Raw genomic sequence first — 143,747 nt, forward strand, 5'->3', positions numbered from 1 at the left:
AGTCAGCCGCCAAACTGGGGAGGCTAATGCCAGTGATATGGGAAATGTGCCTCCCTGCTTTGCATATTTGAAAAACAAAGGAGAGAGTATTCAGTTGAGGTACCAGCCGGGACCTAGTGACTTCCTCCTTGCTCATTTTTAAGAAACTGGCTTCATCTGTTTTCTGCCACAGCTAATTAAATGTAATTTTAAAATCTGCTTCCTTTCAGGTCAAGTGAAAAGTGGCAAATCTGTAACCTAAGCGTGGTCAGAAGAGAAGTCAAGCTCACGCTTTCTACGGAACGTACATTTTATTTCTAGTATCAAAGATAAACCTATGGATGCCACTTGGGTCAAGTAACTGGATATGGGGTTTTATAAAAATGCTCGGGTACAAACTCAGTCATCCTTGCTTTATTCCCCTGTGGGGCCTGCTGACTGCAGACTCTGGCCTCGCCCCTCTCCTGCAAGCTCAGCTCCACGGCTTTCAAAGGCTCCTTCCTTCAGGAACTCACTGGGTAGAAATCATTCACGAAGACATATGGAGGCTTTGAAAACCACTTAGAAAACTTAATAATTTTGTGTATAACTGAAACAAGAAATTTTTATCAACTGGGGAATTCCATCTAAAAAAGATAGTTATTCCCAGAGGCGGGAAATGTTCTCCCTCTCTCAGAAGGAAATCTTAGCGTGGTATGGTGGTGCATGCCTGTAATCCCAGTAGCTCAGAGGCTGAGGCAAGAGGATTGAAAGTTCAAAGCCAGCCTCAGCAACTTAGTGAGGCCCTAAAACAAGTTAGAGACACCCTGTCTCTAAATAAAATACTTTTTTAAAAAGGGCTGAGGATCTGGCCCAGTGGTTAAGCACCCCCTGGGTTCAATCCGCGGGTACCAAAAGAAACATCTATGGGAAGACATTTTTGAGCAAGGAAATAGTAATTGTTTGGATCAGGGTCCTTTAGTATTACTTTTTATTTACAAATTAAAATTCACCTGTAAGGTGAGATATAGTCTCTGAGTAAAATCCCTGTTTATCTTTAACTTCTTTGTATTTTTAGATTAATAAACACGCATCTGTGTAGTTTTATATTTAGAAGCGCTCCCTATTCTGTAGGTTCGGCAGCATAGAAATAATGGAACGCCATACCAGTATCCCTCCTGTTCTGTTTTATATTTCCTATATTTTAACTGTCATACTTGGTTTCCCATTGGAGATTGGAAAATCTTTTTTTTTTTCTTATTTTTTTATTTCTTTATTCAATGAAGCCCCTGAATCTTCTATTTCCTTGTGACCTTCAGGGAAATTTTAATAGAAAAGAAAATGTTAACCAAAAAAAATCCCATTTATTCCTTGCTCTTGTGACTTTTTCCTCTTTGTCTTGCTCTGAAAGCTAGTTTTTCCATTTTAGGAAGAAGGAATATAAATGAGCAATTTGGTAATGTTTTTCCACTCAACATTTTCTCAACCATGATTTTGAGATAACTTTTAAATGTCTCCTAAATTTTTAAAATTTGAGATGATTTTATGCATGAGCGCTGCAGTTCCAGTTTCCTTGAGCGACAGCACAGGGCGATGTCCCCATTTCTGGTGGGCTCCCAGGGGTTTACAGAACAGCACAGAGGAGCTCTGTCTGCTCCACTCTGTCCACATGGTGTCTGTAAGCACTGCAATAATCCGGGGAGAGCAGGCGGGTATTTTCGTTGTTTCTGTTCTAACTCTGCTTTCGGAGCTTGATCCTGAGGACAGCACCTCTCTCCAGGTGCGTGTTCCTGGGGAGTAGAGGGAATCCTGGGTCTAACCTCTGGGATTCTGAAAGAACACTGAAGCATTTCTGGAAACCCCCTAGAATAAAATAAACTCCTCTTTCCCCCCCTTTTTTTTGTTTCTCAGTCTTTATCCTTAAACCTTTTGTAGCTTTTGATAGATTTGCTAATGCTCGATTTATAAAACTCTTTGTATCGGCACCTTTATGCCAATCACGATTCCTGTTCTTTCTTACAATCTGCCTTTCCACCCCCTTCACCACCTCCTCTTCTTTATCTTGCCCAGCCGTGGGAACCTCTCAGAATTCAGTCCTGACCCCTGGTGAAGCATTTGTAATTCTCTGCCCCATCACCCTCCCTGTCCCCAGTATTATAAGGAACTAATGAGGCGGGTAGCCTCATTCTGTGTTCTATTCAATTGTTCACACTTTTATCTCTGCAAGTGAATTCAGAGCTTTTTGAAGGGAGAGACTGTGTTCTTCCTTATACCCAAAGAGCTGTAAGATCGTAAATTAGTAAACAGTAGGTGAATGAAATCACCGTTAACACGACCTTTTTCTTAGAAGAACTCATGAGCTCTTCATTCATCTCCGGAGCTTCTTGTCTTTATAAATGACTCCCAGACCTTTTCTCCATACCTTGCTTATGCCTGTGCTCCATTTCAACTCCTCCTCCTCCAACAGTACGGGTCACACACATCCAGCATTGTGACTCTAGTCTGGTTTCTGCTGCGACCTGTTTCCTAAGTTTTTTCTGGAGTGTCCTATCTTTTAGGCATGTGAACCCAGTGACACCAAGGGATTCCTAGGTCTCATTTCCAGGATTCCTTTGATGTGGGGATCTGAACATTTATTCATCTCTATAGATCTATAACTTTTGTCTATTTGGAGAGGGGGTATTTCTTGTTGCCTGTTGTTGTGCTGAAGTATAGATAGATTTGTGGACGAGTTAGAGTCCCTTGTGCTTTCAGTTACAGTTACCCGGGTAGCTGCATGTCTTTTCCTGAACTTCAAGAGTAATTACTACTTCAGAGTACATACTAACAACTCAAGAGAGCCTCCACAGTATTTGAGAGGCATTCTGTTAGGATAAATTCTAGATAGTGGTTCTTTAGACTTTTGTGTTTCATTGATCAGAAAAATGTAAAAAAAAAAAAAGGTGGGGGAGGAGATAGATATGATGTCATTAAGAAAACAACTACTGCCTATACTACTTTCATTTAATAAAACACATTTAACATCAGAAAAGTTGGGGAGATTACCCTTTAGATTGAATAAATTAAGCTTTATTTTAGAACTTTATGTTAGATTTCTTGTTGTCATTTTGCCATGTACAATGGAACTTCTGTTATGAGTCAGAACTGACGTGTGGTCCAGCCTTTGAGAATTGCTGCTCTAGACTAAGCGAAGCAGTTGGACTGCTAGTTAGGCTCTCATGGTGCTCCAAGTTGTGAAGGACTGGCAGTTGCCTCAGTGTTCAGTCTGATACGTGGTGGACCGTGCTCGCTCCAAGACGGGCCCTTCCCCCTTCTCATGTGCTGTTCTTGCCTTGTGATTGTGAGAGGAAGGGGTATCTGTCCTCTCCTGGTGAATCTGGGCAGGCCTGTGACCACAGTGAAAGTGATTATATGTGCTCTCCAAGGCTAGATCATAAGCGGTGACATGGCTTTGGCTTAGTTCTCTTAAGATGCTTGCACTTAGAAACCAGCCTGTGGAGAGGGCCACACGGAAAAGAACAGAGGCCTCAGGCCCCAGCCCCAGGCCACAGCCCCCTCCAGGCAGCCACCTTCCCCAACTTGCCAGGCATGGAAGAGAGTCATCCTGGAAGTGGATTCTTCAGTCAAGCCACTGAACTGATGCTGAATGCAGCAGAGACCAACTTTCTCAGCTGAGCCCTGCCCAACTTGCAGATCTGTGAGCTAAATAAATGATAGTTGTTGTTTTAAGAGGCTCAGTTTTGTGTTCTTTTATTGTAAGCAATAAAACATGCACATTTTGGAAACTGGAAGTGAGAAATTGACAAAACAACACCTAAAACATGTGACATTGGTTTTGGGATTGCATGGTAGATAGAAGCCAGAAATTTCCAGGGTGGGGTCTGAGCGAAAGCCTACCGGCCTTGAGTGGAGCTTTTACAGAAGTCTTCAGGGCCTCTAGGAGGCTGCCTGGGGGAGTTTATAGGAAAGGGGAAAATGTATTAGGAGCTGGAGAAAAGGGCCTTGTTATGAGATGAGTGACCACACTGTTGTTGAAGTAATGAACCCTGATCCTGCCAAGGACTTTCTGGACAGCACGCCAGTGCCCCCTGGCTGCTTCTAAAATGTGAGAGAAGAGAGAGGAGTTGAAGAGAAGGAACATTTCAGCTTTCAAATGAACTTTAAAAGAAATATAGAGGGGTCAGTGCTTATTGGGTTTGAAAATAAAGTTGCTTCTCATTCTCTCAGACTAAGAATTGAGTTCTGGGAAAATATCAGATCTGGGGTGAGGGGACGTGGTTGGGTGGTGGTTTATAAGGTTATCTGCTGAGACCTCAGAAATTCCTAAGATGGTGCCACAGAGTTTTCAGGTGGGCTTTTTTCAGGGGAACTGGGAAGATGGTCTCTCAGAACTACATGAAAGCCAGGGCTGACTCTAAATCTCCTCCATGTTTTCCCAAGGTATGGAGATTTGGAGAATCTGAGCTCTGAAACTTGAAATCACAGGAGTCTCACCCACGGGTTAGGTGGACTGAGTGAGCCTGAGGGGACCAAGGCGGGACAGGAACTAGATGAGAACCTGACAGGGCATTAGTCAGAATGACCTGAGGCAGTGCAGCCGAGGAGAGAGTCTTAGTGCTGAGAGAGATGACGGTGACAACCTGCACAGATGAGGTGGGGGTGTGAGTGGGGGACAGCATCGAGAACTTGGAAGATGGGTGAGTTAAGTAAAGGCAGATGGGCACGTAAAGGAATAGGTCTCAGGAGACAGCTGGGAATAAGACATTAAAAAAAAGAAAGACCTCTTGGGAGTAAAAAAGGTGGTGAAATGAGATGGACATCATTACCCTAAGTACATGTATGAAGGCAGGAATGGTGTGAATCTACTTTGTATATAACCAGAGATATGAAACGTTGTTTTCTGTATGTGTAACATGAATTGTAATGCATCCCACTGTCGTATGTAACAAATTAGAATAAAAAAATGACCTCTGGCATTTACAGCAAGGAGGGGTCCAGGGGTTTAAAAGAACAGACCCAAGTCAACCGAACAAGTCTGTATAAAATAGAAAGTTGTAGAGAATATTTGGGGGGTTGCTGGGTGGATGCCAAAGTGGTGGTTATATTCAGGGACAGGTACAGAGCTGTCAACTGAAATTCTATTTAGTCTCTAGGAACTGGGGCTTTGTCATTTTCCTTAGTACCTAAGTGCTAGAGAAGACTGAGGGCAGAGTTTGTGAGCTTCCTGCTGTGATGTTCTCCTCAGTCCCCCAGGAGAGGGTACACGGCACAGGCACAAAAGTGGACTTTGCTAGTTGCCAAGTTCAGCTCTTCTTGAAAGTTACCTTAAAATGAGGATTAATGTTGATTTAAAAAACATTTATACTAGCCAGGCGGCGTGGCCCATGCCTGTGATCAATCCCAGCAGCTGGGGAGCCTGAGGCAGGAGGATCACCACTTCAAAGCCAGCCTCAGCAACTTAGATACTGTTCTGAAATAAAGTATAAAAAGGGCCCTTGAGTTCAATTCCTGGTATCAAAAAAACCAAACCTAACCCAAACAAACAAAACCCAAAACCCAAACAACAACAACAAAACATTTATACTATATTTGTTTTTAGTTAATTAGAGGCAAAAAACAGAGATCACAAAATTGGGGGATGCATTTGTTCTCCCACAGAGAATGGGTGATATTGTTTCTTTAAAGACCAAAAGCAAATGAGGAACAGGAGGGAGGAAAAAGGAAATGTGAAATATTGAACGGGAAGGAGAGAGAAGAGAAAATGGAAAAGGTGGAGTAAAAATGAGTCAGAGAGGAGACAGGGCAGGGTTGAAGGGGGTTAGGGCTTGCTATGGTTTGGATGTGAGGGGTCCCTCAAAAGCTCACGTGTGAGACAATGTGAGAAGGTCTGAGGAGAGACGATTGGGTTCTCGCTGTGACCTAATCGGTGAATTGATCCCTGGTGGGATTAACCGAGTGGAAACTGGAGGCAGCTGGGGAGTGGCGGGAGGAGGTGGGTCATTGGGGGCGTGGCTGTGGGGTATCCCTTTGTATCTGGAGAGGGGCTTCTCTCTCTGCTTCCTGATCAGGATGTGAGCTGCTTCTCCCCAGCACACTCTTCCTCCATGATGTCCTGCCTCAAGCCCTGAGGAATGGAGCCTGATGTCTATGGACTGAGACCTCTGAAACCCGAGCCTCAAATAAACCTTTCCTCCTCTACAATTGTTCTGGTCAGGTCCTTTTAGTCACAGCAGTGAAAAAGCTGACTGAAAACGGGGCTGAACTGGATAGAGTTGGCAGGAGAAAAACCCTTCATCCTTGGCCATTTCAGCCAGCTGGTCAGCCAAGGAGGTCGGTTACAACAGTTGTGGTGTAGACAAGAGCTTAAGAACCACACGCTTCCCTGGGACCAGAGGATTTAGCTTCTTCTGAATTGGGGGTGGGGACAATCATGCGGCCAATCAGAACAAGAGCAAGTTGGCAAGAAGCCAATGGGAAGTGGGCATGCAAATGAGTCTTGCTGGCTATCGGTTGGTGTGGTGTCCCCCGCAAACAGAGGCGGGGCTGGCTCTGGGATTTTGAGAGCCTCCGTCTTGCTCTCAGCATTTAACCAGCTTGGGCTTGGCAGAGCATTACCTTTGGTCTTGGTAGTTTGGAGAAGAACTTGATTTAGGATCATTGACATTTGCGGTTTGAGGATGCCACAGACCTGAAGAGCCGCTTCGGGGACAGGTGATGTGACTTGAAGATGTAGTATTTTGAGTCCACTTCTGACTCACTCCTGGCTACACATCTGCATTATTGTAACCTGTGGACCAAACAGGTACCAAACTAGAGAACAGAGATAAACTTTAAGTATTCTTTGGGCTACTTAGAAACTTCTAGGAGTTTGTAGGTTAAGGCTAATGGTGAGGAAAAATAAAACAACGGAAGTCCTTCTCAGCACCACCCTGTGAATTTGGGTTGGCTAAGCCCTACCTCAGGGCACCAGCTGCAGTGGGGATCGGGGGTTGAATCAGTTATTCATGTGCAAGCCATGTGCCTGTCATCGGGCACCTCTGAAGGGGGACGTCTCTAGGTCAGTCAGCAGTGCAGTGTGATCAGACTTCACCCTCGGTCTTTTCCTTTGCTTTTACCTTATTCACTCCCATCCTCACCCCAACCTTGACTGGCCGTCACTCAACTCTGACCTTGTTTCCTATTTGCTATTTTGGATTTGGATCAAGCGGAGAGAGACAAAAGAGGTATTGGGGTTGGAGTAGAAAAATGGAATTCTAAAAGGAGTTTCACCCACAGAGAATGAAGAACCAGGTACCTTGCTCCTTCCCCTCAAAGGGCTCGATCCTCACATGTTTGTGGAGAACCTATCTTGTGCCACACCTGTGTGCATGTCCTTAATGAAAGCCAGTGTTCGGCCCAGGCCTTTGAGAAACACATGACCACCTGGTGACGACAGAAAGTGCAGGAATCAGTACAGCCCCTCTCCCACATGCATGTAGTAGTAAGAGGAAGAAACGCCAGCGCTTGCTCCAATATTCTTGGAGCAAGAGGTCAGACAGGACACAGTAATGTGTTCCTGGACAGGAGGAGAAGCACTCAGGTCTGAGTTGGGACAACCTTGGACAGAAGCAGGAGGGGTGAATGGAGACCTGGCCCGCCTCATGTTCCTCTTTTGCACATTATCGCAGGTTAGTCTGTAGCAGAGAAAGTCATAACACACGTGAATCCACCAAGTTAGGTCTGGAGAAGCAAAGATGTCGAATTCTTCCTTCTGGTCACCGAAAGAAGGCACCACACCTGACTTACTCTGCGGGAGGCCAGTTGGTTTCCTCACCACGAAGGACCGTTTCATGATGCTTATATGTGGCACTCTTGTTTTGGGAGGTAGGTTTCCTTGCCCCAGCCTGCCCTGTAGTACCGAGGATGGAACCCCTGGCCTGGCACATGTAAGGTGGGCACTGTGCCATTGAGCTTCTCCCTAGCCCTGGGCGGTGGTTTGTGAAACTCGACTTTCCTTTGGTCCTTTGAGACTTTTCTTGGTGCAGAAAGTGATCACAACCACATCAAAGAAGAGGCCCAGGACTCTTCACGTGTGACTGGATGCTGCCAGTCTAGCCTCGCTCAGGTTTCAGTAGCATCTACTGACGTTCCTTCAGCCAGTCACATTGGCTGGGCATGGCCGTGTGGTAGGCACTGTCTCACACCAGGGGAGTGAGACCGTCCTTAGCCTCATGGAGCCCTCTCATGTGGGGACAGGCCAGCCAGGAATTACCATGCAGCATGGTAAGTATAGCCATGAAGGTACTGTCTGAGTGTCTGGCACCAAGGAGGAGAGAGAACCTCATGTGCCTGCCTGGCCAGGCCTGACCCAACCAAACCTGACAACTGGGCAAAGCCCAGAGGTACAATTTGCATAGCTGATGTCATTAATTTTGCACATTTTATTACAGCATCTGATGTGATTTTTTTTTCTTCACCCCTACCCCACTTTCCAGAGGAAACTAGGAAAGCCTTTACAAATAAAGGCTCTTAAACAATGATTAAGAATGGAATAGGTGTGGCAAATGGAATTCATGCAGATACAGTAATGCACTTGATAGCACAGGTGCTTTATCTCTGATCACAGTTCAACGCCAGCGATTAGAGAAAAGCTTCTAGACCTCGGAAAAAGAAAAATGTCAGCTGTTCAAAAATGCAGTTAGAGAAAAGCAAGCACCTTTTGTTCCTTGTCTTGTGATGGCAGTTTTCTTTATGGTTAGAGTCAGTTAAAAGTATTTCTGGCTTTTAGGAAAAATTATAGAACATACATTGAAGTAGCTTAGGATGAGCAATTATTAATAAGATGAATGATGTAGGTACTAAGACTGGATTTTCCTTATTTCTCACCTTCAGATCCATTGGTAAGATACCAATATGGTGTTCCTAATATGTCGGCTGGGTTGGCAAGTGGGGCGCTGTTGAAGCCTCAATATTTTCCAAGTTCACCTGTGAGGGATGCTACAGTCTGTGTGTCTTACACATAATAGCATTTGTAATGACCATCAGATATTCACTCACAATAATATAACACACAGAAAGGTTTAAAATAAGTAACTAGAGTGAACATTAAATCGTTTCAAAACTATAAATCGTTATTATTTTCTATTTTGAGCTTCACCCTAGCCCTGAGTGGTGGTTTGTAAAATTCTACTTTCCTCTGCCCTCTGAATTTTCTCAGTGCAGAAAGTGATCACAATTACTCTTTAACAAATTTTTTAAAAATTGACACTTTATGGAGTGTGGTATAATTTGATACATGAGTAATGATCAAATGAGGGTAATTAGCATTTTGAAACTGTAAAAGTTATGTTTAAATGGTGCAATTTTTTTTTTTTTTTTTTAGGATTCTCGAGGATGTTTTTCAAGAATTCTGAAGTCATTGTCTTGACCATTCTTTCTGTATCAGGATTTATAACAGGACAACTGGCTTACCATTTTATTGAGGTACTGTATGTATAATAAATGAGAGAATAAATTAAAGGACAAATATCAAATACAAGGTCCACTTTCATCTCATCCCCAAACATGAATGTTTTAAAAAAATGTGAACAGCTATTCAAAAAACTTCACCTAGTCTAAAATATTTGGCAAATGGAAAAACACAACCAAGGATGAATGATTAGGGAAAGTCCAGATAAACCCATAATTGGTAAGTGAGGGGGTTGGTTGGCTTTCCTGGGTTCTTGTCTCTGGCCTTCCAGCCTTGCTCAGGCTTCTTTATCTCCCCTGCAGAGGCCCCTTATAACACGCAGCAGTTGTTTCCATGAGGAGGCAGATTGCATGTAAAAGCCAAGCAAGAGAAAAAAATTCATTGATTTAGTAACTCCTGATTTCAACTGCATAACAATATGATTGATAAGCATTTGCCTCTGCTTATTCTTTATTTTTAAACAATGAAGATAATGTTTTTTACCTGTCCAGGTTTGTAAGAGTCTATTGGTCATCCTAATGTACCACTGCTCTTGCTAGCTAACATCTTTTGAGTGTTTATTATATTATTTACTAATTTATTAACTAATTAAGTCCTGAATTAATACATTCATTCTTGTGGCCACTCAGTGGAAGTGGTTCTCTGTTCTTATTTGGCACACGAGGAAACTGAGACCCAGAGAGGTTAAATAATGATAGTTAATCCATTGACTAGGCCAAAATAAACTTTTTAGGAGGGAATATTTGCAGCACACCAATCACTGTTGTGTTTTCCATTATGCTATGTGCAGCCTTCCTAATTATATAACCGATTATACGATTATGTATTATTTTTCTCTACTGATTAACTGAAGGATTTTTTCAGTCTTAAGCAAATTTATATGAAACCACAGGTACCTATGCAGTATTGCTTTTCCTGCTTAAAGCCAATTAAAATAAATATCTAGTAGTCAAATAAAAAAATTGCTTATCTGTGAATCACCTGAAATTATTTCAGGTATTACTGATGGTAGGCACATCACTATTTTATAAACTAGCTACCCTCCACAGGCAGTGTTCATATGGCTAAAAATTCCCTGGTAAATAGAAGACTGTATATTTGCCTCTGTGTCTATCAACTGATCTATCTCTCTACTGTCTCTGCTACTCTAGGACTCTGAGACTGACCTTGGAGATAATCTCTCACTGGTTGTAAATGGGCATATTCTAAAGTCTACATGAATGGACATAGAATTGACCTAATTTCTAAGATCTGAGAATGGCAGCAAACTAATTTCTCATTTGCCTTGTATTAGGTGTATCCAGTTGTTTACCCTCTTCTAAGAACACCAAGTTTTTCGCTTTATTCTTATTTTTTGCCTTTAATTGTATTTGTGGCTGCTTTGGATGTGGATTTTTATGTAGTCAAGAATGTGTTGTGGCAGGTAAGAACACATTTTGAAACAAACTGCAGTCCATTCTTGCTTATTCAAGTTGATCAAAAATGATTGTTTTATAGCAGATTCCTCATTAATGAATTAATGAATTTTGCCTTTTGTGTTGTTTTACCCTCTTCATTGTGTAGAACCATTAATTAAAGAGAGTTGGGGGGAGGGATTAATATTTGCTTAGTGACCACCAAGAAAAGGCACTAGGTAAATATCATCTCCATTTTGTACACAAGCCAACTGTGGCTCAGAAGTCATCCATCAATGTCAGGACCTGGGTTCTGGTCTCACACCTGGCTCAGCTTGGAACAGACTGAATTGGGGGACCCCTCTGAACTTAAGAGCAACTTGCTGGTGCTGACAGTAGAAACTGAAGGGCTACAACCCTCCACCTGATGGGTGCCCAGGAAACACAGTGGAGACTGCCCCCTCCCCCAGTGGTCTGACTAACTCCCCAAATCTTCACGTGTGCATTTCCTGTTTGTCACCTGGCTTCTGCTCCTATAAATTATAACTGCTTCTGGCTGTTTCTCTCCCTCCTTTTGATCAAGTTCATTTTTTCTCTTCCCATCTTTCCCCTATTTCTTATGGGGGCAGGCAGCCAAATACAGCCTGCAGGAGGCCAGCAGGCTCCCTGGGATAGGCCACCTGCAGATCTGCCCGGTTTTTCACTCTGTTCCAGGGCGTGCATCAGTGGCCAAACTGAGGCAGCCACCGCAGTCCCTTCTCACCCCATTCTTGTGATCACAAGAGAAAGATTTTAAACAAGTCGCTCAGAGCAGCAGGCATGAGTTTATTAAAGGTATGGGAAAGGGGACACTCTTAAGAGAGAGAGTGAGTCCTCTCAGAGAGGAAAAGGACAGTGTGGCCCCCCGCCCCCCAGTTTTATTGGCGGTTCAGGGGAGTTTAGAGAGTCCTGCTCAGGTTCACCTCTTGGATTTTGACTGACAGCTGGACAACTCAGTCCCCACTCTGCATGACAACTCTAGGTCACTGTGGCCCATGCTGACCCATCCTATATTGAACCTATTCTTGCAGATTTTATGACTGGGGACATCATTCTTATCTCCCCGAGTTCTGGGATCTGGTGTGTGTAAACTTTCAGGGTAACTTGTGTTCTCTTTAACAGCATTTCAGGCCTACATTTCTCTTGCGGATAACAGGTTGTTTGCTGAGGAATGTAACATATCCAATTGACTTTAGCCAGGCAGTTTGCAAGTAAATTGTTGTTTATTTGTTTTTAAAAGAAAGGATATGTGGGGGGATCAGCGCAGTGGGCCCACTTTATAGGATGATTCCCTTAATTTTGTGTCCCCACTGCTCCTGTCTGTTACCTATCAAAAAAAATTTAAGGCTTAAATACACAAAATCCCCCCAAAAGCTAAAAGTCAATCAACTGATATTAATTCAAGATGTCCAGACTGATCAGGGGTGGTGATGGCCGAAGACTGGGTCGGCTGTGGCAGTTCCTTAATGTGACAAAGGAGTTTCCTGCATCCTCCTTTCACAAAAAATTTCTCTGTGTGGGGCCAAGGTGTTTGGTGGCTGTTTTGCCACCACAGAGCTGCTTCTGTAGTTGGTCTCTCAAACCCAGCCACGGCTGTCCCAACCAGGTTCGTGTAACAGTTTGCTCTATCTTTGCCGTGCCATCCCTGGGCACGCCATCTTCACTAGGAGGGGATTCCATATGAAGAACGCGCTTTCTTGGCTTTTCTGTGAGTGGCAGATCTTTTCCGTGTTTTCTTCTGAGATTGCAGCGATTCAGTCACATCTTCAGCTCCACTTCTGTTTCCAGCTTTCTAGCTCTTTCTATTGCCTCTGTAGTCTTGAGCCCCTCAAAGTCATCCATGAGGGTTGGAATCAACTTCTTCCAAATTCCTGGTGGTTGACATCTTGACCTTCTCCCACGAGTCACAAACATTCTTAACGGTGTCTAGAACGAGGAGTCCTTTCCAGAATGTCTTCCGTTTCCTTGACCCCGAGCCATCTGAGGAGTCAGTGGCAATGGCAGCTGTAGCCTGATGAGCTGTATTCCTTAGATAACGAGACTTGAGAGTGGAAATTGCTCCTGGACCCATAGGCTACAGAACAGGGGTTGTGACAGGAGGCATGAAAACAACATTAGTCTCTGCACTCTCCATTAGAGCGCCCGGTGACCAGGTGCATTGCCAAACTGCAATAATATTTTGAAAGTAATCTTTTTTTCCCAAAAAATAGGTCTCCAGAGTGGGCTTAAAATATTAGGTAAATCATGTAAATAGATGTGCTGTTGTCCAGGCTTGGTTGGTTTATTTTAGAGGACAAAGTAGATTTAGTGTGATTCTTAAGGGCACCAGGATTTTCAGAATGGTCAAGGAACATTGGCTTCCCCTGCAAGTCACCAGCTGCATTAGGAGAGTCAGCCTGTCCTTTGAAGACTTGAGTCCAGGCGTCCACTGCTGTTCTTTAGCTATGAAAGTCCTAAATGGCATCTTCCTCCAGGGGAAGGCTGTTCCACCTCAACTGGAAATAATGCTTGGCCAGGCCGTCCTCAGCAATGACCTTGGCTAGGTCTCCCGGTGACAGGCTGCAATTTCTGTGCCACACTTGCTGCTTCACCAGCAGCAGCAGTTATGGAGACGGCTCCTTCTTTTAAACCTTATGAACCAACCTCTGTGGTCTTCAAGCTTCTTCCTCACCTTTCACAGCCTTCATAGAATTAAAGAGAGTTAGGGCCTTGCTCTGGTTGGGCTTTGGCTAAGAGGAACCCGGTGGCTGCTGTCATCTTGTGTACTAACAGGGTCTCCTTATCAGGAAGAGACTGCTGGATTTCTTATCTTTTACTGTTCAGTGCAGCAACCCTTCTTATTTCCTTCAGGAACATTGCCTCTGCATTCTCAATTTGACTGTTTTGCACTAAGAGGCCCAGGTTCCAGCCTACTGTGGCTGTTCAAGGCCTTCTTTCCAAAGCCAGATCATTTTCCAGCCTTTGATTTAAAGTGAGAAGAGGTGTGAGGTCCTTTCACTTTACAGGCCTACTTTCAGTACTGCGGGATCTCAGGGAATAAAAGGGCCCAGGGAAGAGAGATGGGGGGATGGTTGGCTGGAGGAAGAGTCAGCACATACACATCACTTATTGATTAAGTTTGTCGTCTTGTTTGGACAGGGTTTGTAGCACCCCCAATCACAATAGTAATATCAAAGGTCACCATTCATAGATAACCATAACAGACCAGAAATAATGGAAAAGAATGAAATGTTTTGAGAAACCCCAGGATGTGACATAGACTCACGAGGTGAGCCCCTGCTATTGGAAAAATTGCTATTGCAGGGTTGCTATGGACCTTCAGCTGGTAACAGCAACAAGCAAACCAGCAAACCAGCGTCTGAGAAGCACAGAAAACAAGGCACGCCTGCCGCTTCCTCAAATGCAGCTTCCCGTTTACCACTTTTACTTTAGCACTGTCTAATCTACTGTTTAATCTTAGTGATATTTTCAATCTTTATTCTTTTCTCCCTTTTTATTTTTTAATACATGCATTTAAAATTACAAATTTCCCTTTAAGAAGGCTTTAGTTGCATCCCTCTGGTTCTGATGGCAATTTCTCCATGAAAAAAGTATTTAAAAACTTTAGAGAAATGGAATATTGCTAAAAATGTTCAACTTGCCAAGGGCTTCCTCTAGAATTTAAAAGACCTTGATGGCTCTGTAACCATTAGAATTGAACTAGTAGATAAGAATCGCCTAAAAAGGAAAATATGAGACTCGGACTATTTTAAATGCAAGACCTGTGATTCAGTAAAAAGATAACCCCAATCTTATGTTTTATAAACAACAATATAAGGGGGAATGCTCCCATATTTTTATTTTAAAGCCTGGTTGGTCTGAACACCAAAATTGGAGAAGAATGATAAGAGAAACTTCATGAGCCAGTCTCACTCACAGAAACCTACTTAGAAGAATTCTATACTATTTTTTTTGGCACAATGTATCTAGGGACATAGGGATAATAAAAGTATGTTTGAGGATGAGGCCCTGCGCTTGCCTGGCACACTTGCGACTCTAGGTTCAAACCCAACACCCACAAACAATAACCACCACCGAACAATCAAACAGAATGATCCTATTGTGTTTATTTAAAACTATAAGGTTAATTTAACATTTAAAAAAAACTCAATGTAATTCATGTTCTTAAGAGATTTATGTACAAAAGTCATGTGATATCACCATAAATATAAAGAGAGCATTTGACAAAATTGACATTCTTTTTTAAAAAATATTTATTTTTCAGTTACAGGTGGACACACAATATCTTTATTTCATTTTCAAGTGGTGTTGAGGATCAAACCCAGTGGCTTATGCATGCTAGGCGAGCACTCTACCACTGAGCCACAAGCCCAGCTCCCAAATTAGCGTTCTTTATGATAAAAATAAGGGACAGAAAACTTCCAAATATGTATAACTAATAGCCTTGGAGAAACAACAAGGAATAAGGCAGTAATACCATAGAAAGAACAAAGAACCAGGAAGAGATCTTGAAAGTTGAAAATATGATGGCTGAGCTCAACTAATTCAGTGAAAGAGATCAAAGGGAGAGCTGCAGAGACTCACAGAAAATAAAACAAAAGATAGAGGTGGAAAATGAAAGGACTGAATAACAACTTTTTTCCCCCTGAGGGATAATTTTGGAAAATAAGTTTCTTGTATTTACAGAAATAGAAAATTGCATGAATTTCTGTATCTCAAGCATTTCAGGAGTCTCCTGTCCCTGTTGCAGAGTAGAGAGGAGGGGAGAAAAGGGTTGGTTACTGGGTACAAAGTACAGTTAGACGGGAGAATTAAGTTCTAGCACAGTAGGATGCCTCTAATTAACAAGAATTTATTATATATTACAAAAAAGAAGAGTACAGAGGAATTTATGTGTTCCTAACACAAAGCAATGATGAATTGAGGTGGTGGATATGCTGATTACCCTGATCTAATCATTACACAATGCATACTTTGTATCCCATAAATATGTATGGTTATTATGTGTCAATTAAAAATAACAAAATGAAAAAAATAGGTATATAAAACCAAGATTTTATTCTTAGAACAAAAAGCAGTCATGCCATCTTTGGATATTAAATCTAATACCTTATTGTGAATTGGTTCACAGGTTTTGTTAATTGGATTTATTAGCTTTTCTATATCATTCATCATAATTGGATATGTGGTTCTGAAATTCAATTCGGAGTCATGGGATTTTCAATCTTGCTTACTCTTGAGCATCACTCTCAGCATTACGGATCCTCTTCATTCTGTGAGCTCACTAAAAACTCTTGGTATGTCACATTTATTTCTTTTTCTCACCTTGAAGATAAGAGGGTACTTTCTTTTCTTTTGATTATATTTTCCTTGCATAAATGGTGCATTGAGCAGAGCAGGAATTGGTGCTCTCGTCCTTGAGGGCAGGGCACTGTTGGACTTGAAGGAGGTAGAGCAGAGAAGGCCGTCACTGAGGAGCTGAGGTAAATAGTGTCGGTATAAAATTGAGGGAAAGGTGACCCTCCTGGAAGGTGACAAAAATTGGCCTTATTGTTCTCCGCCACTGAATTCTAAGCCACAAGGTAAAGATTCCACATTGGTGAGTTTGTTTACCAATAAAGAGAGAAAATACAGACCCCTTTCCAAGGCCTTGCTACCTCTCATTAGAACTGGTTCCCTGGTGGGCTGGGTGGTGGCTCAGTGGCACAGAGCTTGCCTTGCATATGTGAGGCCCTGGGTTCCATCCTCAGCACCACATAAAATAAATAAAATAAAGATATTGTGTCCATGTATACTAATAAAAATAAAAATAAAAAACCCAACAACAACAAAAAAATGGTACCCTTTTGAAAGAACTCAGGTTGGGCAGCTGAAGAGAGGAGGTAAAGATTTAGGTTGGCACTTCAATGTATTTTTTCAGTAAGTGCTTATTTCCAAGAGGGTTTGGGGTCTTGTGTTTTTTCTCATACTACACAGTGAGGTGAAAGGTGATCTCATCCTGAAATATCCTCCTATTGTCATGTTTATTAACATAGCAGTAAAAACATGAAATAGAGGCTATGGTTACTGGTTTTGACTCACAAATGTTTTCCTAACTAACTTCAAAGCACTGGTTGTATTTAGAGGAAACAGATCACCTTATGACTGGAGGAGAAACCTCCTGGCTTCCCGTGCGATATTCCCATTTTTACACTCATTGTACCTGGGACAGCAGAGAAGGGTGTTAGACACTCCCGGCGGTAATGTTCTAAATTGCTACAAGGTAGTTTTATTTCTCCAAGAGTCTGATCCTGTGCTCTAAATTTTTCTCTTTGTACACTTAAAAAAGATTTTGAAGTTAAAATAGCTGTATATGGGTTGTGGACTCAGATGATTTTTGTTCTTTCCCTTTTCAAAATTTTGCAATGAACCAATATGTTAGTTCTACAATAAAGACACCGAAGAGTAGTTACTATCAAGTTTTAATGTTAAAAACAACTACAAATCAAACATATAACCTCATTTGCCAAACTTCTACTTGCCCCTCATCATCTCACTGAATCTGGGAGAAGAATTAAAGGATCTCCTCACTAGATACATCCATGTGCTGACTCCAGTCCTGAGGAAGCAGGGGTTTGTACCTTCGTCACAGACTTGGCAGCAGGTGGTGAGGGCGGCTGAGCTTGCCTTTTTTGTGGGCCATGATAATGAAGCAGGAAGAGAGACACAACCAGCTAAATATTAATCCACAGTCACACCTGAGCGCCTCTGACATTGACCCTGAGCTTTGGAATATTCTGGTGTTTTACATCCAGATCAAACATCGAAAAGCAGAGATTTCCTTTCTTTTAAACTAGATATAATGTCCTTAGAAATAATAATATAAAATGACTTTTCTCTACATTTACTCAATTACATTTCAAAACCTCAAAGGAAAAAAATCAGAATGTTAATTAGGTCTTGTTTTCACTTAAAAAAAATTGTCACCTAATGTGATCAGTTTAGGTCTTGATGGATTTTATTAAATATAATATTAAATATAATTATAAAAATATATATGATGGATTATATTAAACAGCTGCTTTTAAAATGTGTATAGTTGTGCAATCCTTTCTCTATCAATTGGCCATTGCATTAGGCGCATAATGTGCCACCCTGGGTCACATGTTCTTGAGTTTGGGGCTTCTGCTGTCAAGTAAAAGAAGTCCAGGGCTGGCCCCAGTCGCAGTTCCCTAACTCACCAAAGACGGGGGGGGGCCCTCTAGTTTTATACCCCTGTGGCTCAGGTAGAATTTACCTTCCTGCCTGAAGCAACTAAAAAACTGGACAAAATGTATGAAAAAATAGTTCTTAGATATTGGCCATCAGATGACGCAGGACAGTGATTCCTCGGGGGTGGGGGAGAAAAAGGGAGAGAGACCCATGGACTCTGGATGGCTCTGGCCTCCGTTCACCACCTGGCAGGAGTTTTCAGGTGTCCGTGGGGGGAGGATAACCTAGTTGGAGCCTGGTAGTTTCTGTAAGTTGAGCAGTGCTGGAGCCGGGAGTCCAGTGGGGCCAAGGCAGCCTGAGTTCACAGAGACCATAGCTGCCTTGAAGGATCTTTGACTGGGTCAGTATCAGTGCTTGCATGTAAGCAGAGTGCCCAGCACTGGGGAGAGAAAAGGGAGTAACTCCCGTCAGGTTTCCTTCCACACAGTATAACTCATGGGATGTCAGCGAGAGGCCATGGAAGGTTATTGCTGCTGTAGTGGGAAGGATCAGTTTTAGACTAAAGGCTGCTCTGGTGCTCACAACTTAAAAGCAGGACTCAAGTGTTCACATTGTTTCCAAGTAACTCAACTATGTTCTTATGCTCAAGAATATTTATAGAAATAAATACACAGTACCTATGAAGGGGAAATGTACAAGTCTGAAATCTAGTAAGAATTACCCAGCATGAAAAATAATCAGGAAAATAACACAGCAATAACACAGATGATAGTTAGTCCAGACAAACATTAGAACTGTTATCCCAAGCTGGACCTGCCGCTGCACCCCTGTCCCAGCTACTTGGAAAGTCGAGGCAGGAGGATCACTTGAGCCCAGGGGTTCAAAGCCAACTTGGTAAACATAGCAAGAACCTTTCTCTCAAAAAAATAGTTATTACAGACATATTCCAAGAGTTCAAAAATAAAGGAAAGGTTGAGCATAGTGTAGAACCTGCTCATACCAGATTATAAGGGCCAATTGTTAAATAATCAGGAATTTTGCAAACACAATTATTAATCATCAGTAGCTTAGAATTGGCTGAAGTGTGTACTCATGGAATTGGCAAGCACTGCCAATTGGGCATTTTTAAATTTTGGAGAGCTAGTTTATTAGCCCACCAGTCTCTTTTATGTGTACATAAAAGAGACCTAAATCAAGCTTCTAGAGATGAAAACCACACTGTAGATAGATTAGACACTGAAGAAGACAGGTTAGTGAACTTGAAGACACCACAATAGAAACTACCCAAAATGAAGCGCAGAGAAAAATGAACTGAGAGGACAAATGAACTGAGTATTGGTGTGGGACAACTACAGGTGACCTGGTATACATGTCTCAAAAGAGGAGAAAGAGAGAAAAAGGAAAAAACAAAAATATTTGAATAAATGATAAATAAAAATTTTCTAAGTTTCATGAAAACTAAAGCCATAAGTCGAAGAATTTTAATAAACCCCAAGTCTAACACAACACACAAACACACACACACAAAAAAAACTATGCCAGGGCACATAAAAATAAATCCCTTAAAACCAGTTTTGATAAAGAGAAAAAATTTAAAGCAGCCTGAGAAAAAGATATTTTACATACAGAGGAACAATTATAATAAAGAAAATCTCTTCAGAAACCAAGCAAACCCAAGAACAGTGCGGCAACATTTTTAGAGTACCAAAACATCACTCCCAGATTAAAATTCTACACTCAGTGAAAACAACTTACAGTGAAGGCAAAATACTTCCTTAAACGTATGGTAGCTGATAGAATCTCTCAGCAGCAGCTTGCACCACCACCACCACAAAAAAAAAAAAAAAAAAGAGGTACAGGAAGTCCTTCAGGAAGAAAGTGGTTATCAGATAGAAATTTAGAATTCGATATTCAAGCCCCTGGTAACCTCTACTCCATTTTTGGTGTGTATCTATGTGTCTGCTCTGGACAATCATATAAATCAAACCATACAATATAGTTGTCCTCCCCCATCCATCAGGGATACATTCCAAAACCCTTAGTGGGTACCTGAAACCATGCATAGTACTGAAGCCTATAAATACGATGCTTTGCCTTATACAACTATCATAAAAAATTATAAATTAGATTAACAATAACTAATAATGACTAGAAAAATTGTAACAATATATTAAATAAGTTATTTAAAACATAGGAATTTCTGGAATTTTTCCACTTAATATTTTTGGATCATAGTTGCCCTCGGGTGAATAAAATTATGGAAAGCAAAGCCTCGGATGGCGGGGGGTGGGGGTGGGGGGACTACGGTAAGAGGCTCTGTGTCTGGCTTCTTTCACTGAGCATAATGCTTCAGGGTCCTCCGAGTTATAACACAAGTTGGTAGGTACTTCATATCTTTCTGTGGAGAGAGAGACCGCATGTGTTTATCTACTCATTAGCCAATGAACGCAGACTTGTTCCTATTTTCTGGCTATGATGAGTCAGCTGTGACAAATGTCCACATACAGACCTTTGTGTGGACTTGCATCTTTAGGTTCTCTTGCATATCTACCCAGGAGGAGAACTGCTGGATCATACTTTGTACTCAGCAATGATATTCTTTTGGGGTCTGATTCATGTGTATTCAGGTTGAATGGAGAGTCCTAAGGTTTGTCTCATCTTGTAGCTCGAGCATGGTGGAGGCATTGGCCAACACAAGGAGTGCTGTTGTCATGTTCCTCTGTCCCTGGAAATTCAGAAGGCACAAAGGAAAAATTTAAAATGACAACTGTGATTGTCTTAGAGACCCATCCCACTCATGGCTGTTTCCTCCTTCTGTTCTTTCTTTTTCATTTAATTTTTTTTTTTTTTTTAGTTGTAGGTGGACACAGTACCTTTATTTATTTATTTTTTACGTGGTGCTGAGGATCGAACGCACATGCCACACGAGCGTGCTACCACTGAGCCACAACCCCAGCCCCTCTCCTTCTGTTCTGTCAATTTCCCTGTCTCCTATTCCTTCTCTTTGTTCCCTGAATAAGGGCATCATGTTTACGTACCTCAGTAGTTTATATTCTTTATTTCCTTTTCCAGGCCTTTCTAAAATGTACATTGACATGATTAGAGGAGAATCATTGATCATTTGTAGTGTTGCCTGCATTTTTTTTGGAATTTTTCGGGTCAGCTCAGAACAGCTTACCATGTTTACAGGTAGGACCATTTGGGGGGTCTGTACATCTTCTAAAGTCCTTCTTACTGAAATGAAAATGCTTCCAAGATGTCTCTACTGCTCTCCCTATACATTACTCTTGAACCAATTAAAATGATGTATTGGTTAACAAGAAAAAGATGCCCATTTATGTGTTTTCTTGGTCAGTATAGGGCAAAGAACATTGAAAAAAAATATTTTATCTCCCTTGATATGCATATATATACATATATATGGGGGTGCTGAGGGGTGGTTCAGTGGTGGAATGCTTGCTTCACATGTGTAAGGCCCTGGGTTTGATTCCCAGCACTGTGCTTGCATGTGCGCATGTACACACACATGCCCACGCACACACACGTGCCCACGCACACACACGCCCACGCGCACACACGTGCCCACATCACAATTGCATCATTTGGTGCAGATTTGCTTCTTACCTGGATCAGTCTGCTCTCAGTGAATGGATGTTACGCGTTGGCTTGGTCCTGGATTTGGGCCTGAGGGTGAAAGCCGAGTGTTCCAGCAGCACCAGGGAGAGGAGTGCCAGACCTGTGTGGCTGACCATCACTGAGGTGTGGGGCGGGCTACCTGGCTATTTTCCAGATGGGGTGCTAGTAAAGAGGAAAGGGGTGAAAGAAAGAGCATGGAGAGGAAAGGGTGTCCTCCTCATCTCTGTTTGTGGCCACTGCAAGAGGAGGCAATTCTCGACAGTGGTGGGCAGCCCGTGGTTGGGGCACGTCCCCATGAAGACACCAGAGGCATTTGCCGGGGACCATTTTTACTGTTTAGGACTTTGTTGTTCAGGACTACCCTGACACACACCCGCCTACTGCCACCCGTACCTCAGTTAATGAAAATTTCACCTCTCCATTTCTCAAAAGCCCCCGGGCTGGAGCAGGGGTCACAAACCGACTGCAGTTTGACAGGACCCTGGCTAGGTTTCATTTGGCCCTGACATGTTTTTTTTTTTTTTTTTAATTGGAATTGCTTGTCTCTTTTTCCTCTGATGTTGGGGATCAAATCTAGGGCCTCACACCTGCTAGGCAAGAGCTCAGTCACCAAGTTGCATCCCCAGCTGGTTGACTTTTGTTTGGAGATTCACATGCACGGGTTTTCACAGTTACACACTTTGCCTGACTCTTGAGGATGTGTGAACCTTCTTTCCCTGGGTGAGTGAACCTCAAGCTGCAGACTGCACAGGAAGGACATCCCAACAGAACCGCTTTCCTGGGACACTCCCTTCTGCTGAAGAACGAGATCTCCACATGAAATCTCAAGCACAAACCAAAGTGCCAAGGGTAAAAGAAGCCAAAGTGACAGCTCAGCGCTCTCTTTCTTTTTCCTGTAGAGTTACATATCATTGTGGGACTCAGCTTGGACATTTTTGGAAGCATAATCTGTGGATACTGGTGTGCAAGAGTCATCCAGTTTATATTGACTGACATTTTTAGCAACACACTGACCAATGTCATCCTCTGCTTTTCAATGGTGTATATGACTTTCTACGTGGGTAAGGCAAAAATAAGTACAAAAAAAGGTTTCACACTCTTTTTCTTCTTTTGTATCTGATTCTGATGTTTTTAATGTGCTATTTGAAGGTTTTTTTCAACCTGGGGCTGTTGGGTTTTGGGGATATTCAGACATTCTTCATGGTTGGTATTTTTGCCTCAGACTAGATTCACCCATTTGTTTAGAGCCCAGGGAATTCCCACTGTCGTTAGGAAGGCAAAAGCAAGACAGGATTCGGGGTTGGGGGGACTGTGGTCAAGGAAGCCCTGAGATGGACCTGCAGCCCTGGCCCGGGCAGCAAGTGTCCTAGAGGTGCTCAGCACAGATCGCAAAGCCGGTCCTCAGCTGGGTCAAATCTGCTTGGTTTTGGACAGCCTGCTAACTAAGAATGGTTTTTACATCATAAGATGGCTTAAAAAAGAACAAAAAGAAAGAAAAATATTTTATGGCATGTGAGGATTGTGTGAAATTCGAATCTCAGTGTCTAGACAAAGTTATTTGAATACACATTCATTTGTCTGCATATTATCTATGACTGGGTTTGCGTCACAGTGCCTGAGTCAAGTTGTGACAGGTGCCTGAATGGCCCCCAAAGATTAGATATTTACTATCTGGCGCTTTACAGAAAAAGTTTGCTAGCTTCTGATCCTATCCGGCAAATCCTCTGAAGCTGCACTGTAAGGAAAAAATACCATTCTCAAGTCCCCCTGCCCCAATTCTTCACCCAAGATAAAGTACCTCAGTGTGCAGAGTTACATGCATTTGTTTTACTTATTCATTTTCTCTCCCCAGTGGAATATTTTGGAATGTCAGGCATTGTTGCTTTGGCCACTGTAGGACTGAATTTAGATTCCTTAAGCTTCAAGCCGAGGATGGAGTTCATAATCACGAAGTAAGTTTCCTGTTTTGCACGTGGTATAGAGATCATGGAAGGTGGACGCTTCACGAGACTCCCTGTAGGAGCTCTGAGCCAGCTGGCATCAGAGGTGTGTGCCACCACGCCCAGCAACAGAGCACTGTAAAACGTTGTCTGTAGAACAAGTGATGAAAGCAAGTGCCTTCACTCAGCCGAGAAAGACGGGCATAAGGCAGATGTGTTTGTGTGAAAAAGAAAATAGTTTTAAAATGCATTGCTTACAATGGCATCCTTTTCCATCGCCCTAGGTTCTTGACCATATTTTCCTCTATGTACCACCATTTGATATACACTTTCTTCGGCATCGTGGTTGGATGTGGAGAAATCAAGTATTTTAGTTTCCGCACCGTAGTTTTCATGTTCATCTTATTTGTGACAGTGAATCTTGTAAGGTAATGATTATATTTTATTTATTTATTTAATGATTATATTTTAAAGCTTGTTTCACTGAGCTTAGATTCTTTTTTAAAAATTTGTTTTTCAGTTACACGTGACAGTAGAATGTATTTTGATGTATTGCATATACCTGGAGTATAACTTCCCATTCTTTTGGTTGTACATGATGTGGAGTTACACTGGTCGTGTATTCATATATGAACAGAGGAAAACTATGTCCAATTCATTCTACTGTCTTTCCTATTCTCATCTCCCTTCCTTTCCCTTCCTTCCCCTATGTTTAATCCAATGAACTTCTATTCTTCACTCTCCTCCATACCCTTATTGTGTGTTAGCATCTGCGTATCAGAGGGAACATTCAGCCTTTAGTTTTGGGGGATTGGCTTATTTAACACAGCATAATATTCTCTACTCCATCCATTTATTGGCAGATACTGTCATTTCATTCTTGTTTATGGCTGAGTAATATTCCATTGTGTATATGTACCACAATTTCTTTATACATTCATCTATTGAAGGGCACCCAGATTGGTTCCGTAGCTTAGCTATTGTTTATTGAGCTGCTTTCAATACATGGGGCTGTGTCACTATACTATGCTGATTTTAAGTTCTTTGGATATAGACCTAGGAGTGGGATGACTGGGTCAAATGGTGGTTCCATTCCAGGTTTTCTGGGGAACCTGCTTTCCATAGTGGTTGCACCAATTTTCTGTCCCACCATAAGCTTAGTTCTCGAGCCCAGAATTGGGAAGCAGCGGAACACAGACAAGAGCAATTGTGGCTGTGAGGGGCAGAGGCTGCCTGGTTGCTGGGGGCGCAGGCTGGGCTGCTGTGCAGGTGGGGAGCGTTTCTTTTCCAAGGTTTCACCTGTGAATTGAGAGAAGGTGGACCACCAGCCGCAGCCTCACTCCTGAGCCTGCCAGGCATGAAAGTTCATGGCCCCATTCCAGTGGTTCTCCTGCGTGGGGGCTCTGGAGGTGAGATAGGAAGTGGTTTAACAAGCTCTCCGGGGGGTTCGGACAGGTTCAGGTGTGAGCACCACTGGACTAGATTAATGGCTCTTAACATTTTTGTGGACTTTCATCATCATTTTTTTTTTTTTGTAATCCATCGTTAGGATAAAGTCATTTATGGAGCACTTTCCATGTATAATTTGCCATTAGTGTGAGTGAAGCCCTGTGAGACAGGCGTTTCTCATCAGACCTCAGCTGAAGCCCAGAGACTCCAGATCCAGCCCAGCATCTACCTGTGGGCACATGGTCTGGGATTGGGATTTAAGTCTGATCCACGAGGCATGCTTCCAGAATGCTGCTGCCTGCTCCCGAGAGCTGTGTCCTCCGTGGGACTCCAGGGCGGTGCCATTTCCACACAAGGCCATAGCCAAGGGAGCTTGGGTTGTAAGATGTTCTCCTGGATTCTCACTTGTACTGTCTCCAGGGGCACCGTGTGCAGCCGTCGTCCTGCCCGCCCTCTCCATCCTCTGTCCCGTCCGTTCTGGGCCTGGTCTTGGTGCCCACCTGCTAGACCTATGTGGCTGTCCAACCAGTAGTTATCTAATATTATCTTTTCTCTGCTTTCCTATCTGGACAACTTTAAAAAAACCTGAGTTGGTCATTGCTTCCTAGAATAATTTGTGTGTTTATTTCCAAGGGCAAATTCCACCTCTCACACTTGTTAGTTTTGTCACTATGTCACTTTGAGCACTTACTTAAGTTCCAGTGTACTTATCTAAAGCACCACATTGGTTGGCTTCTAAGTTGAAGGACCACTTATTTTCCAAGGCATGTTTGCACAGCTCTGCAACCCAAGGACTTAAAGTGGAACTGGTTGAACCAGTATCCTCCAACCCCAGACCAAAAAGTTGGAAGGAGAAAGGTGTCTGGATGCCACCCTCAGTTTGTAGGACTGGAGAGGGGGATGGCAGAGAGCAGATGTGGGCAGAGAAACCCTAACTGTAAGCAGAGGTGACTGACTTGCCATTTTTCCAAAGCCTGAAGAATTCTTGTAGGTGTGGAGTCAGGGACTCAAAAACCTTCAAACTGGAGTAAGCATTCTGGGGCCATGTGAGGTGAAGACTGGGGTGTGGATGGATAGCTACCAATGCTTTCTGTTCAAGCCCTTCCATTGCATTGAAAGTTCTTTCTCATTCTGAGAAAATAAGGACAGATATATTATAACAATAACAACAACAGCAACTAACTTTACTGAACATTTATTATGTGCCAGGCACAGGACCAGACTCTTGGACTTGCAATACCTCCTGTAGTTTTCAGTGCCACCCTTGCACACAGTCTGATTATTACACTCATCTTCATCTGAACTATAGTGCTGATATTCTCTTGGCACGGATTCCCTCGGGATCCTATAGAGAAATGACCTAGATAGAAAGAAGGCACAAGTTGAAATGATTTGTGTGACATTTAGTGGATGATTCTATGGAAGCTAAGGAAAATTTTAGTTGGATTAAGTTTATTCATGTAGCTACAATATGTCTTCCCATTCCGGATTCTGAATCCAGTCATTTTATGACCCTTCAGGGAATAGATGATCTTGTCAACGTTCTTTGAAGAGGTCTCCATGCCGGCATTTACCACCCACATGCAAATAGAACACAATAGTGTTAATGGTAAATCATTGTATGTATACATGGAACTCCGAGCATTATTTTTCAAGACTTGGTATTACACAGAAAATTTAGATAGATTTGTTTAGTCCCAGAAAGCTTGAATGACTTTCCAGTAAACTGTGTCATCTCTCTTTCTTGAAAAATTCAGGATTGAGTAGATGGTTTCGTCTGTAAGTGACATTCATATGTGAGGTGTGATTTATTCGTTTTCAATGTTTTCTGTCCACAGGTTGCTTACTGTTATTTTTGTGAGCCCGATTTTGATGCATTCCAGTTATGAGTACAGTTGGCGATGGGGAGTTGTCATCACGTGGTCTGGAATTAAAGGAGTTTTTAGCTTACTTTTGTCTCCTGATATTTATAATCTGGCTGATCAAAAAGTAGCGGCACCACAAATGGTAGGGAAAAAAGAATCGCGTCTCATGGTTACTAGTATTTATGCACTTTTTCTTATCCTGTGGCACTTGTTACTATACTCAGATAATAAAGTTAACTGGTTTTGAATTAGATTTTTTTTAAATGCATCCTTTTAAATAGAAGGGACTCAGAGGAAAGTTCTTGAATGTTGACATTGTGACAGGGACCGGTGGTCATGTGTTTAGGACAGGGGTGCTAAGGAGACTTGCCTTACCGTCCTGACTCCACCAGTCCTGGTCTGGGTGACCTTGCAGAAGTTCCCAGCCTTGCTGAGCCTCAGTTTCCAGTTGAGGCTGGAGATGATGCTGACCCTTTATACATGCTCCATAAATGTCGTTAACTATACAAATGCTCTTTTTCAATTGATGTCAGAAAGCATGGAAAAAAATAATGTCTTTAGGGAGAGCATTCCCATCCCTACATCTGTCAGAACAAGAACGGAAATGCTGGTGAAGTATACTAAGGCAAGAAAGATTTTAAATAGTGTTGCATTAAGAATTGTTATCACGTGGTCTGGAATTAAAGGAATTTTTAAGAGGAAGTGCTTTTCTTGATGGAGTATCATATTCCTCACCACATCTATCCTGAAGATTTATAAACGTGTTGGAGTTCCCGTAAACCTGTGGCTTGTCCTTCCCTACTCCAAAGGAAAATTATAATAACCAACATTTCAGCTCCTTTGATTCCCTTATAAGCAATGAATTGGCTTAAAACCAAGTCGACAAGACGTTAACTCGCATTTGGGTACCATTTCATAGTGTTTCCTAACTCTGTCTGATGTGAAGAATCCTCTTGGCTCTGCGATCTGTAATCACGATCTGCAGAATCAGTATGTTCACCAGGCACACGAGGGGACTGTTACCAGTCAGATGGGAAACACCCTGGAGAGATCAACTCTGTCTTACAGTGAGGGGCTCAGAGGGGCTAACTGGCCTCAATCACATGGTTAATAAATGGCAAAGCCCAGGCTTACAGAGGCACTTGTCGATTTTTTTGTGTTTGGTGCCTCTCCAAACTGCACCACAGCTCCAGCCTGCTCCCTCACGGCCTCTCAGTAGCCACGGTGAATGCTGATAGCAGGTGTATGTCCCTGTCCTGCCTGGCTGCTGGGTGTCTCCCCATCCTGCATGTGTACAGGACGTGTACAGCCACGTCTGTGATGGCTGAAAGCTCTTCTCTCAGTGTCCTTATCTGGCACAACCTATTACTTTTCCTTTGTTCACATTCTTCCTGGTATAATTTCTTCCCTGGTATATCGTGTTCAAACAGTGTCCACAAAACTGACCTTTTGTCTCAGCTTATTTCCTGGAGACAGTGTAAAGATTAATGATAAAAGATTAAGGTGGAATTTTGTTGGTGGTTAAATGAGCAATGCTTGCCTTTTGAAAACTGAGGTAATATTTTCTTTCTAATCATCTGTATGCTTTGTTTTTAGTTTATTTTCTATGTACAAGTAATATCGTTATTGACTATGGCAATAAATTCATACATGATGACTTTCTCGGCTAGGACATTAGGTAAAGTATATGCATAATCGTTTCCTAACGGGGGAGAAAAATGCAAATAAGTTATTGTTGAGGGTAATGCAGATATTTCTTATGAAGTTCAAGGAACTGGTTTAGAGGCCAGTTATTTTCATTTACTCAATATCTTTGTTAATAACAATTAATAAAGATGCGGTGTAATTGTAATATTGGTTCATCTGGTTTAGCAGAAGCCAAGTGAACAGAGGCTTAAATAAGACACAGGAATCTCTTTTCCCCTCACTGCAGAATCCAAAAGAGTGAGATGGTTCTGCTGCACCAGGTCATCCAGGGGTCCAAGTTCTTCTGTTTCTGTTGCTCCTCTGTTCTGTAGGGTGTTCCTCTAGTCTGCAGGGCAGGAGATTGCTCATTACCACCTATTATCCAAGCAACTAGAAGAGGAAATGGGGATAGGTAGGTGGGTCGGGGGTAAGCATCTTTCTTTTAAGGGTACAATCCAGAACTTAATATCTATATAACCAGAACTTAATATCCAGAATTTAATATAAACATCCAGAATTTAATAAATTTATCCAGAACTTAATCATGTGGCACACATTCATAAGGGAAGATGGGGAATATCATCTTTTTCTGGCTGGCCACGTATTCACCCCCAGTTCAGATATCCTATTGGTGACAGGAAGAAGGAGAGAATGGACATTGGAAGACAAGCCCCAGGCTCTGCCACCGTTGTCTATTTCTAATAGGAATTTGAGCTGGATAATAGTAATTAGTGTACGTGTAATTAAATCCAACAGGAACATTTTCTGTTATCTCAAAGGTATTTGAAACTTGTTTATCATAAAGTGCATAAATACAATAAAGTTACAAGAGACACATCCAGTAGAGAAATCCAGGATCAGATGGCCGGCAGCAGTGGTCAAGGGGGAGGGAGCTGGGGTGGGATTAGGCAGTCCTATAGGAGGGTCGGCTCCTCAGCTCTGCTGGGCGAGAACTGATTCCATCAGGGAATCTAGTTTTTTGGCTGATTTGGCTATCTAGATGCACCTAAAGGATTGATCAGACTACTAGAAATTTACATATCCCCACTCACTTGTTCACGGATAAACCACAAGATCAACTTGCTAATTTAAAGAGGGATGGTTTCCTTCCATGTCTGAAATACTTGGTATCATTATCAGAGTAGCCACCTCTGAATGCCCATAGCCTTGATAAACCAATTTAGTAACACTGGGAGAGCACAGGCCAGCGAGAACAGAGGAGGGATAACATTTGCCCGTGCAGATTTGCTGGCCAGGAGAAAGATGTTAAATGTGAGGTGTCTCTACTGGCTTTCACATTTCATGATGGATAAGAAAAGCTGAAGAACTTGTTAAAAATGCAAATTCTCAGGCCAGCCTGATTCGGAGGGTATGGACAGAGCCCAGGAATTTGACAGTTTGATCAGCAGCCCTTCTACCTGGAGAAGACACAGGTAGTTTCCCACATTTTGAGAATTACTGGTGGGGTGCCTTGAAATATTAGGTCATGCCTTTAGCAATTGGGCCAGATGCAGTTCAGTTATATAGCCAGAGGAAACAGGGGGTAGGGTGATTCTGTGGAAAACCTGGGAGCCAGCCGTGCCCCTGCCCTCTGCTCGGGTTTGGCTGTGCAGGTGAACTCAGGAGCTCACGGCGTGGTGGTCCCCAGTGCGTTCTCCCTTGCAGTCCTCACTGTGCTGCTCAGGCCCTTGCTCTTCTTTGTCACAGGTTTTTGTGCAATTTCCCTCCCAAGACAAATGGCCATGCAAAATGCCATTCAGCACATTCAGGAGATAATACAGAACACAACCACTTTATACAAGACCGAAAAGATGTTGACAAATGTCAACTGGACTTTAGTGGAAGAAAAAGCAAAGATCGAATACATCATTCCTGTGAGTTGGTGCCTGACAAAAAACAATCCCCTTTTCCTTCCCTTGGTCTGTCTGCCTCGCCTTATAGTCTGTAAAAAAAAAATAATAATAATAAAAAGAAAAGAAAAGAAAAGAAAAAAAAAGAGAGAAAGAAAAACGAAACCTGATTCTGCTAACCAAATGTCAGAAAACTCAGGAGTTTTGCCACCTTGGGGAAATGACTTTGAATTCTTTCTCCAAAGAGAAGGTCTTGATGGTTAGCCTCCTTTGCCAAATATGAGGAGAATGGATGTTTTCACAAACTGGCTGATGGGGCAGCAGGAGAATTTATGCTTCCAATGGGTAGAGATATCAAAAGATCGCTCCCTGTGTAAGTGTCTTAAGAAGCACAAAACAGGACAATCCCGAGAGTAGTCAAGCATGGAGAGTTTGGAGAACAATTTGGCTATCTAGATGCACCTAAAGGAATGTTTATTTCGCCACAATTGAAAAACACACTTCTCATATGGGGAAACAGTTCCCAGCTTATGCACGGCTCCTTATCTGAGCAACTCTGAGTTACTGAGATCTTTGCTGAGTATAGCCTTGCTATCTTCTAATATTTTTTTTTACCTATTTTTAACTTTATCTCTTTGTTTTCTACAATTTAGTCAAATACTGTCCCACTTTCCCACGTTGTACATGATGATGAAACAGAGCAGTCCCCGACAGATGAAGTTTTAATAGAAGAAGCCAGATTGCACGTGGCGATAATACAAATGGTTGGTATTGCTGCCGCCGCCTCTTCCTCCTCCTCCTTCCTCTTCTTTCTCTTCCTCCTCTTTTCCTCCTCCTCCTGTCCCCATCCCTCTCCTCCTCTTCCTCCCCTTCCTCTCCCCTCCCGCCTCCTCCCCTCCCTTCTCTTTCTCTTCTTTCCCTGAGCGACTCTTTTCCTCCTTCACTGAGAATTGAACCCAGGGACACTTTACCACTGAGCTACATCCTGGACCTTCACTTAGGTCCTTGCTAAGTTGCTGAGGCTGGCTTTGAACTTGTAGTCCTCCTTCCTCAGCCTCCCAAGCCACTGAGTTATAGGTGTGGGCCACCATGTCCAGCTCTGTAGGTGTGTGGCTTTGACTCTGTGTCTCCATTCTATTCCATTGGTCTATGCATCTGTATCCGCCCCCCCCCCCCATTACCCTGTGGTTTTTGTTACTAGGGCTCTGAAGTAAAACTTGAAGTTGGGTATTATGATACCTCCAGCATTGCTTTTTGGGAGCTCAGGATTACTTTGGCTATTCTGGGTCTTTTGTTTTTCCATATGAATTTTAGAATTGTTTTTTCCAATCATGAGAAGAATATCATTTGTACTTTGATGTGGCTTGCATTAAATGTGTATATTACTTTGGTTATATGGCTATTTTAACAAAATTAATTCTGCCAATCCATGAACATGGGAGATCTTTCCAACTTCTAATGCCTTCTTCAATTTTCTTTCAAGTGTTCCTTTATTTTCCTTATAGAGATCCTTTACCTTCTTAACTAGGTTTCTTCTTAGATATTTTATTTTTTTGAAGCTATTTTTGAATGGAAAATTTTCTGATTTATTTCTCAAAAGGTTCATTATTGGCTTACAGAAAAGCTATTGACTTAAATTTTTTAAAAAAATATTTTTAGTTGTAATTTTTTATGTCCATCTGGACATAAAACTTTTATTTATTTTTTTATGTGCTGCTGAGGATTGAACCCAGTGCCTCACATATGCTAGGCAAGCATTCTACCACTGAGCCACAACGTCAGTCCCTAGCTATTGATTTTTATACACTATTTTGTATCTAGTAGTTATTTTTGAGGGTCTTTAGGGTACTTATTAATGTCATTTACATACTTAGATAAACAGATTTAAATATTTGAAACTGCTTTTTACAAATTTGACATGGTTGACTTCCTCTCATACAAAATTCTCTTGTTTCTAAAAAAAAATTTATTTTAGAAATATAAGCTAAAGTAAATCTGGTGAACCAAAAATTCTCTTCAAATTTTGGTACTAATAATTTACATGTTCTAACATACACACAGGAATATTGCTAGGTAAAATCAAGTTTGAGTCAATTATATCAGATTATACATTTTAAATTAGGTTTCTATTTAAATAGGACAAATTTTATTCAATATAGCAAGTATATAATATACTTACTGTGTTCACATTCTTCTTTTTTACTTTCTTTTAAAAACTCAGTGTCATGAAGAATTCCTAACATACACAAAGGTGGTGTAAGAAGTCACCATGTGCCCACCACCCAGCCTTAACAATTATCCACACACAACCAATCCTGCCCCCTCTGCCTCTTCAATCACTCCCCCACCTCCCATATTATTTTGAAATAAATCCTGGGTGTCATATCACTTTATCTGTAAATATTTAAAAATGTATATGTAAAATTTAAAGTCCTTTAAGAACATAGTAAAATGATAATATTGTTCCTAAAATTAATAATTACTTAATAAGAATATATATCAAATCAATAACATTTTCAATTGTCTTAGAAACATGATAAACGCTTACTTTACAGTTTATACTTTCAAATTGAGTTTCGTTGAAGTTCACACACTGCAACTAACCAATATCTCTATTAAGTCTCTTATAATCTGTAGATCCTTCTTTAATTTTCTGTTGAAGAACATATTTGTTCTTGAATTGTGCTGCTATAAACACTGATGTGGTGGCATCGCTGTAGTGTGCTGATTTTCAGTTTTTTTAGTTACACACTGAAGAGTGGGATATCTGGGTCATACGGGTGGTTCCATTTCCTAGTTTTTGAGAAGTCTCCATACTGTTTTCCAGAGTGGTTGTACTAGTCTGGAATCCCACCAACGATGTAAAAGTGTACTTTCCCCCCATCATGAATTCTTTTAGTATATTCTTGTCATTTTTAATTCCCCCTCAAATTTGAAACTGAGCTTTGTTGGGTATAGTAATCTTGGAGGGCAGTTTTCTTTTAGGGTTTGGAATATCTCATTCCAGGCCCTCCTTGTTTGTAGGGTCTAAGCTGAGAAATCAGAAGTGAGTTTTATTGGTTTGCCTTTAAACATGACTGGTGTTTTCTCTCTTGGGGCTTTTAATATTCTTTCCTTATTTTCTGTGTTAATTATTTTGATTATGATATGTCTTGGTGAGCTTCTTATTTGATTAGGTCTATTTGTGGTCCTGTAAGCCTCCTGTTTAGAGGTGAAGGTTAACCAGGGAATATCTTTCCCTTTTGATAATTTCTTGTGGAGCTGAGATATTAATCACACTTTGAATTAATACTTTGCACTGCTTTCTGCTCTAGAAAGATGGTGCTACAGGTGTGGTTTATATTACAGAAATGAAGTCTGAATTGTGTAGGTTCTGAGCATCTTGAAGCTAGGAACTTTCCTCTGTATCTCTTATAACATTTAGGACTGTACTTAGTAAAAAAATGAATTCTGAGTAGATATTTGAATCAAATGAAATTTATTTCCTCCTGTAGATTCTCTGTAGTAGTATATTTTCATCTGTGGGCATGCTTTATCATCCATGTGGGATTGGTTCTAGGATCCCCAGCTGCAAAATGGACACTCAAATCTGCAGATTCTTGTTGCTTATATGAACTGGCAGAGCGTTTGCATATAACTTTCCTATGCTTTTCCTCCTGTATTCTTTAAATCATCTCTGAATTATGCACAATGCAGAACAAACACTATGTCAATAGTTGTTATACTGTATTATTTGAAGAATAATAATAAAAATCTATATATTCTCATTATGGATCAGTTTTTTCCCTGAATATTTTCAGTTGTTGATTGAATTCATAGAGGCAGAAACCATGAATACAGAGGGCCAATTTATTGAGTTTGGTAATAATAGCAAGGGCTATGTAAGGTGTAAGCAGAGTAGATTATATTCATGTTTTGATATTTTGTAATTTTTATTTAAAATTGTGTGTTTAGAGTAGCTTTGAAAAGCAGTGTAATGATGGCATCCTTGGAGTAGAGGCAGCCCGGATATTAATTGGTGCAACGAAAAGCTATTGCCCCATCCAAGGAAAGTAAGTGTAATACTTTTTTGATTAATTCAGTTAATTGATTAATTAATTAAATTTGATATTTGCAAAATTGAGTTGGTATGTGATTAAGAATGAACAAATGGAGTGTTAAATGTCCAGATTGATCAATCTATTATCTATTTTATCTATCCACATCCATCTATCTGTCCATCCATCCATCTATTCATGTATTTTCTATTTTTCTTGTTTGCTTGTTTTCCCGTGTGGTTTCATGAGCTTGGTGACATTAGGGGACTCTGGAGGAAGGTCCTACTATAAGGTAATTAGATGAGAGACAAGGGGACCCATGAAGAGAACTTCGTGGCTTCTGTTGTTGTTATGAGTGTGTTGCTTTCATATCATATCCACGAAATTGCTAGAGGAGAAGGCGGAGGCCTGGGTCTGGGGTCAAACAGTTCTGGGGTAGAGCAGTCTCTGTGGGAACCGGCTTAACTGGTTTTGATGGATGTGATGAAATCCGGTGGGGAAAACCCAGTGTCTCAGAGATAAGTGCATATCTGGGTACAGTCCTGGCAAGCATTAGGTAACAGGTGATTCACAGCAAAGCTCTGAGGGGGAGAGTGAGCAGGGCAGCAGCCCAGTGATCTTTGTGGGAGAGCTGTCCTTGGTCCCTGGGATTATGGAAAGCAGGGCCTTTGGGGCCTTGGAGAGGCTTGGGCTGGGCAGTGAATGACAAAAGGAAGCTGGATTCCAGAACCCCAAAGGATTGGTCTAGAGAAGCTTTAATTACATTCTATCTCAGGTCAGGAATGGTTTTAGGAACGGGGGCACAGGTGTCTCATTTCCCATGACCACAGGTGGATAGGTGGATGGGTGCAGAGGCTTGGGATTCAGTGAATTTATTTAGTAGATCCTCATTAAACTTGTATTTAGTATAACTTCCCCTTTTATATTCCCCTATTTATTATGGTCAGTTTTTATCATAATACATGTTGTATTTTTGTTAGATTCATGAATATTCATGATGTTTCAACTTACGTAAGAGCTAGAAGTTGGCTTATAAAGTTTAAAAACATGTTAACTTACTTGGAATATCATAGAGAAAAGGGACGTTTTATTCTACCTGGGTAAGTATTGTGAACTTTTTTCCCCACATGTTTTAATTGGTGCATCATAGTTGCACCTAGAAATGGGATTCGTTGTGACATATTCATACATGCACACAAGTATTATGAACTTTTAATAGCAATACCCTTGAAAATAGTATAATTTCCATAGTTTTTGAATAAATGACTCTGATTTTCCTTATTAAAATAAAACTAATATCATGGTCAACTCTCATTGACAAAGGGCTGAAGGTACAGAGTGCTTGCTTCCCTTCATTCTGTTTCAGCCCCTTCACTGGTGCCTCTGTGAAAGCGTGGGCAGGAAGAAGAGAGGGTGGTTTTGTGGGGTCATGTCGTGGACTGGGATGCGTGCATCTTCTTCTAGGTGCAGTGCAAGGGTGAGAAGTACCCAGCTGGCGCATTAGATCTAGCTCAGTTTAATTTCATCTGTGCCACAGGGCGGTCATATTGAAGTCTGTCTTTAGGAGAAATACAACTCGGACTTAACAATACCCTCACCACTGAAGCTGCTGAATTTTAAGTGGGTGTTGATCTTTTGTAACAAAACGGACATTGTTTTGTTTTCTTCCATTTAATCAATTCAAAGATAAATAGAAAAATCAAACACCTAGGATGTTGACATATGCAGGGAATTTATTTTTTTAAAAATCAGGCTCAAAAAAAATTAGGGTCTATTTTAGATGGATTGAAAAGTTTTAAGAAATACATGTTATAGTAATTATTGAATAGTTGTTTTTCTGTTCTTACATTTAAATAATGCTGATGTGTAACTCATATTCTTGTCACTTTGTTTTTTGCTTTTGATTTATGAATCTTTGCATCATTTCCTATATCCTATAGCATTGACTTTTTTTTTTAAAAGATGCTCCCCATCCTGGATATAGATGAACAAGAATCATATTTTTATCTTTCTCCATTATGGTTTTTATGTGCAGAAAGTATGCTTTTATTTTGTTATCTATTATTTTATTTGTAGTCTTCATATTAATTTTAATGATTTACTTAAACAAATGCTGATCTTCAACTCTTAATTGTTATTCTTGGAAGTGATCTGACATTTTATTTGATCTTTTTTTTCCAGGAACAATAGATTTCTGATTTTTGTATATCACCTTGTATTTTCAGAAGAATTTGAATATGCAGGACATATTAAGACATTATTGTATATTTATCCCATGATAATACATTTATGGCCAATGGCAAGAGAGTTAAATGTATCAGCACTGATATCAATGAACCACTATTTTATATTTTTATGTGCGTTAGAATCAACTTTGAAGGTACTGTTTAAAATAAAAATATAGTCCATGAAAAGAACAATGCAGATATTTAGAATAGTTTGAAATAATTTGTTAACAGAAGCTATTTGTTATTATGGTTGATGTGGTCCTGGAATTTTAGTAACTTTTGTTTGAATTTTCTGAGTTTAATAATGAAATTAATAGAATAGTCACAGTCTTGGACATTAACTAAATATAAAAGTAGAGAGAATCATAGGATAAGGTAAAAGAAAGCTGAAAATCCAGACAAAGAGATTTCTTTCACATACTTTCAGTAATGATACAAGAAATAAATTAGCAAATAGAAGCAACAATGGTTTGCTGGTCTTTGTCATAACAAGAGGACCTCTCCCTGTGCTGCAAAGCCAGCCCATCTCCAGAACTGCTTTCTGATTTTGTTATGAATGGTATTATAATGAATCTGTTTATTGCTATTTTTAAAATTCTTGGTTTTGGCACTCCAGTTTCATTATAGATTATATATTTTGATTCATACTAAAATTTTTGATGTTGGAGATTACAAAGAATTTTGGGAAATTCCAAATGAATAACTTAAAGCTCAACTTTTGGAATATAACTCATTTATAGCCGAGAGCTTAGTTGTCAAACTGTAAGAATTTTTCCCCTTACACCATGTATAGGTACTATGAAATGACATATATTCTATTTCTTTTCTACACAGTTAATAATTCTGAAAAGGAACTATTTTAAGCAACATTGGAATACTTTGGAATTTTTAATTTTGCTTATTGGGCTCGTGGATATCTTTTGTATATACTTTGTCAGACTAAGAACAAGCAACTTATTCCTTATCCAGCTCACAGTGGTGATGGGATACTTAAGAATAATTAGGTTTCTTCCTATCTTCAAGGTAAGACTTCAAATTTTAAATTGTTAGGTTTTTTTTTCCTCTATCACTTATTAAGTGATTTCAGAAATCTCCTTGTTTTAAGAGCAATGGCCACCTGTGCACACCTTCAGCCTTGGGCTCCCTCCTCTGGACCCTGTTCTGTCTGCTAAACTCTTACTTTTCTCCCCATATTTTGTCTGTACTGCCCCCCAAGGCGGGCCTTCTTGTTTTGGTCACTGATGTAACCTCTGGCTCAAGACAGTGCCTGCTGTGTAGTTAAGTCCTTAGTGAATATTCCTATTAAGTGAATGGGTGAAAAATAGGTGTCTCTAGAAGCAGGCTGATCTAGAAACAAGTCCTTCAAATGTCAGTAAAATTTGTTCCTATCACCCAAACTGTGTAGAAATAGCAAGGAAAATTCTCCCCCTCCACAGTCCCCTACTCACATAGCATGCTGCCTATGGAAATTAACTTTCCTGTGGTCTTCAGGTTCATTAGCAATTATTATTCCTTCTCTCCATGGCCCTGGTTTGAATTCTGAGGATAGATTTTTATGTTTCCATTCTCAACATTTACACCTGCTTTCTCTCTTTCCAATGGAGATGCACCACAGCAGCATTCAGCTTGGGAGTTGAGAGATTATACCTGCCACTCCATTTTTTCTTATTTATTCTTATCACATCAAAAAAGTCTATTAGTATGTATTGAAATGGTAGAGGTTCAGCATTTTAAAACCTTGCCGTAAACACTACGGGCCAAATTCATGCACTAGCATTTTCCACCTAGTCCCCTCCTCCGAGAGATTTCAGGGTTATGTTTTTTAAAGTTAGAATTGTTTGTCCAGCTTGTGCTCATAGACTCCTTTTGGTCATTTTTAAATTTTATATTAATGTCATGAGGATTGCTGTGCGGTGCTGTATGCACAAAACCTGCTTTTAGGGTTAATTCCCTCTCTATGATCTTTACCGTATGAGCTGAGTTTAGAGTGGAGTGCTCACATAGGTATCACTCTACCTGATACAAATGACTCTAGAAATCAAGAGTCACGTACTGAGGCTAGGTTTTAAGATAGAAGACAGAATTTTCTTTAGGTAATCAGTTTTTATACAGATATTTTGCGCTGATGAGTGTAAAGCAATCATTTTATAAGTTGTACTTTGTGAAAAATAAAATGGAATCTTCCTAGTATACTCCAGACAAAGCTCAATGAAGTATCCTTAAGGACTCAATATTATTATGGTTAGCTTTTTTTTTTTTATCGAGCACTTATTTTCCAGGAACTGTGTAAAGTACTTTACGTACGTTATCCAGTTAAATTATAATAACAGTCCTGTGGAGTAGGTGTCACCACTATACACAGGTATCCTAACAGCACTGTGTAGCTTTGAAAATAAACAAATCTGCATTGGGAAGCTTGGAAGAATATTAGAGATTTTGACACTGTGCTCTAAGGGACAGCACAGGGAATGTCAGTATGGCGTGGGGGAAAGCTTTGGAAAGTCCTCTTTAAACAGCTCTCCCTTTTCCCCAAGTTTCACAACCAAATGGCGGCTAAAAAAAAGCTTTCTCTTTTTTCCTGCTCTTGTAATTCCTGCACTGTGATACTCTTCTCCTGTTCTTTGTTACCCCCGCCACCCCCCCCATGTTACCCAGTCCCTTGCCATCTGTCCCTGAGCTTTGACATAGCTATAAGCCTGTAAGTCCCCTGGTTGTGCGAGTGACTGCTTCTGCTTTTGAGGGATGTCTCCATTGGAATTCTGGTGTTTACACATCATTACCCTCATTTTATACATGAGTCCTCCAAGTCACTAAGTAACTTTCTCCAGGTCGCAGAGCTGGTGGACACTGGTATTTGAAGCTAGACAGGTTTATGTTTAAAAATTTGAAGTCACTACGTTAGCCTGCCTCAACCTGTGATCAGAGAAATTGAGAGCTAAGAAGGATCTTAGTTCCCTAAGTTCCTCATCTCACAAGAGGTGAGTTCTTTAGTCAGTAACTATGTTACTATCTAGGGTTGCTGGGTTACTTACCTCCATTCAGCAGAGAATTGAAGAACAGGACACAGAGGTAGCATGCATACAGCAGGTTTATTGCAAAACCGACAGAGACAGAATTCTTCAAAGAGCAGGGGTCCTGGAGCCAGGAATCTGGTGGAAGAGTTTTGGCTTGTTCTTTCTATGGTCTCTGGAATTTCCTCCTTTCCTTACCTTCTCCCCTGTCCACGCCCTTTTCATTATTATTGATTGGTGCCCCCTCTGTTCGTGCCTCTGTTTCTGTTGGATCCCCTGCTTAGGAGCACAAGTACCGTCTGATTGGGTGTCGCAGTGGGCAAAAGGTGCGACATCTGCAGTTGAGGGGAGAGAGAAAGAATGTCCACACCCTCCTGCCCTTTCCAATGTTTTATTCACTCAAGTCACTCAATACAATTTCACTCTATAGGTTCTTAATCAAGGAAATGACAATCTTTACTTAATCTAGGCACTGCAATAGACATAATCAATTCACAGCAAACTATTCTAGATTAATTCTAAGCACTGCAAACACACTGAATCATGACAGGCTCATAACAGACATTCCCTCTGCGTGCAGAGTTCAAGTATCAGATCAAAAGTCTCAAGTCTTAGGCTTTAAGTCCAGCAGATGCATATCCCTAGATTGTGCTTGAGGGCCATCCTGGAGGGCTCTGTAGGTGTGCAGGTTTCAAACTGGAGTTTTAAAGTGGAGTTGCTTAGGCTCAGGCCTCAACAACTGTGGCCTCAGGCCTCAGCAAAATGTTGTCTGGAGACAACATTTTGGGAACTTCTGCTTTATGACCTAAAAGCACCATTTTAAATTTCACAAAATTTACAGAGCTTTTCTTGTCTCTCTCTCTCCATAATTCCAGTTAGCAATTCCAATGCTGATAAATATTGCAGATGTGCAGGTCAAAAAACACCTCAGCTTGATGTACAATATTACAAAAGGCTATGTCAAAAGTCAAGAAGATGCCAAACTTTTAATAAAACAAATTTCTGGCCGTAAATCAATATATAAGGTGAGAGATAAGCATTGTTTGTGGGGGGGGGGGCAGGGGATGGAAAAACCACTTAGACGTATTAATTTCTTTTAAATCATTTCTATATATGTTCGGCCAAACAGACACCAGAAGTTGAAGGGGTCTGTTTATCATGTCCTAAAGGAGCTGCGGAAGGAAACAAGCTCTCGTCTTTACATTTCAACTGTTCTCATCAAACTCACTTGTCATCTTCATAGCAGAAAACCACCCACAGGGGCAGCATGGGTGGCTGGTGTTGGGGAGCGGGTGAAGAGGACCCCCATCCTGCCCGGCCCTATGCACTTAGTACCAGGCAGGCTTGGAGATGGCGAGTCGCTTCTCACCCAGGCTCCCTCACACCCGCATGTCCTCTCGGGGCATTCTTTGAAGTTTAATAGGTTTGTGTCCCTAAAAGGCCCATCTTAAATGTCATATGTACTTTGTACTTGGTAACATTCAGAGGTTCCTCCTGGCCTAAAGGGTAAGATCTTTGAATGTATATAAAGGAGAGAACATAGCCCAAAGAACAACAAACAATAAATTGTTGGTTATTTCTAGTTACACATAATACTAAGATTCATTTTGACGTAATTATAAAAGCATGGATATACTTTGTTCTAATTCAGTCCCCATACTTCCCTTTCCCCTTCCATCCTCCCTCCCCCTATTCCCTTCCCGTCTGCTCCATTGATCTTTTGTGTGTATAGTTTTGTTTTTAGTCAGTGTCTTGTGGCTGTATATGTTGGTGAGAATCCCTGTGGTGTGTTCATGTATGTACACAGGAATGTTAGGTCAGATTCCCATCCTTCACTTCATTCATTCCCCTTAATCTACTGCACTGGTCTTTCTTCATTTTTCAAATCCCCCACCCCTCTTATTTTGAATTACTTCCACATATCACACAAAACATTTGACCTCTGACTTTTGGGAACTATCTTATTACACTTGGCATGGTAGTCTCCGGATTCATCCATTTACCAGCAAATGCCCCATTTCCTTCTTCTTTATGAATGATTAGTACTCCATTGTGTTTATATACCACATTTTCTTTATCCATTCATCTGTGGAAGGGCACCTAGGTTGGGTCCATAGCTTAGATATTGTGAATTGAGCTGCTATAAACATTGATGTGCCAGTATCATTGTAGTATGCTGATTTTAAATCTTTTAGTTATAGACTGAGGAGTAGGATAACTGAGTCTTATGGTGGTTCCATTCCTGTTTTTTTGAGGAATCTCCATACTGCTTTCCAGACTGGTTGCACTAATTTGCATTCCCACCAGCAATGTATGAGTGTATGCTTTTCTCGACATCCTCACCAACATTTACTGTTATGTATATCCTTGATAATTGCCATTCTGCCTGGAGTGAGATGGAATCTCAGTGTAGTTTTAATTAGCATTTCCATAATTGTAGAAATGTGGAACTTTTTTTTAGATATTTGTTGGCCATTTGTATTTCTTCTTTTGAGAAATGTCTTCTTCTTTGGCCCATTTATTGATTTGGTTGTTTGTTTTTGTGTGTATTAAGAACTAGAAATTAATTTGGAATAGTAAAGAGACCCAAAAATAGTCAAAGCTATCCTTACTGAGAAAAGTGAAACAGGAGACATCAAAATACCAGACCTCAAATTATACTACAGAGCTATAGTAACAAAAACAGAATGGTACTAGCACCAAAACAGGCATGAAGACCAATGGAGGGAATAGAGAAGACACAGAAACAAACCCACATAAATACAGTTATGTGATTCTAGACAAAGGTGCCCAAAACACAGGTTGGAGAAAAGATCACCTTTTAAACAAAGGGTGCTGAAAAAACTGGAAATCCATAAGTACTAGAATGAAATTTAACCCCTATCTCTCACCCTGCACAAAAGTGTACTCAAAATGGATCAAAGACCACTAAAACCTGGCATTAGACCAGAGACCCTGCAACTGCTGGAAGAAAATGGCCCAACACTCCATCACGTTGGCACAGGAACTGACTTCTTTAACAAAACTCTTCAAGTGCAAGAAGTAGAATTTTAAAAATCAATAAGTGGATGGTATGATATTAAAAACTTCTTAACAGCAAAGGAAACAAAAGAGTGTGAAGAGAGAGCCTACAGAGTGGGAGAACATCTTTGCTCCCTGCTCCTCAGATTGGGCATTAAAATCCAGAACAGACAAAGAATTCTTTGACCAGTATTTAATCCACTCTTTGAAGTCAGGAGGGCTGTGAACTGTGAAACTCAGGGTAAGTCATGCTGCCCGTTCTTTCAGATTTCTTGGATGTCTACGTTTAGATTTACACATCTGTCAGATTAGCGTTCTCTTCTGCTTTTCTGTGAGGGTCTTTTTAGGGATCAGCTTTTTCTTGATGATGTGATCTGGGATCTGGGATTGTTGTGAAGTGTTGAGTGTATTTCCAAGTGGGTTTCAGAGCGTAGTTTCCCTGCGACTTGTTTTCGGCGGGGCAGGGAATAGTGTGCTTTGACACGGGACATACTTTCTCTGTAGGTCTCACAAGAGTAAAGTATATGGGACACATCCTGTGTGACTACTCTTCTTGTCTGGTCAACACTGTGTGTTCTAAAAGGGTTGGGGAGTGACCTATGTCGAGGTCCCTACCTGTGTGGTGTCCATGATCTTTGTCTGTTTCTCTCTCTGTCACTTGTAGGAACAGATGTCCAGGAGCGGGTCTTCAGGCCCCCAGCCATGCCTACCTGGGGCTTGATTGTAGGCTGGGGGTTTTATCTACCCCGTTGTTTGTGTTGAGTACTCACTGAGGTCAAGTAGGGTTGGGCTGTGTGCTGAGCAGGGAGTCCCGTCTCTGGGCTGGGCCCCTCATTTCATCACAGAAAAGGTGAAATGAACCACAGCAATAGCAAGAAACAGCAGTGAGCCAGATAAGCAGCAAACCAAGTGTCATCTGGGCCACCACAACACGAGCAGCCACACGGGGATGGTGGGCCCAGAAATCATCTAAGCCAAACAGTTTAAGAGACGGTAAAAATGCAATTAATAATAAGAAGAAAATGGGCAGAGGAAGGCAAAAGAGGAGTTAGAGTAATCAAAAACAAAAAGAGAGCAGAATAAAGGTATAAAGGGCCATAAAGAAAGAAAAGATAAAATAAAAGCTAAAACAAAATAAAAAGAAAGCAAGAGAATTTGAAGAAGACAAAGAGTAATCCAAACCCCAAACTATCAAAACAAATCAAAAACAAAAAACCTCAAATTCGAACAAAACAGAACAAGGATAAAAATATAAATAAATAAAAACAAAGAAAAACTATATGAACCAATCAACAACAACAAAAAACCCTGATGAAAATGGAAGGGCTCGTCTCTGCTGATGGCTGAAACCGGACCACAGCGGCGTTCACTCCTGTGCCAACCTGCATTTGTTCCCAAGTCCTCTTGGGCACACACCCCTTAGAGGGAGCAGGGACTGGGGGTCCTTCCTCCTCTCCTGCTGCTCACCAGGCTGACTGCCGTGGCCTGGGACTGAAGCTGGCTGACATGACGTTCAGCTCCTGCAGGAGGACAGGGAGGGCAAGTGTCCCCCGCTGGAGTTGACACGCACTTCCAGGACAGCAAGTTCTGGGGACTGACGCCAAGCTCTGAACGGGCTGCTCCATTAGCCAGGTTTCCTGCAGACAGTGTGGATGGACACACTGAGAGGCGGTGCTAGGCCTCCCTGGGCATCAGTGCCTTGGGCGCCTCACACCCAGAAGGTGAGTGTGCCCCCCCCCGAGACCCAGTCCCCAGTCCTCAGAGGTGGTCACATGCACCTCTTCAGTTTCCCACCTCAGCTGGTCACCTGAGCCTCCAGATTCAAAGGGGAAATGAACTGCACTCCTGCTCCCATCTCCCACCTCCACCTCACTGCATTGGGTTTTCTCTGTGCCATTTGGATGGTACTCCCCTGGGGCCACCCTGGCCCCACAGCAGGCCCTGGCCAGGACGGGGTGGCCGTGTTTGCTGAGATCTCCAGTGGGGCTGTTCTTCCACTTGGAGCCTCGGAGAAGCTGGAGCAGCCCTCCTCTGCCTCTTGGCTTCTTGTTTCATTAAAAAAAAAAAATACCATGATGTTCTCTTGAACCCCTTTGTTTAAAATGTTTCTTTGTTTCCTGTGTTAATTCTACTTCTTGGTATTCATTCTCCTATGGGTTGTTTTGGGGGCTTTTGTCCTGTTTTTTTCCTCCGATGGTTGGTGATTTGGGTTCTCTTTTCGTATGTGTGGATGAGGGTCTAAACTGAATGGTGTCAATAATTGAACTGTATCATTAGTTTTCTCAGCTCACATGAAACTCCGGATTTTAAACCCAACACTGAACTTAAAGCCTAATGACTAAAGCCCTAGAAGGGGTGACTGGGTGCGGGGCCTGGAGGCCCATGGTCTCTGGAAGGTGTGTGCTGGCAGTGGTCACCTCTGGCTCTCAGCCCAGGAAACTGAGGCTGATTCCTCACTGAGGTCGGCAGAGGGAAGCAGGCTGAGAAGTTACCTGCGTTTACTGGATCAGACGTTAATGTGCATCAGAATTCTGTGTTGTGGATTTACTTTGTAGAATGCAGAAGAAAATTAAAAGAGCTACCGAAAAGCCAGATTGGTGTGTGTTAGGAAGAGCACAAGGAGGATAAGGAAGGGGAAGCTATGTCTTCAGTTAGGTACAGAGTTTCCTGTAGGAAACGTGAACTAATTGGCACTGTTTCTTCTCATTATTACTCTTGTTCTTGTGCTGCCGACAGACTGGCTCTCCAAATAGCTTCTCAGCACATCTCCAAATTGGGCTCTGCTGGTGAGAATTCTCCTTGGTGCACGGTGGACTGTTTTGAGATCTCTCAGGCACAGTAGCTATGCAAAGTACTGACTGCACAACATCCTCTGCAATTTAAATCTCAGCCCAAGGAAGATAGCAGAATTGACCCCAGGGGAAAAATGAGCTGAAGATCTCTCTTAAACCAAATGAAGAGAGATTTCCTGGACCATGCTTCTTCTTATCAGAACTTAAATCTGGAAATGCTTGTTGTAACAAGAAAGGTCTGTTTTTCTTAATTTCTTACAGAAATTATATGAAATTCTGGAAACCAACAAACGAGAAGCTATCAAAGAGCTAGGTAAGTAGTTGAAGTCTCTGAGAAATCGGACCTTCTGGTCCCGTGATTTAACCAAAGTAAGCTGGGCTCATGATTTCACCCACTGGCTCACTCATTCAGGCAGCCAGTGTTTACTGAGCACACCTAGGAAAGCAAAGATGGTAGACCTGAATCCTTGGGAGAGGACAGGACCTGGCGCAGCATCCGCACATGCTGGTAGACGTGGAAGAAAGGGGGGTCCTGTGGTCCTGGGGGCATATAGAAGAAAGAAGGGGATGAGTGTGGAAGTGTTTTGAAGTGGCAAGGTCAGAATCCTGAAGATTGTAAGAAAAACACACGTGACGGTTACCTGGGACCCAAGATTGCTTTATTATTATTATTATTATTATTATTATTATTATTATTATTATTATTATTTCTTCAAGGATGCTCCAGTATTGTGGGAAACCAACTGGTCAAGAAATAGCAAGCAGCACTTGGAGCGGAGGAGAACTCCAAATTTTATTTTAGGCTGGGGGTGGGGGGCAGAGGAGATCAGATTCCAAATTCTGAGTGCCTATTCCCCCACATTTATAGGCTCTCTAGTGTCATAAATTTTCTGATCTGAACAATACACAGTTGTTAACTGGTTTCAAGTGGGAAGCACAGGGATGCGATAAGAGGAAGAATTGCCTTCTTTTACTATGGCCTTGGTAAATCTTTAGCCTGGGGCTGAGAGCTTTCACAGGGGCATTTACACTTCAAAGGAAAGTAGTTAGATCCTAGGGGAACTCATTTACAATCCGAAAGGTAGGAGTGGGCCAGGCTAAGTATCAATTAGTTCACTTTTCCTACAGGAAATTCTTTATCTAACCTGAAGACCAGCTGACTAGAAAGGGAGGGGAACTCTCTTTCCTAGGCACTAATTCTCAGGACAGTGTCCTTAGTTTTTGCATCCAGGCTTGGTGGCTTGCAGGAGAGGTTATTTTTGAGCATCTACAGTGACTCGTCTTTCCTTGAAGAAGACAGTGGGAACTCAAGGGTCTCACGCTGGGTCTGTTTTCCTCATGTGGGGCACAGCCAGGCTCTCAGCTGGTGCAAAATCATCTGGTAGAGGCTGGCATAGGGTGGCCCTTAATACACGGGAGCGGTCAGTAAAGACAGGGTTGTATGCCTAACCCCACTGTAAATGCTACCTGGGTTTATGGGAATCGAGCTTTCTGATTCTAACTGAGAAGCACACGGTCTAATAAGTGAAAGTGTGAGTCTGGAGACAATAGGTCAGAGTATTTTGGCACTGTTTCAGAAAATCCAACACCCACTCTTGCCATTTATATATCAGCAGATTTTTATTTTTGAACTTTTAAAGAATAGAGGTTTAGGAATGGCTGCTTCGTGTTAGGTTTTAGACCAGTACAGAATCTTACAAAGGTTTCTTGACTCAGTTGCATAAAAGGGAGTGTCTGTTTCCACGGAGTTATTGCCCCTGCTTATTGCCTGCTTACCGGGTCAGCAAACACTGTGCTCATCATTTTACAGAGGAGAGAGGTTAGCTTGCCTGAGGCCTTATGGCCAGGGGGCGATGAGCTCACTTTCCTGCTCTGGTTCCTGACCCTCGAGCCTAACTTCATTTTATTGGTCGGCTCTTTTCAATGAAAAGATGTGAGAACCTTCTGTGCACAAGACCTGGGGCTCAGTGATAGAGTTACAAAGCAGCAGCCAGGGACATCTTACCCCCACTCACGTTCTAGTCCATGACTCCTCACGCTTATTAAAGCAGAAAGAATAGGCAGTTTGAGCTCAGAAAGACCCAGGGCCAAAGTCCTGGGCCTCTTTGAGTCTTTTTTTTCACCCAGCCAACAAAAAATCACGCAGCACGGAGGTTGAGAGCGGTCAGTAAAAACAACACTGAACCGTGAGGAGTCTCGTAATGGAGACGTGGAGAGTTAGGCAGTCAGGTGCTTTCCTCTGAGCGGGTGGGCAGCCCTACAGGCTCTGTGTGGAACTGGAATGAGGACACGCGGGAATCCTGGAAACTGAGCGGAATGCCCATGTGGGTATTGGCACTGTCCTCAGGACTCATAGAGCATGAAGGCCGTGATGTCGTCATTGCTCTGAAGACTAAGCAGGCAATCCGGAACGTGATCGCTAAAGCTCTGAAGAATCTCACCTTCCTCAGGTCGAGGGGCATCATCGACGAACACGAGGGCATCGAGTTGAATAAGGTAACGAAGCAGTTTCCATGTTGCCTGATTCCATCGGCCCGGAACCCCACCCGCATTATGACTTTCACAGGAAGTAATAAGTGAGGTAGATCGGGGAAAAGAGTGTTCACGGGCAGGTCCGACCTCTGGCATTGCCTGTGGACTTGGTTGCTTCCCCTGCACATGATGCCAGTTCTACCTCTTGCACCCCATTAGTCAAAGCTGCTTGGATGCAAGTAACAGAAACCAGCTGGAGTGAGGCTTAGTAAGGAAATAGGGCTGGTGGGTTGATTCAAAGGACGCAGAGCAGCTCACGGAGCCCACAGTAGCCAGGCTGTGTGGCCAGGCTTCTGGAAGGACTTGCCTAACTCCAGGAGGCCTTTCCAGAGTCCCGTTTCCTTTCGGGGTCGCCCTCTGTGGCGCCCTCCTCTGGCTCCGCTCTAGACTCACTAGATTTCTCCATCAACTGGTGGAGTGTGTTCGTCCTGGTCCCACTGACGTGGCACTGGAGGTGGCAGCCACCTGATAGTGCATGGAGGGGAGGGGACCAACCTGTGTGTAGGTGTGTCGGTGGGGATCGGAGGACGCAGCTCCGAGAGGAGGAGCAGGAGGATGGCCTCACCGGTCAGCTAACGAAAGTCGCCTTTTAAAACATTGTAAAAGACTTGCAAGAAAATCAGAACAGTTAAGGCAAAGGGAAGAAAGCCACATTCAGTCCTGCGTCTCTGTCACATCTGACCCGAGACTGTCTGTGTGTGGTACGAGTCCTTCTGCTCCCGTGTGAGGAGCTGCGTCCCAGCACGTACCAGGCAACGGGGGCTCTGGCCTGTGCGTGCTGCTCACTGAGCCTGTCCCTGGTGACACACGCTCTTCCTCGTCACGGCAGCGCCCAGCCACGGACACCTGCTTTGTGCTTCGGTCACTTGCTGACTCGGTCCCCTCTCGGTGGTCTCCGGGAAGACAGGATGCAGGCCAGGCTTTTTCCTTCAGGGCTCTACCTCTTTAGTTTCTGTAATGTCCAGGGAAGGACCAAATGGACACTCCATTTCCCCTGAATGCCTGCGTGAGGGAAGAAAGGGCCACTTGGTAGTGGTCCCCTCCCTTTTGTGTCTTAGATTCTACCTTTTAAAATTAGTCCTTTTGAAGTTTGTATAAGACAAGTGGATGCTCGATGTCATTAATTAATATAAAGAAACAATACCTCTTAATTAACAATACCATTAATTAATATAAAGAAACAATACCTCTTATGAGCAGAGAGACTTATTTTCCCTGTAAGTTTGTTTAGAAAGTTGCTGGAGGAGTCCATCCCTCAACAGTCTCCTCTTGAGTGCCTACTGATTGGCTAACTGTCAGCACCTATCCCAGGCCATAGGACATGGGGGAAGATTCAATGCAATTGAGTGAATCCATGTTGGAGACCTACTAAGCGCTCTGGGACCCCAGTGGGGATACAACACTGACCCCCAAGGTCCACGGTTCTTGGTTTTTCATTCAGTCATTTATTCATCCAACCAACGGCAGTTGAATAATAGGAGGGGTGAGACAGGAAGGAAGAGAGAACAGCACTACAGGGTAGCGAGTCCCATGGTGGAGACACGGAGGCAGTGCCCGAGAAGAAGGGTGGTGACCTGATTTTTCTCTCACTGGAAAAGAGAAGGATTCTCAGAGGCCACAGGCTAGGACTCTGTCTTCCCAGTTAGAAGGCTCAGAGACGCCAACTGTACACACCAACAAAACACAGGAGGTCGTGGAGCAATCAGTGCAGGATTTAGGACATCTGTGTTTAAGATAAGCTGGGGCACCATGTTCAGGGGGTTAGGGACATGGCAGGTTCCATCTGAGTTCATACATCAGTGGTGATCACTAGGGCAGGAGGGGGACAAACAAATGGGCTCCCGTGAGAGGAGCTTTGAGCTAACTCAAGGTCAAACCTGCGCAGGAGTAATTTACGTGCAGTCCTAGGGTTGGATTTTTTAATGTACAGCCCGTTTTCTGTGACAGTACCTGATCACCTGATCATCCTTATTTTGGTTGGTTGCTTTTAGGTACTTCTTATGAAAATAAAAGCACTGAATCATTTTCCAATGGCAATCCCACCCCCTACTCCTGACAAGTACCTGCATAATATCATCTGGATGGAAAATAAAGATGTCCTCATTGAGTTCTTCAAGGTAAAGCTTCTGTCTGGCTCGGGCTTGATGCAAATGTTGAATATTTCCGCCATTTTTTGGTACCATCTAATGTACAGAAAAGCACATCCAAAGGGAAATCCTATAGTGGCCAATCCAAGGAGAAGCAGATGAGGCCCAGCAAAGCTAGGGGCAGACAGCTTGTGGGACTAGGGGGCAAAGACGGTTTTTCACGATGGTTCATGTTCCCCACCCAGATGGGCCATCTGTGTTTCCTGGTTATTATCAATGGCATTCTATTTTGTTACCTAGAGTGCCGGACTTCCAGATGCGAATTCTGGAAGAAACCTATTTTTATACCAAGGATCTCACATTTAAATGACTGTAGAGGCCAGGCAGGTAACATAAAGGTAAAACCAAGGGGATGGAACGCAGGAGGGAACATGAGGACTGTGGCGCTTTCCAGAGCCCATCCTCTTCCTACAGGAATTTGGACCCCTTCAATAAACAGCTACTGAATATCCTGGAATGCTTCTCTCGGGTTTCCATTTAGCTATCCCTTCGTCTGTAAAGGTCTCACTGAACAACCACGACGAGGTCCTGTGGCCTTTCTGCACTGTTCCATGGTACCATGGTACCCTGCCTCTGTCTCCTTTGACATAATCACCACGTCCATTGGCATCTACCCAACCTAACCAAAGACCTTCTGGCCGCAGGGAATATGTTTATGTTACCATTATAGCCCAAGCCCCAAATGAAGGCTAAAAAAATGTTTTTCTTCATTAATTTACTAATCCATCCCATAAAGCATTTATTGAGTGCTTATATCACTTGTTATGTTAGGTCCTGATCACAAAGTCTAGAGTTTGTTTGCTTATCTCTTTATTTCTAAAATAAAGACATAGTTCTTCATGTTAAAATTAAGAAACCAAGAATACAGTTTGTGTTTTTATGTTACTTAAGAACGACTCTAACTTTAAAATTTTACTTCTTTCTAGGAAAGTAGACTATGAACATTTTGCGTTGACTTTTTCTCTCTCTTGTTTTTTCTTTTCTTTCAGGAAAGAACCAAACTTGCTTATTTCGATTACGGAGATGTCATTTGTAGAGAAGGGGAAATGCCACAAGGAATCTACTTGATAATTTCAGGAATGGCAAGTGTAAGGAGCTATTCATTCTTTTTCTTTTTAAAATATTTATTTTTTCTGGTTGTAGTTGGACACAGTATCTTCATTTATTTTTATGTGGAGCTAAGGATGGAACCCAGGGCCTCACACGTGCAAGGTGAGCACTCCACCGCTGAGCCACAACCCCAGCCCCAGGAGCTACTGATTCTTGAGACATATTTTGAAATGTATAATTGTAACAAAAGGAGAAACTCAGGAACTGAAAACATTGAGTTTTTGTCAGAACCTCTCTTCCAAATGAGCCTTGTTGGCTGGGTGATGGCGGTGGCTGAGCTGATGTCACACTCTGCATCTGAGAGTGTGAACTGTTTGACAAAGGGCCTCGTGTCCATGCCTGCTTCCTCTCAGCAGTCCTGGGAGCAGGCGGTCACGTGTGGGACGTGCAGACAAGGAGACCAGGACTTAAGTCGCACACCTAACACAGGTGGGAATTCAAGCCGGAGCCCCTGCAGCTCCAGTGTTTAAGTATCTGACCTTCTTCTAAGTAGTTTGGTTCATTCATTCAACAAATATTTACCTGGTTACTACCGTGGAGCAGGCGCTGTCTACCCCAGGCACAGGATGGACAAGGCAAACACCTCTGCCTTTGCCAAGCTCTTTGCTGGTGGAGAAACAGAAGGAGATGGGCAATGAACAAAGTAGAACATGCCCAGGTGCTGTGTCCTAATCCAAAATGCTTGGGACCTGAAGGGCTTTGGATTTTGGATCTTTCTCAGATCTTGGAACATTTAAAAAGGCCATTATGTATCATGGCGTATCTTGGAGATGAGACCCGCATCTAGACATGAAGTCAGCTTATGTTTTGTGCACACCTTGCACACCTAGGCTGAAGGTGGTTTTAGATAAACACTTTTAGTGCACTCCCGTTTTGACTGTGACATGTGAAATTTTTCACTTAAGGGGCATGTCAATGCTCCAAAAGAAGATTCAGATTTTGGATTTCAGATTTGTAGGTTAGGGATGCTCACCTAGTAAGATGTCAGAGGTGCTGGAGAAAAGAGGTTAGTTATGATTTCAAAAGGTGGTTGGAAAGGTAGTATATAATGTTATATCATTTAATCCTTATAAGAATCCTATTTTTCTTTTCTTTCCTTTGGGGGTGTGGATGAGTACCAGGGATTGAACTCAGGGGCACTCGACCACTGAGCCACATCCCCAGCCCTACTTTGTATTTTTTAATTTAGAGACAGGGTCTCACTGAGTTGCTTAGCACCTCGCTTTTGCTAAGGCTGGCTTTGAATTCACCATCCTCCTGCCTCAGCCTCCTGAGCTGCTGGGATCACAGGTGTGCATCTCTGCACCTCACTTCTTTTTTAACATGAGAAGAATCTCTGCTCTTGGAGTTGAGATGTGAAAGGAACCAGGACTTTTGTGAAGGTGAATTCTTCCTTCACTTTTGACTGATTTACAAAGAACCTTCGCCTTCCTTTGGACTAACCAAGGCTTATTAAAGGTGTTGATTTTCTGCTCTCCTTTGCAGCTGCATAGCTCGTCTCCTACCTTTGGGATAGACAGTAGCCTGAAGCCTGATAAAGGGTCCAAAACCATGTTCACAGAGTACTGTACCAGCGGGGACGTGCTGGGGGAGCTGAGCTGCCTGCTGAAGCGCGAGATGGAATACACTGCCGTCTGCGAAACCACGCTACAGGTCAGGCCGTCAGTCTGCAGAGGGTGTCCATCATCCTGGGGGCCCAGGAATAGCTGCAAGAAGGCAGATTCCGAGCCTCCCCTGCCAGGCTGTGCGGGGCTCTGCTGTGTCCTGGTTGTGGGTCTCCTTGGGTCCTGTTTCCATGTTTATTCACTAGAGAGAAGGCCTGCCCCTTGCTGTTCTGAGGGGTGGGAAATGCAGATTGAGCTGGCACGAGTAGGTGCTCAGTAAATGGCGCCATTCAGAGAGCAGTGTTTCTCAAGAATTTTAGTTTGCTTTAAAATGTCCTTTCTTCCATTTTTTTTTTTTAAACCTGTCAAATAAAAAGTGATCTGTTCATCAAAGGCCAGCCCGAGCCTCCAGTAGATGTGGAGAATTCAGATAGCGAGGAGCCAGAGCACCTGCCACCGTGAGCTTCCCATCTACGGGGGCTGTTAGGTGCAGCAGAGCGGGATCTGGTCTTAGGGGTGTGAGGAGCAGAAGGGAATATTGCCTTATAAACTTGATACCACTTCCCTTCTGGAAGGGGGCAGAGGCATGAATTTAGTCACAGGGCTGAATGATTTCTTTCCATCCCTTGACTTGAATTCTGGAAGTGTGCTCTGCATTCAGGTAAGCAGTTTGCCTCTGGAAACACATGCTGTGAATGAGTTGGTAAAATTGAATTTACCAACTGTAACATTCAGATAAGTTCATAGGACTTCAGTTCCCAAATCTTGGACTCATGAACCATATTCTTCTATGTATCCATTGAGGGGCATGTCCCTGCTCTGTTAGTAAGTCTGGATCTTTAATTCAGCCATACAATTAATCATGTTGTACATGGCCAATGACTTTTCACAACACAGACATTTTTAAATGGCAGCGTATCACAGTTGTGTGAGTTGACAGGGAGTTTTTCTGAGAAGATGGAGATTGAGTCCGGGGGCGTCTTGTTGGACAATGGATGCTCTTGTAGCTTAGCTTCGAGTCCGTGTTGTTGCAGGCCTTCTTCATCTCCCTGGAGGACCTATATGAAGGCTTCGATGTCTTCTGGCCATCCCTGGAATATAAAATCTGGCTGAAGCTGGCTCTCAATACTGCCTCTCAGTACTTTGAATCGAGTCTCGCTGATGAGGTAAGCTGCATGGTTGAATGTGGACGAATTTTTAGGTACTGCAGCTCTCACAAAATGTATTTCATGGTGTCCAAAGACAGAAGGCAGGTTGTGTCTGATCTCCCACAGTGGGATTGCTAGCATTGGAACCACTCTCTTCCTCACGGCGAGTTCTCCCAGGCCACCTGCAGTCCTTCCTTCCAGAAGGACAGTAGATTCAGAAGGTGTGAAAAGGGTACATCCCTTGGCCAAGCGCACCATGAACTGGCCAGAGTTAATGAACACTAGTCTGGTACTTTTTAACGGGTCACTCTATCTACGTTAACATAGACCTCCTGGCTTTTCAAATGTGTGTTGAGGTGACGAAACCTCTTCCATGAACCATTCTTCCAAAGAGCAGTAAGAACTGTTCTTCCAAAGGTCAGAAGAACTTTTCTGTCTGCCAGGAGGTCCCCCGCGGCACCCGAGATGGGCGTGACCTGTTAGGAACCAAGCAGCCTACCTGCCCACACCTCTATCCTGTTTTGGTGAAAAACTTTCTATCGAATTTCTTTGATCTGTTCCGATATAAATAAACCGGGTGCTAGAAGCTGTACTCGTCTGGTCGCCGTGGCCTGTCGCTGCCCCCACTCTGGACCTATATTTCTGCACCCTGTGGTTATTTTGTAGTACTACTTTTCTAGCTTTTATTCCTCAGCCAGCCCATCCTCCAGAGGGGAACCCTTTCCCTTGCCCACACGGGCTGTGGGCGGGAATGAAGACTGGTCTTTGTGCAACTAGAATCCAACAGGGCACGGTTGGCCACCCGGCTGCAGCTGCTGGAGAGCTCCTAGGTCAGGGCTGGACAACCACATCCAAGGACCCAAGACAAGAGCACGAAGCCTTCTACTCTGGAGGGGTTGGAGGCCATTCTGATGGCTGAATAAATCTGTGGCTACCCGGGTCCCCAGGCCTTCTGACACCCTCGAAGAACTCAGATCTGTGAATTCATTTTCTTCTTGATATCAAGTGTCGGCTCACATGATTGATGGAAAAAATGTGATTTTATCATAGGACTTAAGGTTTCAGAAGTGTGTGATGCTCAATCACGCTTACGTGGAGACTTTATCAAGCTACAATGAAATGACTATCGATAACGTGGCCATGAAGTTTGTCATCATCGTGTTCGGCAGCGTAATTGATAGCAAGACGGAGGAACCATATTTGGCACCTTGCATCATTCCTAAAACCTGTGAGCAGGTAAGGGGTGCCATTCCTCAAGAGCCAGTTGCTGTTCATGGTGCCCATAAGTGGCTTTAAAACCCAAATGATGATTAATTAATTAGTAGCTAGTAGAGAGGGTTTCAAATGCTTCTAACATCAAGAAAGGACAAACATTTGAGGTCATGGATACGCCAGTTACCCTGGTCTGACCATTTCACATTGTATGCGTGTATTGAAATGTCACACAGTAACCCCACAAACGTGCATAATTATGATGTGTCAATTAAAAGTTAAAAGATATATAAAACTTTTAAAAGATATTGAAAGAAAATAAATTCAATAAATGAAATAAGAACAAACAAATAAACCTCAACCAACCTCAAAAAAAAAATCCAACCTCGGAAGGCCCTGCACTTCTCACCGGCCCTCAGCCAAGCAGTGTGTCCCCAGGGCCTCCTTTGCTCTGTGGGGGGGCCTTCACAGGCTGTGCTGCATCCCATGGCCTGTTCTCTGCTGGCCAGGCCCCGCCGTGTGTGGGAGGATGGGTTCAGTGCGGCTTCGGCATGTGCTCTGCGGTGTCCTCCCTGGCTGACCGAGATGGTGGGGAGGGGCTGGACCCTTTGCTGTCCTGTCTGGGGTCCTAGGTGCCTCTTGAGAGTAGGCCCTGGGCCTCTGGCCTGGTCATTCGGTGCCTGTGTAGTTAAGGATGGGGAAAATGTGAACACTCAGGGCACAAGGGGCATAGGAAAGGTCGAAGCCACCTGCTGCTGGACCCCTGGGGGTTGGGAGGGTGGAGCCCACCACTGAGGAGGACCAGAGGCCGTGAGAGAGCTGACATCTTCTTCATCTGGTAGTAAGTTTCTTCTCTTTGGTAGAGAACTTTTCTGTCTGTTGAAACTATGAAAGATTAATAATTTCAACAATTCAGAGGATCAAGGTAATTGAAAAGAAAAAAAATATATTTTAAATATATATATATTTATAATCAAAATAGAATTTAAAAAATATATTTTTTTAAAAAAATATTTTTTCAGTACTGGGGGATTGGCCACAGGGCCTCTTACAAGCTAGGCAAGTGCTCTGTCACTGAGCCACAGTCTCAGTCCCCTCCCTTCAGTTGGATTTTGAGCCAGGGTCTGGCTGAGTTGTCCCGCTGGCCGCCAGCTCCCCATCCTGCTTCAGCCTCCTGAGTGGAGGGATCACGGCTCACCCCGGGCCTGGCTTGAATGTTTGTAATGGAAAGTGGAAATCTCTTTAGCTTTTCAATAAAGGGTGGGTACAAGAGGGGGGGCAACTGCCTACCATCCCGTTTGTTAAGAGTCAGGTAAATTTGGATTTAAATCTTAACCCAGCCAGAGGGGTGGAGGGAAGCACAGGAAGTGCCTGACCCCTGACCCTGGGTTCCTCCTCAGGGTTAGGGTGGCGGCCCTGTCCCTTGGCTAGGGTGAGGATTAAAGAGATGAGACAACAGATAGCGTTTAGAAATGAGAGCGGCTGTCATTACTAGTCCATGACTTGTCTGGAAGGCAGGTTTTGTGGCCTGTGGAGCCACACCCCTCGAGGGAGTCAGCCCTGGCATCCTGGGGAGGCTGGGCTTGAGCCCTGCTCTCCACCGTAGCCTCAGTAAAAGCCCTTCATTGTTTGCTGGGGATTCCCAGACCAGCCCCAAGTAAGGTGTGGAAAGTTCCTCTCTGGTTTTTACAAGTACTCATAAAGACAATCAGCTGGTCTAAGACTTCTTGAAACAACCTCAAAGGAGATTCCAAGTTAAAGAGACAGAGGTTAGGCTAGAGACCCAGCCCTAGGTTCTGGCCGATTCTTATGGGGGGAAAGTTGGGAAGCAGCCATCCTAGGCTTCAAAGATGCTCTTTTGCATGATTTTTACTTTTTTTCCTTTAGATTCAGGGAACTGCAGATGTAAGCAAGCTGTTGGTCATCCAAGCATCTGAGCCGGCCAAAAGTGATGGTAACACCAATGTCGTGGGTAAGTGAGAATCTTTCCTGTGGTAGGAGAGTCGTGGTGCAGGGACGTGGAGAACTCATTCGATCCCGAGGAGGCAATTTGAGAGGACGTCCTGTGGGTTTTCAGTAGGCCCATCCTCGGGCCACCCGGGGAGGCCGCATTGTTTCAGGGAGATGCTGTAATCCTCCTTCCCATCTCTCCCTCCATACTCTCAACAGGGGAGAGCGGTTTCTGGGCTGGGCTGGGTGTCTGTCCTGGTAGGCTGGAGCCACGTGGTGCAGCTGTGGGTGGTGGAGGAAGAGGAGGGCAGACTCTCCCACGTGGGCCCGGGAGTCGGGAAGGGGGTGCTCCTGGCAGCTGAAGGCAGTATGGAACCCGACCCACACCCCTCGAGTTCTCTGGCCCACAGACTTGCGTGAGGTGCTCTTACCCCGTCACCTTGTATGTGCAGTCACTAGATGGCCATCAGCAGCACCTGCGTGGAGCGTGCTGCTGAGGACCAGCTAGGCAGGACTGTTCCAGGAAAACTCACGCAAGGTCTCCCCCACGCTCAGCACCTGCCTTACCAAGTCCCTGCCAGCACCCTCCCCGCCGCCCCAGCACGGACACAGAGCCACCTGTTCACACTCATTTTGTACTGGTTCACGTCAGTGATACACGACACTAAGATTCATTTTGCCACAGTTATACATACACGATATGCTCCAGTTCAGTCCCCAGTACTTAGTCCCCCTCCCCCCTCCTCCTGCTCCCTTTCCCTACTCTGCTGATCTTTCTGTGGAAGTCATCCTCATTTGTAACACTGATGGGCACCATCCCAGTGTGTAGAACTCGTGAGACCTGCTAAATTAATGGTATGCAATTCTTAGGGAAACCCTCCAAATTAAGAATTCACTGTCTTCAAATTATGTGCAAAAAGTGAGATTTTATTAAAATGTTTCTAGGTCACTATTTCTCATTTGCATTGTTCTTGTAAGATGCAGCCCCACTGCGTGCTGTGCGCTAAGTTGGTGAGGAGGAGAGGCAGGCATTAAATAAGTCTTTGTCATTTTCCCTCAGCAACAATTTGAACCTCAGGCACTCCTATGGCTCACATTCCATCCCTTGTTCTGGGGTCACAGGTAGCACTGTGTTGTAGGGAACCCCCTCTGCATCTGGGTCGACTGTCCAAGTTGGCCCTGAGATGACCGTTATTACCCTGTCCTGCCCTGCTGCTTCAGAGCCACTTAGGAACAGGGTGGTCTGTGGCAAGGTGGCTGGGGACTCAGGGCTTACTATTGGCCCCCTTGGGGTACCCTGAGGGCGACTGAGTCGAATCAGAAAGCAGGGAACAGGCCCTGTGGTTCTTGGGCCTGAGGCCTCCTACTTCCACTAGGCCCTTTGGAATCTTTTTTTTTTTTTTTTGGGGGGGGGTACCGGGGATTGAACCCAGGGGCACTGGCCTACTGAGCCATATCCTCAGCTCTGTTTTGTATTTTATTCAGAGAAAGGGTCTCAACTGAGTTGCTTAGTGACTTGCCATTGCTGAGGCTGACTTTGAACTCGTGATCCTTCTGCCTCAGCCTATGGAGCTACTGGGATTATAGGCGTGTGCACTGTGCCTGGCTTGGAATCATTTTTATTCAAAGGGAAACACATTACTCTGTATTCCTTAGTGGGTTTGAGTGAAAAGTTCCACATGGTGAGCCTGTGGATGGGATCTAGCCAGTACACTGTGTCGGACCCACACACATATTTTCTTAAACATTTTAAAATTAGTTGCCACATGGGAACATGTAGAAAGAAGTCTCGCCTTTTTAAAATGCAGATTTTGAGTTTTTTTTTTCCCCCTGCCGACACTCAGCCCTCATTCCTGTGTGACAATTAGCGAGAAAGTACCAGCTGTCCTCTGTAGAGGGGACAGATGCTCCTCATCTGCCGCAGTCCACAATGCTCCCTCCTGCCTTTACCCAGCACACTTCAGTGTTTGTGAGACCTACCTTATCATTGGGTTTTGTCAGCCTGTGTGCTGGGCTTTTGCAAGCCTCTTACAAACCTCTGAGGGAAGAAAGTGAAGAGCCCATTTGGAAGGGAGAATGAAAGGGGTGAGGGAGGCTTATAGGAGAAAGCAGATCTATACTTTGAATATTCTTCTGCTGTCTTTACTCTTAAATTCCTAATGCATTTTTTTTCCTGTTCAATGCATGCACTTGGTTCACCTTAGTCAACACTGGTCTTCGAACGACCAAGAAAGAATACAACTGGAAGAGAAAAGATACGGTAATGAACTTGGCACTCTGAAAAGGTTTTTCTTTTTGCATTAAACTGCAGAGCAAAGGTAAACTGTGAGGTCAAGGAGCAATGTGCAGGTGTCAAGGAAAGAGGCCCCTTGCTGCAGCTCATTAATTTGGACAAATCGAGATAAAGCTCATCTGGATTACTTAAAAATTAAAATTATAGAGTATTTATGAAATAAGTAATTTTTCCACCCCATTTCCCCTTCCTTGATCTCTTCCCTTGGTATTAAGTTGAAAAGTGAGGCTCTCTGGGATCAGGGTGGAGCTGGGACATTAGTGTCAGGGTGCCCATGCTCCTCCTGCCTTTGGACTCTGCACTCTCTTGGATGTAGGGCACTGGGCCAGGGTGTGTGGCTGCACACTGACCTTGGGCATCTGCCTACGGTTTTGCTGAAAGATCTTTTAACTCTTGGGTTATTTAAAGTGTTTTATATTAAAGTGAACATTATGGAGTAGGATGGCGAACTTGCATGAATTTTTAAGGAAAACACCAAACATTTTTAAAATGGAAAGTCCTGTATTTTTGGCCCCCACATCTTTTTCTACGTTCCTCAGCAATCATGGCTAGTTTAGGAAAGACTGAGGAGTGCTGGAAACCAGGGCTAGAGCTGGGGAGGGAAGGGAGCTTGTCACAATGGACCGGGACAGAGCAGAGACGAGTCTGGTGGGTGGGCGCTGCCTGCAATGCTATGGCTCTAGGGTCTCTGCTAGCCCCCCAGCAGAGCCCATCTGCCTGTGTTTGGGCAGAGTGGAGGCGCAGTAGCTCTGACGGGGCAGCAGGTGCTGGGCCAATGTAGAGTGGGGCCAGGTAGGCGACAGTGCTGAGCTTCAGGGGCCTTCAGTGCCCTACCTCCTGCCAGTCTCTAAGCCAGATGTCAGGTCACCCCAAATAAACATGCATCTATTATGCAACTGCAGCTTTAAGAGCAGGCCTGTGGCCCACCCCATCCCCACCAGATAGCCACCTTAAGACCCTTCTAAGAAAAATTTTGGTCCTACTCCTGTCATTTCTGATCCTCAAGGTGCTTTGCAGTGTATTTGTTGGGGGAGGGAAAGGTGCATTGATCAGGGTCATGGTCAGTGGTTCTTCAAACAAAGCAACTTGGTTCTTTCTATGCAGCCCTCCTGGGGTCATCCTCTCCTTTCTCTTTAAGGGACTTTACTTCACAGGTGGAAATCTAACTGAGAGCCAAGTAATTGAGCTCATCTGTTACTCTCTTTTCCAGGCCCAATTATTAAAAGCAAAAATAAAAACCAAAAACTCTCATTCCACCAATGAACGAAACCAAGTTTCCAGTGCTGTGCAGCCAACCATACATTAAAAGGAACTTAACTTTCATAACACACCTCTTTTCCTGAAGCACACCTTTTGACAGACTGATAGAATTAACGTAGAATCTCCTTCCAGTGCAGAGATGCACATGCAATTAATTACAATGCATTACTCAAAGTCAGATGTTTTAAGGGGGAATGCTCCAGGTATTAAAAAGGGAACTGTTCAGTAAGTTTTCTGGTTCCACTTAGCAGGTCAGATGTTTTCCCTGAAATGTTCATAGTCTAATATTTTACTTTTGACCTTCTTTTGTAGCAGGACACTAGGTACCAATTTCGAAAAGGGCATTGACACAGATGTGATGTGTGGAGTCGGATTAAAGGCTGTGCTGCTGTCCTGGTTCGAGTGCTGAAGGATTACCTGACAAGGATTTTCTTAGAAACCGCTGAAACAGCTCACTGCTGGATCTCTTCTGTAAGCAGTGGATGGACCGCTGTAAAAACCAGTTCTCAGTAGTTGTATAGTGTACGTGACTTGTTCAGAATTCTTCAGGATAGTGTAAGGTACTTTAAAACTTACGGCCTACCAAACGACACCCTTCTTCTAGCAGAGAGTAAGTTATCAAATGTGTTGTACAATTAATGTATTACTGTCTAAGGCATTAAGACCTGCAAGTTTTATTTGTGAAATTACTATAATGAATGCCTCCTGATATTTTTCAAAATCCAGTTACTCTCCCCTCCCCAGTCTGGGGAACACTGAAAAGTGGACCGCGATCCAGTCTTGGTCACGGAAAGCGAAGTTGAGGAGTTAACATTCCTACGTTCCCAGTCCTGTTGGTTGTCACTTTTCATTCTATTTTTAAAAGTTAAATAAAGTTGCACGTTGTGGTTGACTTTTTATGATGTTTTAGAATCCATTATGCGTTCTCATCTCAGTGAGACTTTGAAGATCACATGATACCTAGGGAAGTCATAGCAGAGGTGAGAATAGAAGGAGAGGAGAACCTTGCCTTTGGCGTTCCTGTGGGGGTCGGGGTGGGGCTGCTGGTGGGAAGCCCTGCAGGAGCACCACCCACAACCCACAGGGGGACAGGGCTGCTGCTGCTGCTGCCTGAGCGTCAGCATGGAGGCTCCTGAAGAGCCTCCTCCTTCCTCCCTGGCCTTTCCCGCTCCTGGCCACAAAGCACCTGTAACACCCGGCCTTCCCTTTGCTTCTCAGGAGGAGGGTAAGGCTCTGACGTTCTGTCAGGAAGGGACCCCTCCCGGGCCAGACTGCCACGTGGCCAGAGCTGTCTCCGGGCTCATCCTGAGGTGACCTGGCACCTGACCTTGCTACCCTTAACACAGTCAGGTGCTCTTCTTCAGGTCTGGGAGGGCAGTGGGCGCCGTAGTGCCCACCGGGCTCGGCATCTCCATCACCGGGCTGTTAACAATGGAGTTGTGGCCATCTGAGGTGTCGGTCTTTGGGAGTGGGCCCTGGGCTCAGCATTTTGATGGGCTCCTCAGACGCCTTAGTGCATACTGAAACTCGGGGTCCACAAAGGTAGGCGGAGGGCATAGGGGTTGAAAACAGACGCGTGCTGTCCAACTCTGCTGGTAGAACACGTTATCTCTACTATGTGGGGCATATTTGTATCTCACAGGCAAAGAGCGAATCACGTGCCCGTTTCTGACCCAACCAGTAACAAAAGGGTGATAATGATCTTTTAACCAGTTAATACATCCTTGTCCTTCAAACCAGAATCAAAGTTGCTCTGCAATTTGCACGACTTCAGAGATGGAGTCAAAATGGACATCTAAGGGAGTAAATGACTGACGGTTCACTGCGCCCAGGAATTGGCAGCTTGAGTGGCCATTCTGACCTGGCCATTGTTGCTGGTGTACCTCCTCCAAGCTTCTCTGCAGATCTCCATCCTTCCTGTGGAAGTTGAAGGTGAGACCAGACTTTTGACATGATCAGTTACACATTTATCACTTAGAAGGCCATCAGCCCACACATCTCATGATTCTTGAGAAGTCACGTGAACTGCCTCTCCAATTCCTTGTTTCTAACATAGCTGTGATGATCAAGATCGTTAATTCACTTTCAATGAATAAATTCTTGGATACACAATAGAACTTTTTCTATTTTCAATAAGGGAACTCTTATCTTTCCTGTCTGATAGTGTATTTAAAGTGTACCTGGGCTCACTTCTGCCCTAAAAATGCATATTCGTTATGGAATATTTTATATTTGCAAAGGAACACTTGCAGTGTCATGGTTTCAAGCTGTTTAGTGAAAGTACCAGCACGTGATTTGAGGGTACATGACTCTTTTGCTTGGGCTCTTCCAGCATTTTTAAATGGCATCAAAGTGTGGAGAAGAGACAGCTGAATGGAACACCAAGGTTCGGATGCCTGAGTGGTGAGGAGCAATAGGTTTCCTGAGGTTGGGGAAAAAGTTGAAGGATGTGATTCTGTTTGCTTATTCAATGGCAAATGAATGTCAGACGATTAACTTTAAGAGTCTGAGTAATATTGGAGATTCAGACTCTGCACTGTCAGAAAAGAAAGCTGAAGCCAGACTCTCTGAAGAAGGCAGACGTCAAAGGGAGGGGAGCAATGAGGAACCTAAGCTAGAGAGCCACAGGCCCGGGGCAGTCAGAGTCACCAGTTCTTAGCAGAGGCCGGCACTCCCCAGAATATTGAGCAACTTGGGATTTTCACCTACGTGTCAAACATTCTTAGTGTCACTCAAGTTTTACATGCAGAGAAATCAAGCATGGTCCTCAAGGTAGACTTTAAGCCCAGCCATTCCATTTAGGCTGAGGTTATGGTCCTTGTACCGGGTCATTTACCTCAAACAGAACTCTAGGACCCGAGTGAGAAACACGAAGGGACAGAGTGGGCCACAATGTGTGTGGAAACCATAGGCCCCTCAGCCCCAGCTGTCCTCCACTGTCTTTGGTGAACATACTCACAGGAAGCCTCTGCCCTTTGGGGCTTGAGTCCAAAATAACACTTCAGAACACAACAACACAATGAGAATTCTCTCATCCAGTTCCAACAAAGGATTTTATTTTTTGATCCCCCAAAAGCAAAATTTAGAAAACAGCAACCCACTGCAAGGACAGTCCACGACAGACATTCTCACCCGCCTCCCTTCAGTGAGCCCTCCCACACGCACATCATCAACCAAGAGCAGCCCGACGTGTGGGAACACTCTGTGGAGGGCACCTGGCACTTGTCTCGCTCACACCCACAGGGACATCCCTGGCAGGCAAAGATCTTCTCTGCAGTCTCCCCACCCTCTTTCTTTCTTTTTTTTTTTAATTAGTATTTATTTTTTAGTTTTCGGCGTTTGTATGTGGTGCTGAGGATCGAGCCTGGGCCGCACGCATGCCAGGCGAGCGCGCTACCGCTTGAGCCACATCCCCAGCCCTCCCCACCCTCTTTCTGAAAAGTATTTTTTAGTTGTCAGTGGACCTTTATTTTTATGTGGTGCTGAGAATTGAACCAGTGCCTCACACATGTGAGACCAGGGCTCCACCACTGAGCCCCAGCCCCAGCCCCAGCCCCAGCCCCAGCCCCTGCAGTCTCCCTTTTTGAAAGAAATTGATTGAAAAAAAAAAAAAATTTAACAGCAAAATATAGATGCCTCTCCTTGTCTTCCCACGTCAATGATCTACTAGAAAAGTACAGAATTGAAAAGTTTTGCCCCCAAGTTGTGATCAAAACACTGAATATTAAAGAATGTCTGGGTTACTTCAAGTTCCGGGCCATACACTGATGAGACAGTTACAGAGGAGGTTGAGCGTCCATTCGAACACTCCCCAAATGGGTGACAGGCGAAAATCAGATCAACACAGCTACACACGTTAGTCATCCTGCGAAGGCATGAAGCAAGCTTCCTGAACAACCAACCACCAGTAATACTGAACACAAACCCCGCGGAGACCCAACCAGATCTGAGTCTCAAACACGGAACCTATTTCAGAGAGCTGGGACGTGTGAGCAGAACACTGCTGGTGAAGGCACAGAGTAGGGTCCCGAGGGGTGTTAGTGCCACGTCACTGAAGAAGCCAGAAGCAGAGCGACCCACGACCGCACCGTGATCACACTGGATGTCCCTGGGGAGCTGCCGCAGGAGCCGCAGCCGCAGCCCGAGCGGAGAGAGCCTCAAGGCTGGGGAGTGTAGCGGAGGTACTTCTTGCCAGACGGCAGCTCTTTGGTGAAGACTCCTTTAGGGAACAGTGCTTTGGCCTCCTCTTCAGGGATGGTGGGCAGGACCATCACACTCTCTCCATCCTGTCGAGAGCCATTGGAAATGGTGAGAAGCAGCCTCACAGTAAGGCTGAAGGTCTGTGGCAGGACCCTGGGAGGGCAGCGCGGGCCGACAGGCGCCCTCAGTACCCTGCTGCCCTCGGAGGAATTCTGTGTTTGCAGTGGCTCTTTGACCCTTTTGTGAGGGAACCATTTCCCATCGAGGGCAGTCCTGTCTTAAACCCACCAGTGGCCTGCCACACCCCATGGGATGGACCTGGCCTGATCCCTGCTCTAGTCCCCTGCCCCCTCCTGTCCCTCCCACTGCTACCAGACTGCTCTTCCCTCACTCTGGATGCCCGTCACCCACCTGCTTCATGTCCTCCCCATGGTGGCCAACTCAAAGCCAGCTCTCCTCCCCTACCCTTGGCAGCACCGGTCGTCACGGCTCACAGGCCACAGACCTGTCTACTGCTGTGCCCGCCCGCTGGACAGTAAGTCCACGGGGTGGAGACTGCATGCTTTTCTGCTCACCGCTAGCTCCCCAGTGCTCACTGCCTGGACCTGATAAATGTGCTTCACTAATGGATATAGAATTTACAATGATTTGCCTGTCAGAAAAAATAAAACCCGGCATCCAGGGCAGCATATTATAAAAACTGTAGTGACATGAAGATAATTTTGGGATATTATCCATGTCCAAAATAGTTGCAGATATCTTCAGTGTTTTAGGAATAAGTTTCAGAGCCTTCTACATAGGTTTAAAAGATGGAAGCTTAAGGGAAATGAAATGCTTACTACATGAATACACCAACCCCCCCCCAATCCTGTTGAGTCTCCCCATCTGAAATGCTTGGGAACGGAAGTATTTCAGATTTTGGAATATTTTTATGAGCTTTATTGCCTGATGATTCCTAACTCAAAAATTTGAAATCTAAAATGTACCATGTCCTTAAGAAGTTCCAGACTTGGGGGCATTTTGGATTGGGGATGCTCAACTTGTTAAAAAAAAGAAAGAAATCACCATAACCAATTAATTTGTCCAAATTATCTAAAAGTCAGAAAGCGACTAGGGAGTTTATGTATGACAACATATGAAAGGTGGAAAGACCGCGTGGCAAATCTTAAACTCAGCCACGAAGAAAAACCCTTGAGAGTGCATGGAACTGGAAACAGAGCCCTGGGTCACGCAGACCCGAGCCCTGCTCAGGCCTTCCAGGCAAGTCGGGGGTCTGCCTTGGAACAGCTTTACCTTCCAATCAACTGGGGTGGCGACCCTCTTTTCTGCTGTCAGCTGGAGAGAGGTGACTACTCGGAGAATCTCATCAAAGTTCCTGCCAGTGGTGGCTGGGTAGAGGATAGAAAGCTTCAATTTCTTATCAGGACCAAAAACAAACACCTGCAAAACACAGAAAGGCGCATAAATACGAAGAGTTCTTTCAGTGCTTTTGATTATTCAAGCCACCTAGAAAGCTCTGCAGTCGGTAAAAGTGCTCAGGCATGTCAAAACAAAAACAGAAACAAAGCTTCTGTATACCAAACTGCCATCTCTTTTCTTCTCCATGTTATTGTTCCAAACTTAGAGAAGGAAATTGTATTTGGCTCTGACTATCTCAGGAAGAACCAATCTGCACATTTAATTCAGAAAAGGCCCTGGGAGGTCTATGCCAAAATCAGGGGTGAATACCAGGAAATAATACTAATGGTTGTACATTTGTGCAGATGGGATTGGGCTTGCTCCCTAGTGGATAGAGGACAGACAAATAAGGATTAAAAACACTGAGGGAGGATATGGCCCCCAACTTTAAAGACAGAGCCGTCAGGAGGGCTATAAAAACGTTCCTTAATTCTAGATGACATCTTAGGACAAACTATTTGTTAGTCTGTGGATTTCCAAGAGCTATGAAATGGGCAGTTTAACAATTTAGGTGAGTATTTTGGCCACTTTGCATTAGCATCTCATAATTGATACACAGCGATTTCGTAGTTGTGGACGTTCCTGTTTCCTCCAGTGGGCCTGAGCATGTAGGTGGATGTGTGGCTGTCACTAAACTCACCACACGAGCGGTCACAGGCATGCCCTTTTCGTCCTTCTCTGCTGGGTCCAGCATTCCCAACTGGATGGCGAGGTCCCGATTCTTATCATCAATGATGGGAAAGGGTAGCTTTTCTGTGGGCTCCTCACCATTGTAAGCATTGATATCCTGGAAGGCAGAGGAAAGGGGGCAGAGGATTCTAAACCTGACACACAATGAATTTCATCAGTTAATGGCCATGATCTTGCAAGGCAGGGAAAGTAAGCTTAATTTTCTCCAAGCAAGTTTAATATGATGATGAATGGATAGACAGTTCTTGTTCCAATTATTCAGACAGGAATAACAGCAGAGTATAAGGCCAAAGCCCTTTTTATGCCCAATTCTCTTAAATTCTGCATGCTTTTATGCTTTGAGAAGGCAGTTCAGCTTTAAAAGGCTTAGATTCCAATAGAAGGGAACTCTAGAACACTACAAAGAACACCAGAAACAATGGAATCATTCACAGCAAACATCCAGAAATGATGTCACATGTAAAGAGAATTCTATGGATCTGGTCCCCACCTAAAAGCCCCGTGACTTAGGTATCAGGCTACAAGACAGATATTGAGAGATGAGCGTGTATGTCACAAAACTTAAAAAGAAACACAGAATGGACAAGCAAAAGGTAAAGCATTTTACGTCTGAACTAGAGGAAAGAGACGGACGCACCTCCCTCTCCCTAGGAAAACTTCATTCATGTCTTCTTTTCTATCCCTCAGGCTTCTGGAGGAAAGTTCAGTTGCATTATTTGATGGAGCTGAGAGGGCACTCAAGTGGGCCGAGCAGCCCAGCGACAGAGCTGGGATACAGGTAAGTACCACATGGCTCAGCCTCAAAGGGACCTACACAAGGTGGCAGCAACTGACATCCTCACAGCACAGCTGAGCTGCAGAGGCTCCAAGGAAGGGGCAGACTTCTAACTGGGCCCTTGGAGGAGGAGTTAGGTTCTCCACTGGGAAAGGCAGGCATTCTAGGACGGAGAGAACTATGAATGGGACCTGGAGGCAGCTTCATGCACAAGCTAGTGCAGGAGGGTGAAGAACTGAGCTGGGTAGATTTAGGAAGTAAAGAGAACGAGGACTTGAAATTGGGGAGAGAGCGGTGGGCACCCGTCTGCAATCCCTGCTGAGATCAGCCTGGTCAACTTAGTGAGGTCCTTTCTTGAAATAAAAATAAAACGAGCTGGGAATATACCTCAGCATAGAGCAACTGCCTCCTTGCATGCAGAGGCCCTGGGCTCAACCCCCAGTACCAAAAATAAGAGTCTATTTACAATTCATGTGGAGCCTTAAAAGTAAAACAGGTCATGGCACAGCAGGTACAAAACCTTTTTGCATTTCTCAACAAAGACAGGATAAAACTAATGAGCTCTGAAATGGGTGACAACAGATTTTGACATATTTCTTAATTTTATTACCTGAACTCTGATGCCTATCAAGTCACCACAACTAAGGAATAACCAGTGTGGCTTCGTGTTGGAGGCACCTGGAGGTTTCTTACATAACCAGTTCTATGCCAGAGTCTTGGCCTAATTTCTTATTCAATTACAACTGTGAAGTTCACCAGAAGTAATGAACCTGGGTGTGCTCCTACACTTTACAAGGCCTTATACAACTGTCTGTTGCTTAACGATTGCCCCTTGCATAAAAGGCAGCACGCACATCATACCCCTGGACACTGAAGAACACAACATGTTTTGGCTTTATCCTATACAAGATCTGGCCAGGTCCACTCTTCACCATTTAGTACCAAAGAGAACATCAGTTTGAAGTTCAAATCCCACTAGCACCATTTTCTAGCTAAGCAGTCTTGGGTAAATGTTTCCAAAATTGCCTGTGAGAAACCTTAAGAAACACTGGTTATTCACTGCCAAATAAAGAATGAAACAAACAAACAAAAAAACCACCTAAAGGAAGATAATTGCCCTCTTTCTTCCTGAACATGTTTCTTCTGATCTTAAACTTTTCAGATTGACTGGTGTGATCTGGCCACGGGATACAGCCCTGGTGAGCACTCACAAGTCGTCAGGGTGTCCTTGATTTAGTCCTACACACTCGTCAGAGCCTCGCACACAGGAAAGCTCTCCTCAAAGGGAGCTGCTATTACTTAGCAGCACATTTAGCAAAGTCCTTAAAATGCCTTCAAGTTCTACTTAGACGACCAAATTTTATGTCCCAAGTAAACACTTCTGCTGCAAGCAGACAATTTCCTCAGTTCATTCATTCAACAAACACCGCCTGACTGCCTGAGCTGCACCGAGTCTGGGGCTCTGTTTCAGGGGTGGACAAAACAGGAGTCCACCCCTGCTGGGCTCCACTCCAGTGGGAAGGAATGAGTCAATAAAAGAGCAAAGCACAGAGTGTTCTAGTTGGTCACAAGTACTGAGGAGAAGGGAGAGGGAGAGCGAGTTGTAATTACAGACAGACAAAGAGGTCTAAGGAAGGTTTTAACGGGGTGCCCTTTGAGTTGAGGCCCCCAAAGTCAAGCTGCTTAAATATATCTGCAGAGCAAGTCTTCCCAACACGAATCTGGATAGATTTTGCAACTGGAGCCAGCAAATTTGTGGATAAATCAGACAAGTGGTGTGAAAAAAATAAGAGGAATTAAGAATGGCTCCTGGATTTTTGGCCTGAGTAACTACAAAAATGTAGTTGCCATTAGCTAAGAGGAGTAAGACCCTGGGTTGAAGAATGGGGCCATTTTGAGAGGTGCTCAGCTTGAGATGACTGGACAGCCCACGGAGATGCCAAGTGGCTTTACCCTCCTGGAAGCAAGGAGAGATGAAACCTGAGAATCACCAAGGGAAAGAGTTCAGATGTTAGAAGTGGCCCAAGGAAGAAGCTCGGGGCAACTTCAGCAGACATTAAGGGCCGGGAGATGAAAAGAATCAGACACGTTCTGAGGGGTAGAACAGTGATGTGGCATCCCACAAGCCAGGAGGGGACTCATTTCAGGACACAGGATGATGGGCTGGGCTGGATGCTACTGGTAATCACCACTAGCTGACCCAGAACCACTGGATTTAGAAATGTCGAGGTCACTGTGACATCCAAGTCAGATTTTCAAATAACCAGTCTGAACCTGAGATTCACTTGTATCTTTACCTCAAAACCAAGCTACTTGATACAAGCCTCTATTTCTCTCATTGAACAATCAACACAGAAGACTTTTAAAACCTCTGGTCACCAAGAAATATATGGGGCTTTCTCCCCACTAGCAACCAATCAATTCTGCCTCTGACACCTGCTGGGTGACCTCTAACTCAACTCAGTTTTGAAACCATGTGTACCTGGAGACAGCATCCTATGCCACAAGCTGAGGACTCAGTCCCACAAGATTGCTCCCTTCCTCCAATGCCAACTGCAAGTTCCAGGTTGCTGCACCTGTGCTTCTGACTTATGGGCTGTAAATTGTGGCCTATGACCCAATCTTTTCGTTTATTTTGCTAGGGTAGCTCACAGAACTCAGGGGTACCTTCACACTTACTGACCTACTAAAAAGGCTATTATAAAGGACACAGAGGGATAGCTGCATAGGGTGAGGAAGGGGGAGCCCATGCTGTCCCCAGGCACACCCTCCAGCTGCTATTCTGCAGCTCCTGGAACACAGTCTTTTTTGGTTCTTATGCAAGCTTCATTACACAGGCAGGGTTGGTTAAATCGCTGGCCATGGGTGATGTCTCAACCTTCAGACCTTCCCCTCCCTAGAGGCTGGGAGGTGGGGCAGAAAGTCCCAATCCTCTAATCCTGCCTGGCTCTTTCCAAAGATCAGCTCTAGTCTGAAGTTACCAAGGGGCCTGGCAGCCATCTGCCAACTTGTTAACATACAAAAAGACACTTATCAACTGATGAGTGGTGATTACCAAGAATTTTAGGAGTTGTTTGGGAGGACAAAAGAGGGCCAGATCTACATTTCAAACATCACAGAACTATACCTTGCTCCAGGCAAGATGGTCCTCCACGCTGTCTATGGAGAGGGCGATCAACTTAACATTCTTCTTGGCAAACTCTGGTGCCAGCTTTGCAGCTCTGCCAAGCTCGGTGGTACACACAGGGGTGAAGTCCCGGGGGTGGGAGAAGAGAATGCCCCATCTGAAAGGAAGAAGAGGTCACCACTGAGTGAAGCGTCAAACACTGTGCAGCACAAGAAGCCACACAGCATCCAGGTTAAACCAGGCCTCTCCATTCTTTCTTCTTTAAAAGAATGTTATGAAGACATCTGCTTTTAAACCTTTTGGTTGAGAAATACTTTCCAATCCCAGCTCCAGAAAAGACTCTACTGACTGCTCAGTTCAATCAAATATTCGGGGTGTTCCCTTCTTTAATAACTGCAGAGCCACCCTGACTCTTTCGCCTAGTAAAATCTGTGCTAATTAAGTCAAGTGGCTTTTTTTTTTCCTAGCATAGATGTTGACATTCAGCTCCCCAAATGCCCCAAATCCAAGCAGATGCCTGACTGCATTAATAAAAAAGATTATGTAATCTAAAACAAATAGGCTTCTATCCTCCATTTACAAGTAAAATTAAGGTTGACACTTGGTTTCTTCAAAGAGTGGATACAAACTCTTATAAAGCTACTTTACTGATCCAAGCTAACCTCCCCAAAGGAAAAAACTTGGCAAGTTTCTTGAGCATCAAGAACAGAACAGATGAGGGTACCTCCTTCCCACCTCCACCTGCCACTCAACTCCCAAAGCTTCAGGGGAGGAAAAGGCCTCCAAACAGGATGAAGGCGAGTTGGGGAAGGAGCAATACTTACTGTAGAGGTGAGAGGTGTGTGGCATGTTTAGTTTTTAATAACAGGCAATAATCTAGCTATGAGTAACATCAGGCCTTAGATTTTATGAAAGGATCAGATGAAAAATAAGAAAAAGACTTCAGAATTTGTGAAAAACTGAACAGGGAGATTCTTCCCTTACTGTCAAAGGGGTAATGAGTTAGAAAGTAGAAGTCTTTTTCCATTGTGAGTTTGCTGACTCATGGTGGGGAACTGGTATTAAGTCACTTTATTAAAAGACCCTCCATCTTCTTGGCCTGCCTTCCCCTAATACTTTACTGCCCTGTTGCTGCTCTTAATTCAAGAGTAATTCAGTTACATTATCCCATTTCCTTCCTTCCTCATTTTCAAAACACAAAAGGTTTCCCCCTTTAAGAGAATGTACCAGAAAGACCCTGGTAAAGATGTTTTGTTCAGTGAAGATGTGCTATGAAGAAGCTGCCTCAAGCACACACAGAAGTGACAATGCTCTGTAAACTCCCAGAACACGGAACTGAAAAGCCCTTTGTTTCCGAATTTCAGGGTGGGTTAATTTATTTTTTTTTTCTCCAAGAAACACCTGGATCAGAAATTGGCAGTCTGACCTGAGATCAAATACAGAATGGCCTTTGGAAAGGCTAATCTCAATAATATGAAGGCCCAAAACTTCTTTTCCAGGCAGGGTTGGCACTGCCATGCCTGACCCTAGGCAGACTTGTGTATCTGTTTGTAGACGCAATATATTTTCCTCGTCTTCCTATTTGTGGCTCCCCAAAAAGACAACCCTTTTAATCAAAACCAGAGGCCATTAAGAGATCACAAACAATCAGAAAAGTATGGAAGGCTTAAACAAGGGACATAACTGTTGCTACAGTAAATATGAATATGCTTTAATATGTATCTCTAATCCATACAAAATTAAGAGTTCTGGTGAGATTTTGTTTCATGGGGTGTGGGAAGGAACACACTGGAAAGAGATGAATACCTATACTTGGAGTTTGAACTGGCCATGGTCTATTTTTAAAGTTCTCTTCTGCTGCAAGGTCACCCCTTTTCTAGCCTAACCGTTTATTTTCTGAATATTTCCTCTAATCAGAAAGCAGAGAAGGTAATTAAGAGGTTGAAAGCTGTTGGGAGGGCCTGTTGTGTAAGAATCTTTCCCAGGTTCTCTCTACAGGCCTGACCAATTATTGATTCCTTCCATAAGCTTCTCGGTCACTCTGCACATATATGCATGGACACTGGATACAAAAGGGACACAAATCCAGGAGGAATTTTCCAGCCTGGGAGCAGGGGTATAAAAGGGTCAATAAAACTCCAAAACTAAATAGAATCAGACTCGTCTGGAATGTTTCTGATTGAAACCAAACAACTCACACTTTGCTGATTCAGGAGCTGTAAAAAAGGGTGGCATCAGTTTATTCCTAGGTATTATGATGACAGAATGCCAGGCCAGATCATGGGTCAATCTGGCCAGCGAGGCCATGTGCTGGCCAAAGGGGGAGGGGACTACTGGGAAACAAAAGGGCCTCCGGGTGGGGAGTTACCGCGTCCTGGCACCTCTGTGGCTACTTCCCTTCAAGTGTTGCAAGTTCTGGAATGAAGGACACACGTACACACTGCACGGTCTTGGTTCCTCCGAAAGCTGTTACCAAATCATATCTTGGCCATCGAAGGGAGGCCCTGAACAAAAACTCTTTCAGCCAGCCGGCGGTTTTAAATTTTACGCTGTGTCCAGAAATCTGCCAACACCACTGCGTGAGCAGAACCCTCAGATAACCCGGGCCGTGTCCTCCCACCTGGGCCTTGGGCACCCACCTCCCCCAGGAAACAAATTCCAGGACAGAGGAACGGAGGTCAGTGGGACCCGCCACTAGTCCCGGGAAGTGACCGCCGGGTCCCTTCCCCGCGCTCCCTCCTCGGGCCACGTTGCTCGCCCAATTCACTACACCTCCAGGGCCAGCACCCGCCGAGGCCCCGGTCTCCCCCTCCCCTGGCGAGCCGGGGCCCAGCGACCGCGCAGGACCGCGGGCCGCGGCGGCAGCAGCGCTGGCAGGTGCGGCGCAGGGGACACGCCGCGGCAGGCACGTGCGGGGACCGGTGCGGCGGGCGGCGCGCAGGGGGCCGCGCGGGCGCAGGACGGAGGCGAAACCGGGAAGCGCCGCCTCGGAGCCCCGGCCGCACGGAGGCCGGGGCAGGGCTGCGGGTGGCCACTTACGAGTCTCCCAGGAAGTCGTGGAAACGGATGCGTCCGATCGTGGTATTGGCCTCGAAGTTGGGAGCTTCGTCCCCGAGAAGGAGCCCTCCGGGCATGGCGGCACCGGTGACGAGAGGACGAGCAGGCGCAGCCGCAGCAGAATGAGCCGCTGGCGGGGACCGAGAGGTGCAGGCTCGCGGGGAGTGGGCGGGGCCGGGGCGGGCCGGGGGGCGGGACCGGGGCGGGGCTCCGGGGACCGCGACGTCCCCGGGAGGGGGGCCTCCCACCTGGCCGCAGCCCGCCGGCGCCTAGGCCGCCTCTCCACGCGCGGGCGGGCTCGGGAACGTGGAGCCCGCAGGGCTGGGGCTGCGCGGGTTTGACCCTGCAGGGCGTCCGGGACTAGGGTGAAAGGAAGCGGGGCGCGGTAGCGGGGAGCCCCGGGGCGGGGACTCCTGGGCGGTCTCCTGCAGCTGCGCGCCTCGGCGCGGAGGGTCCCGGACCCCGGTGTACACTTTCTTGCGGCGACTCCCCACCGTGGGGTCGAGCGACCTCCCACTTGCACCCTTCTTTTCCTGTGACTGTGGCCAGCCTAGCCTTGATTTGCCGTGTCTCTATCAGGATGTGGCCAGACCCAGGCGTTTGGGGGACCCTGTGTCATAGGAAGTGGCTTTTTTATTGCAGCAAAAATGCCAGGCCGATGTCAGTGCTAAGGTAATGGAACCAACCCCCTCCCCCCAGCGGTTCTTTATGAACTTATAAAAATTAAATACAATTATCTTGAAATCTAAATATAAAATTTAAAACATACTTAATTGAGATCTGTGTACAAATCACCTCTCACCTGGGGAGGTGGGAGGTTTACATCCATTATTTCCTTTGTAGGTGCCAAGCATGACATAGATAAGCTTGTTCTCTTAGAGCTTTCATTCTTTTGGGGGGGGGGGCGATGATAGGTGTCAGAAAACATGCATGTAATTAAACGAGACTATATTATTAAGACTTAAGTCCTATGCAGAGAAATAAAATAAGGTTATATTGTTAGAGGGTGAATCGAGGGTTGCTTTGCATTGTGTGGTCTGGTCTGGGAAAACCTCCAGGTAATATAGGTATGCACCGTGGTGAAGCACTGGTGGCTGTTATTTGGATGATAATAATGATTCATGCAACAACTTGTACTTGCCCTACTATGTGCTAGGCCCCTTATAGCTAATGCACTCTCTCTCTAATTTGTCTCTAAGCTTTGGTTTTAAAAGCACCACATTTCCACTCCTTTTGTATGGGAGAATGAAGAACTGGGAGAGAAGGGTAGTTTGACCTTAAGGCACTGTTAATGGCGTGTTGTGGAGATGGGCCAGAAAACAGGACACACCATAGATATGGACAAATGAATTCAGACACAGATAATTGATCTTTATCAAAGGCATAATTATATAACTGTGTGTTGTAAAGTAAGCAAATATAATAAACACTTGTTAGAATTTATAGCACCAGAAGCTGCATACTGGCAATGCTTCTGTATTCTGTGAACTTGGTTGCTTTAGCCTTTGCAGCATTTAAAATTCTTTTAAATTAGCTTTTAACATTTTAACAACATGATTTTTCACAAAAATGCCTGGATTTCTGGCTCCTGAAAAGTCAGAAGATCTAGCAACAGCAGGCCCATGCTCCACTTGGCAAACTGCGCTGGAGAGTGGCCTTCTTAGAGTTTTGTGTTCGCTATCATGATGAAGGTCCTCTACTATTTACTGACATTACAGTAGAATTAGAAGGAAAATGAAATAGTTCTGGCCTCCCTGGGTGTGTCAAAATTCTGCAAAATGACTCAAGAGCCGTCTGTTTCAAGAAAAACTAGATCAGCACATTTCTTGGTAAAAGTAGAGTGTTCTTGTATGTTTGATATGTAAACAAAGTTGGAACAGCACTGTTCTGCTTGGTCCTTGTGGGTAATTCAGTTTAACCTCTGACCTGTAACCCACGGTAGGCGCTCTGTAAAGGGTCAGTGAAAAGTGCGTGGAAAAGAAGGAAAGGAAGAGAGTTGCAGAGGCATTCCAGGAGACCAGACTGTGGGAAAGGGAGAGCTGGGCGAAGGGAGATGAAAACTCTGATATCAGAAAAATACAAATGTTTTCAAGTATCTTCAAGAGTTGGAGAGAACATTGAAATCCTTAGAACTATCTCCCAAGGGACAAGAAGGAAGAGGATGCAGGGATCTTCCGAGGCTGTGACACTTGGATAATTCACATTCTCTTCTGACCTTACTGCTTTGAACAGATTGAAGAAAAGGTGAAGGAATTGGCCATGACCTTTTGAAGAATAGCACTGTAATACGATGTCTCTCTTTCCTACTAGATTGTGGCCCTCAAAGGTTTGGCTGTTTTTTATTGATAAATATTTGTAAACTGTTAGACATAGAAGGTTACCTTCCTGCAGCCACAACTGCAAATTTTCTTGACTCCCCAAAATAGAGACTAAAAAATCCCTGTTACAATTAGGTAAAAATTTTTATGCATGTGGTAGGGGACCCATAAAACTCAAAAAATTCATGTTAGAATGGTGGGATTGAGTTTTTGAAAACAGTTTTATAAATTTTCTTGTTAGATTTGCTTCTTTTCAGGGAATATAAATAAATAAGGCAGCTGGGGCACAGGGTCAGAAGCTGAACAATAGCCAGATAAGACAGTAAGCAAAGTCCTAACAGCCAGGTAACAGAGTGGGGATTGGCAGGAACCCCAGGAGCACAGCTTAGATGGCTCATGGCTCTCTTCCCTATGTACAGGTGATGTTATCTCATCCTGTGACTTTAAGGTACACCTCTATGCTGAGGATGCCTATTTTCATCTTCAGACAAGCTCTCCATCTGTATGGCCGGCCAGTGCCCGTTTGACACCTTGACCTGAATATGTCCAAAATGTGACCCTTAACCACCCCAAGTTCATTTGATCCATAGTAATTTTCCCTTTCTCTTTAGAAGAAGCATCATCCTGATTTCTCCTAAGCCCCACAGGAGTCTTAACACCAAGTTCCAGTGATTTTGCCTTCAAAGCATGTCTTGTAGGTGTTCCGGTTTCCATCTCTACTCCTCACCTCTGCACTCAGGGCTCCAAATCTGCCTTTCTTCGTGCTCTGTGGATACTGAGCTGTGCCCTGCAAGCTGCGTTTCTGCCTGCTGTCTGGCCTTACGGTAGGGTTAGCTGGAGTGGAAGGTATTGAAGGGATTCTCGAGGCTGGAGAGGGAAGAAAGAACTTATCTTTTTCCTGTTGTGTTCATGACAGCTGGCCCTGGCAGTGGCCTGGTGAGCAGGTGTCTTCCAGAGGTCTCCCTTCACTGCAGTGGTGGGTGGCATATTTCTGCAGCAGCTGACCATCTTCTCAGAGGCCTGAATCGTGGCCTGTTGTGGGTCTTCTCCGCATTTCTCAATGTCTTCCTTGTTTATCTTCCCCTCAGTCCTAGGAGTGATAGCCGTAGTCTGATTGCCACTTTTTTTTTTTTTTACACCATACAATTTAATTTTTTTAGTAGTTAACCACTTTTTTCTTTTTTTAAACCAAGGTAACAGTTCATTACAGTCCCAGTTTCATTGTTTCAGTTAGTGTGTGGTTTCTGTCTCTTGACTGGACCCTGACTAACACAGAAGTTGGGACCAGGAGTAGTGCTAGGAAGAGACTCTCAAATATTGTTTTGGGGGTTGTTTTGCTCTGAGCCTTTGCTAATGGGCAACCCGGGGCCATCATCCCTGACATTCGCTGGGCCCACAATCAAATGATCACACTTGGTTGATTGTGATGAAATGCCAGCTGTAGCTGTGCTGTGGGGGCCCAGGGGGCTGCTGCACTTGATGTCAGGGCAGGAGTGGCGCAGGGTGGGTATTGCCGAGCGTGGTGGAGTGCTGACAGATGAGGCTGAAGACTCCAATCCTTAAACTGTTGGTCCAAATCTTGAACTACCGTGGCAGCCCTAAAATAATCTTTTACTTCTTGCAGCCACAGGGTTAATACTGTTAAGTTCAAAGGCCAACTTTAATTGCAGCAGTGACAGAGCAACAACATCCATTGAATTCACAGCCTTGCCATTCACATTTTTCATGTGAAATGTTAGGGCCATTGATTCAGGAAGGCAGGAAACCCTAAAACTCCAGGTGGGGATGTTATGGTTTGGATGTGAGGTGTTCTCCAAAAGCTCACGTGTGAGACAAGGCAAGAAGGTTTGGAGGAGAAATGATTGGGTTATAGCCTTGACCCAATCAGATTAATCCCTGGTGGGATTCACTGAGTGGTAACTGGAGGCAGGTGGGGTGTGGCTGGAGGAGGTAGTTCATTGGTGGTGGGGCTATGGGGTGTATATTTTGTATCTGGCAAGTGGAGACCTCTCTCTCTCTCTGTTTTCTGATCACCCCATGAGCTGCTTTTCTCTGCCACACTCCTCCATCGAGATGTTCAGCCTCACCTGGAGCCCAGAGGAGTGGAGCCGGACTTCTGTGGACTATGACCTCTGAAACTGTGAGCGCTCAAATAAACTTTTTCTCTTTTACGATTGTTCTGTTGGGTATTTTAGTTCCAGCAGTAAAAAGGCTGACTAAAACAGGGGACATGTGGTTGGTCTCAAATGAGGCTGAGAACCCTGAACCCCGGGTCACGCTGTGTCAGCCTGGCCAGTGCAGGGAGCTGGCTCTTCTTAGTTTGAGAAGTCTTTTCCTTTCCCCTCCAGAACCTAGTAACTACCTCACTGGAGCAGATGCCTCACAAAAGAGAGGATGCCCATTCTCCTCAAAACTTACCCATCTCTTGTTTTCATGAGCCCATTATTAGGGTCATCTCCACTGTGTTCCAGTGGCTGCAGGTTCCTGAGTTAACTTGGTGCCCAGCTCAGGTCCCCAGGTTCAGCTCTTCAGGGAGTCCCTGTGTGCTCTGCAGAGGGAGTATTGGCCGAGACAGCCTTGCTGGCACCACGCTCCGTATTCTTAAGCAGTCTCTTTTGACACCACGTTTTCAAAACTAAAATTGCGAAGTAATATTAAATTAACTCGTAAATGGAAGTCTCTCAAAGGAAACACAGGCCTGGTGGCTGCGGGCAATTCTGCACGTGTCAGGACTGCCTCCGTGCGCCGCCAGCTGCAATGAACATGGTTCTAGCTTCCTAACTGTACGGGGGGGTACGTCAGTGGGGTGGTAATCGTGGGTCGGAGAAATGGTGCATCTGGCAGACAGGGCCCTCTCAGATCTCTTCCCCTCAAGGTTCTGAGCACAGTCCTCTCTAGCAAATGGCTGGCATGTAGCTGTTGAAAGAGGGGATCTCTGTTCTGACGGGTGTGGGTTTGTCTGATCCTTAGCTACAGAGCCCAAGTGTCTCTAAGTCCTTTCCCTTCAGAGGGCTAAACAGTTAGGGTTATGTAAGCAGAGTGTTTACCCGTGCCATCGGACACTCCTTCCCAAGAGTCTCCTGGGCACTTAGGTGGATTTTGCAATCAGCAATCACAACCCTTTGTGAAATATTGATGGGTGCATTGGAGGCTCAGAATTTAATCTTTTACTTTGGTTTTTACTTTCGTGTGCCCACTGAGGTACATAGTCAGTTCTCGTCATTAAGCACCCCGACCTCATTTCCATCTCGTGTTAGTTGAGAGACAAGCCATGAGTTCTGAAAGGGAAACCTTGGGTGCAGGCCTCTGGGTGCCTGCTAATTTTGCCTCCTTGCATGGTCCTGTCTCTGGAATCAGTGCCGGTCAGAGAGGGAGCTGGGTAGGACAGGTGTCAGGTCACAGCCAGCATCTCTAATGGGATTAACAACTGAAGGTGCCTCCTTCTCCTCAGGGAGCCGAGGAGGAGCGTTACACATGTAGACTCCCTCAATATTTAAACAGTTGGACTTATTTGATATTTAAGACTATTTACAACGTTAAATTATTCGTATGTGCCTTATCTCTTCCCTGCTAACTCCCTGGTTCCCTCGTTCAGCAAGCGTTGCCTTTCTGCACGGGGCACAGGTGTGAGGCAGGCAGAGCGTAGAGTGAAGCAATCTTTCCTCTCAGCTCTGTTTTCTCATCCTACGTCTTTCCCTTTTCCCCAAACATTTCTTCTTTCCCATTCCTTTCTCTCTTTTACACTGTTCAGGTATGTAATAAAAATAGTTTTGTTTATTAAGACTCAGCTAACTCAAATCAGGAAGCCCTGGGTTTGCAGTAATTTTACAGCCAAGCTGCACTTCTGCATAATGCCCGAGCAGAGCATTGGCCCCGCACTCTGGCCCTCTGCTCTTTCACCGTCTACCTGTTCCCTCTCTCAGCTAAGGACAATCTCTGCTTCCCCAGGAGACAATTTTATTTTTAGAGGACTCTCTGCCCAGCTACATTGTCCATATGGGGTTGGGAAAAAAACTCAATTCCACCGAAGTGTGTCACCCCCAAAAGTAGTTTGGAATGGCTCCAATAAGGACAATCTTTAAAAAGATAAAAGCATGCGTTTGTTGTGGATCTAGAGGGGACTAGAGAGCACCACTTTGGCTTTGCGTTTTCTCCTGGCTGCATAGCACAGGATCTGTTTCACTTGCCCAACAAGATCTGCTGTGGTTACTTAATAAATATTTACTGATAGCAGTGGATAAAAACTAAGAAGCCAGGCCGGGCATTGTGGTGAGCTGGACATATTCTGTGAGAGCAAACAATATTGACTTCTCCATGTTCCTTTCCAAGCTGGGAGTTGTGTTTGTGATTTGTATTTTGAGTCCTAAATTGGAGCCAGAAACTGGACCAAAGGGGAAAATGACCATTGAAAACAAGGCCCAAGAGAGGCTGGGCATGCCTCTGGCTGCTTGACAGCAGGACTGTGAGGTTGCCTCGGCCCAGACTCCAACTGCAGAGCACACAGGGACTCCTTGGAAGAGGCCACAGATCTGGGGACCTGGGCTGAGACCCGCAGCCACTTCCTGCCACTGAATCCCACTGAAATTTGACCCTCCCTAGAGATGGGTCTAGTGTGTAAGGAGGCGTGGGTAGGTTCCCAGGAGGGTAGGTTCCTCTTTCTGCCCCAGTGAGGTGGTTACAGGGTTTTTGGGAGGTAGGTGGGAAGGAAGATATATCAGACACAGAAGGGCAAACTGCTCTGTTTTTCTAGTTTTTTTTTCCTTTAGATTTTATATTTAGAGATATGATCCATTTTAAGTTAATTTTGTACAAGGTTTTCTAAAGTATAAGTCAGACTTATATATGTACCTACTTACCTACCTCGGTACCTGCCTACCTACCTGTGTTTCAATCCACCCATCCATGCATTTATTTGCATTTGAGCGTCCAAACCATTTGTCAAAAATACTATAATTTCTCTGTTGAATTTCTTTTGCACCTTAGTCAAAAATTAATTGACCATAAATGAAAGGATTTAGTTTTGGACTCTCAATTCTATTTCATGGACCTGTATTTCTCTTTGCCACTATCACACTGTCTTGACTGCTACAAGTCTTAAAATAAGATAATATGAGACCTCCAACATGTTTTCTTCTCCTTTTTTGACTATTCTGGTTTATTTGGCTTTTCTTATAAATTTTTGAATCGGCTTGTATGAATCTATAAAACACCCTGCTGGAATTTTGATTGAGAATGCATCGAGTCTAGATTGGGTCAGAGAGAACTGACATCTTGTCAATATTGAATCTTCTAATCTATGGATACTGTTGGTCTCTATTTTCTTAGTTCTTCTTTGATTTCTTTTCTCAACATTTTGTATTCAGTAGACAGACTGTCATATTTTATTATTTTTAGACCTAAGTACTTCTCTTATTTTTGGTGCTATTATAAATGGTAGTTTTTTTTTTTTAAATTCAAGTGTTAACTCTTTATCGCTGGCTATAGGAATACAATTGAATTTTGTGTATTGACTTACATTTATCCTGCCACTTCACCAGTTCATTTACTAGTTGTAGGAGATTTCTGTAGCCAGGAATACAATTGGCCAAGATATTTTGTCTTGTCACACTGTCCTGTTCAGGGAAAAAAACTACATCTTTTGTGCCTGTTCATTCCCCTTGGAAAATGTTTATTGAGCTCTTAGTAAGTGTTCAGTACCTTCATGGATGAAGCTAGAACTAGGTGCTGATAAACAGCTAACAGAAGAGGTAGAAATGGTGACTCCTTGCTCTAGTTTGGATTTTTTTTTTTGTGTGTACCAGGGTTTGAACCCTGGGGTGTTTAACTATTGAGACACATCCCCACTCCTCTTTTATTTTTATTTTGAGACAGGGTCTTGCTAAGTTGCTGAGGCTGGTCTTGAACTTGTGATCCTCCTGCCTCAGCCTCCCAAGTTTCTGGGATTATAGGTGTGCACTACACTATGGTGCCTGGCTCTAGTTTGGATCTTAAATATTCTCCAGAGGCCCATGTCCCCAAGGTGGGGGCTATCGGGAGATGGTAGAATTTAGGAGGTGGGGTTTAGAGGGAGGTCTTTAGGACTTTGGGGGTGTACCCTGGAGGACATGGTGGGATCCCAGTTTCTTCCTTTCCTCTCTTCGTGGCATGAGGTGAATGGTTTTCTCCTCCATGGACTCCTGCCACCATGGGCTACCTCACCATAGGCTCACAAGCAACAGGGCCAACTGACCATGGATGGGAACCTCCATATATGTGAGTCAAAACAAACCCTCTCTTGGCTTGAATTTCTTTTGCACCTTTGTCAAAAACCTTTGTAATTACCTCAGGCCCATTGCTATAGTGACGGAAAGCTGACTGACATACTCCTCTTCAGGAACTGGAAATCTGGTGGTGAAGAAAACCTCCTGGGTATGCACACAGAATGCAGAGTAAGGTCATGCAAGTATATGTGAGCTGTGAGAGCCCAATCCCGAGGCTGGAAAGTCGGAGAAGACCTCGAGGAGGAAGAAAGGATCTGGGCTAGTTACTGCCAGGCAGGTAGGGCTTGGAGAAGGGAGGCAAAGGGCACTTCAGCAGGGAAGAGTGGCCTGAGTCCTGGGCAGGGACGGCTTGTGTGGGGAACAATGCTTCGGGCACTCTGCGCAGAGCAGAAGTTCCTGGGGAGGGCCTCTGTCCAAGTGATGGCCCAGGGAGGCTGAGCTCCTGGCGAGTGCAGTTTGGTGTGTGTCGCAGGCTCTGGGAAGATATTTTTCTGGCTGAAGGAGCAGAATCTTTATACACAAGTTCAGTTTAAGTATATTTGAGAGGTTTTGTTCAAAGTAATACAATCCTAGACCAGGGACTCTTTCAAGATTCACTAATCTCTGGGAGAATAGGCACACACACATCCTTGTACACCCCCCCCCCCCACACACACATCCTTGTACACCTACACACTTGAAAGTGGACTTTATTTTGAAGTGAAAAATAGAAAATGTTCAAAGGACCCATGCTTAGATGAAAATCGAGTGTTCTCTGAGCAAGTAATAACAAATTATCTTTGGACTTAATTTATAGCCTTTTAATGGCGAAAGGGGGAGGAAATGAGAATAAGGCGAAGAGTGGGAAAAGAGGAGAGAAGATGGGGAGGAAAGCAGGAAATGGAGGGACAGGAGGGAGCAGGTGGGAAGGAAAGCCCTGGGGGAGGCAGGTGGGAGGAGGCCGGGGCCAGGCTGCGGTGAGGAGCCCCTGGTTTAGGGCTCTGGGCGGGTTGGAGTCCCACTGCTCTGGTTTTGCTTGGGCGAAAGGTAAGGAGAGGAGGTGACCTCTGCTCTGACCAGTGCCCTAGGAGTCAGCAGCAATCCCCACTAGGGAGTAGCTTTTCTTCCCATCTTTGTTATTCACTCTTTATAATCAGGGTGGGATATTTGTGACAAAAGTACTTAAAATTTAGTAATGCTATTGGATTAGTAATTTAGGCATTACATTATACTAAAAAAACCCCATAGTTTGCTTTGATGGATTTTATATCTGACAGATTGCATTATTATTATTATTAATATTTTGTAACACTGCGTATTGAATCCAGGATGCTCTACAACTGAGCTACATTCCCAGCACTTTTTGCTTTTTATTTTGAAACAGGATCTCACTGAGTTGCCCAGCCTGGTCCCCAGTTCATAATGGCTTACCGTGGCCTCCCAAATTGCTGGGATTACAGGCATTCACCACCATTTGCGGCTGCATTAATAATTTTAAAGAGGGATTTAGAATGCCACTTTTCATAATGTCTGCAGATTGCATCTGAAGACAGTGTTTGTTTAAACATAAATCTGAGCCAGGCGTGGTGGTGCACACCTATGATCTCAGTGACTCTGAGGCTGAGACAGGAGAATTACAGGTTTGAAGCCTTGCTCTGCAACTTAGTAAGACTCTGTGTCAAAATAAAAAGAAAAAAAAAAAAAGAAGGATTAGAGATATAACTCATCAGAAGAGAACCCTTGGGTTCAATCCCCAGTGTCACCAAAATAAAAAAAGAAAGTGCTTTCACCAGGATGAGAATTCTGCTTACTTGAAGCTTCTGCGGCAGATGCTGCTGACTCCTGGACCCTGGGAGCCCAGTATCACCCTCAGACAGGGTGGAACTGAAATCGGACAGATCTGGGCTTCTCACCCAGGGGAGGGTAGGTTTCCTTCACGGGCACGAGCCACGTGTTTGGTGGTAGGGCAGGGGAGGGATGGTGCTGCCCGCTGTGTCCAGGGTCCACTGGCTGGGGCACCTCCAGCAATGCCCGGTGTCTTTAACTTCCCGTCACACACTTTCCTCTTTCCTTCTGATGTTCCTTCCCTCCCGACTTCTGTGAGGGAGGCAGGATTATGACCACAGGCCACCACCAGGGCATTCAGAGTGATGCCGGGGCAGACAGAGGCCAGAGGAGGGCACCTGCTTGGGCGGTCAGAGGGTGGGCTGCTGGAGTGGCAGCTCTGATGAGTGACTCTGATTCTAATTTGTGGATTTCTGAAAAGTGTGTGCTGCCGAGTTGTTCACTGTTGGAAGGAGATGACAGAAGAGCCAGAGACGGGAGGCTGGCCCTGGGAGGCTGGCCCGGCACTATTAGAACAGGAGAGTTCTGCTGTGACAGTGTAAAACATTTGCTCATCTTGCTGTTGATTAGAAAAGAGGCTCTTTGTTCTGAAAGGCCTTGAGAGTGAAGGTTAAGGAGCGGGGCTGGGCAGGACGCAGTGACCGTCTCCTCCTCCCTGGGGGCCTCCCTGGGGGCCTCCCTGGACCTGCCCTGCTGCCTGCCTGCTCTCCCAGCCCTCCTGCTTCTCCTCTAAGCCCCTCAACCCAGCTTGTGTTGGGGAGGGGCAGCTCCACCTGTTGGATCCGTGCAGTTGTGTGGCTGCACGAGGCCAGGGACTGTGCTTCCTCCTGCTGTCGGGTCCCTGCCTGTTTGCCGCATGGTGGGCACATGAGACTACAGGGAGTAAATGGAAACAGTGCCCTGGGCTCTGAATTCAGAGGCCGGTGGCCTGGACTTTCAACCAGTTTTATACTTATTAGCTCCAAGAGGTTGGCCTTTAGCGTCTCATCTCTCTACTGTACTGGTTAATGTAAGAATCCATGAAAAATGTCAGTCTCCTTTTGTGAGCTGTGGCTGCTACAGAAACTTAACACACGCGTCTTTCTTCACTTGTCACCTACGTGGTGAGCACTTCCCAGTTCCTTAGCTGGATCTGGACCTGGGGAAGTGAGGGAGCCCAGGCAGCTGAGTGGCTTCAAGTCTGGACTTGCCTCTGCCTGTCACCACCCTGTTCTGCAGATGAGCTACTTGCAGTCTTGACTGTTGTCCTAATTACAGATGTTTATTACAAGGTGTTTAGAGGGCTACACTGCAGAAGGTGGTACAGGACCGTTCATTCCTCCTCTTGCTTATTAATTTATTCAGCAAACTGTCTTAGATGCTAGGAAATTAAATTTTTTTTTTAAAGTCATACGGTCCAGTGAGGGAGACAGCAATCAAACAGGTAGACAGATCATACAAGATTGTAAGTTGAGATAACTCCAGGGAAGAAGTAAATTAGGCACCGCTCTGGTGGGTAAGGTCGGCTGGAGCCATAGTTGGAGCAATTAGAGCCCTCTATTAGCTGGGACTTGGTGGAGAAAACAAGCCAACCATGCCGAAAGCAAAGGTGGTGTTAAGAACATTCTGGGCAGAGAGAATGGCTGTGGGAAGGCCCTGAGGCTGGGGAATCTAGGGCAGAGAAGACAATGGCCAGGTAAGTCCTGGGCTGAGGCCGGGCCCTGCTTGCCTGAGACCTGTGGTGTGTGGGTTTCAGATCCCTCACTGCATGAGCCCAGGACTTTCCCAGTCTCAGAGCCAAACTCAAACTGTTGCCTAAAAGATTTCACATTTTCAGACTCATCGAAACCTGGGAGATATTCTTATCTCTGCCCTCTGCCAACCACCCCGCCTCATCTCTAATCACTCAGCAAATCCTTCTGATTACATCTTCAAATAGCTTTGCAAATCCATTCTCTCCCCTCCACTCCCCTGCGGAAGCCTCAGTCAGCCCATGCGCCTCTCTCCTGGGCTGCCAGGTCCAGCCAGCAGTGGCCTGAAACTTGCCAGGGGGAGGTGCTGGGGAAGTCTGACTAGCGTTTGCAAGTTTCCTAGTATCAATCCTCGCACAGTGGCCTATCTTAGCCACCAACACACCGGGTTGGAAGTGACATGGGAGACGTGTGCAGCTGAGTTTCTTGGACCAGAACAAGCCAGCAGTAGCCCTCAGGTGTGCCCACTCCCTTCTGGTAACACAGCCCCTGTGATCTTTTAATTCTGATCATGCCCCTCCCTTCCACGATGCCTTCCCACTGTGTTCTGACTTTATCGTGATCTGGGTGGACATGTCTTGAAAGGTTAGCCCAGCCCTGGTCCTAGTTCTTATTGAGAGTTTTGGATCAAACCCTGAATCCACATCTAGATCTCAGCCCTGAGTCCGCTGAGTGACCTTGGCAACCCCTGGGAGGGCAATTAGCTCCTTTAGTTTGATGGAGGATGCTGCAACTCTGAGAAGGTGCATAAGTAAGTGTGCTAGTCAGCTTTCCATTACTATAACAAATACCTGAGGCAAGCAACTTATAAAGAGGAAGGGTTTATTTTGACTCACAATTTTAGAGGTTCTTGTCCATGATCAGTTGCCCACATTATGTTCAGGCTTTGGTGAGATGTCACACAGCCATGGCAGGGAGCACAGACCATAGCAAAACTGATCAGCTCGTGGCTGGGAAGTGAAGGAGATAGACGGGGGTCCAACTATTGGCTTTCAGGGCATGCCCACCGTGAACCTAAGACCTCCTGCGAGGCTCCACCTGCTGAAGTCCCACCACCTCCCAATAGCAGCACCAGGCTGGGGACCAAGCCAACACACAGGCCTCGGGGGCATTGAAGGTGTAAACCAAGGCAGTGAGTGTAGGATGATAAAGCAAACCTTGCTGTTGACATTTTGTACTAAGGTGAGAAGAAGTGGGTCATTTTTGTGGTATGTTTTGTTAATTATTGAAGATGTTTGAAAAGTTTTCACTATGATCAGACATATTGAGTTGTGTTTTTAATTTAAAATGTTCCAAAATATTTTATATTAGACTTATTATTTTAATTTGAAATATATAAAAATGTCAATATACAACTAATGGTTATATGTTTAAGATAACCTGATGGGTCACATACAGGTTTGATTTTTTCAGGTTTGCAGGAGTTTCTCAAGGGCTTCCACAGCCTCTGCTCCTAAGGCTACACCTGTTGGAAATTAGAAGGGGCTGAGGTGATCACATACATTACATTTAGAGATGTGATATTTATATCAACATTATGAACGTATAAATAGAACAACAATAATCTTAATTTGAACCTGAGGGCTTTCAGAACTAGGTTTCAAACATCTTAAACTGGGTTAAACTTAAAGGCATTTTAGAACTAGCTTTTAAAATTTACAACTTTAAGTATCATGTATGAGTCAGGGAACTGCCGTGCTCCTTTGATGTACAAGAGCATCCCTTTGACCATAAAAACTTGACTGCTGCACCTACGCGTGTGCAGGGAAATTTCTGGAAGGAGAAACATGTAGTGATCCCTCCTGGGAGGAAGGGAGAGTTTCATTTTGTCAATCTTCTGTACAGTTTTAATTTTTAAAATTGTATATGTAATTACTTTCAACGAGAAGCAGAGAGCAGTTTAAAAAGACCCATGAAGAAAGACAAATGCTGCCTGTTCTTGCTCATATGAGGAAGCTAAAAAGTCTGACCTGATGGAAGTGGAGAGTGAGACAGTGTCCCAGAGGCTGGGAGAGGAGGCGGAGAGCGAGGGCCCTTGACAGCGGAGCCAGAGAACAGGCAGGAGGTGTCCCAGCCCTCCAAGCACAGGGGCATGACAATGGGATGCAGCTGCTTATGATGTATTTTATGAGAAACTAGAAGAGTCGGAAGGGGAACACCAAGAAATGGTAAGTGTTTGATGAAGTGGAAAGGCTGATTGCCCTGGTTTGATCATTACACATTGTGTACATGAATTATCACACTGTACCCATAAGTAGGTACGATTATTATGAACCAGTTTTAAAAAAAGGCCCATGGAGACGAGGAATGTAAAGGCTGGAAGGATGAGGGGGAGGAGGAAGGTGAGAGCAGGGCACCTGAGGGCTCTGAACACACCTGGGTGCACAGATGCGGTGGGTGTGACCACGAGGAGGCAGTGGGTCACCAAAGGGTGCTTGTCCAGCCAAGGACGCAGGTGAACCGTCTCATCCTCAGCAAGGGAAGCAGAATATCACCGGTTAGCTCGTAGGCTCAGAGTAACTACCAGTGTGAGCAGGGATTACAGGTTCTGAAGAACTCTCGTGGATTTCCTCATTTAGTTTTTGTAGCAATGCTATGAGTTCATCCAGCTTAGGGGAGAGGAAACTGAAACTCGTCAAGTGATTTAGTCAAGGTGAAGCCGTTGGTGATGGGGTCAGGACCCCAGTCGTGGTTTTCAGATACCGCACTTGGTGTTCTGGAGATGTTTTTTTCCTGCTCTTTAGCTTTGCTGGGTAGATTTGCCGCTGGAGATTTTGGACCAGGTCTGCCAGAGGGAGCATCATTTCCCTTTGCTGGAGCAGCTTTCTTATTAAGAATGTCTCCTGTGACTGTACATTCACAACGTGTGCCTTTGGGGGATTGACCCCTCTGAGGGGATTGTAGGATGATGTCATTTTCACAGCCTTCAGAGGACTCACAGATGACATTAGCTGGCTGGGGCATTCATCAGCCACACCAGGACTGATGCAGTCAGATGCACTAGTGTTGGTCAGCCTTCTATCACTGTAACAGTCACCTAGACGATCAACTTAGAAGAAAGGCTTGTTTGGGCGCATGTTTTGGAGGTTTCAGGCCGTGAACACTTAGCCCTATTGCTTTACACCCCACGGTGGGAGTGTGTGGTGTAGCAAGACCACTCACTGCATGGCTGAAAAAAGAGGAAGAAGCCAGCGTTCAGAATCCCCTTCAAGGGTTTACCTAAAAGCACACAACAAAACAAATTCCAACGAAATTGATTAAATGGAAGACAATGACAGTATAAGATATGAGAAAACAAAGATGAATGCTTTAGGATTTTATAGTAAGAAGAATGGCCTTTTTACATTAACAAAAGCCATCCAGGAAAAGGCTAATGGCACTGATTGTACAATAACTTAAAACTACCACAAACTAAATTAATAGGCAAACAATATAAGCTCTTCACAACCCTTACCTCCTCCACCAAACAACAAGAAGTTAAATTCCTTAAAATAGAAAAAGTCTGGAGAGCTTGGCTGGGAGTACCCTCAGGGTGGAAATTCATGGAGAGTGACTAGGCTCAGGAGAGCGCCATATTCACTATTACCATTTTGTTACAGTGAAGGAAGGAGACTAAGGTCTGCAGAGGGAAGAGACCCAAAGAGCAGCGTCTGAGGGGGTCCAAGTGCAGGTTTTGGCCTTTACCTTAGCCTTACTTCCTGGCCACAGTGGGGTACACGTAGTATTGCTAACTGAGGGACTCATCAGGGCCTCTGGTGTGCAGAGGGTCGAAGCCCCATCCCAAGTCAAATAATCTTTGCCTTGGCTCAGTGCAGGGTTTCAGAGCCCCAGCAATCACTTCCCAGCAGCCAAGGGCCAAAGCCAGAGGTTAGTTCTTCACTAAAGAGAAACTCAGCATATTGTGCCTATCAAGTTGATCAAGTTGTGTCATTGTTGGGACGCAGTCCTGGACATTTCAATACACCCCAGTGGACTGCCAACTGCAGCCTGAGGACCTTTTATTTTTTTCATTTTTTAACTACAGAAGACCTCTCCTGCCCCACACCCTTGCAGCTCCCTCAAACAGCCCTCCTCAGTGTCTCCTGCCTTAGGGGAACAGTCTGAGGCATTCTGTACCATCTCCCACAGTCTCCCTGGGACATTAGACTTGGGTTGTCCATTGTGATAGCTGGCGTAGGGACCCACGACTATGGGCCACCTGTGCCTTTGGATGCCCGTTATCCATTTCCCCTGTTCTATCCGTGTTACTCAAACTTATTGCATTTCTTGCACCTGAATCCTTGTCTCAAGGTCTGCTTCTGGGAGATACCAAAACAAAGACATGTGGCAGGAATGTGTGCAGATAGACACTCTCATCCTCTCCTTTGTGGAGTGTAAACCAATTCAGCGTATCTGGTGGGGACTTTGGAAATATTTATCAAGTTGACTTAAAACATGCCTAGTCTTTGTGTGTATTAGCTTTCTGTCACTATAGCAAATACCTAGATAATGAACTTAGGAAGACAAAGGTTCGTTTTGGCTCAGGTTTGGAGGTTTCATGCCCACCGTGGTGAGGCAGCATATCATGGTAGGGAACACCAGCTGAATCTTAGAACCACCAACACAAAAAAATTCACAGCATACAAAGAAACCCACCATATCACTTCCCCTGTAATGCTCTTCTCTAAATTGGCCTTCCTCTGGCATCCTAACCCAACACCTTTGTTGTCTCAATCCGGCTAACAGATTCGTAACATCTTAACCTGGTACAGAGAAAGTAGAAGATTTTGTGAAAATTATTTACACTGAATATGCAGTTTCCTTTTGGCTCTACCTGATGCTAGAATGACGAACAATGAAATGTTATTCAACTATAAGCTTTTTACCTTATGTGGTGCTTCAATAATCTTTGTTGCTCTCTTGTTAGGTGTGATTTAAAACTCAGCCTTAATTATTTTGGCTTGGAAATATGCATAATTCTTCATTACTTATTTTTTTCCTATTTTTTAAAATTGGTTTGTCTTAGTTTATACATGATGGGGAAAAGGGAACACTCATACATTGTTGGTGGGATTGCATATTGGTGCAACCACTCTGGAAAGCAGTATGGAGGTTCCTTAAAAGACTAGGAATGGAACCACCATTTGACCCAGTTATCCCACTCCTTGGCATATATCCAAAGGACTTAAAATCAGCATATACAGTGACACAGCTACAGCAATGTTTATAGCAGCACAATTCAAATAGCTAAGCTATGGAACTAACCTAGGTGCCCATCAACAGATGAATGGATAAAGAAATTGTGGTATATATACACAATTGAGTATTATTCAGCCATAAAGAAGAATGACTTTATGACATTTGCCAGTAAATGGATGGATCTGGAGACTATCATGCTAAGTGAAATAAGCCTATCCCCAAAAAACAAAGGTCGCGTGTTATCTCTGATATGTGGATGCTAACCCACAATAACGTGGGGGAAGGGAAGAAGAGAAGTTTAGTAGATGAGACAAAGGGGAATGAAAGGGAGAGGGGGAAATGGGAATAGGAAAGACAGTAGAATAAATCTCACATAATTTTCTTATGTACACATATGAAATTACCTAAGTGAATCCCACCATCATGCCCACCTGTGAGAATGGAGTCCTGTTTAGAATAAGATATATTCCATGCTTGTATGATTTTATCGGAATGGATTCTATGGTCACGGACATGCAAATTTTAAAAAAAGATCTGTGAGCAATAAACCGAGCTAAGGAAGCAGCTGTGAATCCTGCACCTTGGTGATGTAATGACCTGTGTTGGCAAACTTGCGGTGCCTGGCTGGCTCAGGAAAGAATGCAACCTGGCGGAGTGTGCTTCCTTGGTGCTGCATATTAGATTCCCCGGCAAGCGCCTGTCTGTGTCCTGGGACCCTGTGACTGACCGTGTGAACTGTGGCTCTGCTCCCTTCTCAAGTGGAAAGCAGCCCTGCGGGAAGGGCAGAGCAGGAAGAGGGGCAGCTGCCTTAGAGTGAGCTGCCTTGGATGAGGCCTTCCAGCTCCTTTGGAGGACTGTGACGAAGGTTAAGACTAGCTTTGGGGTGGATTTGGGAGGAGCTGCTGTTTAATTATGGGGCTCGCTTTCAAAGGAAAGCTGACAGGCAGCCCAGCACCTCCCAGAAGGTTCTTGCCAACACAGAGACCTGTGTCTGCTGTGGCCACCCTACTAGAAGGGGTCATGGTGGTTAAGGAGAAGTTTTTCTGCAACAAGGACCGATGAGGGGGATTGAGGATATTTCAAAAGTCCCATAAAGCATTTTATTCACCTCCACTTAAAAACCAAGCCCACGAAATGCAGGTTCTGGGGTGAAGGAGCGCTGGGCTTGCTCACAGCTGGTGGAGGCCGTGGGCAGCCTGCGCTCAGGACTGGGGCTGAGTCTGGGGGACTGGCTCCTCTCTGCGCTGTTTCCAAAAGCCAGGAGGTGTGAGCAGAGTGGCCGTGGGTTCTGGGGATTAGGGCATGGCGTCTTTGAGGGATTATTATTCTGCCTGCGGCAGAAAGTGGGATTTTAACAGAGAACAGCTGTTCTTAGGTGGGACTGGATTTCTAACCGCCTGTGCTCTTTTCTGGCCCCTCAAACTGAACGTGTCCCCAGTGGTGTCATCGGCTTCCCTGGCAGACCTGCCCATCTCCTCTTGGCTGGTGCTGCTGGCCAGATCTCAACCTCACCCTTCCTTTATCTCGTGTGACAACCATTGTAAGTCCTAGGGATCCCGTTTCCGTGAGAATGCTATCACCCATCCCTTTTCCCTGTTCCCAGGGTCACTTTCTCATTTCAGAACTTTATGTTCTTTTCTCGGATTATGAACTGGTCTTCCCAGTTGCCCTACCCAGTCTCCCCGGCTCCAGTTCCCACCCCTCTGTCGGTGGCAATAATAGTCACTGTAGTGGAACCCTGCATGTAGGATCCCGTTAATCCTCATAACCAAGACAGCTGAGCCCAGCCCTCGGGCAGGCCCGAGGCAGAAGTTCAAGGACACGGCCCATCAGAGACAAGAAGACACCGTAGGAGCCACATTCGCCAGGAGCGCCTGTTCTAGTTTCCTTACCCAGTTCAAGGAGAGCAGAGGCCTCAGAGAAGGACACGTTTGCAGGGTGGAATGTCGAAGCTGCTTGGCAAGCCGGGGATTGCTGCCGGGCAGGGTTGGACGTTTCCTTTTGAAGAACTTGACTAACAACATACAAGGAGACCTGATTGGAGGGGCTTCCTGTTGTTGCAGCCTGAAGACCCACCATCAGGTCCCATCACACAGATGAGGCTCAGAGGGTGGAAGTCACCCCAAGTCGCAGAGGCAGCAGGTGACAGAACTGGCCCTCTATTTTAGGACCCAAGTTCCCTGTGCTTCCCACTCCAGGGTCTGCCTGCACGCTGCTCACAGCCTCGCTTCTCACTCTTTTCTCTGAGCCTCAATGTGGCAGTGAAGCCCAACTCCACTCCTGGGACCTAACTGTCCCTCCTTTGTGCCTTTTCCTCTATGGTTCCCTCTGCCTAAACAGTTCTGGAGCCTCTCCCAACCCTGGAAAGCCCGGAAGCCACACTGCTGGCTCCAGGAGGCTGAGTCTCACCGGGAAGAGCTGTTGATCACCAGCTGTTGGCCTCAGGACTCAGTGACCGAGAGGATGGGGTTGGGCCTTGATGGAAGGGTGTGAGGGACTGGAGTCATTCACGTCTGCTCTCCTGTCATCTGAGGTCCCAGCATCGTGGCATTCCTGAAGCAGAGACCAGGCCCTCACCAGCCACCAAACCTCCGCTGTCTTCATCTTGGGCCCTCATCAGCCTCCAAACCAGTGAGAACTAACTTTCTTTGCTTCCAAGTTACCCAGTCTCAGGTATTTTGTTACAGCAGCAACGTGGACCAAGATACTTAATTAACATAGGTGACGGCACCCCCTCAAGATTATAATGGTGCTGAAAAATCCCCACTGCCTAGTGATGGGCAGGCACCTAACATCACCGGGAGACACGATGCTCCTGTGTCATGGTGATGTTGGTGTAAACCAACCTGCCGTGCCGCCACATGAAAGTCACCTGCAATCGCACACGGTTCACAGTTCTTCATGATACGTGACTGTGCTCCTGGTTTGCACACTTGCTACTTCATACTTTTCCCGTGGTGTGCATGCCCTCTACCTCTAAAGACAAGTTTTCCATAAGAAACATGTTACGCCTGCAGCAGCATCACACACCTTGTACCCACCGCATCCTGGTGGCATCCAGAGGCCACATGGCGTGGTGGAGCCGTACCCTCGAGGTTAGTGTAAGCACATGGCACTTGCACAATAGCAGAACTGCCTAAAGGCAAAGTTCTCAGCCTGCTTCCAGTCATTAAGCAACAGCCACTGAGTTAAAGCTGGAGACCCAGAAGGGAGGTGTAGTTTTCGCTTCTGTGTCCTTCCACAGATCATTTCTTCTCCACCTCTGTGGGGGTGACCCTCCCACCTCCAGTGCCCAGCCCTTCCTGGGCCCACACCACCCAGCTTCACAGCTTGACACGGTCATCAAGCTGTTACTGAGCCCCTGCCGCATGAAAGGCTGTGGGTCCTGTTCTGGGGGAGCAGGGAAGGCTCTGCACAGGAAGTGGGATTCAGGATCAGAGGCTGCCTCTGATGGAAGAGGTAGAAAGTGGGTGGGGTAAAGTCATGCGCGACAGCGACGTTCAGCTCCTACTCTTCTTGTTACTGGCTTTGTAATCTTGAAAAAAGAGAATCATATAATTGCTTTGGAAATCAGTTTCCTCATATGTGACATGTAAGTAATCAGATCTATGTTGTAGGGTGGTGGTAAGATTAATGTGAAAGCCCCATATTGGTTAGAAGGCTTCCGGTTGTAAGTGCTCTGAATGAAGTTAAGATACAACACGGACCAGTATCTTCTGTGGTCACTATTGAAGTGACAGACCTTTCTGTCACCTTTCTCCACGTCACCAACGTTCCCACCTTATGATGCCTACCATCTTGCTTGCTGAAGACGGCGGTTTTCTTCCTTCTGCGGGGCACCGTGGATGGGTGTTCTGTCACTCCAGGACTGAAGACTGCCTGGTTTTCCAAGGGAGGGGGAACTGAATTGTCTCCACCTTCTCTGCCTATGCTTTGTCATTTTAAGTCTGCACCTGTGCTCATTGGTGTCTCTTCTCCTGGGACGTGGCATCTTCTTAGCCTGGTCAGCAATTACTGGCCCAGTAAGAGCCAGCTGAGGTGCCTCTCTGGAGTCCTTTTGGCCTCCTAGTCTGGCTTAGTTCACCTTGACCAAGGGCACTGCTCTCTAATTGCACAATACCCCACCCTGCTTACGCTAGGCTCTTCGGCCCTGGAGACTGGCACACAGTACTCACTTATTAGGTGACTGTTGAATGAGTGTGTACAGTTCTCCAGTCTCTCCCAGCCCTATCTTTTTACTCCCTGCACCAAGCGGGGTGGGGTAAAGTCATGCCCGACAGTGCATTTCTTTCTCTTGTTCAGCATTGTTAATGGATTTTCATTAGAGACACTTCCCGCTCTGACCATCAATAATGATCCCAGGTGTTAATTGTAATGGTAACACTAGATCTTGCACTATTTGCTCAGCAACTTTACTTTTATAAGCTCCTTTAAAAGTTCCTTTGTTGCCTTTTTTTTTTTTCTACTAAAGGACTATCCTTGACCTTGGGGTGGGAGGTACTGTCCTGTTAAGGTCCCACCTTAGGAAAATAAACCCTATAGTGAAATACAAGTTGAAGATCTGGGTGCATCAAGAGTAGTGAATATTTTATTTCCTTATAATGCAAAGGCACTGTAGTTCCTCCCCTCTTTATGTTAGGTTTAAATTACTGTATTGTGTTTCATGTAATTTAAGCCAGAAGAACAAGTTGGGATGGACAATTGTATTTAAATGTCAGTTCAGAGTTCAAAGAGGTAGCCTTGAAAGAGTTATAGAAACAGGAATGTCCTGCAGGAGAATAAAACAAAACAACAATAACAACAGGCAAACCCAACAAAACCCCAACCAAATGAAAACCCCACAAATGAACAAACAAACAAGCAAAAGAGGGAAGTTTTCACTGTTTTCCAAAAAGGATAGATTGGCAAAGAGAAAAGGAGTCTCAGGACTTCACTGTTTAGTGAGTCCTCAGCCAGGAAGGAGAGCTGTTCTTTAGGGAGTCGGGAACTGTGACAAGGGGTATTGTACCTGAGGATGGAAGCAGCGTCAGGGGATAGCTCCCTGGGCAGCAAGGAGGAGGCAACTCATGGAGGGCCTGGGGTCCCGAGCTCAGGGACACTGATCACCAGCTGTTGGCCTGATCAACTTACTTGCCTTCCTGGATGTTGCTTCCTTATCTGTAAAATGCAGGCCGAGTTGTCAAATTTAGCAAATAAAAATGCAGGAAGATCAGTTAAATTTGAGTTTCAGGTAAACAATACTTATTTTTCATATAAATACATTCTATGAAATATTTATGTCCCATGCAATAACTGTGTCCCGAGTGTTGCGTGGGAGACATGCTAAACTACTATTTCTTATGTATCTGAAATTCTGATTTAACTTTGCATTCTGTGTTTTATCTGGCGACACAAATGTGTGTGTGTGTGTGTGTGTATTTGGGAGGGGTTGATATGAGTATCTTGTAGGGGTGTTGTGAATTAAAAATAATACTACATTTATGTCTTACCACTGGTAAGGTTTTAAACTATGGTATAGTCAAAAACCAATGGACGTGGGGGTAAGAGGGTAAAAAAAAAGATGGTGGAATGAGATGGACATGTATGAAGAAGACACAAATGGTGTGAATATGTGTACAGCAGAGATATGAAAAATTGTGCTCTATATTTGCAATATGATTTGCAATGCATTGTGCTATCATATATAACAAATTAGAATAAAAAAATTTTAAAAAGGACATTTTTTAGTATAATAGTTAATATTAATAAATGTCTCTAAATGTCATTTTGCCCTATGGGAGCTTGGGGGATAGTTCTGACTTTAAACTAAGGAGAGATGAGTCATAGTCAAGTCTGGGAGTAAGATAATTAAGCAGTGATAATCACTATATATTATAATTAATTACTTATGTTTTCTTTTAAGAGTTTGTTCCCTGGGGTATTGTACCTAAATGATTTTTAACTTGTGCTTTTGTTTTAGGTATTTATTGTCTTAGTTTTGTTCTGAAACTGAAGGAAAACATTTAACTGTATCTTGAAACTAGGCCGCCATGTTAAACCTGTTGGTGGGTCTTCCGGGAGGGAAGAAAGGCTTCTACTGCCCCCTGGTGGTCATGTACTCTAACTGATGTACGCAAGAGCCACCCTAGGGGTTTTGTTGAACTGAGGGCACCAAGCTGTGTCTACCAGGGACTGTGTCCTTTGCAGCTGGCTAAGAGAGGTGAAGCAGGGAAAATGGGGGAAGTCCTTCCCACTCCTGGGTGCTGCAGGTCTCTGGCCTGAAGTAAAGAAGTGCAGGAGAGGCTTTGGGCTGGGCAGAGTCCAGAGCCTTGCGATGACAATTCCCTTAAAGGCCAAGACAAAGGGCTTCTTCCTTTAACGGCCACGTGAGGTCAGCAGAGTCTGTGGTTGCCTAGCTTTGATCCCAAGCTAGGAGAGGGCAAACCAGGCAGTGGGCTGAAGGAACCAAGAACAAAGGGGACAAAGAAAGCTTTTGCTCACATCCTGTTGCATGTGGCTCACTCACTCAGCAGGTGTTAAATGCATAACTGTATCACAAGATTAAACCTTGTGTGCGGGAGGTGAGTTCAGAGATGCTAAAGGTGAGCAGGTGAACCAAATAGTAGTTGGATCTTGGCTTCTCTTCTTCCACACGAATACGCAGAGGTGGAAATCAGGGAGTATCCAGGGTAAAGTTATCAGTAGAGTCTAGGATTCTAGTAAAACCCCCCATTAAAAAAATAATAAAAAAAATGTAACAAATCTGTAAGCTCATTGTTGTAGGGATGTAACTGGAGTCTAGTTTGGGTCTCCTGACCTAAGAAGGGCTCCTTCCTTTTGTCCTGTCTTCTGTCTCAGTGGTTCTTTCCAAGCCCTGCAGGGACATGCGGGGCAGGAACCTTCCATACCTGTCCCCTAGCCTCCCCCACCTCCTCTGACCTCTCAGTTTCCCTCCTCTGTAGCTCAAACCATGCTAACCCTCGCGGGCTGCCGGCAGTCTGCCCAGGCCTCCCCACCACCGCCTCAGGGTGGATTAGGATCTCTGTTTGCAAGTGAGGACCTGGAGCAGGGGCGACTTGCCGGGGCCTCCTCACTTTTTTTAAGAGTGAAAGGTTTTGAGACACCTACAAGTGGAAAATGTGCTCCCCACTCACCCCCGCCAAATCTAACTTTGCCATGTTCCTTTCAGCTGCGTGCATTGAAATGACTAATGGAAGAGACCTCCTGCCAGGGAACTTTCACAGCTCACACGTGGCACTGTTGCTACCAGTCAGCAGGAACTTACCTTGGGCGTTTACATACCAGATGTCACCCCAAAGGCCCCTGACCAGGGGATTTCTGGGGATTAATAAGAATGCTGCTCTGAGCCTTAGAACGTGCACTGTAGGAGTGCCCATCCTGTGTGGGGGGCATCATCTAGCCCCCCACTCCTCCCTGCAAGCCGAGGAAGATGTCCAGATGCAGGCATAGATTCATCGGTGGCAGGGAGCACCCTGGTAACAATAGCTGTGCTACCCGCCCACTACTGGAGGGGTCGGGGAGGGGGTACCTAGATGAAGAATCAGGGCCCCTGAGGGTCAGTAGCTGGATGTCCAGGAAGGCAGCAAACAAACTCTTGGAGAATTTCTGATCTTGGGGGTGCATTCTGCAGCACAGGTGGGGAGCAGGTGCTCTGTGCGCTCAGAAGAGGGTGCCTAACTCAGGGATGCAGGGAGGTCTTCCTGGAGCTCAGCATGACCAAGCAAAGTCTTTAACATTTTCTTAAAATATGTCCCCAGCACCCCAGTTAAAAAGGCAACACAGCGCCACACAGTGGTGCACACCTGTAGTCCCAGCTACTCAGGAGGCTGAGGCAGGAGGACCCTAAGTTCCAGCTCAGCCTGGGCAACGCAGCAAGATCATGTCTCAAGATAAAAAGGACCGGAATGTAGCTCAAAGGTAGAGGGCCCCTGTGTTCAATCCCTGGTCCACCCATGTGCGTGTGCGTGCACACACGTACGCATAAAGGGGCAATACATCTCATTGCAAATAATTTAAACTTTACAGCAAATATATGTTCTTTTGACGTTCAGGGAGTAAGTGGAACTAGGAAATTGATTAGTGGGATTTCTCTTGTGCTCATGAATGTACTACTACTCCTCTGCATTACTTCTCAAACATATTCGGTTAGAGAAACGTTTTAAAATTGGCTACCCCTTATCTCTCAGTATTGTTACTAGCATTCATGGACACAATTTGGAAATGCTGCCCCCTGGGGAAATACATGTCCTATCTAAAAACTAGAGGGAATAATGTAATCTCAGGTTGCAATGATTAAAAGATGATTTGGAAAGTGGGTGCCAAGGATACTTCCCTTCCACCAGGGACAACCCTTTGTCATGTCCTTAATGAAGTGACGCAGTGTTTTGGATGTGATGGGCTACTAGGCCAGGAGAGCTTTGGGCACTGCAGGGAGGGTCTCCACGCTGCCTCCCCACCCCAGTCACCTCTTTGGACCCCTCTGGCCCCTTCCCTCCCAGTCTCTCCCTCGACCCCCTGAAGGGCTCCTCTGTGTTCCAGGAAGAGGCTTCAGTTACCTGCCCCTGGGGCTGGACCTCATTAGTAGCCTGCCCTGCCTACTAGGACCAGCCCCAGGACTGGTTCTCTTGGAATTTGGATGCATCTACTGTAGGCCAGGTTCCTGCAACAATTGAGCAGACCCTCTGGAGCTCCCTTGCTGAGCCCCCCACCCCCCACCTCCAGTGCAGGCCTACATCTGCCCAGACCTACCCTGCCCCTCCCCACCCCCACCAGAAGACCACTGCCTTCAGAGATGAGGCCCGACCTAGGGGAGGCTAGAGTTGGCTACACCTTTTTGGACATTGATTTGGACAGTTCATCAGCCCCCAAAAGGGCCAGTCTCTCAGCCTGGTTAGTCCCTGACCTTCTTCCAGGACCTGCCCCTGTCCGGCCAGTGGGCTGCTGGGGCTCCCTGTACCTGCAGTCAAAGAGTGACCTTCCTTTTCTCCCAAGCTCCAGTTTCTCCCAGAACGTCCTAGACCCACAGATGTACATTCAGACCACAGACCAAGCAAGACAGACAAAGCAGGCACCAACCCAGCTCCTGAAGGCCACCTAGAAGGAGCATTTGCATTCTTTTCAATGAGTATCCAGCACTGCTACCAAGGAAGAGCAGACTCCGCCCTGCATCCTGGTTGTGCACTGTGAGGGGGTTGTCCTAACTCCCCTTCCCACGAGGAAGGCTGAGCTCAGAGAGGCGTGGCTCACACAGTGAAGAGCAGCAAAGCCGGGCCAGAACAACCATCCAGCTTTGGTCCCTCTGTCACATGCTGTCCCGGGGACCCAGGGCCCTCTGGACTACCAAGATTGATACTCTTGGCCCCTAGAGCAGCCCAAAGCCACAGAGTGAACGTGGCTCCCGTGGAGTTCGGCCCCTGCATCAGGCCTCCGGTTCCTCCTTTACCCTCCTCGTCCTTCAGTTCCTAACACAGAAGGTTGGGAAGCAGCTGTTCTCGGGCCTCCAGGTGCTTTTGACTTCTCTCTGTAACTGTCCACTGGACTCCAGCTCACCTAGCTCCACCCACGAACTTGCCCCTTGACAGTTAAGCCACATGCGAAGTGCTCTTTATGGCAGAATTGTTGTGGAGATACCTAAAGAGAGATGTGAGGTGTACCTTTGTTCCTAATAAACCGTTAAAGAAAAAAAAAAAGTTATTTGACACCTGTTAAAAACAACAAGAAGGACTTTGTTCAGGACCGTTGCTCGAGGCCAAGATTATTGCAACAGGTAAGAGGTTAAACTCAACCCGAACATAACCGGAATGAGCAGGATCCCACAGCCAGTGGTCAGGGTGGGGGGGGGGTGCGGATGGAAAATTACCAAGAGGAAAGTGCTTAGGTATCAGGTGTGGAGGAAGAGGGCCTTGACTGGGTCTTGTGGCTGGGAATGCTCAATAAATGGGCTGAGCCTGCGGGATTCATTGCCAAAACTGGGCTCATCAGACCAAGGGTGAGGCCTAGTGAAGAAGAAGGTCAAAGGAGACTGACTCAAGTTGGTCAGGAAGGAAGTCTTTGCCAGCACTCATGAAATCTGTGAGAGTCGGGACCTGAACTCAGAACCCAGAGCAACAGGAAGTGGTAGTGGGCCAGCCGTGGACACTGCAGGGGCTCGGGGGGCATTTGAAGGACACACCTGGGCTCTTCCAGCCCGGGGCTCAGGACTGGCCTTTAGACAGGCCGGCTGGCTTCATCTCACATTCCTTCATCTCTTACAGCCACGACTTCCACACACTTTTCTTCTAGTGCTTTATAAGCTTGAATTTCGAGGGTTTTGATTCTTTCTACTGAAAGCAAGAGTGAGAAGTATAAAGGCTTTATTTAGACCCTGAACAAAGGATTCTGACCTCATTTTTCTCTTCTGCAATATTGAGACAGTCACCACATTGACGACATTGTGCCCCCCTCCCCAAATTCATATACAGAAGCCCTAAACCCTCACCTAACTACTTGGAGGCAGGGCCTCTACGGGGTAATTAAGGTAGAGGAGGCTGTGAGGCTGGGTCCCTGGTCCAACAGGACTAATGTCTTTATCAGAAGAGGAAGAGACATCAGGGATTTTTCTTCCACTCTGCGTCCACAGAAGAAGGGCCACATGAAGTCAGCGAGGAGGTGTTGACCCCCGACCAGCACGGGCAACGGAACCAAAGTCCTGCTCGTGTGAATTTGGGGTGATGCAAAATACCATGCAGACACGGAGCACCTTTTTATATGAGTTTCAGGATGGCTTCCCTGGCTCCTGGCCTCAGGCTCCCACAAGGGGGGCAAGAAAAAGTCACGAGAGGCTGACGGGGGTTGGGGGTGCACGTTCTGGAGTTGGCTTTTATTGGAGGATGCTGTTTCTTAGGACATTCTATCCGAAAAAGGGCACTGGGTAGGATTACAAAGGAACCGGTGAGTGTAACTCAACCCCAGTGGGTGACGCCTACTCCTGGAGCCACGTCTCATCATCCGAGCAGAGGTAAACCCGAGTTACTGCAGGGCGCAATAATTGTTCAGTACCTCTTGTTCCGGACTAAAGAGTGTGTATTTCCAGAGCGGCTCCCACATATTCCCCCTTCTTTCTTTGAAAAAGTAGGTGATGAGTCGCTATTTCGAGTTCCTGAATTCTTGCTCTGAAGGCACGGCATCCTGTGATGACAATGCAAGAGAGGATTAATAGCAAAGAGAACAGTTCAATAATATACACACAGAATGTTTCAGTATGTTTCCAGGGTTAGAGCCATTTTACTCCTGAAGTATTTGATCAGCTAAAGAGGTAGGATCCAAAAGATCATTTTGTGTACCTTGAATAAGACGATGTAAAGAATGTGAAGCATGTGCCCAGCCACACAAAGACATTTGCTGACAAACAGTAACCACTTTATCCATCTTATCATTACCTGATGGTAAAGGCCCTGGGAGACCAGTGTGGGCCCGTATATGGCCTATAAAACATGGATGTTGATGCATTTGAACTGTCTTCTGCAAAGTATGAAACAAATTGAATAACTCTTGTGATGGTGTGTACCCAATAGCTGAAGCTTCCCATGGGCTCGGTAACACAATTAATCGCCCTGACATCTTGCAACAACCTCCATTTACCAGACTTTTTGTATTCCACGGACTAAAAGAAGGTCCGATTGGTTTCAATTGTAGCCTGAAGTTGTTCCTGGACCAACATATTGGCTGTTTTAAGTTTCTCCCCTGTTAAGGGCCACTGACAAACCCAGATTGGCTCTTCTGTAAGCCAGTTGATCTTTTCTGCTGCTTTTTGGGCTGGGAAGAAAGTCAGTGCTCCTACCAAAAATTTTGACTGGCTGAATTAAGTAGTCTTCACTGGGGAGACTGGGTTATAGGTAAATACCCTTCATGTGAATTCCCTCCAAATTTCCTAGGAGAAATAATTTTTTGATTAAGTCCCTGAGATGATACAATGGAGTTTGGAGTTATTAATAACAAGCCCAAGCTGCTTAGAATATCTCAACCCCATAAATTTACTGGCAAAGTGTCTCGGACATAGGGCTTAAAGGCTCGAGAATTCCTGTCTTTATACTCCAACCAAAGATACTGAGCAGGTTGAGAAATTTGGCCAATCCCTTCTAAGCTGACAGGTGCAATGTGTAAAGGCCACTTCTTTGGCCAGTACCTGCTAGAAATAACCGACTTGTCTGCTTCTGTGTGGAGCACACCTCTGAAATTTTTATGGTTGATTTTAAGATCCAACAGAGGGCGCTCCTGTCTAACCAGTGGAGCCCAGTACGCCCCGTCCCGGGACCTGGAACTCAGGTTTTCACCAGGGGCTGAGGAGTGACTCTGAATTGTGCTACCACATCCCTTGGAGAAAGCTGAATATGCAATTCGTTTGAACTGTAACCCTGATCTCTCCTTCGAAATTTGGATCAATGACACCTGGCAACACCTGCGTTCCTCTTTGAGTTCAATTGCTTCGTCCCATCACATGGTATTGGCCCGTGGATCTCTGTAGGGATTTGTTATGGGCCCATTTCAGGAGTTAAAATTAGTCCCATGGCTGGTCGCAGTCCCAAGCTCTCCAACCATGATGCAGAAACACCCAGAAGGATAGTAATGCCGGGCTGGCTGGGCTAGTCTTGATGCCGTCTGACTGTGAGCCTGCAGCTCCTGTTCCGGTGTAAACTGCAAGGCCCCCACTGTTTGGCGGGGCTGAGGCAGGCCTGGTGGTGACAGTGCCGATGGCAGTGAAGCCACGAACAGTGGCCTGCCACTTCTGCTGTGTCTGCCAGAGCCTCCCCATGCCACGTGGTCACCTCTCCAACGTGGTCACCTCTCCAACGTGGTCACCTCTCCAACGGCATCAGCATGAACCAGGTGATCTCCCCGGCTGTGTGGCGACCCACAGTCCCTAGCCAGGTGCCCAGCCTTACCACAGTTAAAACATTGCCACTGAGAATGGCGTCTCCTAGACTGGAGCCATAAAACTTGCTTTAAAGCCGCAGCGATAGTCAAACCTTGTTATTGCATGGGACCCACGTCAGAACAAAGGTGAATAAATTCAGAAACAGTTCCTTTTTTTCCGATGGCAGACTTTATTGGCATTTTCAAAAGCTGATTGTTTGACCCAAACCTCCAGTGCATTTGAGTCACCAGTGGTCCTATTAGCTCTCTGGTAAAGGTGTGCCACAGAATCGAGAATTTCTCCTCTGGTCCCTGCCGGATCTGACTGAAATCTAAATTTTTTTCACCTTTATTTGGTGAAATTTTTTTCACCTTTATTTTTCACCTTTATCTCTACAGGCTCTCCTAGCATATGTACCAACCGATCATAAGTTGGCAAATCATAATTTAACTGTTGCTCTAAATCTGCAAATGATCCCGTTCCAGTTAGCATCTTTACGGGGCTATCAATACCATGTCTGAGATTTCCTTTGGCTTGTTCATTGCAAAAATCCATCCAGTTTGATCTCCATAATTACCAAAACTCATTTCCAGCTCACTTTCTGTTAAGCCACAATGCAAAGAAAAGACCACCGACTCCAATTTTAAATCAAATTAAAGCAAGCTTGTAATCCTGACCAGCCGGGACTGTCTCTCCCAAATCCCTGGGTTAGAGAACAGTACTCCAGCTCTCCAGGAGCGCAGTTTTATAGCACAAAAAGTTGCAAGAGGGGGGTGTCTTGAGAACTTAGAGATAACAGGATTTTGACAAGCATAATACAAAGGCAGGTAGTAGGTTAATGGACTAAATGGTTCAGCACTTAGGGAGTAAATTTAGTTCCCAACTATGAGGTGCCATTAGGGTTTCAGAGAGGGTTGTTATCTGGTCAGGGAAAACTAGGCGTGGGTGAGTTCCAGGTATGGGCAGGCATTCCAAGCAAGTTTAGAAATCACAGTAATTTATAGTAAAACAAATTAACTTTCATGACTTTGTGGTGAGATGGCTCCCAATCTTAAGATGGAATTAGGCTGGGTTCATCATTTCTCCATTGGACTGGGAATTCTCCGAACCCCTCAGCTGGGAATCTCTGGAATTTCCCTGTGCAGTTTCCTCCTTCCATCTTGGATTTCCCTTCCTGACACTCCAGGCTATGGTGTCTCCAGCACATGCCCTCCCAGCAAGTTTCGATGACACGTGTGAATCACTCTCTGGGCCCTGATCTGCTGTAATTTGAATAGTCTTGGGTCTTGACCCGAGGCTTTCTGTCTGAGGTTTACGAGCTACAGACTGGCGTGACTTGACTCTGCCCTTAGTCCAGGCACAGTCAGACAAATTCGTCTTGGGACACAAGGCTGTTTGCCATGTTCAAAGGTTCCTAATTGTATTCTGCAGCCCTTCCAACAATTCCCTGGGGGACCAGTGGTCCTCTTCTCGGTCTGGGAATAGACACATTTCTAAGGCAGTCTAGACTTTCTAAATATTCTCTATTGTACTTCTAGGTAGTTTAGTGGAGAGGCAACCTTTAACCACCTTTCTACCTAGTCTCTCCCATGCACGCAAATTAGGCAATTCTTCCTCACAAAACCACAGACAGACACCATTGACTACTTTTAGGAATTGAGTGAGCTGGGCTCTCTTCATCTGTTTTCTCCTACGATTAGTTAACATCACCATGATTATGAAGTAGATTTCTCTCTCTGAAGATGATGAATTCCCCATGTTACTGATTAGCATCCCTTACTCTCTGTCTGCAACCTGTTTTCTCTCACAACACAGTCCAACGTTATTCTGAATTTTTGAAGTGTGCTCAACCAAAGTGAACTCGCCAAATTCACAACGGATGCCCCACGTTGGGCGCCAATCTGCTGACCCCTGTCCAGTGCAGGCAAAATGGAACAAAAGTCACTTGTATGAATTTGGGGTGATGCAAAATACCACATGGACACTGAATATTTTTTTATATGAGCTTCAGGATGGCTTCCCCGGCCCCTGTCCTTTGACTCCCACAAGGGGGACAAGAGAAAGTCATAAGAGGCTGTCGAGAGAGGGGGAGGGGTGCACATTCTGGAGTTTTTTTTTCTTTTAATAGAAGTTTGCTTTTCTTGGGGGACGCTGTTTCTTAGAACATTCTATCCAAAAACGGGCACTGGGTAGGATTACAAAGGAACAGGTGAGTATAACTCAACCCCACCAGGGGACGTCTACTCCTGGAGCCACACCTCATCATCCAAGTGGAAGTAAAGACCGAGTTATTGTGGGGTGCAATAATTGTTCAGAATCTCTTGCTTGGGACTAATGGGCATGTATTTCCAGAGCAGCTCCCAACAAGAAGGTGACCACCTGTAGGCCAGGAAGGTAGTCCTCCAGTGACTGAAGTCTCTGACCTGCTGATCCTGGACATCTTGCCTCCAAGCTATGAGAAAATCACCTTCATTGTCGAACCCTCTGGAGTGTGATCCTCTCTTGATGGCAGGACCCCCCCCCCCCCCGACTCCTCGATTCCTGTGTCGAGGACTTAATGTGAAACTTGAGTGCCACTCACTAGTCCCTCCTTATCTGTGGTTTTCATTTCTGTGGTTTCAGATGCCTGTAAACTTTATTCCAAAATTATTAAGTGGAAAATCCCAGGAATAAACAATTCCTCTTAAACCGTATGCCTGCTCTGAGTAACAGGATGTGATCTCAGGAGATCCTGCTCCGTCCACCCAAGGCTCGCACCATCCTCTGCCCAGCACGTCGGCACTGCCTGCTCCTGCCTGCTCCTGCCTGGGCTGAGGCGAGGCAGCGCTTGGCGGTGGAGCAGCTGCTTGCCTCCTGGTGGCCCAGAAGCCGAGTGAAGCAAAACAGAGAAGGGAGAAGGAGGGGTGGGCACCTCTGCTTCTCTTCTGCAGTGTGGGCACAGTGTCCAGCGCAGAGACCCCAGTTACCTAAAGCCTTCTGCCAGGCCCCGCATCTTAAAGTCTCCACCATGCCCAGTAGTGCCAAGCTGGGGACCAGCCTGTAACACAAGGGCCTGGGGGGACGTTCGAGAGCCTCACTACCGCACTGCCGGTGTCAGCCAGGGCTGCTGGTGTCCCGCACCGTCAGTAAGCTCTGACCGATTTAGGCTCAAAAAGAACTATTAATATATAGACAGCATAAGGCACAGGATTGTCAGGAAGCTTGAGCATCAGATTTGGGGCCTTGTAGCTGGGCGAAAGGGTCAAATGTCACAGACTGGTACATGAAGACCATAGGGCCGTGCTGCTGGTCATCACTCCTGCCTTGCTCCTTGGACACCACGAGGGCTGGACGGCACCAGCACAGGTGGACTGGATTCTTCTGCCTCTTGGTCCCACAGGATGACTGTGCCTCGTGACCCTGCAGTTCCAGAGCAGTGCTAGCTCCCCGGTGGAACCTAGGTCACCTGTCAGCATCCCTGCTGCCGGGAGAGCTGGGAACAAGCCCTGGCGCTCCCAGCACTGAGAGTGGGAGGTGATTCCACCTCTCACCAAGATCCACGGGTGGGGACTTCCCCAAACTGATAGGAAGTTCACAATGCCAGGTGGCCAAAAAGGACAAGTTCCCCCAAAGATACCGGGGAATCTGCAGAACCCCTAAATAGAAAGTGGGGCTTCACTCACAGAAGTGAGAACCAGGAATTGGAAAGCAGCAACGGCTACTCTGCATCTGTCTGTGCCTCTGTCTCTCTCTGTCCTCCTGCTCCTCTTGCCTGCCCACTCCTGTTTACCAGCCCTACCTGCCAAGGCAAGGCCCTCACCAGGGCTGCCAGGGGGACGTCCCTCGATGCCCTTCACTGCCCTGGCCGTGGCTCTGCCTTCTTTCCCCGCCCTGGGTGTGAACAGTGCTGGGTTCTGTCAACCTCCCGGGCTGCATTGTACTGGATACGAGCAGCATAAAGTAAATATCATCGTTGTGATTTTATAGATGAGGAAGGAGGTTCACAGAAGTTAAGTAATTTGCCCCAAAGTCACGTCAGTTGGAAGAGCGGGAGCCAAGGTCTCGGTGCAGGACCGTGAGCATCTAAAGCTGAGAAGGGCAGAGGCGCGAGAAGTCTCGCCAGCGACAGGCCCTCCTTCTGTTCATGCTTGCGGAACCGTGAAGGAATAAATAAATGACACGAACTAACTGATTACGTAGAGCAAGGAAATGAATTGCAAACTGTAAAGAAGCTCAGCAAATTCATCTGTCAAAGCTTATGCATGGGCTGAGGGCTGGGCTTTAAGGCCAGTGGTCAACCAGTAAGAAAAGCAGACTCTCACCCGGCCCCAGCAGGAGCCCATGTTGTAACAGGATCGCCAGGTTAAGGCCTGAGAGGGACTTAGAAAGGCAGAGCCATTGTGGGAGGCAAGGAGCCTGTTCCGGGGAGGGGGACTGTGTGCTAGTACCCTGACGGTGCTTTCTAGGTGCGGGGGCCACCTGTCTAGGTGAAAATCCCCCTTGGTGAGGAGCACTTGGCTGGTGTTCCCGTGGGGAGTGCATCCCTGCAACCTCCCCCTGCCGACACAGGAACAGGGGTGCCATTTCTTCTTTGACCAACATCCTCTGGACTGCTGGTGGCCAGCATTGCTTAGATTCCAGACCACGGGGACCTCTTGGACAAAGCCATACTGGTAAGACCATCACTGGGGCCTTTTAAATGAACCCAGTCCCTTCAGAATAAACAGCTTCTAAATATCCCTCACATTTTGAAGGAGGCCATAATGAAGCAGCAAAATTTGATCTTGATACACTTACCACTTTTGGTTGAGAAGATGACAGAGGAAGTTGGTGAGTTGGGTGTGTTTTTGACTCTTCTGGGCCCCAGTGACCTTCTCCCTTGAATTCCTGTTCAACCTCAGACCCAGGGTTTCATAGCAGGTTAGCTCGATGATTCACTGTTGATTTGTGGGTGAAAGATAAGAAACTGTGACAGAATTATCATCCATCATCTCGTATTTATGGTGGATTGTGAATTTTTCAAAGACCAAACACTGTCTTTTTTATTTTAAATTTAAATTCTGTTGAAATATAGCATGTATACAGAGAAGAGCACAAATCCTGAATGTTTAGCTGGAGGGTGAATGGGATCAGGTCACAGGTGGGACGGCAGAAGCTCTTCCATCTCCTGCTTCCCCCTCCTTCCACCAGGGCAACCAGTGTCCTCCCAGCTCAGACTCTCAGGGTCTACCAGTTCTGTACAGGGGTGCCATGTTCTATGTCAGAAAAAAATACCTCTCTAAGAATATGTCAGAGCACCAAAAGCTGATGTCCTTCAGGAAATCCCATAGTTCAGTAATAATCATGTCATCTTTGGCTTTACCTGTAAAAATTTAAAGATTTTCCATTTAATTTTTTTTTGGTACCAGGGATTAAACTGAGGGGCGCTTAACCAATGAGCCACATCCCAGCCCCTTTTGTATTTTATTTAGAGACAGGGTCTCACTGAGTTGCTTAGGTCCCTGCAAAGTTGCCCAGGCTGGCTTTGAACTCTTGATCCTCTTATCTCAGCCTCCTGAGCCTCTGGGATTACAGGCATATACCACTGCGTCTGACTTCTCCATTTAATTCTTTCTCCTTTATAATTAGTAAATATTTTGTGGAAGTACATTGAGACTATTTAAAATGTGCAGTCTGCACCAAACATTCACCCATTAGAGTTGGTAATCATTTATTCTTGTCTCAATCAATATCATCATGATGGTTGCTAGAAATTTTCTAATCATTTGTTGTACTTTTATTATTTGGCATTCTGTTGTAAAGAAAATGTTTCTCTTTTCCCTATTAAACAATTGATCAACTCCTTATAGAGTCTGATTTTATTCATTGAGTTCAAATCTGTTTTCATCAAATTGTCCCTGATTTGGCTAAGGTCCCTATCATTCTCTGCAGACTTCCTTGCTTTCCAGGACAAAGTAATCTAAGCTTCTCTTGTAATTGTCTTTACATCCTCTGGACATCTATGCTCCCTTTTAGTAGAGAATAGTATTTAGAAATTGTATGAGTCTGTTTGAGCTGCTATAACAAATATCATAGCCTGAATGGATTATAAACAACAGAAATTCGTTTCTCAGACAGAATGTCCAAGATCAGGCTGTCAGCGTGGTTGAGTTTGGGAGAGGGCCCTCTTGAGTTACTGTCCACTGGTTTGTGGCTGTGCCCTCACATGGCGGAAGGGGCAAGCCATCTCCCTGGGGCCTGTCTGACAAAGGCACCTTTGCCACTCAACAGGGCCCCATCCTCATGACGCGGTCACCTCTCTGCAGGCTCCTCCTCCTAATGCCATCACTTTGGGGGTTAGGATTTCAATAGGTGACCTTTGAGGAGGCACAAGCATTTGGTCCACAGCAGAAATCAAACAGTGGACAGTAACTCAACACTGCTGTTGAGGTATCGCTGCTCCCAGCCCCTCTGTAGGAGCAGAGCTGGGAACACACACACCCCGGCCTATCTGAGTTCTATCTGTGTTTTAGATATGTTCATGTACACTGAGGAGCATGAGTTCATACTGATCCTGAGTCGTTTTAGTTTTCTCTCCTTCCAGGTCTGTAAGTCCTTTTTCTGACTGTGAGAAGTTTTGACCAAAGTTCCTTTGATTCCTCCTTCTCAGGCTCTGACCCCCCCACCCCCACCCCATGCTGCTAATGTCCTCCCCGTCCTGCTTGGGCCAGACTGTCCATGCGGGGCTGTTTCTTCTGTCTCCTCTCTTTCTTGAGTCCCATTCCCCCCATGGTGGTCCCACAGGGGCACCATGGTCACCTTGCTCCCTGCATGGTCCTCCTCCTTATCCCATGGGGGCTGCAGCAGCTGGCACTCACATGCAGTCCTCCCCCCTTCCTCCTGCCTTGCCCTTCTGCCCACTGACCCTCAGCCAGACCCCTTCCTCAACCAGCACCCCTCTACTGGCTGCTGCTGTCTCTGCACCTCCTCACCCCAGGCCAGGGGGGTATTCACACCTGGAATCAGCCCCATCCCCACTTTCCTTGCTCAGCCCCCGAGTCATCAGGACAAGCGGCTGGAAGGCAGGAAGAAGAGCCCTCTCCCTGGGGAGCTCACAGAAATATTTTAATATTCATTCCTTTTAAATTCAAAAGAAACAATGAATACAACAATAAAAAAATGCAACAACGAATTCAGCCTGAATCATGTTCACCTGTGTGCCAACATAAAAAGTTTAAATTTTTTACTGGAGAAGCTTTCAGTGCAGGCCTGTGGTGCCCAGTCCGCTCTGCGGGCCAGGCTCCTTGTAGGTTCCGGGAGCACAGCAGGGGCTCTCAGGGGATGTCTGAGCAGTGAGTGGCCCACAGAGGGGTGGGGGCTGTGCACATGGGCCAGGGAGGGTGCTGTCGCTCCCCTGCTCCCTGGGACTCTGCCCTGCATGGGCCGACACTGGTCTGGGGCTCTGGGGCTCTCTCTAGTCACCAGTGTTAGGTGTACGGAGCTCACTCACGACCATGATGAACTTCGTGTCACCCCCCCCCCCCCCACTGCCCACTGTGTCACCCCTGGGTGGCCCCATCCACATCTGAGGCGTCCATTCCTAACACTTCTCTACCTCAGGTTTGATCTCCACCCAGACTCATGTTTACCACTTCCTAGAGGATTTTCTGCCTTGGGTCCCTGCTAGAGGTGACGGATGAAAAACAACCTGACTTGGTCATTTTCCCTGGACTTGGGTGTGACCCAGACTTTCTGTCTAAATAAACATTAGCTCTGTTTAAAAAACAGTGGTCAGGCCTGGCACAATAAATAGCTCATGTTTCTGCCCTGGGGGACAGGAGTAGGCAGGGTAAGTAGTTTGGAGCCACCAGTATGTTCATTCATTCAGGTATTTATGGAGCACTTACTGTATGCCAAGGACCTACTTCCTTTGTGTGAATCTGTGTGGGATTGTGCGTGTCTAGTTCAGTCGTAGGCCAGAAGAGTGTCTGAGGAAGTCACCCTGAGGTGCGGGGCAGCGTGGGGACCCATGCGGCCCCCGCCTCCGTCCCCCAGTGCTCTGTTCCACGGTGGGGCTGGGGGATGCGGTGTTGAGAGGCTCTCTAGGTCCTGTGACGCACAGCTGTGCTCTGTGCAGCGTCCCTTCTTCCCAGCGCGAGTGACAGCAGAAGGCGCACACATCCCATGACCTGTCCAATTCCTAGTTCTGTCAATTTTTTTAAGACTATAATAAAACTAAATCCGAGATCGTGCTGAGGCTGGCTTGGTACTGCTGAGGAACAGTGGGAGAGGGGTGAGGAGTTTGGCATCATGATTGTTTGCCATCTGTGGAAACTTGAGAACCCTTCATTATGCCAGTCTCGCCCACCCAGACGAGCCACACTGGTGGTGTGCAAAGCCACAAGGCCCTTGGCAACACATCAGTAGCACATACAGGAAGGATCACATACGGCGTGTTTACCACACTGAACGTGGCACGCCAGTTTCAAGTGCGCTCAAGTATTTTGGCACACGACTTGCACTTGGACCCCAGCTGTGTTCTAAATCAGGGTCGGCAGTCTGGGGCTTGTGGGCCAAATCTAGCCCGCTGCCTTTTAGTGAGGTCTGTGAGCTAAGAATGGCTTCTATATTTTTAAGCAGTCGGAAAAAAAAAAATAAAAAGGAAAGAATCTGCTGTGACGTGTGAAGATTATATTGTGTTCAAGTCTCAGTGCTCATGAAGTTTTACTGGACCTCACCTGCACCCACTTCATGCACCATGGGTGGCTGCTTTGTTCAGGTGAAGGCCAGTTGAGTAGCTGCAGAGGGAGCCTACACTCACAGGGCCAGAGATCTTTGCAACCTGTCCATCTGTGGGAGAGTTTGCCTTCCCGTTCTAGGTACCTGGGATGCCTCCGAGAGAAAAACAGACAGTCACCCCTGATCTTGGGAAACTTGCCTTCAGTAGGGGAAGGCAGTAAACAATCATCCCGAGGCTTGGCAATCAGCCTACCCGGATGCATCTCGTTTCCTTCAGTAGATTTCCGGGCCTCTTTCTGCAGGGACCCTGCTTTTTCCATTTATGTTTACCCCTTCAGAATCAGACACTAAACAAATAGGCAAGAAAGCAGGCAAAGAACAAACAGGAAACGAAAACTGTTGGAAGAACACTCAGTACCCTAACTTGTCTGATGACACTTTTTCAAATCCTAATTGCTATGGGTGTGTATCTATCAGAAAATGCAAGTGGAATTGATTGTCTCTTGTTCTCTGGGCTTATATGAAGCATAGAGAACCTACAAATTAGGGAATTCCCAGGAAGAGACCCAAACCTATTTTTCAAACTTCTTTATGTTGCAAAATACTGGGCAGAAGATGCTGGACAAATACTGGTTTATTCTTTGGTCTAGTCTAGGGTCCTCTTCCAAGTGTGGTTCAGGGTCAGCAGCATCCACCTCACCTGAAACCTTGTTAGAACTGAAGATTCTCAGGCTTTACTTGGGACTCACTGAATCAGAAACTCAGGGTGGGGCTCTGTGATCTATGTCAAAGAAAGCCCTCTAGGGGATTGTTTGAAAGCCGCTGGCCCCTCTTCTGACCTACGACTTTGTGGCCAGAGCTCACCCTTCTCTGCTCCGTGGCTAAGCTGTCTGATGTGCAAGCAAGGAGCCTCACTTGCCAAACATGGTAATGGGCTCAAGGCAGGATGGATGACGCACTCTTTGGGGAAAACTGGAGTTTGTGCACTTTTCCATTGGCTTCATCTGCCCGATGAAGGAGATATACACTTTGGCATGAAGAATTGCCCAGGGCATTACAAAATTAGGTCAGGTGATGCACTAAAGGGCACTTTTAAGTCTTATACTAGTTGGGCTTTTGTTGTGGCTGGAAGTTCACACCAGCTGGACTTTCACAGGAACAGAGTGTAGTCACAGAAGCTTTGCTGTGGGTTTGGGCAGGCTAGGATTTGGAAATTCTTCTTGCAAAGCACAGAAGGCCGGTTAGTAGTAAGTGAAGTAATTCTATAGTGTTCTGTGGCAAATCAGCCCCAGGACAACACGGGCATTGATTATTCCAACCTCTCAGGCCCGTGAACATGCTGTGCCTTTTGACTGGGGCATGGGGAGAATAATTCAGAATGTGTCTTTGACCTGCCTCCTGACACCCACAAAATAAATTTTGTTTTGGCTTTAAAATAGACATTTAATGTTACTAATACTGTTTTCCTTTTTTTTAAATGTATTTTTATTTTTTTAACAGTTGTGCATATTTGTGGGGTATGCACTGACATTTCAATTCATGGATACAGTGTGTAATGATCAGGTCGGGGTTACTGGTATGTCCATTCCTCCTGAAGTTTATCATTCTGTTGTGTTGAGGACACTCAGCATCCTCTCTACCAGCTATTTTGAAATATATGATTAATTGTTTTCAGCCACAGCTACCCCACTGTGTTAGAGAACACCGGAAGCTATGTCTCCTCTCCAGCCGTACCTCGTACATGTTAACCATCCTCACCATATCCACCTTCCCAACCCCCTTCCCAGGCTCTGGTAATCACTTTTCTGCTCTCCACTTCTAAGACATCAGATCTCCCACATGTGAGTGAGAACGTGTAGTCCTTGTCTTTCTGTGCCTGCTTAGTTCATGTAAGACAATGCCCTCCAGTTCCACCCATGTTGCTGCAAATGACAGGATCGCATCCTTTTGATGGCTGGATAATATTCCACTGTGTCTGTACACCTCATTTTCTTCATCTGTTCATCTGTCCGTGGACACCTGGCCTGACAGCATGTCTTGGCTATTGTGAATAGTGCTGCAAGACACATGGGAGTGCTGCTTTCCCTTTGATATTCTGATTTCATCAGCTTTGGATCTGTGCCCAGTAGTGGGATTGAGGGACTGCATAGTAGATCTATTTTTAATGAGGACCATCCATACTGTGTTCCACAAATAACCGTGCCCATGTACATTCCCACCAGTGGTGTATGAGAATTCCCCTTTCTCTCCCTTCTCACCAGAATTGGTTATTTTTTTGACGTTTTGATGATAGCCCTTCTATCTGGAGTGAGATATTTCATTGTGGTTTTGAATTCCATTTCCCTTATGTTCAATGATGCTGAGTGTTTTTCACATACTTGTTGGTTATGTCATATCTTCTTTTGAGGAATGGCTATTTAGATGGTTTGCCCATTTTAAAATCGGACTTAGTTGTGGTTGTTGTTGAGTTGTTTGAGTTCTTTATATCTTCCAGATATCAACCTCTTCTGGGATAAATAGTTGGCAAGTATTTTCTCTCTTTCTGTAGTTCATCTCTTCACTCTGAACAGAAGCTTTTTAGTTTTATGCAGACTTATTTGTCAAGTATTGTTTTTATTGTCTGTCCTTTTTTGGGGTCACATACATCTTTTTTGTTGTTGTTGTTTATACCTATGTCCTGAAGCATTTTCCTATGTTTTTGTCCTCGTAGTTTCACAGTTTGGAATTTTAGATTTAAGTCTTTGAACTATTTTGAGTTGATTTTTTTTTTATACAGTGAGAGATAAGGGTCTGGTTTCTTTTTCCTGCACACGAATATCAAGTTTTTCATTCACTGGTCATTCAAGAGAATGTTGTTTGATTTCCTTGTGTTTGTGTAACTTACAGGGTTCTTCTTGTTGATTTCTAATTTTATTCTATTGTGGTCAGATAAAGTACAAGCCATAACCTCAAATTAAAAAATAATATTTTGAGACTTGTTTGTGGCCTAATGACCTATTTTGGAGACTGTCTCATGTTCTGATGAGAAGAACGTGTATTCTGCATCGGTGGGATGGAATTTTCTGTAAACTTTTGTTAGGTCCACTTGTTCTATAGTGTAGTTTGACTCTAATGTTTCTTTGTTCATTTTTTTTTGTCTGGATGATCTGTCCATTGATGGGAGTGGGCACTGAAGTCCCCACTATTAAGATATTGAAACCTCTTTTCCTTAGGTCCAGTGACGTTGGCTTTATGTGACTGGCTGTCTCATCATGGATGCATGTGTATGTACAACTGTTATTTCCTTTTGCTGAGCTGTCCATTTATCACTCTATAGGAACCTTCTTTGTCTCCCTTTTAAAATGTTTGACTTAAAGTCTATTTTATCTGATATAAAAATAGCTACTTCTGCTTGTTTTTGGTTTCCGTTTGTGGTATGTATTTTTTCCGTCTCTTCACTTTCAGTCCTTGGATGTCTTTGCTGGTGAAATTAGTTTCTTTTGAGCACAACATCATCTGGTCTTATTTTTTATCCAATTAATTCATCTAAATCTTTTAATTGTGGAATTTAATCTGTTTATGTGCAAGGTTATTGCTCATAAGTAGGAACATGCTCCTGTTAATTTTTTCTGCCTTGTTTTGCATATGATTTGTTCTTTTCTTCCTCTCTTGTTCATTGTTGTGGCTTGGTGGTTATTTGTATGGTCGAATTTCATTTTCCTCTCTCTCGTGTATCTGCTCTGTTGATGAGTTCTGCACTTTGCTGTCTTTGGTCCTTCTGCTTCTAACATGGATTCCCACAAGCATTCTTGTTGGGCTGCCCAGGGGTGATGGATTCCCTCCTCTTTGCTTGTCTTGCAAACATTTTATTTTTTAAGGATATCATTATTTTTTAAGGATCACTTTTCTGGGGTTAGTATTCTTTGTTGGAAGTTTTTTCTTTCAGATTGTAGTGCATGATTTTTTTGATATGTTTTTGTATTTGATTTTCTAGAATTTTATTGAGAATTTTTGCATCTATGTTAATTATAGATATTGGTCTTGTTGGGAGTTGCCCTGGCTCCAAAGACTAACTTCCCCATCCCCTGAGAAGAGCTGTCCAATGGTGAGCCCTGCTGGCTCACATGTTCCTTACCCACCAATCAGACTAGCCCTGCTGGCTCACATGATCCTTACCACTAATCAGACTAGCCCTGCTGGCTCACCTGATCCTTACCCACTAATCAGACTAGCCCTGCTGGCTCACATGATGCTTATCCACCAATCAGACTAGCCCTGCTGGCTCACATGATCCATACCTACCAATCAGAAAGCACCCCATGCCAACTGTTAAACTGTTCAACCATTAAACTGTCATAACTGTCAAACCACCTCTGGCTCTATAAATATGCAGAGCTGTTCCTCAATAAACTGGCATTTTCTCTGATGATGGGCCTTGTTTGAAGTTTTCTTTTTTTTGATGTGTCTTTGCCTGGTTTTGGAATCAGAGTGATATTGGCCTGATAGAATGAGTTTGGAAGTGCTGCCTCTTTTTCTATTTCCTGAAGTAAATTGGAGAGTATTGGTTTTAGTTCTTCTTTAAAGGTCTTGTAGAACTTGGCTGTGTATCCCTCCAGTCCTGGGCTTTTCTTGGTTGGTAGAGTTTTGATGGTGTCTGCTATTTTGTCACTTGAAATTGATCTGTTTAAATTGTGTATCTCATCCTGATTCAATTTGGGCAAATTATATGACTCAAAAATTTGTTGATGCCTTCTATATTTTCTATTTCATTAGTGTACAAGTTTTCAAAATAATTTCTAATTATCTTCTGTATTTCTATAGTGTCTGTTGTGATATTTCTTTTTTCATCACATATGTTAGTGATTTGAGTTCTCTCTCTCCTTCTCTTCATTAGCATGGCTAAGGATCTGTCAATTTTATTTATTTTTTCAAAGACTCAACTTTTTGTTCTATCAATTGTTTTCAATTTCATTTACTTCAGCTCTGATTTTAATTATTTCCTGTCTTCTTCTTCTTTTGGTGTTGATTTGTTCTTCTTTTTCTAGGGCTTTGAGATGTAATATTAAGTCATTTATTTGTTGACTTTTTCTTCTTTTAAGGAACGAACTCCATGCAATTAACTTTTCTCTTAGAACTGCTTTCATAGTGTCCCTGAGATTTTGAAATGTTGTATCTGTGTTCTCATTCACCTCTAAAAAATTTTAAATCTCCTCTTTGATGTCTTCTGTAACCCATTATTCATTTAGTAGCATATTATTTAGTCTCCAGGTGTTGGAGTGGATTTTATTTCTTATTTTATCATTGATTTCTAATTTCATTCAATTATGATCTGATAGAATGCAGGGTAGTATCTCTGCTTTTTTATGTTTACTAAGAATTGCTTTATGGCATAGTATTTGGTCTGTTTTAGAGAAGGATCCATGTGCTGCTGAGAAGAAAGTGTATTCTCTTGTTGAAAGATGAAATATTCTATATATGTCAGTTAAGTCTAAGTTATTGATTGTATTATTGAGTTTTATAGTTTCTTTGCTCAGCTTTTGTTTGGAGATCTATCTAGTGATGAAAGAGGTGTGTTAAAGTCACAAAATTATTGTGTTGTGGTCTATTTTTCTCTTGAACTTGAGAAAAGTTTGTTTGATGGATGTAGATGCTCCATTGTTTGGCACATATATATTAATAATTGTTAAGTCTTGTCGGTGTATGGTTCCCTTGAGTAGTATGTAGTGTCCTTCTTTATTCTTTTTGATTGACTTTAGTTTGAAGTCTGCTCTATTTTATACGAGGATGGAAACCCCTTCTTGCTTCTGCAGTCCACGTGAGTGGTTTGATTTTTCCCAACCCTTCACCTTCAGTCTGTGGATGTCTTTTTCTATGAGAGGAGTCTCTTGGAGGCAGCATAATGTTGGGTCTTTTTTTTTTTTTTTTTTTGGGATCCAATTTGCTAGTCTATGTCTTTTGATTGGTGAGTTTAGGCCATTAACATTCAGGGTTATTATTGAGACATGATTTGTATTCCCAGCCATTTTTGTTTATTTTTGGTATTTAATGTGACTTGGTTTCTCCTCTGGTTAGATTTTCCTTTAGTGTGATCCCTCACTCTGCTGATTTTCATCATTGTTTTTCATTTCCTCTTCTTGGAATACTTTGCTGATGATGTTCTGTAGTTCAGGCTTTCTAGTTATAAATTCTTTTAACTTTTGGGTTTATCATGGAAGGTTTTATTTCATCATCAAATCTAAAGCTTAGTTTTGCTGGAATTAAGATTCTTGGTTGGCATCCACTTTCTTTTAGAGCTTGGTATGTGTTGTTCCAAGATCTCCTGGTTTTGAGGGTCTGGGTTGAAAAATCTGCCAAGATACGAATTGGTCTCCCCAATATGATTTCTCTTTCTTCCAGTTTTTAAAATTCTACCCTTATTCTGTATGCTAGGCATTTTCATTATAATATGCCTTGGTGTAGATCTGTTGTAATTTTGCACATATGGTGTCCTATAAGCCTCTTGTATTTGGTTTTCTTCATGCTTGGGAAATTTTCTGATATTATCTCATTGAAGAGATTGTGCATTCCTTTGGTTTAAAACTCTGTGCCTTCCTTTATCTTACATGTGGTCTTTTGATGCTGTTCCATAATTCTTGGATGTTCTGTTTATGGTTTCTAACTATCTTCACTGTGTGATCAACTTTATTTTCCAGATTGTATACTTTGTCTTCATTATCTGATGTTCTTTCTTCCAAGGGATCTAATCTGTTGGTTATGATTTCTATTGAGTTTTTAAATTTAATTTATTGTATCCTTCATTTCAAGGATTTCTGACTGGTTTCTTTTCAGGGTCTCTATCTCTCTCTTGAAGTAATCTTTTGCTACCTGTATTTGCTCTCTTATCTCATTGTTGAGTGATCAATTTTTGACTGTATTTGCTCATTTAGGTCATTCTTTAATTCACAGATCATTTTAATTATGAACCTTCTGAATTCCTTCTCTGACGTTTCATCAACTTTGCTGTCCATGGGTTCTGTTATTATAGTGTGCTGGTTTGTTTGGGGCACTTTCCTTCCTTGTTTTTTTTCATGTTGTCTGTCTTTTTTTCTTGCAGTGTGGATCTGAGATATTACAGTTTCTTCCCTATATTCCTGTAGTGCCCATGCAGATTGTCTGTACCTCACCTTGATGTTGGGCTTCCAGACCCTGCTGGGGTCCCTCAATGAATGCTACTGCATCCTGGATCTGGTGTGGGTGGATCTGGGCCGCTAGGCTTGATCTACCTCGGTGGTCTGCTGGTCAGAAGGGGCTAGGCTCTGGCAGGTGTCTGCCCCACCAGGGGAGGGGTAAATTGGACCTGCTGAGAGTGTGGGTTCCACAAGGGCTGGTGTGGGCGTCTGGGCTGGATCTAGGCTCCCGAGATAGTCTGCTGGTTGGAAGGGGTGGTCTTGCACTAGAGGCTGGAAGGGTGGTCTGAGAGCGTGGGTCCTATGAGGGCTGGTGTGGGTGGTTCCCATAAGTCTTATAGGCTTTCTTTTTTTTTTTTCTTTTTTGTCTGATTGGGTTATTTCAAAAGACTTGTCTTTTTTTTAAAAAAAAATACTTTTTAGTTGTAGATGGACACAATACCTTTATTTTATTTATTTTTATGTGGTGCTGAGGATTGAACCCAGTGCCTCATACGTACTAGATGAGCACTCTACCGCTGACAACCCCAGCCCCCAAAGACTTGTCTTTAAGCTCAGAAATTCTTTCTTCTGCTTGATATGGTCTGCTGTTGAGACTTTAAGCTGTATTTAAAATTTTATTTATTGTGTTCTTTAACTCTGAACTTTCTGTTTTGTTATTATTATTATTATTATTTTTGTACCAGAAATTGAACCCAGGGGTGCTTAACCACTGAGCCACATCTCCAGCCCATTTTTTATTTTTTGTTTTGAGACAGTTCTCACAAAGTTGTTGAGGTTGGCTTTGAACTTGTGATCCTCCTGTCTCAGCCTCCCAAGCCACTGAGATTACAGGCATGTACCACCCTGTTCAGCTTGCCCAAACCCCATGGGAACTCTCTAGAACTCCCCGGAAACTCCGCGAGAACCATCGGGAACTCTCTCTCTTCTTTCTTTCTTATAATATCATTCAGTTCATGAATTGCCTTCTTAATTTCATTGAATTGTCTATCAGTATTCTCTTGTATCTCACTGAGTTTCCTTAACATCATTACTTTGGATTATTTTCAGGAGATTTGTTGATTTCCTTTTTTTGGAGTCTGCTCCTATAGAGTTATTGTGTTCTTTTGGAAGCATACTGTTGTCTTGTTTGTCATGCTCCTGTGTACCTATGTTGTAATTTGTGCATCTGAGGAATCATATTCAAGGTTATAGGTAGCCTTCATAGAGAAAGACTTTCTCCTGCTGGGGAGTCCAAGGTCACTGCTTGGATAGACTACTTTAGCTTTGGTTCCAGGTGGGTGCTCTGGTGAAGTGTCTGTGTAGTTTTCTGAGTTGCTACTGCATCCTGGATCTGGTGTGGGTGGATCTGGGCTGCTAGGCTTGACCTACCTGGGTGGTCTGCTGGTCAGAAGGGGCTAGGCTCTGGCGGGTGTCTGCCCCACCAGGGGAGGGGTAAATTGGACCTGCTGATGTCTGTGGGTATCTCAGTGGCCTAGGCTGGAGGGGTTGTGGGTTTTTATCACAGCTGGGGTGTGGTTCTTTTAGGTAGGGAGGGTTTTCAGAAGCTCTGGATGCAGGGTGCTTGGGGAAGATGTGGGATAGGGGTGGGACATCTGTCAGTCTCCATGGTCCAGGTGGAGGGGGGCCCTCTGGAGGCCTGGGCAGGTGAGACACAGTGCAGCAGTGGAGGCAAGGGGCTGTCATGTTCCAAGAGCCTGTGAAAGTGGGGCTCATCTAGTGGGCCTAGATTGGTGTGGTACAGCACGCCTGGTAGCAGAGAAGGGCACCTGTCTGCCCTTTGAGGGCTGCATGGAGGCTAGGTTGAATTAATATGCCTTGATAGGGCACCCATTTCTTCCTGAGGGCTAGCTGTGTGACTTCATGGAGTCTCTAGGGGAAAACCTGCTCAGGTTGGTGCCGCAGTCTGGCTGGGCACAAAATCACCGGGAGGTCACAAGCCACTTGTAGGTTCAAACAGGAACTACTTTATTGCCCAAACCCCATGGGAACTCTCTAGAACTCCCCGGAAACTCCGCGAGAACCATCGGGAACTCAAAAGTAGCGGGCATCCGAGGTAGCAGGAGCCGCCTTCTTGCCGGACAGCAGAGGTTTACATACACAACTGAATACACAGCTTGTTTCAATTTAGTATCATCCAGTTACAGCAGTCAGTCACCATCCCAGTAATTATACACAGCTTAACTTAATCACCATCATCCCAATGGCTCGCTGGCGCCACCTCCCAACCGCTCCTTCTGGCAAAATGCCAGGCGTCATCCCGACTTGGTTGTGGCTCTCAACAGGTTGGGCTGTCCGACTGCTTCTCAGGGCCAAGAGTGGGCCAAGTCACTCAGAATACGCTGCTTGGCTGTTTCTTAGAAGTGTAAGGGATGGACAGTGCCACCTAGTTACTTCCTAAGGGTGTCAGTGGGCTGAGCCTTTCAGAGCAGGTTGCTTGGCCACTTCCCAGAGTCGTACGTGGGGCTTCCTGGATGCTTTTTTGGGTACTTGACTGACGAAGTTTCTCAGGACAGCCTGCTGCACTGCTTCTTGGGGCCACAGGATGATGGATGGGGCTGTCTAGCGCTTCCCAGTTGCCTTAGTGGGCCAAGCCATACATTAGGGAGGGCTGCTCAGAGGCTTTCCAAGGACACCTGGGAACAGGGTAGACGTTGTCTGGTGAGTTTGCAGAGCTGGATTGGCTGAGCTGCTCAGGTCAGCTGCCTGGATGCTTCATCTCAAGCTGGAGCCAGGGAGCAGGATGTTGGTGGGATGAGGGCTCACCATAGGCTGGGCTCTTCCTCTGGGGCAATGCAGTAGTGGGCAACCTGGCAGCTTCCCCAGTGGGGCTTAGACTCTATGAAAGCTGCAGGCTTCTCCAGCACTAAATGCTCAGGTGTCTGTGGCATGATGGGTGGTGATCAGAAGTTGTCAGCAGTTTCTTAAAAAATGGATTTATTATTAATGATGAGCCTTTCCCAAATATACAGTTATATAGATCTGAATTCTCCAGAGAAATGGAACCAACAGGAGATTCTACACACACACACACACGCACACACACACACACACACGTAAACAACAGTCATGAACCACATAATGATGTTTAGGACTGCTAAGGGCCTCTTTGCTCAAGAAACAGGCTAGTAGATGCTGTGTGCTGGGTTCTCTTCTTTGAAAGACCATGATGCGCTCCGTGCTCTGGGACGTCTCTGCCATATCCCCACTCGCTCTGGCACTGCTTCAAGGCTCCAGGGGAATAGCTGTTGCATTTCTTTGTTTGGTCTTCTCTCTCCTCTCTCTCCCTCTCTCCTGCCCCTCTTCCTCTGTGTAGTGAAGCATGCCCAGCATTTCTAGTCAGCCATCTTGCTGATGCCTCTCCTTAATAGAAAACATTTGAAAATAGAAAATAAAGCTTAGAATTTGAGACAAATGGTTTTAAAATTCTTATAAAGAGACCACAGATTTTGAAGACAATAGGAATAATTCAAGAGCAAACAAACAATATGGAGTGGCTGAGAGCTCTAGTACAAGTTGATCACATTATGAGGCCAAAATAAGGACAATCTAATCAGGTCTCGCAAGCCCTTGGCCACAAAATAGGACATTATCAATATTTTTTTTAAAAATGGATTTAATATGAGTGGTAAATCTTGCGTGGACATATGACTATGTCAGTCTGGGTTCTCCAAGCAATAGAACCAATATGGCACTGCATAGTGATGTTCTGGTCAACAGAGGTCCACGTATAGAACAGTGGTTCCACAAGATCACAACAGAGTTGAAAAATTCCCAGTTCTTATTAGCAGCGTAGCCAGTCCAGTATCATAGTGCAACACATTACTCACGACTTTGTGGAGACGCTGGTATAAACAACCCATTGTACTGCTAGTGTTATAGTTATGTACGGTACGTAACACTTGATAATGATGACTTAAGACCATGTTACTGGCTATGTATATACTATACAAGAAATGCTGTACACAAAATACAGTGTACTGCTGAGTTTACAATAAAGAGAAAAATTCCCAGAGCCAAATCTTTACAGTAAAACCAAAGTTTAGAATGGTTGTAGGTCTTAGTAATCACAAGACAGAAGATGAAGGCTTAGGCCAACTGGAAATGAAATTGAGATCCCTGTGCATTAAGTAGCAGTTAAGGCAGCAATAACAGTGAACAGGGTGGACCAGGGAATGCTTTTGGCTCAGGAATGACTGGAAAAAAGAGTTCCTGATATATAAGTAGCTACAAAACTATTCTCACATAGTTTGGGGGTTCCAGAGAAATGGAAATAACATGCTGAAATGACAACCAAACCAAGACATTATCATAAAAGTAAATTATTGAACATTTGATAGAAGCAAATGTAAAATATCTCTGGAAGAATGTATCCTTAACCCAGGCCCCACAAAGCAAACCATAGAATTAATCCTTAGGAACTCCAGTTTTGGGGATTATTCAAATATTTAAAGTAAATTTTTTTCAAAATGAATAAAGAAATTAGTGAAGTAATAAGAAACAAGAAGGAAACAAGATCTTAGAGAGAGGAGAGACTAAGCAGATTTGAAAAAAGAATAAAATAGAACTATTTTATTTTATTTTTATGAGTGTTTGAAGAGAAGCATTATAGGGAAACTATAGAAACTCAATGGAAGGGTTAGATAATACATTAGATGCAGCTATAGAGAGAATCAGTCAATTAAAAATGTAGAAATAACCAAGAACATACCAGAGATAGCTAACAAGGGATTCTTTCTTTAAGTTAACATCTCTTTGGGTCACTTTTGAGTTACATTTCCCTTAAAGATGAAACAGTACACATGTAGTGATGATGTTATACTAATACTATAAATAAATGGAGAAGTCCAAGTTACACAAACCACAGAGACAAATCAATTTTTTTTCTTTTCCTCCTCTTTTTGTTTGTTAAAGAAGATAATTTGATATTAAAATTATTCATGCAATGTATGATAATGGATCTGGGCTTAAATGGTACCTCCAGAAGAAGGTATTCACAAAATTTGGTTTTTCTACTACCTCTATTTAGAAAATATTGATAAAGTGTTCTAATTCTCTGAACACATTCACTTTTGTTTATATATTTAGGATTTTTAATTGATACTTTGAGCTTAGAATTCTTTTTTGGGGTAGGACAGTTTTGTACATTATAAGGTGTTTAACAATATTCCTGGCTTCCTCCCTATTGAAAGCTAATATTGCCTTTCAATCCCTGGCCTCTTGTATTAATAATAGGAATGACAAATTTTTATCCCTAACCTATGCTGGTGATAACTAAGATAGAAGCATGATCTGATGTCAAGCATAGTTCTAAAGCAGGTCACCAGAGCTCAAGTTTGTACTCAAAACAGGTGATTGCCATTGATTTTGTACCACAAACAAAGGTGCAGAATCTTTATCTGCTCATTCTTAGTTTTCAGATGCTTTCTTTGCTTTTGACAATGGCAAAGCCCTTGGAAGGGTGGCTAACACAATAAAACTTGGTCAATGTTATTAGCTATTGTCATTATCATATATGATTGATGAGGGTAGGCAATATGGTGGATGTGACAAAGTTCAGGTGGGCAAGGAAAGGTCTGTCTCTTTCTGGGATGTGAAGAAAGAATAGGCGTCAATGGGTGTTTGAAGAGAAGCACTGTAGGGTAGGGCTCTTATCCTAGCTGCACTCTGGAATCACCCGGGGAGGATTTTCAACACTCACGTTGGCAATCCAATCCTAGAGATTTTGATCTAATTACCCTGAGATGGGGCCTGGGCATTGATATTTATAAAATCTCCCCAGAAGGTTCTTTTGCACCACCAGGTCTGTGAACTGTGTTTGTAGACAAAACACATGTTGAGGGAAGAGTGACACAGGAGTAACAGAAGGAAGCCAGAGAGGGAGAGTGCAGACAGGGACAGCTTCCGCGGTTGGAGATGAGGCTGGAGCGCAGGTGGAGGTCCACCTGTCAGGGCTTGTAGGCCATGTTAAGGGTCTTCATCTGAAAAAATTAATATCTCTTGCTATTATTAACAAACAAAAAAATAGCCTGAAACTTCAATATGCCACTGCCATTAGGACACTGATGACAATTTGTAATCTTAAAGAACCATCATTTAAGTTTAGTCACTTTCTACCAGAAAACTTTATATGCCCTGACATTTTACAGTTCACATATGGAACTTGATAGAAATTTCTCCCTAAATGAAAATAATCCTAAGTATTTTGAATGCCATCACCAATAAGGAATCGTGAAACAAAAAAACCCTTTTAAATTAGCAATGATTAAAAAAAATTCCATAAACTGTGTTAGGGGGAAAACTAGTGTACTCCCTTCAAACAAAATGACATTATAAAATCATTGTTAAAGGATATTCAGAAAAATGTAAGTCAATAGTCTTGTAGAAACGTATTAGCTAATAAAAGTTATCCTGTTTATCTGAATTATGCGATTGTGGTGTTTGTCAGCTTTCTTAAAGTTTTTATTTGTGATTTCCTTCCTTTTTATAAATAAATATTCACTCTTATGTCTGATATTCATAATTTTGTATTTTTTCTTAAACTTATATATATAAGTAGTTCCCGATTTATAATGGTTCAACTTATGATTTTTTGACTTTAAGATGGTGTGAAAGCAATGTGCATTCATAGAAGCCACGCACCTACAAAGTGCTGTGCAGCTCAGGTGTGTGCAGTGCATTCTCAGCCCATGATATTTACGACCTGCAATTGGCCTATCAGGACCTGATCCCATAATAAATAGAGGAGTATTTATAGTGGAAATCCCACTGGATAAATTTTAGGCCCCACAACATGTGGCTCCTGCCCTGCCTGTCTGATATGGCATATGGGTCCCCTTGGACAATTCATGATGTGATGGTTCCATTTCTCTATATTTGTTATAAGTTGAGAGAAAACAAAAAATACCTTACACAATTTTATTATGCATTAAAGTAATGTGCATTACAGTTGAATAGCAACATAAAAACATACTTTTAATTTAAAAAGTAACTTTATTGATTTTGAAATTAATAAGGTAAAATATTTTATTTTTAAAATTATAATAATACAGAGGAAATAGAGCAAAAATAGATAGATTAGTAAATCAAAGTTCTTTTCTCCCCTCTTCCAGTTACTCAGAGGTGATTATTTGGTGTTTTTGTTTCTCACACTATTTCAATTTATGTACTTGTGGAAAAATTATATATATATATATATATATATATATATGTGTGTGTGTGTGTGTGTGTGTGTGTGTGTGTGTGTGTATTCATATACCCCCAAATATGTACACACATAAACCTTTTAAAAATTTAACAAATAAACATAATGAAATGATAAAATATAATGTCTTTTACTCTTTGAACAATCAGTCCATTCTGTATCAGTAAATATATATCTATTCTGTTTCTAAGAGAAGCAAAATCTAGATCTAATATAATTGAATTAATCTCCTATAGAAGGATATTTAGGATATTTTTATTCTTTCCATGATACACAATGTTTCACTAAGAGTCTTTGTATACAAGTTTGTATTTCCAGAGGTCAGATTCTTCCAAATTAAGTTTCTGGAGCAAAGACCATGGGCTTAAACATTTCCATTGCTTATTACCAAATCGTCCTTCAGAAGAGACTAGCTTCCACATGGTTAAAGTCTTACTATGAGCCAGGCCAGCCTGGGATCTGGGTCGTGCCAAGCTGGCTAAGCCGGGGGACCTCTGCCTTCTCAGAGCTGCTGGCCAAATTCATGGGGGAAGGGGGGAAAGGACAGGGAGGCAGGGTCCCTGCAGCAGGTCTCGGCTTCTTCATCTCCTCCACAGTGGTGTTCTGGTCCAGATTTGTAGACCTCTGGAGCAGATCAAAACTCTCCAGCTGGCTGGACCTATCTGAGGAGGGGTTTGAACCATCTGGTGTCGTTCATGCACACTTTTATGGGGAATTCACCTCTCATTTCCTCCTTTGAAAGGGGTTGTCAAACTATTTCTCGTAACTACTTTTAGTCAACATTCTGAGGTGACTTCTAATATACATACCCTCCTCCTCCTCTTATCTTCCCAGGACTGTCGTCCTGTGGTCAGCTTGACAGGCCCCTCCAGGTTGGAGGCCTGTCTGCCATCTGAGTGTGGTCCCCCTTTTCTCCATCAGCAATGTGGAGTGTAGCAGCTTTCCTTGCAGCCTTGTTCTTGCTCACGTGGTGGCTTTAATAATTTATGTGGTTATTACTTCCTTTCCACCCCCTAATTTCTCACAGCCGGGTTCCATGCCTGCCCGGTGAGTCCCGCTCTGAAGTTTCTTTCCATGAGGGGCCCTTCAACCTAGTTTCTTGTTTAAGTTCTTTTCTATGCCTTTGGACCTCTTCCTGTTACTGTCACTCGCAGACCATGGCTAGGGCTGTATTTCCCAGGGATTCACTTTTTGTAATTCAACAATAAAAACCAAAAAGCTGGTTGGATCTACACAGACAATCCCCGGATCTGAAGCTCTCTTTGATAAATATAGAGCAAGTATGGTAAATGGAATCAACTGTGTCCTCTTTACAGGCAACCTTTGACCTTCAAAACTGTCATATTTATTTTATCAACATGGTTAGCTGTTGCAGCCCACATGTAGTGGAAGGAAATGTCTAATGCCTGGAAGGCTTTTCTGCCAGAGTCAGCAGTGGCTTGTCAGGCAAACAACTTCTGAGGTCCTGACTGTGGTCCTGACAGCACTCATTTACTAGGCCCCAGGCACTGAAATGGGAATCCAGGAGACTTTTAGGAAAAGGTGTCACCTTCATGAACATATGGTCTTCACCTGTCAACAGACACTTAAACAAAGTCTCCAAACAAAGGATATGGACACGTGCTTCTTCTCAAAGGTGGAAACACTTGGGCTAGTTGGATTGGGAAGAGGCCAAGGTTAATAGCTGTGGTAGACCTAAGTGGTCATCATAGCCTGGGTGGACAATTTGATGAACACATCATTGACTCTGTGGTCAAATGGCCTAACCAATGTTCTCATCTGGTGTTGTATGGAATACTGGTGTGAGAGAGTGAGTTATCAAGATGCTGAGTCGTCAACCCCAAACCTCTGAGCCCAGGCAGGGCCTGGGGCACCAGGGAGCACCGGGTGGCTCATCTTGGGCCTCAAGTAGCCCCTTCTTTTTCATATCCACTGTGTTGTAATTTTCTCCATGTGTCCTGAAGTGGAAAGATTGGAAACAGACCAGTGGGTCTTAAAGGCTGGTAGTCAGGAAAGTATAGGGTTTAGGATGAGGGAAAATACAGCGTGAAAGGAGAAATGAAGGTGAACGAGACCAGACAGTGTGGTGCAATACACCAATGTGTAAGAGTGAGGAGAGGGAGTGCCATGGGATGGCAGGGGAAGAGCAGACGGTGAGAGGCGTCTATACCTGTATCTGTGAGGTATGCATACATACATATTTTTAAAAAAATATTTTTAAAATTGTAGACGGACACAATATCTTTATTTATTTATTTTTATGTGGTATTGAGGATCAAACCCAGTGCCTCCCACATGCTAGGCAAGTGCTCTACCACTGAGCCACAACCCCAGCCCATGCATACATACATACATATTAACAGGGGAAAATAAAGTCCTTGAATTTTCCTTTTCCTTTTTCCTTTTTTTGTTAACTCTAGGAGTCTAACATTTGTTTGTCATTTCCTCTAGACTCTGGACTTCCTGAGAAAAAAAGGACTATTTATGAATTTTTATCCTGAAATCTAACAAAGTGCCTGCCATGTATCAATATTTACTGAATAAATGTTTATTAAAAGGACTGGATGTGAAGGAATTGCACAAGAAGAAATCTATTTATGCCTTCAACTCCGCACACATTTTAGAAACACGATTGTGTGCTGGGGTCTGGGAATTCAGATGAATTAGAAATGCCGTAGTTCCCCAGGACTCCCTAGCTTAGAAGACGAGGCCAACTGACAACACCTTACCAGAGGCTGCACAAGGTCAGTTAAACACCTAGAGGGGAATGGGCCGTTTTCTCCTGGGAGTAGTTAGGAAGCCAGAGACGATCCTTCAACTCAGTTTCTTTTTAGAGGTCGATTGAAATGGAATGTACATGTACCGACGGTCCTGGCTTACCATGGTTTGACTTATAATTTTTTGAGTCTACCATGGTGCAAAAGAAATAGATGGTCAGTAGAAATCGTACTTTGGATTTTGAGTTTTGGCCTCACCCTGCATGGCGACGTGCAGTATGATGCCTCTCATGGCGCTGGGCCGTGGCAGGAAGTTCAGCTGCGAGATCACCAGGGGCAACCTGTATTCTGAGTGTCCTGGGTTGCTGAGAGGCAGTATTCAGTAGGTTAGGTGTGTTGATCACACGTTCAACTTTCAGTAGGCTCGTGGGCACAGCCCCACTGCACGTCAAGGAGCATGTGTCTAGCTGAGTGAAATGGGACAAATCCAACGCACCATGTACCCAGACGTGAAGCTCCCCAAGTCAGGGGAGGTGCAGGGAAGTCCAACGCACAGGGCTGTGTCTCCAGAGTGCCGTCTGCAGTAGGACTTCACAGTGGGTGTGGGTGGACGTGGGCCTTCTAGCAATGCCAGCTGCGTTAGCTGACGAGTCAAGCATGGTTGTAGGCTCCAGCCCTGAAAGGGTGAATAAATGGCACCCCCAAAGTAAGACCCTGTGGCGACCGAGGCTTGTGCATTGGTACAGGTGGACAGACTGAGGACGATGATAAAAACAGGGGACCCACCCACAGGATACCTTTGGAGACAAGAGGAGTGATGTCCTCCACAGTCCCTCCAGGGTCATTCAGCTTCTGCTGTGGACCTTAATTCTGTGGCTGTGTCTTCTACTTATCATAGACTCAATTTGCCTATCACATGAGTTTTCTTTCCATTATCTTAGTAACAGAACACCTGATTTTACACTGGAGGGAGTTAAAGATGTATTTCCAAGTCTCCTTGCTGCTAAGTTCTGGCTAATATGCAGATATTAGCAGATCTAATGCAATATAAGCAGAAATGCAATATAAGCATAAATATCGTATGCACTGCTGGATTCTGTCCCTACACACCCTCCTGTCTCCCCCGCCTTCCCGAGGGCTGGAGCCTGACCACTCATACTGAACGATGTGAGATGTTACTGAGAGGAAATCTTTTTTCTCTCCCTGAACAAATCGCCTCAAGGCCTGAGAATTGAGCTGTTGAAACACACACACAACTCTCTACTGACTGTCACTGAATGCCAAAGTCAGCTGACTTTCTTTTCATTTCCCTTCTGCCCTGGACTTTTATCTAGGCCTATTAATGGGATGAATCAGTATTTCATTTATCCCTGATTCCAAGAGAGAATGGGGAGATAGATGGGTAGATAGATAGAGAAGGACTGAAAGATCCCGAGCTGCCTTCTCAACCAGGTATAAATGGGAGTTGCCCACACAGAAACCCCACTCTGCCACCAACCCAAGACCCTGTGAGCACCAGGCCTGGTGTGCACCTGTGCTTATATTTATACTTCTGCCTACTCTTACTCTTAAAAACTCATGTCCTCCCCCCAAACAGTGATTTCCAGACACAGTTCACCTCTTCCTAATAAATACCCAGAGAGCACAGCGACCAGTTATGCTGCTCATTGTCAGGCCTATAAGTTAGAAAAACTTGCAAAAGTAATTGGCAACCAGACATGACCATAAATGTGAAACATCTTGCTGAGGGTGGGTGAAAAACACCAAAGAAATATAGCTCAGGCCATGGAAAAAACTATGAGGCAGGATGTGAACCCCTTTCTACTGGAAGAAGTGTCATATAAAAAATACACAGCTGGATTGAAGTTGCTCACAAGGATCAAAGTCAGGTTCTAGACCAGAAAGCCCAAGAAGAGTCAATCACACTGTTTATGGTATGTGATTTCTGGAAGGAATTATGAGAAATGAAAGCAATTTTCTATTAAAACAATTGTACCTGTAGGCTTCTGCCTAGATCTGCTGAACCTGACTCTCAGCTCTATTTTTGGTTTGCAAGATTTTCCATAGAAGAGACAATCTTTCTGCTCTTTCTCATCAAAGTGGAACTTTGGGTGGCTTCATATCATAACCACAGGCCAGAGAAGATGCCTCTTCTGTGGTGTGAGTTCCTCCCTGGAAATTCTTGGTAGAGATGTTGAAGTGAGGTGCCCTGGATGGGTGCCCTGGATGAAAGGCCAGAACGTCCCTCCCCCTGGCAGGTATTTGCCACCACCTGGCTTTGTCTTGCTTTCTTCACAAAGCCTATTGGTACCTGACGTCCCTTCATCTGTGTGATTTCCTTGGGGCTGACAACCTCGTGGGGGACAGGGGTGCTGATGGAAGTTGCAGGCTTGTTTCCCTTGGGCAGCACAGTGGTCTACATCGATTTTGAGTTAGAATGTCTTTGGGCAAGCAGCAACTCCAGCTCAGCGTCACCACCACTCCTGTGGCCTCCACCTGATGTCGTCACACGTTTCGAGTTCTCTGCCTGACCTGCTGGGGCCATTTGCAGATGGGAACGGTGGCTTCTTTCCATCAGGTGTCTGGCCCTGGTCCACAGCTCCCGTCACGCAGGCATCAAGTGAGTGTGTGTTCCCCAGGAACTGAAGTGAGGAGGTCCATTTGTGGCTTCTTCGAACCTGTCATAGGCAAGAGGGGACTTTCTGCCCTTTTCACAATTCTCATCTGTAAGAGGGTCGAGGGTCACAACTCCTTGGTGAGAGAGGTGGAAACGAAGGGCCACTCACTGTGGCAGGAAGAGTCGTGCTCCCTCATCTCTAAATAAGTCCACATTTTAATCCCCAAACCTGTGAACCTGCCACTGTGCGAGAAGGGACTTTGTAGGGTGACTGAGTCAAGGTCCTCGAGACGGGGCTTATCCTGCATTCTGTGTCCAGCTGGGCTCAGTGCAGCCACCGGGATCTCATGATGGAAAGAGGGAGGCAGGAAAGCCAGAGTCCGAGAAGGTCACGGGCCCACAGGAGCAGCAGTCAGAGTGATGCTTTGCTGGAGGAGCGGGCAGAGCCCAGGGATGCCGTGTCTTCCAGAAGTGGACAGGGCAAGGGGATGCTCCCATGGACCCTCGGTAGCGATGCACCCAGCCTACTCCACCCCTGGACTTCAGCCCAGTGAGACCTGTGTTGGACTTCTGAACTTGAGAAGCATAAGAAGAAACATTCGTGCTGTTCTAAGACAGCCAGTTAGTAGCAGTTTATTGTAGCAACCATAGGACACAGCATAGCGAGTCAACAGCTATTTGAGCACCTGTTTTGAGCTACTGCAATTAAACGTGACAACCTACAAATAATGTCACTGAAACCCAGAAATGGGGATTTTTAAAATTGTCTCAAAATAAGAGACAGATGTGGTCCTTAAACATTCTTGAAGAAACACAAATGTTAAACAAGTGCTTATAAATAGTAGCTGAGCAATTAGAAGTGTAAGAAATGAGGCAGAGAAATCTAGGGTACTCTGGGCCTAGCCTGGGTTGACTGGAAAGGGATGCCCAGCTGAGATCCGAGTGTCGGGTGGTAGTTAGCCATGAGAAGGGGCCAGCAGGAGTGTTCCAGGCGGAGGCAACAGAACGGGGAAGACTCGGGTGAACGCGGTGTGTTTGGGGAGGAAGAAAACCTAGTGTAACTGGCACGCCGAGGATGTGGGAAGGGTGGAGGGTGAAGAGGCTGAGAGGCAGGCAGGCCTAGATGGTGATGACCACCCTGAGCCCATGTCAAGACCTGGGAGTCTGTTTTCTGAAGCCACAGGCAGCACCCGGGGTGCGTTTTCCCTGTGGACTGCTGAGTGGCAGAGCTGGAGTTTCATCTTCAGGGAGGCGGGGATCATCTTGCCAGGGGGTCTTGGAGCTTATCCAGACCCTCTTCTCTGCCCGTCTTCCAGAAGCAGGAGGATGCTGCACTGTGCTACCTTTTTGCAGGTAACAGGGCCAGGTGACTACTTCTGCTGTGAGCAGAAGTGACGTTTCTGGACCATGTCTGGCTGCTCGCTGCACAACAGGCCGATCCATCAAGAGACGAGATATTGAGGCAAGGAAGGTGGCTTCCTTGCAAAAGCTCATGAGAGGACAAGAGGGGTCTCTTGCCACATGGCTCTTCTGGATAGGAAGCTGATTTCTGAATGTTTATAAAGGCAGAGGACGGGTGTCACAGGGGATGGACGTCTTCTCAAAGCTGGAGGCCTCACGATGCGCCTCTGACCCTTGTTGCCTAGTCATGAGAGGTTTTCAGTTTTGGAAAATCTCACAAAGGTCATTATTTCCTTGGGCTGTTCCTCTTGGTTTAGCTACATCTCACACAAGGACAGGTTGCGGGTAGCTGCCCAGGGCCTCTTGCTGTTGGCAAATCGAATGCCAAACTCCCAGAAATGAATAAAAATTCCCCATTTCTGGGTTTCAGTAGCTTATTATTTGTAGGTTGTCATGTTTAATTGCCAGTGAGAAGGCCCAGGGTTCTTTTCTCCTGTTGTGTCAAGTGGAGAGGCTGCGTGTTCTAGCCGTGCAGCTGTGGGCTGGTGGACACCTCAGGAATCTCAACTCCTGAGCCGCAGCGTGGAGGAGTTGCCCCAGAGCCTCTTGGACCTGCAGAAAACTGTGAGGATATAGCCTCTGTTGTGTTAAACTCTTGGCATTTTGGTGGTGCTACGGCATAACCTAGCTTTTCCTGATTAATTCATTCATTTAATATGGTGGCTTCTTGACCATCAGATGGAAGCTGAGGGACAGTTTGAACAGGGGCTCTTGGACTGCTGCCTTTGTAGCTCTGACACGGTCTCCAGGCAGAGCCATGGAATGTGTTTGCCCCTGCACTGATTCTGCTGCCACTGGCCAGGATTACAAGAACGGGGCATATGGGTTGATTGGGCTGGCCTACCCTGTGTTTATCGTGTGTTTTTTGAAAAAGAAAGAGAGAGGAAAGACTTTTCCTATTTCCCGTTTCTAGACTGAAGATTATATTTCAAGGGAAGTTTATAGTCTAGGAAGGAGTAGGGAGTTCTTGAAAATCTTGGTTAGTGTCTTGCTTTTTCTTAGCTTTGCTACTTGCATGTAAATTATTGCATGCAAATTATCGCATGCATGTCTATAATTATGTTGCTCTAATTTAAAAACTTAAAAGAGCTTTTCCCCATTGGTCTACTCACAATTTCTTATGTTCCTGAGGATCTGAAACATAAATATTTCCTCCCCAAACGATCTTACTGAGGAAGGGATTACCAGCACAGTACTTCAGAGATTCCAAGTATTTGTGGTCTTTTTATTCCCCAGGTTTATTTATTTTTTTAACACTTATAAACAATTAAGTTTATTTTGAATTATCATATACTTGGATTTTTTTTTAAAAAAATTGTTTCCCAAGTTTATAATTGTGATCTAGATCATCTTTCAAGTTTAGCCACTTTCTCACAAAAGTGAGAAAAGTGATGCTGGTGAAGGCCACATTGTTAATCAGAGATGGAGCGAGTACCACAGGCTGCGTCTCCCAGAGCTGTGCTCCAGATGCATCACACCTGAAAACATGATGATATAATATAGTTAGAGTATATTCATGGTCTACTTCTAGTCTAGTTCAGAAAGTCTACATTTCAGGGCTTCTGTGGATTTCCAGTTGAACATGGGGCAGAGTTCTGACGTACAACACTGATCAACAACAGATGGAAGGGATCCCAGGATGAGATTTTGGAAAGATTTTTCATTGCTCACCTTTGTTCAGATATGTGACTACTTAGGATAAGCGAGGTTGTGCTGCAGTAACAAACTCAGTAACAAAATCTCAGTGGCTTACCCACACCCAGGTTTACTTATCACGCACAGTATGTTTGTCTGAATGGGTCAGTGGGTCTGGGTAACCTGGCACCTGGACCAGCAGAAGCTCCACCTTCCTCTTGCTGTGGCACTGCCGGGAACACCCTCTTCATCATACAACAGGGAAGAAAATACCTGAGTGCATCACACTGGCAGTTAAGTGCTCTGCCTGGGATGCTTCATGCCACTTCCACTCACCAACCACGAGCAGAAACTGGACTCAGGGCCTTGCTGTTAAGGAGTGAGTATAATTTTTCTGGATTCCAGGAAAAAGGAGAGAATTGGATATACGTGGGCCTGAAGGTTTCTTTGTGGTGAGGTTTTAAGTTATAGATTTAATTTATTTAAATATATGATACTATTCAGATTTCCCAACTCACTTTATTTTGAGTTAGATATTTTGCACTTTGTCATGATTGTCCATTTTTTATCCAAAATTTCAAACTCACTGGCATGAAGTTCATAACATCTCCTTATGATGTTGATGTTTACAGAATTCACAGTGTCGTTTCTTTTTCATGCTTGACACTAATAATTTGTGCCTTTCCTTTTAATCATTCTTTCTAAGGGTTTATGCAATTTTATTAGTTATCTGGAAGATTAGCTTGTGACTTTCCTGGATTTTCTCTGTAATGTGTTTATTTTGTACTTTATCAAGTTTTGCTTTTATCTTCACTATTTTCTTGTTTCAGGTTCAATAAGCTTTTGTTTCTTATATATTTTTTAATTGTGCTGGGGATTGAATTCAATGCTTTTGTTTTTACAGCTTTTTTAGAGACATCTTAAAATTTTTGATCTTTTGTCTTTCTTTATTTGCACTTTTAATGCCATGTGTCCGGTGTGTGCTTAATTGTATGTTGTCAGTGAATCAGAGAATCCTTGCCTTAGACTCACTTTCAAGGTTGTATCTTAGCCAGTGATTCTCAACCAGAGGTGGTTTTGTCCCTCCAACCCCCAGGAACAACCGGCAGTGTCTGGAGACATTTTGGGTTGTCATAATTGGGGGGAGGGAGCAACTGTTTTCTATGAGAAGATAATAGGAATGCTGTTAAAACTCCTACAGTGCACAGGACAACTTCTTACACAATGATCTGGCTCAAAATGCCCTTAGAGCTGAGGTCGAGGAACTCTGTGGGCCTGGACCTACTTATCAGCAGCAGATGCCCCTGTCCCCATCATGCCACCCAGTAGCTGCTGCTGTGGTTTGAATATGAGGTCATGAGGTGGTGGAAACTTAATCCAACTATGATGTTTAGGGATGGAGTTTTAAAAAAGGAATCAGGATAAGATAAGGTCATCAGGGTGGTCCCCCCATGATTGAATACTGGCGACTTGACAAGGACAGTAGGAGAGAACAGGATGCACATGGCTGTCTCCCTAGCCATGTGCTATGGCTTAGGCATGAGGTACCCCAAGAAGCTCCTGTGCTCATGCAGGAATACTCAAGGGCGAAGCGATTGGGCTAGGAGAGCTGGGACCTCATCAGTCCCTCCTAGTCTGAGTGGACTGACTAGGTGATCATGTAGGCAGGTGGGGTGTGACTAGAGGAGGTGGGTCCCTGGGGGTGTGTCCTGGAGCTGCACCCTTCCCCCATGTTGCTCTGCTTTATCTTGAGCCCAGACCCATGGAGGTAGCTGTCTAAGGACTGAGACCTCTGAAGCTGTGAGCCCTAAATAAACTTCCCCTCCTCTTAAGTTGTCCTTGTCAGGTATCTTGGTTACAGCAGAGCAAAGCTGACCAACACCATGTCTTGCCCTGAGTTGCCTTGGGAGTTGGCCAGCAAGAAAGCCATTCACCAGGGTCAACCCTGTGACCTTGGACCAGATCTGTGAGCCACAACAAACCTTTTCTCTTTGTAACTTACCAGTATGTGGGTCTTGTGTTATAGCATGAGAAAATGGACCGTCACTTGTTCTCTTGCTTCTTTTAGGTCCCAGAGATGCCATCCCTGACATCCTTGAACATGTAGCTGGGCACCCAATGAGGCTGCATAATCTCTACTTTGTTCTATTTTTCTTCATAACACATCATCTTACACATAATACACACATTTATATCTAATGTTTATTTATTTGCTTGCTTCCCCCTTCCCTGGTAAAATAGAAGCCCTAAGAGGTAAACTTTGTCTATTTTGATACTATTTTTTTCCAAGTAGCTAGAATAGTATTGTGTAGTTAGTTGAATAAGTTAGTACTTATTGCAAGACTGAATGTGTTGTTGCCTGGGTGTGAGTGTTTTCTTCCTAGTGTGCAAACACAGTTGTAAGTAAGACAGATGGGAAGTTAGAGTAAATACAAACATAGAAGACAGTTTCTGGTGGAAGAAGGCAAAGAGACTCCCCTATCTCCTTAGAACATTTATTTAAAAATATAACACCTACGAGCTCTTTCTCTGGCCCTTTGAGATGTCTGTAAACATCTTTAAAAGCTAAATAAGCTTCTTTCCAACTTTATAACCCAGAAGAGCATGGGAGCATCTCTTTGAAATGTAAGCATCCAGGAAGATGGTGCTCTCATCTCCAAGATTCTGTGGTACCCGACTCCCAATTGCTAACCTATTTTCTATCATAAGCACATGGAAAATGAGTTTTTATTTTGCATAAAGGAAATTAGCAAACCTGGTGGCTGCACAATTATCAGGTGAGTTTGGGAGGAAGTGTGTGTGACAAAGGGTGCTGTCAAATTCTCTTGAGTACTAGTTTTCATTGATCTGGAGACCATCTGTGAAATGGATCACATCTGCTTGGATGTGTAAAAGGATGAGATATTTTTTTTTTTGTCTTCAGTGTTTTAGTGGCATGTCTATGATACTTCACCAATAACAAAACTGCTTTCCTTCTCTTTGACTTTTGTGGAGAGGTTTTCTTGTTTGTTAGGAGAGTTTCTTTTTAATTATGCTTCCCCAACAGTGGTCTCTGGACATCCCATGAGCTTACAGCGTAAACGCTGCTCGGCTGTGTCTTTTCTTATCACGGCCAGCACTTCCTAGGCTGTTTCTTTGTCTCTCTCTTGGTGGCTGCTAGTCTCAGAGTCCCATCAGCCTCTTTCTCTCACACCATCAAGGACACTTGTCCTACTGTACCCAAAGCTGAACCTCAGCTTCAAGGTGGGAACAAGAAACAGTACAGGAATGGACCCTCCTTTTGCTCCTTGGGTGGATTGTTCTAGATGATGTGGGAATGGGCCATTTTAGGCATTGCCCCACATGGTATCCTATTATATTTTCTCAATACATTGCAAACCATGTTTGATTCTCTCTCTCTCTCTCTCTCTTTTTCAAATGCGAGAGAGTCAAGATTAGAGATTCCAAAGCTTTCTCAGGGCCCTAGATGTTTAGATGCAGAGTGGGAACCCAAGACCATTTGCCATAGAAGCCCTGCACTTTCCCCATGCCACACTTCCAGTGTAGGGGTTGGAAGTCCGCAGGTTCAGCTGAACAACCGAGACCTTCCTGTTACTTTAGAACGACTGTACTGTGGACGTGCTTTGAGGGCAGGGACACTGACTTATCTAACTTTGCCTTAATAGGACTTAGCATAGGGAATGAAATTTAGGAGAAGCTCAATAAAGGCCTGTTGAAACAGATGAATGAATCAGACGTAGTCATCCTAAAAATAAATCTTCCAAAGGAGCTCCTCCTTTAAGAGTTTCTGCTTCTCTAAGACTTCCAGTAACTGAATCCTAGGGGGTCACTTGGATTCCTTTTCTTCTCAGTCTCTTTAACATTCATAAAGTCAACTTTCATAAAGTTGCCAGATGTTGTCATTTTACTTTTATAATGTCTCTAACACCCGTCGGTTCCTTTTTATTTCCATTGTCACCGTCCTCATTCCAGCTAGCCCAGGGACTGTCTTCACTACTTCCGGTTGCTCTCCATTTCATTCCGTCCTATCTGTCCATCCATCTACCCATCCATCCATCCATTCACTCATCATTGTTTTATTTCTTCAACAAAATTTTATGAGGGGCTGGGCTGTGGCTCAGTGGCAGTGCAGTTGCCTGGCATGTGTGAGGCACTGGGTTCGATTCTCAGCACCACGTAAAAATAAATAAAATAAAGGTCTATCAACAACTAAAAATATTTTTAAAAAATTTTATGAGAACTTACTCAAGATGTGACAAATGGATTATCACAATACAGTGATATAATAAGAAAAGATTGTTTAGAGTGCTATAGGGACACAGAAAAGGGTCACTCTTGTCCAATTGGGGGAGAGAGGTTCAAAGAAGGCTTTGTGGAATAAAGCACCATCTTGAAAAATCAGTTGAGTTAAGTCTTGAAAAAATCAGTTGAGCTAAAGAGGCAAAGAGGAAGGGGAGGAAAGAAGTAACACCCACAGTCACCCCCACCCATATCACTACTTCCTGCCCCATTTCTACTGTTCCTTGGATTCTCATGTCCCTTGAGTGCATCAGATGCTCTTGGTTCAGGGCCCTTCAGCTGCTTTCTCCTCTTCTTGTACTGGTCCTCTCAGGGGTGGTCGTGATGGTGCCCCACAGTTCTGCAGGGCTCACGCCCTCCTTTCCTCCTAATCGGAAGGGGCTTTGCTGACTCTCCCTTTACAGTTGCAACAACTCTCCTCTCTCTCAGCATTCCCCATCTCCCTTTCCAGCCTAGTGAATGTCATCTTCTAGCGGTGTGTGTGTGTGTGTGTGAGAGAGAGTGCAAACCTGCGAGAGTCTCTTCCACTACTAGAGGATCTACTTCTCTGAAGAAAATACACGCTTCATGAAAACAGGGTCTAGTGTCTATTTTTGATCACTGCCATCTTCACTGCTTGGGGGGGAGTCTCAATGCATGTTCGTCAAGTGAATGACTGAAAACCTGGACAATAGCAAATGCAAAGGCAAGGATGCGAGAAATGGAGTGACATTCCCAAACTCTGATTTTGGCCTGATTCCTTCTGTGAGCCCTTGTGGCACCACCGCAGGGCTGTGGGCAGGGTAGTATGGCACCCCTCCTTAGCCTCTTGCTGAGCGTGACTTTGATAAAGGGAAGGAAACATTTTGTTTTGGTCAGTGGTAATGACTGACTTTCTCTTTCCCTTCCAGATGGTGTTCGGAGCCTCCTCCACTAGTAGAGGATCACTTCTAGTTTTCTCAGAAGGGCCTTTCCCTCTGACTAAGACTCCAAGTTCTTCTGCAGAGGAATGGGCTTCCTGCTTACTGTTCACTGTTGCATGATGGGCATTGGAGGTGGAGGAGAGGGAAGTTGGAGTTTTGGGTTAACGGCTTGGGGTGTAGGAGGTGAGATCATCTACTGAAAGATGGGGTAGGGATGATGAGACTTGGAGCCGTCACTGATGGGGCTGGGAGAGGCATCTGATAAGAGAAAACAGATGCGTTGAGCAGAAGGAAATGTTTAGGAAATAGATAATAAGCTTATATTTGTGTGTCCTTTCATAATCCCTTGTTTGTATTGTGGTTTTATTAAGAAGTAGAGTTTCAAAGGAATTGAAATAGAGTTTCAGCGCCACGGTTGGGAAAGGAACAAGCAAAAAGGAGCACGTTGTTTTGCTTGTGGAGGTCCTTATTGTCCTCACTCGACAGGAGCTGTGTCATCTGGGAACCCCGTGAGTCAAGCTAGTCATCAACATCATCAAATGGTCAGGCATCTAGCTGGCACATGGGAGAGGCACAGCCTTGTAGGAGCCCTGGTCCCCTCTTAGTCCCAGGGAGACTGTTCACACTGAGGCTACGACTTGCCAACGGTTCCTTGTGGGAACTGTGCGTCTTACCAGGCCAAGCCTGAGAGAAAATCAGGCTCATCCAAGTCTCCTCCCTGGGCAGGAGAGGCTGTAGGTGACCACATGCCCTGACTCTTACATTCATCTCATTACCCCAAAGTTCAGTATTGAGGCTTGTTTTTCAGATCAGACACTGGCACATGGCAGAACATCCAAAGGTGCCATGATCGTGCTTGAGAGAGCAGAAAAGGAACAGAATGGGAGTCGGGCAGTGGAGGAGCAGGAAGCTAGGGTGGGCTGAGAGCCAGTGAGACCTCCAACGGGGCTCGAGGAGAGACGTCCTGGGGACCTAGGGCTCGGGGTCTGGTCAGGAATGTTGTGGTAGAGTGGTAAATGGAGCATTGGCAGATGTTGTGCCATGCGAGACAATTCAGGGCTCATCCCAGCAGAAAAGGAGGGAAAATAAGATTTCCAGGGCACCTGCCATTCGGCTGCTGTTCCTCTGGTGACAGTCGCGCTCGGGTACACGCCATTTCTGTCTTGTGCAGTTCTGTGGAAGTACTGTAATGTCTGCGGTCCAGATGACAGGGCTCAGGCCTAGAAAAGCAGAGGACCCTGCCTGATCCACACCCAGAGTCTGATTAGCTCTTCCCACTTGGGTAGGAGGGGGTGGCAGCCACGCCACTGGGTGGCTAGAGGCCAGTTATATTCTGTCAGAACACTTGCTGAATGCTGATGAATGAATACAAAGATCTACTCTCTGTTTTTAAGTTTCAGGAGTCTTCTTGTTATGGCTTAGCTATATGGTGTCCCCCAAAGCTTGTGTGAGACAATGCAAGAATGTTCAGAGCAGATGATTAGATTTAGACTGTAACCTAATTAGTGGATCAATCCACTTGAACGGATTAACTGGGTGGTAGCTATAGGCAGGTGTCACTGGGGGACATACCTGTGCTTCTGATTTTGTCCCTGGTGAGCAGAGCTTCCTGGCTGTCACGTCCTGAGTCGCTTCCCTCTGTCTTTCCTTTCTGCCGTAATGTTCTGCTCACCTTGGGCCCAAGGCTATGGGGTTGGCCGACCACGGACGGAACCTCTGATTCCATGACTTAGAAGAGACTTTTCCTTCCCCAAGTTGTTCTCGTCAGGCATTTTGGCACAGTGATGAGCACTGACTGAAACACCTCTCATCACTCTGAGCCTGTCTTCTTTCAGAGGGCTCTGCCCGTGGGGATCCTTTCCACCAGGGTGGGCTTTCTTTGCCCCCTGCGGTTAAGAAGGGAAGGTCTTCCTTCTGGTCTTCAAGGCTGTGCAGCACTAACAGACACGGGATCTCACTGGCGGAGAAGCTGGAGGATGCAGACACAGGGAGAGGGCGGAGTGATGCCTGCCCCAGGGTTTCCTCTCTTCCCTCCTGTCCTCATTCATAAGCTGTCCTTGACACTCTCGTCCATGGCTGGGGAGGTGGGACTCAGAGAAACCAAAGCTTTCTCCTGTGCCTGCTTCCTCATGCATTACCTGAAGAGTGTAGGTGTCTCAGGGTCTGCTCCAATCTCTTCTCATTCTCCCCTATGGATCTACTGTCCTGGGCACCTACTTAGGGCTATGACTTCTAAAAAGACACTTAACTGCCCCATTCAATTGCTAAACTCTTGCTGTAAGAGTCAGATCCTCACCTAAATGAGCCACCCTTCATACCACTTCCTGCACTTTGCTCTTGGTGAGCTCTTTCCCCTCCCCTACTATATGGGTCAGAACTTTCCAGAGGAACAGAATTTTGTGTGTGTGTGTGTAAAAAGTTTATATATAAGAAATTGGTTCATGTAACTATGGAGGCTGACAAGTCCCAAGATCTACACTCAGCAAGCTGAAGACCCAGGTGAGCTGACAGTATAATTCAACTCCAAAGGTCAGTAGGCCCAAGATCTGGGAATAGCTATTGTTTCCATTTGAGTCCCAAGGTTGGGGGGTAGGGGACAAAATCTAGAAAATGGATATCCTAGCTTGAAGGCAGTCTGGTAGGAGGAATTCCATCTTACTCATGGGAAGCAGGAGGAATTCTGTCTTACTCATGAGAGGTTTAGGATGTTGTTCTATTTAAGTCTTCAACTGATTGATTGGGGCCCACCACATTAGAGAG

General features: G+C 44.7%; 3 protein-coding genes and 1 long non-coding RNA gene across 4 annotated transcripts in view; 3 read left to right on the forward strand and 1 right to left on the reverse strand.

Annotated features, from left to right (window-relative positions):
- Positions 1-985, forward strand: part of Ankrd45 (ankyrin repeat domain 45) — a 23,505-nt gene extending 22,520 nt beyond the window's left edge. Inside the window, exon 5 of the mRNA XM_027935060.2 lies at positions 210-985. Coding sequence (XP_027790861.2) covers positions 210-241 — 32 coding nt within the window. The 3' untranslated portion in view covers positions 242-985. The remainder of the gene's footprint in view (positions 1-209) is intronic.
- Positions 986-6,684: 5,699 nt separating this feature from the next.
- On the forward strand, positions 6,685-61,631 carry Slc9c2 (solute carrier family 9 member C2 (putative)). The gene is made up of 28 exons (XM_071619755.1): positions 6,685-6,760; positions 7,626-7,821; positions 9,320-9,420; positions 10,701-10,829; positions 15,971-16,136; positions 21,103-21,219; positions 22,566-22,727; positions 23,519-23,618; positions 23,891-24,034; positions 26,894-27,062; positions 28,517-28,598; positions 30,314-30,480; positions 31,110-31,220; positions 34,411-34,508; positions 35,474-35,593; positions 36,675-36,873; positions 37,556-37,744; positions 40,608-40,757; positions 45,807-45,858; positions 47,893-48,041; positions 50,069-50,194; positions 51,214-51,312; positions 52,820-52,987; positions 53,973-54,104; positions 55,137-55,322; positions 57,186-57,270; positions 59,453-59,508; positions 61,114-61,631. Exons 2-28 carry the CDS (start codon positions 7,692-7,694, stop codon positions 61,147-61,149), a joined length of 3,423 nt encoding a protein of 1,140 aa, XP_071475856.1. The 5' UTR covers positions 6,685-6,760; positions 7,626-7,691; the 3' UTR covers positions 61,150-61,631.
- Positions 61,632-63,835: 2,204 nt separating this feature from the next.
- Prdx6 (peroxiredoxin 6) lies at positions 63,836-74,265 on the reverse strand. The gene is made up of 5 exons (XM_027934986.2): positions 74,091-74,265; positions 71,052-71,208; positions 67,100-67,246; positions 66,295-66,441; positions 63,836-65,087 (listed from the first exon to the last, which is right to left on the reverse strand). Exons 1-5 carry the CDS (start codon positions 74,183-74,185, stop codon positions 64,959-64,961), a joined length of 675 nt encoding a protein of 224 aa, XP_027790787.1. The 5' UTR covers positions 74,186-74,265; the 3' UTR covers positions 63,836-64,958.
- Positions 74,266-77,248: 2,983 nt separating this feature from the next.
- Positions 77,249-99,009, forward strand: LOC139707848 (uncharacterized). The gene is made up of 2 exons (XR_011709273.1): positions 77,249-78,566; positions 98,587-99,009. It is a non-coding gene; the product is annotated as an uncharacterized lncRNA (long non-coding RNA).
- Positions 99,010-143,747: the final 44,738 nt, after the last annotated feature.

The sequence above is a fragment of the Marmota flaviventris genome, chromosome 12 (genome assembly GCF_047511675.1).
Source record: "Marmota flaviventris isolate mMarFla1 chromosome 12, mMarFla1.hap1, whole genome shotgun sequence".
NCBI lineage: Eukaryota > Metazoa > Chordata > Mammalia > Rodentia > Sciuridae > Marmota > Marmota flaviventris.

Coding starts and splice junctions, on each gene's coding strand:
- Prdx6 (XM_027934986.2), bottom strand. CDS start 74,185: ATGCCCGGAGGGCTCCTTCTCGGGGACGAAGCTCCCAACTTCGAGGCC. Junction 67,247..71,051: donor ACCATCTTGCCTGGAGCAAG/GTATAGTTCTGT, acceptor TCTGCCTTCCAG/GATATCAATGCTTACAATGG. Junction 66,442..67,099: donor TGCCTGTGACCGCTCGTGTG/GTGAGTTTAGTG, acceptor TGTGTTTTGCAG/GTGTTTGTTTTTGGTCCTGA.
- Slc9c2 (XM_071619755.1), top strand. CDS start 7,692: ATGTCGAATTCTTCCTTCTGGTCACCGAAAGAAGGCACCACACCTGAC. Junction 45,859..47,892: donor AGAAGCTATCAAAGAGCTAG/GTAAGTAGTTGA, acceptor CACTGTCCTCAG/GACTCATAGAGCATGAAGGC. Junction 54,105..55,136: donor AATCGAGTCTCGCTGATGAG/GTAAGCTGCATG, acceptor ATTTTATCATAG/GACTTAAGGTTTCAGAAGTG.